The sequence below is a fragment of the Gopherus evgoodei genome, chromosome 1 (assembly GCF_007399415.2).
Source record: "Gopherus evgoodei ecotype Sinaloan lineage chromosome 1, rGopEvg1_v1.p, whole genome shotgun sequence".
NCBI classification, from domain to species: domain Eukaryota; kingdom Metazoa; phylum Chordata; order Testudines; family Testudinidae; genus Gopherus; species Gopherus evgoodei.
Window position 1 is genome coordinate 221,936,819 of NC_044322.1, and position 144,179 is coordinate 222,080,997.

Consider the following 144,179-nt stretch of genomic DNA (forward strand, 5'->3'; position numbering starts at 1 on the left):
TCGTTTTGGTGATGGGGTGACCAAATCTGCACACAGTATTCAGTATGTGGGTGTACCATGGATTTCTATAGCGGCAATATGGTATTTACTGTCTTATCTATCCCTTTCCTAATGATTCCCAGTGTTCTGTTAGCTTTTTTGATTGTCACTGCACACTGAGCAGATATTTTCAGAGAACTATTCACAATGACTCCAAGATCTCTTTCTTGATTAGTAACACCTAATTTAGACCTCATTATTTTATATGTATAGTTGGGATTATATTTTGCCATGTGCATTACTTCACATTTATCAACATTGAATTTCATCTGCTATTGTGTTGCCCAGCCACTCAATTTTGTGAGATCCTTTTGCAACTCTTTGCAATCAGCTTTGGACTTAATTATCTTGAGTAATTTTGTATCATTTGCAAATTTTGCCACCTCACTGGTTACCTCTTTTTCCAGGTCATTTGTGAATATGTTGAACAGTATTGTCCCAGTACAGACCCCTGGAGGATGCCACTATTTACTTCTCTCCATTCTCACCATTTATTTCTACCTTTTGTTTCCTATCTTTTAACTAGAAAGCCTGGCACAGCTTTAAGGATCATCCAGCTATCCTTAAGCCTTTTGTTAACTTAATCATCCTGCTTCGGTTTATAAACAAACTCCCTGCCAAAAAGGCAGAAGCTGGGAGCAGTACAGAACTCATCAGGTATCACACTCAAGCTGTGTTGCAGTTGAGAACTCTCTATGGGGCTAGGCCATGTGTTGTGAACAGACTTCAGGTACAAAACTCGCAGGGGAGGGGAGCTAGAGCCCTCCCATCCCCTCAAATAGTGCCCTGACTGCTGTGGTGAAATGATTTTGTGAAAAAAGACGGTTACTCACCTTTGTAACTGTTGTTCTTCGAGATGTGTTGCTCATATCCATTCCAGTTAGGTGTGCGCGCTGCGCGTGCACGTTTGCCGGAAACTTTTTACCCTAGCAACTCCAGTGGGTCGGCAGGTCGCCCCCTAGAGTGGCGCCACTATGGCACTCGATATATACCCCTGCTGGCCCGCCCGCTCCTCAGTTCCTTCTTGCCGGCCACTCCAACAGTGGGGAAGGAGGGCGGGTGTGGAATGGATATGAGCAACACATCTCGAAGAACAACAGTTACAAAGGTGAGTAACCGTCTTTTCTTCTTCGAGTGATTGCTCATATCCATTCCAGTTAGGTGAATCCCAAGCCTTACCTAGGCGGTGGGGTCGGAGTGAGAAGTCGCAGCATGGAGCACTGCAGAGCCAAAGGCCGCGTCATCTCTGGACTGCTGGACCAGGGCGTAATGGGAAGCGAATGTGTGCACCGATGACCAGGTCGCCGCCCTACAAATGTGTTGGATCGGCACGTGGGCAAGGAAAGCCAGCGATGACGCCTGTGGCCTGGTAGAGTGTGCAGTCACACGGCCTGCAGGAATGTGGGCCAAGTCATAACAGGTCCTGATACAGGAGGTTACCCAGAAAGATATCCTCTGCGAGGAAATCGGTAGTCCCTTGACCCGGTCCGCTACCGCCACGAAGAGCTGGGGGGACTTGCGGAATGGTTTGGTCCTGTCCACATAAAACGCTAGCGCCTGACGGACATCTAGAGAGTGGAGTTGTTGCTCCCTGCGGGACGAATGGGGTTTTGGGAAAAAGACAGGGAGGAAGATCTCCTGGTTAATGTGAAAAGCTGAGACCACCTTGGGTAGAAAGGCAGGGTGTGGCCTCAGCTGCACCTTGTCTTTATGGAAGACCGTATACGGGGGATCTACCGTGAGGGCCCGGAGTTCCGAAACCGTCTAGCTGAGGTGATGGCCACTAGGAAGGCGGTCTTCCACGAGAGGTAGAGCAGGGAGCAAGACGCTAACAGCTCAAATGGAGGGCCCATGAGCCGAGTTAGAACCAGGTTGAGATCCCATGAAGGGGCAGGAGGGTGGATCTGTGGATAGAGACGTTCCAGCCCCTTCAGGAATCTCGTCACCATAGGGTGGGAGAAGACAGAACGGCCGTCCCCTCCGGGATGAAACGTGGAGATAACCGCTAGGTGAACGCGAAGGGATCATATCGCCAGATCCTAGGCCTTGAGGGACCAGATGTAGTCCAGAATAGTGGCGATGGGAACCTCCGTAGGGAGAAAACCCTTCTCCGAACAACAACAGGAGAAATGCTTCCACTTAGCTGAGTAAGTAGCCCTGGTGGAAGGCTTCCTACTGCCCAGGAGAACCTCCCGAACCGGGGTAGAGCAGCGTAACTCGAAGCCGGTCAACCACGCAGGAGCCATGTCGTAAGGTGCAGAGACCGAAGGTCCGGGTGACAGAGCCTGCCATGGTCCTGGGTGATCAGGTCCAAATGAAGGGGCAGGGCAACTGGGTTGGCTATTGAGAGGTCCAGCAACATGGGGTACCAATGTTGCCTGGCCCACGCTGGAGCTATCAGAATCACGCGAGCTCTGTCCCTGCGCACCTTGAGGAGGACCTTGTGCACCAGCGGAAAGGGAGGGAACGCGTAAAACAGATGGGTCGCCCATGGGATAAGGAAGGCATCCGCTATTGACCCGGGCTCCCGACCCTGAAAGGAGCAGAATGTCTGGCATTTCCTGTTCTCCCTGGACGCAAAGAGGTCCATCCGGGGACGACCCCACCTCTAGAAGAGTGAGAGGGCGACGTCCGGGGGGAGGGACCACTCGTGTGAGCAGAAGGATCTGCTCAGTCGATCCGCTAGAGTGTTTCGTACTCCCGGGAGATAGGAGGCCGAAAGGTGAATGGCATGGGCTATACAAAATTCCCAGAGCCGCATCGCCTTGTGACATAGGGGAGAGGACCTGGTGCCACCCTGCTTGTTGATATAGAACATGGTCGTCATGTTGTCAATGAACACCGCGACACAACGACCTTGAAGGTGATGGACGAACGCTTGACAAGCAAGACGGACCACTCTCAACTCCCGAATGTTGATGTGGAAGTCCAGCTCCCGAGGGGACCACAGGCCCTGAGTCCTCAGAGCGCCGCTGTGCGCCCCCCAGCCCAGATCTGAGGCATCTGTCGTCAGGGATGCCGAGGGTTGGGGCGGATGGAACGGGAGCCCTGCACAGACTACGGACTGGTCCAGCCACCACCAGAGGGAGTCCAGTACCCCTTGGGGGATGGTGACAACTGTGTCCAATGAATGTCTGGCCAGCCGGTACTGCGCGATCAGCCAAGATTGAAGAGGCCTCATGCGGAGTCAAGCATATGCTGTCACGAATGTACAGGCCGCCATATGGCCCAGGAGGGCCAGACATGTTCTTACAGAAGTCAGCGGGGCCGCCTGCAAGCGCAGAATGATGGCCAATAGCGACTGGAACCTGGGCAAGGGTAGCAAGGCCCTGGCCAGCGTAGAGTCCAGAACGGCCCCGATGAACTCTATCCTCTGCGTGGGGAGCAGAGTAGACTTGTCCACGTTGACCACAAGGCCTAGGGCAACAAAGAGGCTGCTGATCCTGCGGACGTGGTCGCGGACCTACAGCTCCGATGTGCCCCGGACCAGCTAGTCGTCGAGGTAGGGGAACACGTGAATGCGGCTGCGCCGAAGATATGCGATGACGACTGCCATGCATTTCGTGAACACCCTCGGGGCCGTAGAGAGGCCAAACGGGAGGACCGCAACTTAATAATGTTGGCGGTCGAGCACAAAGCGAAGGAAACGCCTGTGCTGTGGAAATATGGCGATATGGAAGTAAGCGTCCTGCACGTCGAGGGTGGCGTTCCAGGATCCAGCGATGGGATGATGGTCCCAAGGGATACCATGCGGAACTTCAACTTCACCATATACTTGTTGAGTTCTCGCAGGTCAAGGATAGGCCTGAGGCCTCCCTTGGGCTTGGGGATCAGAAAGTAGCGGGAATAAAACCCCTTGCCCTTCTCGCTCTCTGGAACCTCCTCTATGGCTCCCTTGTCAAGGAGCGTCTGTACCTCCTGACGGAGGAATTGCTCGTGAAAGGGGTCCCTGAAGAGGGGCGAGGGTGGGGAGTAGGGGGGGTGCGATGAAAACTGCAGGCGGTAACCGGCCTGTACAGTGCGCAAGACCCAACGGTCCGATGTTATTTGGGTCCACACCTGGAGGAAAAATGAAAGACGGTTGGAAAACTGCGGGGAAGGATCCGAAGGGGAAACTGGTACTGCGCCCTCGGGCGCACCTTCAAAATGAAGGCTTGGGTCCGGGTAGGGCCTTGGAGGAGCCCTGGTTTTGCCCCGCTTAGCCACCCGACTGTCTGCGCCTACTGTTCCTGCCGCAGCGCCTATTAAGGTCCTGCCGCAGGCGGAACTGAGGATACGGCCGACGTTGCTGCTGCAGGTTCTGCTGCCGGAAAGGCCTGCGCTGTGTTGCAGGCGTATGCATCCCCAAAGACCGTATGATGACTCGATTGTCTTTAAGGTCCTTTAGTCTGGGGTCTGTCTTATCGGAAAACAGGCCCTGGCCTTCGAAGGGGAGGTCCTGGATGGTATGCTGGAGCTCTGGCGGAAGGCCAGAGACCTGGAGCCAGGAAATGCGGCACATCATAACCCCTGAGGCAAGGGTCCGAGCGGCTGAGTCCGCAGCATCTAAGGAGGCTTGCAGCGAGGTCCTTGCGACCTTTTTGCCCTCGTCAAGAATGGTGGTAAATTCCTGACGTGCGTCCTGCGGTAACAGCTCTTTAAATTTGCCCGCCGCTACCCAGGAGTTAAAAGAGTAGCGGCTAAGGAGGGCCTGCTGGTTTGAGACCCTGAGCTGTAGCGCCCCCGCTGAATAGACCTTACAACCTAGGAGGTCCATCTGCCTCGCCTCCTTAGACTTGGGCGCCGGGGCCTCTTGACCATGGCGCTCCCTATCGTTCACCAACTGGACCACAAGGGAGCACGGTGTCGGGTGAACGTGCAAGTACTCGTAGCCCTTGGAGGGGGCCATGTACTTTCTTTCCACGCCTCGAGCGGTTAGAGGGATGGATGCCGGTGACTGCCAGATAGTGGTAGCATTGGCCTGAATAGTCCTGATGAAGGGTAGGGCCACTCTGGTGGGAGTATCGGTGGAGAGGATGCTCACCACCGGGTCCTCGACCTCAGAGACCTCCTCTGCTTGTATGTCCAGGTTTTGCGCCACACACCTGAGGAGGTCCTGATGTGCCCTAAGATCTAGAGGGGGAGGGCTGGAGAACAAGATACCTGCCACCGCCTCATCAGGGGAAGAAGACGAGGAGACCCCTGGCAGCACAGCGTCCACGGGGGGTTCTGTCTGGGGCTGCACCTCCGGCTCTGGAGGGAGCTCTGGGTCCTGGTGGCTGGACCTGTCCTCGGCTTCCGGGTAGGGAGGGGGGCGAGACACCGTTGCCTCTGGTGGCCTGCATTCCGCCGCTGGGTGGGGAGTAATATGTTGTGGACCCTGGGCTTGGCGGTACGCCCAGGGGGTCCAAAACCCCCACTGCTGAGGCCCTTGGTCTTGAGGCGGAGGGTCCTGAAACAGGGCCGCGTGTCTGTCCTGCCCCAGCGTATAGGCGCTCTCTGCCTGAGAGGACACGGATGGCTCCCTCGAAGGCCATGGAGGCGCTGAGCTAGGCTGATAGACCTCTCTATGCGCCGACACCGATGATCTTCTCGGTGCTGAGGATCGGTACCGTGAGTCGCACCGGTGCCGGGATCGGGACCGGGATCGGTGTGGTAGTCGGTGCCGGGATCTGGATCGGGATCTGCCTCGAGGTCGATGCCGAGAGCGGGACCGCGATCTGCGTCCAGCGCGGTGCTGGGATGGCACTGGGGACCGGGACCTGCCACCGACGCGGTGCCGGGAGGTCGACCGGGACCAGGACCTACCACCGGCTCGGTGCCGAGAGGTCGACCAGGGAGCTGAGCGCCGAGGCGAACGGCTCCTAGAGTCTCGGTGCCGGTGGTAAGAGGAGCCAGACCAGGACCGTGCAGATGTTGACCGGCACCGCGAGTGCGACCGGTACCGCCGAGGAGAACGGTGCCGGGACTGCGAGCAGCGCCAAGAGCGCGAGCGTTCACGTTTCCAGGGCGATCAGTGCCTGGACTCCGGAGACGCGCTCTCAGCATTGGCTTGCCTCTGGAGGTCACCGGTACCAGGGGTTGAGGCTGGGATGGCTCAGTGAGCGCTATCAAGTCCCGTGCCGAGGCGAAGGTCTCCGGCGTAGATAGGACTAACAGCTCGACCCCCGATCTCAAGGGGGAGCTAGGAGGGGCCGGACTCGACGGACCTTCCGGGCCCGGAGTCGACAGCAGCCCTGCAGGCGGTGCTGCGGCCAAGGTAGGTGCCGGGCGCTCCACTCGAGCCTGCTGAGATGTTGCAGACGTCGAGGGTCTTGGATCGGGTCCCGGTGCCGGGGATGGACGGTGCCGGGGAGTCTTGCCGGTGCCGGCGCGGTCCAGTGTCGGAGTAGAGGTGGCCGGTTGCGCTGCCGGTACCGGAGTCAGTGCCGCTTCCATTAGGAGAGCACGGAGTCTTTGATCTCTCTCCTTCTTTGTGCGAGGCTTAAAGGCCTTGCAGATACGACACTTCTCGGTGATGTGCGATTCCCCCAGGCACTTCAGGCATGCGTCGTGGGGATCGCTAGTTGGCATCGGCTTCTTGCATGCCGAGCACTGCTTGAAGCCAGGCGAACCAGGCATGAGCCCAGGGCTGGGCGCCAGGAAGGGCAACAGCCGAACCCGCGAATAAGTTCTGTAACCATATACAATAGACAACTAACTACTATACTACTTTAAACTGTTTTTGAAACTATTTACAACAACAACTACTAACAGTATACAAAGGAGAGCTAGGGACTTGGAGGACAGCAAGCCGCACTCCACAGTTCCAGCAACCGACACGGCGGTAAGAAGGAACTGAGGAGCGGGCGGGCCGGCAGGGGTATATATCGAGTGCCATAGTGGCGCCACTCTAAGGGGCGACCTGCCGGCCCACTGAGTTGCTAGAGTAAAAAGTTTCCGGCAAACGTGCACGCACGGCGCGCACACCTAACTGAAATGGATATGAGCAATCACTCGAAGAAGAACTGGCTACTTCATTTAGGTGTCTAAATGGAAACAGAGCTATTTTGAAAATCTGTACCCAATTGTGCAAGCTGAACATTTACAAATCTGGTCATAAGGTCAGACAGAAAATAGAAGAGACACAGAATCCAGGACATTCCTAAACTTGTAGCTAAGTTCAGAGGTTCTGAGGATTTTTTAACACTGAATTAAAACATAAGTGAACTTAATGCTGGTAAGAAGTCCAGGACAACACTACTAAAAATGAAAGTCCTCTGTTTATACATAGGAGAAGTGTAGCAGTGCTAACTTGCTCCACTGCCCTGTCATTATGTTCCTACCTAGACCTGGAATGAAGACCATTTCAAGCGGTAGGAAGGCAGTTAATTTGAGTGGCCTCCTGGCCATTATTGACAACACGGGAGATAGTTAATACTAATGCTGTTGCTTTTGGTGATGTAAACACTTGCTCCCTAAGATCAACAGGTAGGTCCAAAGAAAAATTCATTCTTAATATTAGGGAAATCTTTATGATGTTGAGATGGTTTAGATCAGAGGCGGGCAAGCTGTGGCTCGTGGGACCCTCTTGCCTGGCCCTTGAGCTCCCAGCAGGGGAGGCTAGCCCCCAACCTCTCTCCTGCTCTCTCTGCCCCTGCCCCACCCACGCAGCCTCAGCTCGCCATGCTGCCTGTGCTCTGGACAGTGGGACTGCAAGAGCCGGCAGCCTACCCCAGTGCGCTAGACTGGCTGGCTCTGGCCGGGTAGCACAGCTGCCAGTCCTGGTGCTCTGAGCAACTTGGTAAGGGGACAGGGAGTGTGTGTGTGGGGGGCTGGATAAGGAGCAGAAGGTCTCGGGGCGGGCAGGGGCCAGGGGGTGGTTGGATGGGGCGGAGGTTCTGGGTTGGGGGTGGTCAGGGGATGGGGAACAGTGGGGGATAGGTTGGATAGGCGTGTGAGTCCCAGGGGGCCTTTCAGGGGGTGTCATAAACAGATAGCTAAGGGTTAATGTCTCTTTCACCTGAAAAAAAAGTAACCTGAAGCACCTGACCAGAGGACCAATCAGGAAACAGGATTTTTTCATGTCAATAACCTAGTCCCAGATTTGGACTTTAGCGTCCAAAATATGGGGGTTAGCATGAAAACCTCCAAGCTTAGTTACCAGCTTGGACCTGGTAGTGCTGCCACCACCCAAAAAATTAGAGTGTTTTGGGGCACTCTGGTCCCCCCAAAAACCTTCCCTGGGGACCCCAAGACCCAAATCCCTTGAGTCTCACAACAAAGGGAAATAAACCTTTTCCCTCCCCCCCCCAGGTGTTTCTGGAGAGAGACACCGAAGCAAGCTCCGTGAATCTAAACAGAGGGACTCCACCCTCCCCGTTCCCAGTCCTGGAAAACAGAATTACTTCCCTCTTCACCCAGAGGGAATGCAAAGTCAGGCTAGTAAATCTAACACACACAGATTTCCTCCTGACTTCTTCCTCCCACCAATTCCCTGGTGAGTACAGACTCAGTTCCCTGGAGTTCCCCAGTAAAGAAAACTCCAACAGGTCTTAAAAAGAAAGCTTGATATAAAAAGAAAGAAAAATACATAAAAATGGTCTCTCTGTATTAAGGTGACAAATACAAGGTCAATTGCTTAAAAGAAATATGAATAAACAGCCTTATTCAAAAAGAATACAATTTAAAGCACTCCAGCAACTATAGACATGTAAATACAAAAGAAAAATAACCCTTATTGTTTTTATGATCTCTGTACTCACAACTTGGAAACAGAAGATTAGAAAACAAGAAATAGAAAAATCCTTCTCATAGCTGAGAGAGATTCAGGCAGACAGAAGACAAAGAACTCAGACACAAACTTCCCTCCACCTAGAGTTGAAAAAAATCCTGTTTCCTGATTGGTCCTTTGGTCAGGTGCTTCAGGTTACTTTTTTTTCAGGTGAAAGAGACATTAACCCTTAGCTATCTGTTTATGACAGGGGGCAAGTGTGTGGATGGGGGCGGGGCAGTCAGGGGACAGGAAGCAGGGGGGTTGAATAGGGGGTGAGGTCTCAGGGGGGCAGTTAGGGGCGGGGGGTCTCGGGATGGGGCAGTCAGGGGACAAGGAGCAAGGGAGGTTGGATGGGTCAGGGCTTCTGAGGGGGGCAGTCAGGGGGCAGGAAGTGGGAGAGGGTGGATGGAGGTGGGAGCCAGGCTGTTTTGGGAGGCACAGCCTCCCCTGCCCAGGCCTCCATACAGTTTCGGAACCCTGATGTGGCCCTCAGGCCAAAAAGTTTGCCCACTTCGGTTTAGGTAATAGCTTCTTCAATGGAAATGTGGGCAAGCCCCATCACCTAGTATATTTACAATCATACCAGACAAACTGATAGGAATGTAAAATAGAAAAGAAGCTTGGCAGAGAAACTGACTGATTTCTGATAGTCCTAGAGAATGAAATCTCCTATCAGCGCAGCCTTTCACCAGTGCTAAAGCATTTATTTACTTGTTGGCTGCTGGTCACTAGGCAGTGCTGTTAGCTCACATGTTGACTACAACAGAAAAAGGCATAATTTTTTGTAACCTGCTGTACTGCAGAATCCCATTGCAGCAGGAAATCAAAGCCTTTGAATATGACTTATTTGGTTTCCTCTGCTCCAGAGGACCTGCCCAGATTGTCAAGTGCAGACTGCACCACAGTCTGCACCTTACAGAACATTTTCCACTATGGTAAGAAAATTGAAATAATTCAACACAGTCACCATCAAACACCATACAATTCTCACAGTAATAACACGTACAACTTCTTTACAACAGAGAGCTGATTAAAACAGCTTTCTTTCTGGGACAATTTTGAGAAACAATGCATACAAAAGGTTAAAAAAGTCAAAGAAACACTATGAAATAACTATGGATGTCTGAACATAAGAATGCAACTCTGCAATCCCATATTGAACCATATTGGGTCAATCTGGAATTGTATCTGTTCTTTCAACTGGAGAAATCGCTCTTTGTTTTTCTTCCTAAGGCTAAAGAAAAATAACGCTGTGTTCCACTGCAGAAGCATCTGCTTTTTAGAAGAGGGCAAAGAGATTTCTAAATCCATAATTTGTAAATCAGATTGGGATCCTCCAGGAAGATATCAAAAAAGATCAGTTGTATATATGATAAATATAATAGAATTAATATAATTAGAATACTATGCCTAAAATCATAGGATAAGAATAGATAAAAACAGAGACATTGCTAACTTTTGTTTCAACAATACATGTATTTGGCAGAACACATTTGTGTATATATCGTCTCAACAATAATGCCCAATAAACTAGAAGATAATCCATTTGTAAGGCATCTATAGATATTTTATCACTGAAAAAAATGAGTCTGAAATGATCTCCTGTTGCAATTTCACCGACAGATAAAAAGACTGTTTATTCCTGTTTTTGTTCAGTGCCTTTAGTTTCCTTCAGCATCTCTTGCCAGTTCTTTTCCATCTCTTCTTTGCAGTTCAGGAATGCATCTTCCAGTCGCCTCATGGAGTTGGCCAAGTCTGGGTTGGTTCGCATTACCACCATATCATATGCCATCCAGGTTGCCTGCACTGCAACAACCCAACCAACAGATATTAGAAATTCAGCAATGTTGAGATGGCAGATAGCAGGGAAATAATTGATATTCATGGGAACAATAGTGGGAATGAATGGGTACCAGTTCTAATCCTTGGCTGAGTGTTCCTACAATGTAATAAACTGAGCAGGGTGGGAAGTGATTTTTTCTGTTCACAGAAAAATCTGCAATTTTGGATTTTTTTCCAATACAAAATAGAGTGAAAACTAAACAAAAAATGAAATTTCTCATGAAGCGCAATTAAAAAATTTTGAGTCAATCAAAATGTTTTGTTCCAACTTTCATTTTTTTCATTTTACATTATATCAAATTTAAAACACTGAAATGAAATGTTATTTCAAAATGGAAAATCAAACCATTCTGTTCTGAAAAGGCTGAAATATAATGTTTCAACCTTACCAAAACACTGTTTCAAATTTTCTTTTGAAACAAAATTCTATTGAAATCGACAGTTTCTACATTTTGCTTTTGACAGAAAAAGTTCAGCTGGAAAATTCTAACTAGCTCTAATAATAGCCAAAAAGCACACTCAGCTCAGTGCTCACAAGTAACCCTGCAGTAACAAATCAGTTTGCACAACCCCATCTTTCCTAATCAGTCCCACAATATCAAACCAATGTGAACAGCTCCAAGTATCTGGGCAGCCTACACTAACAAACTAAGTATTAAGTATCAGAGGGGTAGCTGTGTTAGTCTATATCCACAAAAACAAGGAGGAGTCCGCTGGCACCTTAAAGACTAACAAATGTAGTTGGGCATAAGCTTTTGTGGGTAAAAAGCTCCCTTCTTTAGATGGATAGAGTGAAAATTACAGATGCAGTATAATAATGCCTGCATCTGTAATTTTCACTCTATGCATCTGAAGAAGTGAGTTTTTTACCCATGAAAGCTTATGCCCAAATAAATTTGTTAAACTACTGTTAGGAATCCTCTGATAATCAGTTAAGCATTCATCAATAATACCATAGTAAATCGGTACAAACTGCCCACCACTTCATAAGCAGTCCTACAATGAGAAACAATTCACACCCACCAGTGCTCATGAGCATATCAATAAAACTTTATAGCTACTTTTATACAGACTGTCTCAAAATACCATGGAGTTAAAATGTTGGAACCACAGCATTTCTACACTCATGTTCCTAGTTTTGCTACTACTGGTGCTGCAGCAGTAAGAAAATTGAAGGAAACTTCCAGTGTAGACAAGCCCTTGGAATCTGGTGGTGATATTCATGTTTACAAATCTGAAACTCACTTTCCACAAATATTCTTTAAAACCCACTTAAAATTTTATGCTTCTGTAAACATCCCTTTAAATAAATTCATTCACTGGAATATCTGAAGAAAATGGGCACAATGGATACAAACATATTATGAGCAAATTTGATATAAATGTAAATGAATATTTGCTGAAATATTTTTTTATTTTATTATTTGCAGTATTTCTCCAGCTCTAGCAGTCAGTGGAGTTTGAGGACTGGGGGTGGGCAAATGTGTGATCTTGCTTTTCTGTAGGTGCGAAGGTAAGAATCAGTATTTCGTGCACACTGAAAAATTAATATATGTAATTTAGGGAAGCTATGCAATAACTAACAAAATAGCATATGCAGTTCTGTGCTCAGTAACAACCTTGTGGTAGCAAATCATCATTTGCATAAATGACTCTATTTACAAACCACATGACCTTACAATAAAGACACATGCACAGGCATATTGGTGGAGGAAATCCCCCCATATTTCACTTTTGAGTATCTGAGATGAGTTGAAAGCGTGACTTTCTGCTGAGACAAGCTCAGCTCTAAGTCTGGTCCTTGATTGGGCGGCATCTCTGCTCATTGGTTATGTCCATTCTAATGTGTAAGTAATTTAACACTTAAACTACTAGCATTTTCCAGAATTGACAACGTAAGCATAGACAAGCACCTTATCTATGATGACTGGCTAAGATGCTTTAGCTTGCATTGTTTGAAGAGAAGGCTGCAGGGAAATCTAGAAAGAAATCATAAAAATGTGCAGAAAGATTTATCTAAACCCCTTCCCATTATGCGTACAAAATTGAGATTAAATTCATCTTTTATTTTCCCTGTTGGATAATCAATGCTTGCCATTCTCTGATCCTGGAGGTACCAGTTCTTCCAACGTTTTTCCAAACTGAATCTATGTTTATGTTCTAATTATGTTTTTAAGCTCTGTAAATTCCTTTGTATTATTTTCTGTTCTCACCACCAACTCCTCCTACTTTAGTATTATCTTTGAATTTCATTTATGAGCTGAGCTCATGTCATAAACAGATAGCTAAGGGTTAATGTTCTTTTACCTGGAAAGGAGTAACCTGAAACACCTGACCAGAGGACCAATCAGGAAACAAGACTTTTTCAAATCTGGGTGGAGGGAAGTTTTGGGTGTGAGTTCTTTGTTCTTGTCTTGTGTCTGTCCCTCTCGGTTATGGGAAGGATTTTTCTGTCTCCTGCTTTCTAATCTTCTGTTTCCAAGTTGTGAGTACAAAGATCATAAAACAATAGGGGTTATTGTTTTTTTCTTTTGTATTTACATGTGTGTAGTTGCTGGAGTGTTTTGAATTGTGTTCTTTTAAATAAGGCTGTTTATTCATATTTCTGTTAAGCAATTGACCCTGTATTTGTCACCTTAATACAGAGAGACCATTTTTATGTATTTTTCTTTCTTTTTACATAAAGCTTTCTTTTTAAGACCTGTTGGAGTTTTTCTTTAGTGGGGAACTCCAGGGAATTGAGTCTGTGCTCACCAGGGAATTGGTGGGAGGAAGAAGTCAGGGGGAAATGTGTGTGTGTTAGATTTACTAGCCTGACTTTACATTCCCTCTGGGTGAGGTGGGAAGAGAGATTAGCTCTCGGTACTTCTGTTTTCCAGGACTGGAAACGGGGAGGGTGGAGTCCCTCTGTTTAGATTCACGGAGCTTGCTTCTGTGTATCTCTCCAGGAACCCAGGGAGGGAACACCTGGAAGGGAGAAGGGGGGGGGAAATGGTTTATTCCCCTTTGTTGTAAGACTCAAGGAATTTGGGTCTTGGGGTCCCCAGGGAAGGTTGTTGGGGGGACCAGAGTGCCCCAAAACACTCTAATTTTTTGGGTGGTGGCAGCTTTACCAGGTCCAAGCTGGTAACTAAGCTTTGAGGTTTTCATGCTAACACCCATATTTTGGACACTAAGGTCCAAATCTGAGAATATGTTATAACAGCTCATAAACGCCTTTCAGATTACTAATTATGTTAAATATGACCAGTCTGTTTCTGCAGACATTTATACCACTGTCTGTAGTAACTAAGGATTTCACGTACTGATGTTCTCCACACATCCCTCAGTTTAATACATTCTGGTCATTAGTAGAACTCAATCTCATTAACAGATTAGTAGATCTCAATATTTCTCCTCTTATATTTTTACTACACAGAGCAGTTTAAAGTCTACTCTCCTCCACTCTTGCATGTTTACTATTATTATTTCTATGCACTGCTGTAATGCCTTCATCCTCTAGCAGCAAATCTATATCCTCCCCAGAAAAAAGCCACACCTGATAGTTTCTCCATTTCTTCCAGAAGTTTTTCTAAATCTCTGTTCAAGTCCTCCAGCATTTTTACCATGTTGTCATAGTTTCTTTCCCGAGGTTCAGATTTGGCCATCTACAAGAAAAGCAAGAGTGGGGCAGTTAGGAGGAGTGGGGAGTAAGGAAATAAAACTTTTTCATAAAAGGAAAGTAACATTTTAAGTTGTATCCCTAATAAGATATGTAAAATTAAATATCCTAGATTCACTTGCTAAATTCATTTAGAGCCTGGATGATGCTGTGTGACTCTGGTGTGTTGCCTAGCACTTTCAATTCACTTTCAGATCAATAGAAGTTTTGGACACAAAGATCAATAGCCTGCCGGCTCAAGCCCAAGCTCTTTGTGAACTTTATAGGTCATTGTACTAAATCAGACCATTAGCAGATTGTTTCTAATCTTCTGCTATCCTGGACTGGTTCTTCATCCACCTACTTTGGCACTTGCCAATACCTGATGCTTCACTGAAAGATGTAAATCTCCGCCAATACACTAAAACCAAACTTGAGTGTCAAAAGTTAGGCACTGATACACCTTATCTGGGCATCAACATAAATAGCCTGATTTTTAGAAATGCTGAGCCTCCACAATTCACTGACCTTATCAGAAGCTCAACACCTGAAAATCAGGCGATTTGTTTAGGTGCTGAAATACAGATTTAGATACCTAACTTCAGGCAATCAGGTTTCAAAATGTTGGTACTAGCCAATTGTGATCCCAGGGACTTTTGTGAAAAGTTCTAGGGGGGAGCAGGTGAGTCCAAAATATTGAACTAATTATATGTAGCTCTGATGTTAAGAGTTGTGCATTTTGGTGGTGGGGTTTTTTTTTCTGGTAATTTCTGAGTTACATTTGGTGGGCATATTTTTCTAGCTTCTATTTTGAATAAATATTGTCAATAAGGAAGACAATTTTCCCCATGAGATTTAAAAGCATTTTAAGGAAAAGGTAAGATTTCCAGCCTAAACCCAGACCTCCGATGCTTATAGCAGCCAGCCCACCACATGCAAATTTCATGAGCAAGCCTGGATATTGAGAGATTCTTTGTCTCAAAGCCCTGCTTGTAACAGAACACACACCCTCTTGTCTGTTCCACAATACAAGGTGCTGTTTGCATTCATTCACCATCTTACACCGCTTTTAAGACACAGGAAGCTATAAACCATTGGGCCCCAATCCTGCAAAGACCCTGGTGTTCGAGCAGAGCACCCCTGACATAGAGTCATAGAATATCAGGGTTGGAAGGGACCTCAGGAGGTCATCTAGTCCAATCCTCTGCTGAAAGCAGGACCAATCCCCAACTAAATCATCCCAGCCAGGGCTTTGTCAAGTCAAACCTTAAAAATCTCTAAGGAAGGAAATTCCACTACCTTCCTAGGTAAACCATTCCAGTGCTTCACCACTCTCCTAGTGAAAGTTTTTTCTAATATCCAACTGAAACCTGTGCCACTGCAACTTAAGACCATTACTCCCTGTTCTGTCATCTACCACCACTGAGAACAGTCTAGATGCATTCTATTGGGAACTCCCTTTCAGGTAGCTGAAAGCAGCTATCAAATCCCCCTCATTCTTCTCTTCTGCAGACTAAACAATCCCAGTTCCCTCAGCCTCTCCGCATAAGTCATGTGCTCCAGCCCCCTAGTCACTTTTGTTACCCTCTGCTGGACTCTTTCCAATTTTTCCACATCCTTCTTGTAGTGCGGGGCCCAAAACTGGACACAGTACTCCAGATGAGACCTCATCAATGTCGAATAGAGGTGAATGATCACGTGCCTCGATCTGCCGCCAACACTCCTACTTATACAGCCCAAAATGCCATTAGCCTTCTTGGCAACAAGGGCACATTGTTGACTCATATCCAGCTTCTGGTCCACTGTAACTCCTGGGTCCTTTTCTGCAGAACTGCTTCCCAGCCATTTGGTCCCCAATCTGTAACAGAGAATGGGATTCTTCTGCACTTGTCCTTGTTGAACCTCATCGGATTTCTTTTGCCCAATCCTCTAATTTGTCTAGGTCCCTCTGTATCCTATCCTTACACCCCAGCGTATCTACCACTCTTCCCAGTTTAGTGTCATCTGCAAATTTCCTGAGGGCGCAATCCACACCATCCGCCAGATCATTAATGAAGATGTTGAACAAAACTGGCCCCAGGACTCACCCTCGGGCACTTGGCTTGATACCAGCTGCCAACTAGACATTGAGCCATTGATCACTATCCTCTGAGCCCAATAATCTAGCCAGCTTTCTATCCACCTTAGAGTCCATTCATCCAGCCCACACTTCTTTAACTTGCTGGCAAGAATACTGTGGGAGACTGTATCAAAAGCTTTGCTAAAGTCAAGGAATAACACATCCACTGCTTTCCCCTCATCCACAGACCCAGTTATCTCATATCACACACGTGAAATACAACAGGGGATGGGTCTTTAAGGTCAAATTGGCAACAGGGGGATATAATTATTTATTTGTCCACAGATGTACACAGTCCATTCTGAAAAGGGAAAAAAACCTTGGGCATCGCCTTCAGCTGCCGCCCCCCAGCAGCTCTTCAGCCCCAGCCGCAGCTCTGTCCCCAGGGCAGAGTCTCTTCGAGTCTGCTCCCTCCCACAAAGGGGGGGTGGTGGTCCTGCTAACCCATTGCCTCAGGCTCTGCCCCGGACATGGGCTCATTGAACCTAAATACCAGCCGCCCGCGTGCCTGTCCCCAAAGACAGACTACCAGCCCCCGCTGGTCCCTACCACCTCTCCCCGAGACAGCCTGGCTGGCTCCGTTACTCTGCCCCAGGACAGAGACCCCAGGACCTCCTCCGCCTGCAGCGAGTGAGGTGTTTTATACCCCAGTTTAAACGGGCGCGAGCGCCTTACCCTCCCTCTTTCCCGCCCAAACCAACCGTCTTCTTCACCCCTCCCCCTCGCGGAGCGCGCGCCGCTCAGACCGATACGGCTTCTCCGCGTGACCCAGAAAAGCAGCTTTGTGCCAACTCGCGCGCCTCTCTCCACACCACGCGCTTCCTGTCGTGTCACGTGTCTGCTGCCTCCAACTGCGGCAAAGGAAAATAAAACAAGTGGGCGACAGCGGGAAACTAAAAATTTATATTCTCCGTTCATCATCTCGTCTCTCAAATAGTCTCCTCGTATGCTCCGTCGCACAATAAAATGTGCGTTTCACGATTTAGAGGGCATGAAAAACAGGATCGGGAGGGGAAATGCTGGGAAGCTGGGTTTGCGCTGGCTTGACACTCATGTGCCACATTAATTTCAACTAAAGGTTTATTTTTCTTTTTAATATCTAGTTAGCTGGATATGACAGGCAAGACCCCAGACGCACCCCCACCCTCAAAGGGGTAGATGGAAGCTGTCTCCCACCAAGGGTTGTATATGTTTTTTACAGTGAGAGACTCAGGAGCAATAAAAAAGTTTCCTGGTTGGTCATACTGCACCATATCAGTCCCTTGGCCCATCTCATCTCAGTAGCAAACCATGCTTTCATATACTGCAGTGTCATACCTCATGCCCCATACGAAGCTATCAAGCCACTAGTGCATTTAGTGTGGCATCTGACTTTGCTGTACCAGATCAAACTGTAACCCTTCTGCCCCTCTGAGTTGGCAGCAACAAGGGCTGGGTTCAGTATCCAGGGGTTTCGTTTCAATAACACAATGCCAAACCAGCTTGAGCCCCCACCCAGTGACCTGGGAAAATCTTACACACACCCCTTAGGTGCCTCGAAGAGGCAATACTTCCCCTCTTGCAAGCACAGAGTCTTGGTGTAGTAGAAAAGGTTTAATTACATGAGATAAACAACAAGTATTAAATTGGGAAAACACCTTAACTAGAGTTCATAGACCAAACCGTGAGCAAAGACCCACCCCAGGAAATTGGGCAGTGTCCTTTTCCCTGGGCTCTTGAGTCCAGCAACCCCCAAATCACCCACAGTCCCCAAAGTCTCACAATCCAAAAGTCTCTGTCCTGGGTCAGTGCAGCCCCAAAGTTCGAGAGTCTATCTGCAGATGTCCCTCCCCCCAGCCTGGGTAGAAAGGGGCACCTTACGTGGTCCGGGTCCAACCTCCCTGCCTCTCCATGGGGTTCTGCTTCTGCCTTCTCCACAAACTGTTCTGCTTTACCAGCCGCTCCGCTCTGCTCCTCTAGCCGTCTTCACAAACTGCTCCTCTCTGCTCCACCAGCTGTCTCGTGAGCTGCTCCAGCTGTCCCCACAAACTGCTCAGCTCCGCTTGCTCCTTAGGCCACTCCAGCCATCCCCACAAACTGCTCCACGCCACTCTGTTCTGCAGTATAGCTTCAGGCTCCCCCACTAATTAGCACAGTACTCAGTGCTCTCACCTCAGTAATTCCAGCTCTTTAATGATTTCAACTCTTAGTGATCTCAGCTCACAGTAGGGGAGCCCCAGTGCTAGTGCACCATTAGCCCAAAGGGAGTTCAGCTCAGTAACCTGTATCTAGATTCTTAAGGGAATAAAAAAATCAACTCTGACATTCCACAGTGGAGAGAGGAGTGGGTGGAACTGGTGCTTCTGGCTGCACAAGGCACCTGCACCACCAGACACAGATACTTGTCCCCAGCCTCTCTCTCAATTCACTGGGTTTTGGAACCCATGTCCCTTGTGTAGCAAGTACCACCCAACTGAGGTTGAGTCATTTCTGTCACAAAGCAGTCCCACAGCTCAGCAACTTGGGATGGGGTAGGTGTGCCTATGCAAATACCCTCTCTGAAATTCTTTCCCCCAGATGTCAGGGTAGAGCTCATCCTGACTCTGCTTACTTGGTGCTTCTTGCTATGCTGTATCCACCAAACCATTAATTCAGCTAATCTTGTGTCCTGACTCTTGCTATACTACATGATCAAATCTTTGGTCCATTTAGTTGTCTCTCACCTCCTACTTATCACTGGAAACAGTTGGGAAACTGAGAAGCCTGAGATGTTCCTCTTCTCTGACACCACGTTTCCTGTTTCTTGCTCCCATTCTACCCGCATGCCTGATTTCCTGCTCCATTTAAAAACAAGTGACACTGAATAATTTTAAATTTTTAATTGTTTTAAAGACTAATCTAGCCCTAATTTTATGTGAATTCTGACAAGAGGGTGGTTAGAGGCTTAATGAATCAAGACATATTTTCCCTGCATACTGTCTGGAGAAGACACATCTCTCTACTCTCTGTACAATTTACTTCATGTCACTTTCATGGCTGAGGCTGCTGCAGCACCACAACTTGGGGCACTGATAACTTTGGTTGCATCAAAAGTCCTGTGATTTTGGAAACCACTGGCAACGCAGAGAACCTAAGAAACATGGGCCATGAGCAAAGCTTCCCCTGGGAGAGGCTAGCTCCTTGTCTTACCCATTCTGCTTGTGGGCCCGCCTCTTCTGCCTGTGACCCCACCCACACTCCACCCCAGGTCCCACCCCTTCCTCCATTTCTGCTTGCCACTTGCCACGTTTCCCCTTCCCACCCAGCAAGGTCCCCACTGCCTGCTGCTCGCTGTGTCCCTCCTCTAATTCACACCTCCTTCCCCCACGGGGGCCCCACCGCCCAGAAGGATGCAGTGAGCGGCAGGCAGGGGGGGCCTAACTGGGGATGGAGGAAGAAAGAAGGGATGGGGGTGGTGTTGGCCTCGCAGGGGAGGAGCAGGGAATGGAGTGGAGGAGAAGAGGGACTCAGCCAGGCAGTGGCGGGCGGGGCGTTGGAGAAGGGGCAGAGCAGGGACGGAAAGAGGCAGAGAGCAGGCATGGATTAGCTTTCCCAGGCCTATTATACCCACTGTCTAGACCAGGGTCGGCAACCTTTCAGAAGTGATGTGCCGAGTCTTCATTTATTCACTCTAATTTAATGTTTTGTGTGCCAGTAATACATTTTAACATTTTTAGAAGGCCTCTTTCTATAAGTCTATACTATATATCTAAACTACTGTTGTATGTAAGGTAAATAAGATTTTTTAAATGTGTAAGGAGTTTCATTTAAAATTAAAGTAAAATGCAGAGCCCCCTCAGACCGGTGGCTAGGACGCAGGCAGTGTGAATGCCACTGAAAATGAGCTCGCATGCCGCCTTCGGCACACGTGCCATAGGTTGCCTACCCCTGGTCTAGGCTAAGAAATCTCTGAAAAGCTAAGTCTCAGGCCAAAAATTTGAGATTAAGTAGCTGTACATCTAGTTTGTCTCTCCATCTGCCTTACAGCATTGGACCAATCTGTTCCCATATCAGAAATGTTTGAAGGGTTAGGACTTCAGATCTTGGGATACTGTCTCCATCCTTCTCTTGACCCAAGAAAGCAATAAACCAGGACTAGGATTTGAATCAGAAACCCTACACCTATATCCTGAAGGCTGCTGGATTTATGTGTATGTGTTTTTTTATGAAACTGATATTTGATCTGATCTCGTCATGGATGTTTAATGCAGTATGAGTACAAATTAGGTGGCAAACAACACTTGCTTATCTAATAATTATTCCTTTCCAGGATTGTACCCTCAGAGAAGTACAGGTGTGGGTTTGTCCACAGGTCCAGCTGGGTTTTGGCCCTCCTATAGACTTGGTCCACTGAGAGCTGCAAACACTATGAACATGAATGACAGAGAACAGCCTTGTCAAAACGAAGTATTCATAGGAACATAACAAACAGAGAAGAAAAGGATTAAAACAACAACAGGCCTAGACACTTAGTGGTAGGTTCTCAGGAGGAACTTAGGCATTGTAGCAAGGAGCTTTGCAATGCCTACTTTTTAGACACTGTGTGAATTCACAGCTTGAGTTAGAGGCCCAGGCTTCTTTTAGAATCAATGGGGATAGTTAGGTAGGGACAGTTCTAAGGGCTGGTGAGCAGAGTGGTCCCCTGGATGCCAGCTTCCAGAGAGCGCCATACTGTTTTGTTGCTCATCTTTGTTTTGCTCTGCTCTGATTGGCTGGCCTTCTCCCTTGCACCCTTTCACTGCTCAGCTAGGGGATCGAGGAGACAGAGTGCTCTCAAAAACATTTCACATTGGCTGGCAACATGGATAGGACTGCTCCTGGAGCTAAGCACCTAAGAGATGGATTCACAAAAGCCAGCAAGGTGAGCGGGTAGCTGCCAAATATAGCCAGGTGGAAATGTATGTGGCCTAAGCTCAGGGCTGGTGCTTCCAGTAGGCAACCCTAGGCAATCATCTAGGGCACCAGGATTCTGGGGGTGGCATTTTGCACGCTCACCACAGGGCGCGCAGGAGCTTCATGTTCCCCTCCCATCTTGCCGCTGAAGAAGGACCTCCGCTGACGTGCCGCGTCGGTGGCTGTGTGACTGCAGGACAGAGACAAGAGTATGTGAGGAGTGCAGCTCAGAGCTGTGCCACCCAGCAGCAGGCAATTGAGCTACCGCCGATGTTTTGGCAATGACTGCCACTGTTGCCTGTGGCATTTTGGCGGAGGGTCTTTCTTCGGCGGTGCGACAGAAGCAGAACCGGAAGCTCCCGCACGCCCCGTGGGGAGCGCACAAAATGCTGTCCCCCCCCCCCAATTCTGCCTAGGGCGCCAGAAACCCTGGCACCGCTCATGCCTAAGTTCTGCCCCCTCAAAAAGACTTGGGCACCTAACTCCAGGCTATAGTGAGGTGCTTTCTTCCACTGGGGATTCACAGCTGTGAACCATCACCTAGAGTTAAATTCTTAAGCCAGGCCTGTCCCTTCACTAGAAAAAATGAGGAGTTGGTACCATCTTTCTTATACACAGTAGCTCAATTGTCTGATTCAAGATGTGGGGAGCTTGGGTTCAAATCCCTCCTCTGTCTGCTATGGAGCAAGGACTTCACTGGAGTCTAGGGTATTCACCACTGGAGTCTAGGGTATTCTGTGATGGGGAGTCTCTCAGTTTCTCCAGCTCAAGCTATTCCACTTTGTGTAACTAATTAAATATTAATTGGGCCATGTTTCTGAGTGTGCCTACCAGATTGGGCCCCACAGGTTAAACTCCTTGTTTTAAATCCCACTCGAGCTTAGGTGTGAGTTAGGTATCAAGCAGCTTGGCAGTGTCAAGACTTAGGTGGCTGTGTGCATGCCCAGTGCCAGAAATTTAGGCACCTATTTAGGAGAATTTACAAAATTTAGATGCCTACAGGTTAGGTGGCACCTGCACAGTGGTTTTGTGAATATCAGTGATGCCTAAATGTTAGACATATGCACCTAAGTCCCACTTGTGAACCTAGCCCATATTATCTTACCTAAAGCTTAGCCTTTCATTGCAAGTTTAGGTAGTTTCCACTTGACCTAGCCACCCCAGCATTGGGAATGGGTGATATAGTGTGCATCCCTCCACAATCTGTGCCTCTGTCTCACATGGCTGTAACTGGTGCAGACAGGGCCGGCGCTATCATGTAGGCAGCCTAGGCAATCGCCTAGGGTGCCAGGATTATTCAGGGGGCGGCATTTTGCCGGTGGGGGGGGGGCGGCAGGCAGCTCTGGTTGACCTGCCGCAGGCATGCCTGCAGAGGGTCCGCTGGTCCGCGGCTCCGGTGGAGCTGCTGCAGTCATGCCTGCAGACGGCTGGCTGCTCGCATGCTCCAGTGGACCTCCCGTAGGCATGCCTGTGGCAGCTCCACTGGAGCCACGGACCAAAGGACCCTCTGCAGGAATGACTGCGGCAGCTCCACTCGAGCCGTGGGATCAGCGCAGGGGGGCGGCGAAATGGCCGTGTGCCTAGGGCACGAGAAACCCTAGCACCGGTGATGGGTGCAGCGCGAGCAGGGCAGCCGCCCAGGTCACAAAGCTGGTGGGGATCAAAAAATGGGGAGGCACAGGATTGGGCCCAGCAGTGTCAGCCCACTCCCCCACCCCAACTGCAGGATTAGGCCCAGTGACATGAGCCAGAGCAGAGGCTGCTCAGTCTTCCATCTCCCTCCCCCCCGAACCTCCGGATCAGGCCCAGCAGTGTCGGCCAGAGCCCAGGGGCTCAGCGACCCTCCTCCCCGCAGGATTGCAGGCCCAGTGACTTTGGCTGGAGCAGGGTCTCCCCATGGTGCTAGGACTATAGTGGCGGCAGCAGGCAGGCAGGGCGCTGAGTGCCTCCAGCTCCCTGCCCTGGGAAGGGGGAGAAGCCCTCAGGAAAGTGTTGACTGATGGGCTGGTGCTGCGTTCTGGGTCTGTGTCAGTCACCCTGCCACCGTGAGAGGGAGAGTGACACTGCCTCCCACCTCCAGTGGGTACTCCCGCTGCAGGTACCTCCTTCAGTATCTACTAAATACCTCCTTCCAATACATATGCACCCTTCCAATACATACACACCCTTCCAGCACCCCAAATACTCCCTCCAGTACCCCCAAAATACTCCCTCCTAGTACACACATACCCCTCCAGCACCCCCCAAATACCTCCCCCAGCACCCTCCAACTGTATACACACACCCCCAGTTCGCCCTCTCTCCGGCAGTGTCCTCCTCTATTTGGCAACTTGAATTGTGGTAATCCTAGGGATCGCTCCATTCTCACGGCATTTGTTTCTGGAGCTGGTGGGAGTGAGTCTCTTCTGTCCACAGCAGCTGCCTGCCTCCAGCGCCTAGGCTGGGCACTGGGCTCTCGTGGCTGAGCTCAAAGCTCAGGCTGTGTGACTGCAAGCCTGGTTGCCACGGATCAAGGGAGCGTGGGGAGAGTGACCTGGCTGCAATGGCAGGTCCCCGGGCAGCAAGCGGAGTGTGACCAGGCTGCTGAGAGGCAGGTGCCCAAGGGAGATGAGTCATTCCGGGAGCACCTCGGGGAGTATCTCAAGGCAGCCAGGCTCCATGGGCAAGGGCTGGCTCCCAGGGGCGTAGCTGGTCAATGCTGGGCTCCTTCAGGACAGAGACAAGAGTGTGTGAGGAGTGCAGCTCAGAGCTGTGCCACCCACCCTGCCTGGGGAGTGCCCAACCATGCAGTGGCGGCCTGACTTGGGGAGCAGGGCAAGGAGGGCTGCTGGGCAGTCAGCCACCACCCCACTCCCACAGCACGGAGAGCCAGGGGCCCGAGCAGGCTGGGCAGGGCCGATGCAAGGAAGTTTCATGCCCTAGGCAAAACTTTCACCTTGCGCCCCTCCACCCAGCCCTGTGGCAACTCCCCGCTCCCTCCCCCCACCCTGAGGCACCCCCCCAGTGGCAGCTCCTCCCCCAGGGAGCCATGCGGCATCTCCCCATCCCAGCTCACCTCTGCTCCACCTCCTCCCCAAGCACGCCGCCCCTGCTCTAATTCTCCTCCTCTCCTAGGCTTGCAGTGCCAAACAGCTGATTGGTGCTGCAAGCCTGGGAGGTGGGAGAAGTGGAGCAGCGACCGTGTGCTTGGGGAGGAACGCTGTAAAAAAAAAATTGGGAGCACCGCTTTTTGGTGCCCCCAAATCTTGGCACCCTAGGCAACCACCTAATTTGCCTTAACGGTGGCAGCGTCCCTGAGACTGGGTGATTTTCACAAGCTCCAATCTGCCATCTCCTTGCAGGTGGTGATGGTTTTCAAAGTGTAGGATGCATCCCCCTATGGATGTGCACCTCACACTTTGAAAACCTCTCTGCTAACAGGAAGGAAGAAATCCTGGGAAAGGGGCTTGTAACTCTGCTTGACCTCTACACGTCACCTCTAGGGGGCACAAATAGGCTTGCTCCCCCTGAGTGCTAAAATGCTTAGTTACAGCTCTGCTGTCAGTCTAACTCTCAGTCAGTGTCTCCTCCTCACAGGCAGCCTTTTTATCCATATTATGCATCTCACCGAGGGAGTCAGAGAGACTCCCAGTAGTGGATTCACTATGTTTTCTGTTAAACACCTGCAACTGAGTTAGAGTCATTGTCTGCCTTCCTGGTGAAGTGTATACCCTCCAGGATTGAGTAAACTCATTGTTACAATGTAGCAGACAGCAAAATAGTAACCTTATGCTGTGGGTAAGGATAAGATTATGTCATAAAGGCCATGGAAGTCACAGATTCCGTGACATTTTCCGCTTCAGTCCTGGGGTGGCGGGCCAGAGCTGTTAGCTTGCAGGAGCTCAGGAGCTCCAGCCAGCAGAGGGCTGCCCGCAACTGCTGTGGGTGGTGGTGGGGATCTGGAGCTCCAAACCACTAGCCTTGGAACTCTCAGCCACTGTGGGTGGCGCGGGGACTGGACGTCCGAGCCACCAGGGATGGCAGGGGAACCTGGAGCTCCCAGCCTAAGCCATATCTCCAGCAGAGACTGGAGTGTGGAGAGCTGAGGAGACCCACCTTGGGGGAGGAAACTGAGACAGGAAGCAGATGTAGCGCCACACTTGCCCAGTAGGGGGCACTATGTGGCAGCCATGCCCCATGACTGGGTCCTTACAACTTTTTCTGCTGTGTTCACAAGAGCTTCCCCACTTAGGCCCTGTCTATGCTACATGTACTAACCATGTTTTTTTTTTTTTTTTTTTTGCAATCAGGTCATGATGCTCTCCTCTAACTCAGAACAAACAGTGTAGTTGTGTTCATACAGTACCTTCGTCACAACATGTGTGCCTAATTGCCCATCTCAGGATGCTTGACCTTGCTTGTATCATTGCATTCTCAGAAATTCTAGGCAGCACACTCACACTTCACTTTGGAAGGTGAGGGCAGCCTTGTCGGCTGCCTCTCAGGCTTACCTCAAGCGGGTCCTACAGAAGGGTGCTCCCCGCTCACCTCACACTTCGGGCCCTTAGGACCTTTTCATCGAGCCCCTGTCCTGTGAGCCCCCCTGGCCTCCCCAACCATATACCTTGAACTGGCTGCAAGACCTGCAGACAGTTCACTTTCGAACCGCACTAAGGGCACATCTGTACACACTCATGGTCCATACTCTCCAGTTTCTCACCTTTGTATCCCACCCCGAAACTGAATGGCGAGACCTAATGCCACTTGTTGAGGGTCAGAAACCCTGGTGGGCTAGCCTATATTCCATCTTGGCCCCCTGGCCTGCTGGGGATATTGGTTGGTGGCTCCTTCATGGAGCCCTGAGTACAGGCATATATCTGGCACATTTCATCCTTGTTCCCGATGCCTGTTCCTTTTGCGGCATGAGGGAGACCCTGGTGCATGCTTATCTTGAGTGTGCCAGGTTTCAGCCCCTATTCTGGCTCCTCCTGGACCTCCTTCTATGTTTTTGGCTGCACTTTCCCCCTCACCTTCTTATGCATGCACATCCTGTTCATGGCCCCACAAAGTCGCAGGACCTCCTTGTCAGTTTCCTCTTAGCGACTGTCAAAGTGGCCATCTATAACACCAGGGAGAGGATGTTGGCTGAGGGGGTTCTCTGCAACTGTGGGGCCTATTTCCAGGCCTCTCTCTCCTCTCAGGTATTCAGGCAGAGTTCCTCTGGGCAGTGTCCATTGGCTCCCTTGACACCTCTGAGGAGCAGTGGGCACTGTTCAGGGTTCTCTGCTCAGTGTCCCCTTCAGGTTCCCTACTTTTGACCCTTTGACCCTCACACCCACCCCTGTTACATTTTTCTGTTACCCCCCATAATTATTTGAGTCCCAGGCTCAGTGGATCCTCCCCATCGGCCGGGGGAGAGTCCTTCAGCCCTTGGCAGGCTTGTGCCTTCCCACCTCCCGGAACCCAATATGAAAACAACAGTGTGCCAGACTACTTACCGAATGACAACGATGTCTCAGTTTAGCTGCAAGGGAAAAACACTGTTAGCTGCCATGGTTACTAACTAGGGTTGTCAACACTGTATTTCAAAAATAAGGGACTGTTTTCTTAGCACCCTCACTCTACCCTTTATCCTATTACTATTATTAATAATAATACATAATACATAATAATAATAAAATACTAATAATAAGCAGTACTCCCCTGTATTCGCCACTTGCTATTTTTTGCAGCACTCAGCAACTCCCCATCTTGTACAGAGATGAAAAATGGATGCTCCTCATAATAAGGGACTGTTGGCAACCCTATTCATTAATAGTGTATTTGGTACAAACTATGTTTGGCACCACCTATATTCCTGACTGGCTGAAACTTGTTTAAAAGATATAGTGCACGAGCATCCTTAAGGCTTCTTTACAGCTTAGGCTTTAGGATGCCTATTTATATATTACACTAAGAATATGATTCTGTCATGGAAGTCATGGATTCTGTGACTTTCTGAGAATCCGGGACTTCTTCTGGAGCAGTGTGGAACAGCTGTTAGCCCACGGCTGCTGGAGCAGTGGCTCTAGGGCTGAAGCAGCTGCTGGGATTGGGTCAGCCCCACTGTGGCTGGAGCAGTGGCTGTCAGCCCCTGCCGCAGGAGCAGTGGCAGGTGTGGAGCAGCAGCCGGCAGTCAGCCCCAGGGCTGCAGGAACAATGGCCCCTAAGCCACCAGAGCAGCTGGCTGGCAGACAGCTGCTGGGGCCACTGGAGCAGCAGTTCTCACATTGCCGGAACACTGGCTGGTGGTCAGCCCTGGGGCAGCCAAAGCAGTGGTCCCCAAGGCCGCTGGAGCAGCTGGCCGACTGACTGACCCCCAGAGCAGTGGTCCCAGGCCCCCAAAGCAGCAGCAGGGCTGGAGCAGCTGCCAGCAGCACCCTGACTGTTAATCCCCACCCCATCCCCCGCAAGGTATTTTTAGTAAAAGTCAGGGACAGGTCATGGGCTTCCAAGAATTTTTGTTTATTGCTTGTAACCTCTCCCTGACTTTTAGTAAAAACACCTATGACAGAATCTTAACCTTAGCTATGAGGAACAAATGTTATTTATAAAAATAATACAGAAAACTTCCATGCCTTTTACAAATATATTGAGGGCCTGATTTGGACACACTTTCCTTGCAGATTACCTTCCATTGTGAGTAGTCCCATTGAATACTGAGCAGTATCAAGTCCTAAAATATAAAACCCCAAACAACTTATTTTTATGAAGGCTATGGTTGGTTGGCACTTTGGAAAGGATTGAATAAGCCCAGACAGGTTTTGATATTAGCAAAACATGTATCTGCAATAGTGGCTTAATTATAAAATAATTAAGGGTGAGGCCACGCCAGTGTTAGATTGCATGATTTATTGTCTATTGTATTCTAAGAAAATTTGGTGCTGGAGAGAGTGTCAGCTGAGAGCTCTGGAGAATGATGTCTTCTGTTCACCACTAAATGAGTACAGTGCAGCCTGTGAGACTGCAACCTTCACCCACACCCACCATCCCCTACTAATGGTCCTGAATCCTAACATGGAAGTTTATTTTACAAAGGTCATTTAGTCTGTTGTGTCTTTGCTGAGATAAGCTGAACTTTGCTTAACTCATTTGTGCCAGGTGCAATTATGAGGGATGTCAAGGTTTCTTCCCTACTCTGAACTCTAGAGTACAGATGTGGGGACCTGCATGAGAACCTCTAAGCTTAATTACCAGTTTAGATCTGGTTTTGCTGCCACCACCCAAATTATTTATGAGTCATTTGGGAAACTCTGTCTATCTTCCCCCGAGAATATCTCTCTCCCAAGTACTATAACCCTTCCCTGGGTAGCCTTGAGAGACTTCACCAAGTTCCTGGTGAACACCGATCCAAACCCTTGGATCTTAAAACAAGGATAAATTAACCATTTCCCCTCCTTTCCGCTACCCACCAATTCCTGGTGAGTCCAGATCCAACCTCCTTGGATCTTAAAACAAGGAAAAATCAATCAGGTTCTTTAAAAGAAGGCTTTTAATTAATTAAAGAAAGGTAAAAATCATTTCTGTAAAATGAGGATGGAAAATAACTTTTCAGGGTAATCAGATTTAAAGAGCCCAGAGGAACCCTCTCTAGCCTTAGGTTCAAAGTTACAGCAAACAGAGGTAAACCCCCTAGCAAAAGGAACATTTACAAGTTGAGAAAACTAAGATAAAACTAACACACCTTGCCTGGCTGTTACTTACAAGTTTGAAATATGAGAGACTGGTTCAGAAAGATTTGGAGAGCATGGACTGATGTCTGGTTCCTCTTAGTCCCAAGAGTGAACAACCCCCAAAATAAAGAGCACACAAACAAAAGCCTTCCCCCCACCAAGATTTTAAAGTATCTTGTCCCCTTATTGATCCTTTGGGTCAGGTGTTAGCCAGGTTACCTGAGCTTCTTAACCCTTTGCAGGTAAAAGGATTTTGGTGTCTCTAGCCAGGAGGGATTTTATAGTATTGTGCATAGGAAGGCTGTTATCCTTCCCTTTATAGTTATGATAAGGGTTTTTTTTAAATGTTTTTAATGTTGCCATGTGCCCAATTAGGAACTGGTCTGGGATGCCCAATGCATTTCATACCACTCTGAATGGCTTGTCAGATTACAACATCTACTCCAGTGGTTCCTAAACTGGGGTTCGCAAAATGTTACAGGGGCTTCTCGGGAAAAAAATCCCTAATGGCAGACAGAGCTGTCCCTAGGGACCCCTGTCAGCATGAGCCAGCAGCTCATAGCCCCTGGACTTCCAAGAGCTAAGCAGATCAAAGCAAGCACATCTATCACACCGAGGAGATTTAAACTTCAAGACTCCTTATAAGAAAGGGAAGTGGATATTATTTTGCTGTTTTTAAAATTAAATAGGCAGCTAGTATTGTTTAATAAGATTGTTATATAGAACAAGTTTAAGCTTTGTTGTAACATGCATTGTTTGCCTCGACTGCTCAAAACCTTAATGCTTGTGTAGGAGGAACTCTTTGTTTTGGCTTCTTAAGTACCTTCATGTTGTTTCGCATCTGATACTCCTTGATGAAACATAGGAGCCTTGTCTTATAACAGGCTCATTTAAGGTGCTAAAGGCTACGAAAGTGAAATCTTGGACGAGTGTTGCCGTTTTTATAATGCAATAAAAATACTGTAATGATAAATAATAATTAATAATAAATAGTGTGTAATAAGCATGTCATAAAAACAAATTTTATATTTCCAAGATCACTGCTTTTATAACTTATACTCAGGTAAAGGAGAAAATCCCTGGAAATATTCATTTTTAGGAGGGGGTTTGTGAGAATTGACATTTTAGTGAAAGGGTTCACAGGTTGTTAAAGTTTGGGAACCACTGATCTAATCACTATCAACCTAGATACAGAGTGGCACCAGTGACCTACAATTGAAAGACACCACATCCCATTCCCTAATCTAATCCCCCTCATACTGGTTTTGAACAGTTTCCTGAAACTGATCACCTATTTCAACGAAACAGTAATGTTCACGAGTCTCAGGTCTCATTCCAATTACTAGCTGACAAGGGTCCGTGTCACAAAAGACATCACTACCACAATCAGCCCTGTGGTTGGCAGTCTCAGTGGAGAGGTCACTGCCTGAAAGAGATATGGAGAACTCTGCTGTCAGCCCTTGAGTACTCTATCTGGGGCAGAGGAAAAGCACTTCCACAATGTTATGCATGGGAGGGATAGCTCAGTGGTTTGAGCATTAGCCTGCTTAAACCCAGCATTGTGAGTTCAATCCTTGTGGGGCAGAACCAGCTCTAGTGTTTTTGGCGCCCTAAGCGCATGGCCATTTCGCTGCCCCGCGCTCCGGTCCCGCGGCTCCGGTGGACCTGCTGCAGGCATTCCTGTGGAGGGTCCGATGGTCCCGTGGTTCTGGTGGAGCTGCCACAGGCGGGTCTGCGGGAGGTCCACTGGGACCAGCGGACCATCTGCAGGCACACCTGTGGCAGGTCCACCGGAGCCGCCTGCTGCCCGCCTGGCAAAATGCCACCCCCCAATAATCCTGGCACCCTAGGCGATTGCCTAGGTCGCCTAAATGGAAGCACCAGCCCTATTGAGGGGCCATTTAGGGAACTGGGGTAAAAATCCGTCTGGAGATTGGTCCTGCTTTGAGCAGGGTGTTGAACTAGGTCCCTTCCAACTCTGATATTCTATGACAGTAAGAATACACAAGTAGCTTGCACTGTCACTTTACTGCACTCATTCTTGTAAAGCATTAGGGGATTTGAATCTCCAATAGCTTTTAGCCTGATCCTTTTTACAAAAAAGAAATTTACTTTAAAAATGTTGATTTAGAAGTTTGTCTCTCACATATAGGGATCAGTATAAACAGGGAATAATATTCTGGTAGCATACTAGAATTCTTCTCTCTGCCCCATGATAACTATCTGTAAGATTCAATTGCTGAGGTTGCTGACATCCATTTTTAGAGTATAGTGAGGGAGAAATGCATTCCTGAAGTCTTAAAATTTCACCTTCCCTATAGGCAAGGAGTATTTTCTTTACAGGAATTTACTGCTATTAAGTGGAATTTGTTCTGCAGGGACAGAAATCCCCAGTAGGACAGACAGAATTCTTAAGATCCAGGACTGTAGCTAATAATAAATGGGAAGAAATGGGGCAAAGGAAATTTCAAGATGGATATCAGAAAAGATTTAGTAACAATGGGGTCTATATTGATAGGGAAGTGTAGTGAAAAGTCTTATGATTTATGAGGGCCAAAAGTATAACTGGGCTCAAAAAAGAATTAGGTATGTTCATGGAAGATAGGTCTATTAATAGTTATTAGCCAAGATGGTCAGGGATGCAACCCCACGCTCAAGGTGTTCCTAAACCTCTGACTGCTAGAAGCTCTGGGAGGGGAGTGTGGTCTAGTGGGTTACATTGGAGGAGGTAAAGGAGCGATACATCTGAGTTCTGTATAAGAATAGCCATACTGGGTAGGATCAAAGGTCCATCTAGCCCAGTATCCTGTTTTCCGACAGCGGTCAATGCCAGGTGCCCCAGAGGGAATGAACAGATAACCATCAAGTGATCCATTCCCCGTCACTCATTCACAGTTTCTGGCAAACAGAGACTAGGGACACCATCCCCGCCCATCCTGGCTAATAGCCACTGATGGACCTATCCTCCATGAATTTATCTAGTTCTTTTTTTAACCCTGTTATAGTCTTGGCCTTCACAACATCCTCTGCAAAGAGTTCCACTGGTTGACTGTGCATTGTGTGAAGAAATACTTCCTTTTGCTTGTTTTAAACCTGATGCCTATTCATTTCATTTGGTGACCCCTAGTTTTTGCGTTATGAGAAGGAGTAAATAATACTTCCTTATTTACTTTCTCCACACCACTCATGATTTTATAAACCTCTATTATATCCCCCCTTATTCATCTCTTTTCCAAGCTGAAAAGTCCCAGTCTTATTAATCTCTCCTCATATGACATCGTTCCATACTCCTAATCATTTTTGCTGCCCTTTTCTGAACTTTTTCCAACTCTAATATATCTTTTTTTGTGATAGGGTGACCATATCTGCAGACAGTATTCAAAGTGTGGGTGTACCATGGATTTATATAGAGGCAATATGATATTTTCTGTCTTATTATCTATCCCTTTCTTAATGATTCCCAACATTCTGTTCGCTTTTTTGACTGCTGCTGCACTTGAGTGGATGTTTTCAGAGAGCTATACACAATGACTCCAAGATCTCTTTGTTGAGCGGTAACAGCTAATTTAGACCCCATCATTTTATAGGTATAGCTGGGATTATGTTTTCCAATGTGCATTACTTTGCATTTATCAACACTGAATTTCATTTGCAATTTTGTTGCCCAGTCACTTAGTTTTGAGAGATCCTTTTGTAGCTCTCCGCAGTCTGCCTGGGACTTAACTATCTTGAGTAGTTTTGTATCATCTGCAAATTTTGCCACCTCACTATTTACCCCTTTTTCCAGATCATTTATGAATATGTTCAATAGGATTGGTCCCAGTACAGACTCCTGGGGTACACCACTATTTACCTCTCTCCATTCTGAAAACTGACCATTTATTCCTACCATAGAATCATAGAAGATTAGGGTCATCTAGTCCAAACTCCTTCTCAAAGCAGAACCAACTGCAACTAAATCATCCCACCCACTGCTTTGTCAAGGTGGGCCTTAAAAACGTCTAAGGATGGAGATTCCACCACTTCCCTGGTAACCCATTCCAGTGCTTCACCATGCTCCTAGTGAAAAAGTTTTTCCTAATATCCAACCTAGACCTCCCCGACTGCAACTTTGAGACTATTACTCCTTGTTCTGTCATCTGTCACCACTGAGAACAGCCTAGCTCCATCCTTTTTGGAACCCCCCTTCGGGTAGTTGAAGGCTGCTATCAACGCCCCCCCTCCATTCTTCTCTTCTGCAAACTAAATAAGCCCAGTTCTGTCAGCCTCTCCTCATAAGTTATGTTCCACAACCCCCTAATAATTTTTGTTGCCCTCCACTGGATTCTCTCAAATTTCTCCACTTCCTTTCTGTAGTGGGGGGCCCAAAACTGGACGTAATACTCCAGATGTGGGCTAACCAGAGCCGAACATAGGTGAATAATCACTTCCCTTGATCTGCTGGGAATGCTCCTACTAATGCAGTACTATATGCTATTAGCCTTCTTGGCAACAAGAGCACGCTGTTGACTCATATCCAGCCTCTCATCCACTGTAATCCCCAGGTCCTTTTCTGCAGAACTGCTGCTTAGCCAGTTGGTCCCCAGCCTGTAGCAGTGCATGAGATTCTTCCATCCTAAGTTCAAGACTCTGCACTTGTCCTTATTGAACCTCATCAGATTTCTTTTGGCTCAATCCTCCAATTTGTCTAGGTCACTCTGGACCCCATCCCTAACCTCCACTGTATCTACCTCTCCTCCCAGTTTAGTGTTATCCATGAACTTGCTGAGGGTGCAATCCATCCCATCATCCAGATCATCAATGAAAGTGTTGAACAAAAATGGCTGCAGGACCGACCCCTGCTGCACTTTGCTTGATACCGGCTGCCAGCTAGACATGGAGCTGTTGATCACTACCCATTGAGCCCAACTGCCTAGCCAGCTTTCTATCCACTATATAGTCCATTCATCCAATCCATACTTCTTTAATTTGCTGGCAAGAATACTGTGGGAGACCGTATCAAAAGCTTTGCTAAAGTCAAGGTATATCACAGAGGTGGCCAACCTGACCCTGAGAAGAAGCCAGAATCTACCAATGTACATTGCCAAAGAGCCACAGTAATACATTAAAACATTAGCAGCCTCCCCCATCAGCCCCTCTGCCCTGCTCCCAGCACTTTCTGCCCACCAGCAGCCCTTCTGATCAGCGCCTCCCCCTCCCTCCCTGCACCTCCCGATCAGCTGTTTCGTGGCATGCAGGAGGCTATGGGAGGTGGGCAGGAGGATGAATGAGGGCATGGCAGGCTCAGGAGAAGGGGCAGAAGGGGTGGAGTGGGGTAAGGGCCTGTGGCAGAGCCAGGGGTTGTGCAGTGAGCACCCCCACCCCCAGGCACATTGGAAAGTTGGCACCTGCAGCTCCAGCCCCAGAGTTGGTGCTTATACAAGGAGCCACATATTAACTTCTGAAGAGCCACATGTGGCACCAGAGCCACCCCAGTATATCATGTCTACCACATTCCCCATATCCACAGAGACAGTTATCTCATCATAGAAAGCAATCAGGTTGGTCAGGCATGACTTGCTCTTGGTGAATCCATGTTGACTGTTCCTGAACACCTTCCTCTCCTCCAAGTGCTTCAAAATGGATTCCTTGAGGACCTGCTGTATGATTTTTCCAGTAACTGAGGTCTGTAGTTTCCCAAATTCTTCTTCTCTTTTTAAAATACGGGCACTATATTTGCCTTTTTCCTGTTGTCCATGACCTCCCTGATGGCCACGAGTTTTCAAAGATAATGGCCAATGTCTCTGCGCTCACATCAGCCAACTTCTGCAGCATCCTTGGATGCATTGCATTCGGACCCATGGATTTGTGCATGTCCTTGTTTCCTATCTTTTAGCCAGTTAAACTAGTTTAAGAACAGGGTAGGATCACTAGATAACTGCCCTGCTTTACCTGAAGTGTCTGGCACCAGTCCATTAGTCTGACCCAGTATGGCCATTTTTATATTCTTATGATTCATATAAACCAAAACTGGACAGAGCACTGGAGAATATACTGAACGATCTTCTTGAGATAGATAGAATGCACAAGATATATAATAGGTCTTTCCATTTTAAAATTTATATAAGGAAAAACTTTATAATCTTTTCTTTATCCTCCAGGTAATTCTGATCCCTCTCTTTAGAGATTTCTAATCAGTAAAAGATGAGAGGGTGAAGTGGAGACAATGGCAACAGCAAAGTTTTCAAGAAAAATCTAATTGTTAAACTACCAACTGTACTGTTATCTTCAACCCTGATGAAGGTTTGCTGTGAACATAAGTAGATTGCATGAAGGAGGACAATGGCTCAGGGGAATTGAGGGAGTGAGAGATTGAGTCTTTCACTTTGAGGTCATCTATTCTAATTCTGACTCAGTTCACAAAGGAACAGCTGACTCATGGAGATCATGGAAATGGGTGTGGAACCTTTCACCTTTAGGATACCGCCTTCCATCTGGTCCCACATTGTGGAGGCTCAGGGTGATCAATGAATCAGCTGTAGAGCCTTTCAAATGTAGGGCACTTCTTTTAATCAAGTATCAAACTGGGCTATGAAAGTGGGACCAGGTAATCTGTCACCTCTAAATTACTGGTTCCAGGCTGGTTGCCAGGGAAATGAATACCTCACTAGGATTTAGGAATAGGAAAGACATTTCATTTCCAGTGCATTGGTTCAATTCCAATTCCATGCTGCTACATACTTTAAATTGTTACTATCTGATGGTTGTTCATGACTTTTTAAAATAATTTGGAGATAAGAGTGGTTGTTGTTTGTTGGTATTTGTAATGTGGGCAGTTAGCCATTAGGAACTGGGCTATCAAAACTGGCACTCTTGTGGGCAGTTTGATCAGAGAGGCCCAGGACTGAAATGACCAGAGTGACTCAATTACCCTCTCATCTCCAAAGCATATTGGTAGGGATGGTGTATGTCTGTGTAGTTTGCACTGTCATTGCTTGTGCTGTTGCTGTTCTAAGATCAACACACCACTTGAGTTATCAGAGCTGTCAATCCACTACCTTTCACCAGAGCTAAAAATATCTGCTTAAACAAAAGTATTTAAACAATGCTGTGTTTTCTTTATGATGTGAAAGAGAGAGAGAGAGAGAGAGAGAGAGAGAGAGAGTTTTCTCCGAGCAGAAATGTTTGTTTTTCACAAGAGAAAATCTGAAAGCGACTGATTCCTGTCCCTTGAACCAAACAGGAAGAGGGTCAGGAGAGTGGAACAAGGAGGGGAACCATGTCCTGAGATCTGAACTCTGAACTCTGCAAATACCTCCTTCAACCAGTCTAACTGGAAGAGCACAGGAAATAGATTTAAAAGGGGAAATCAATAACAACCAAAGTAGCTGCTCAAAAGCAGGCTTAGAATATGAACTCATCTCTTCCACCATTCTGCCTAGAGTCAGAGACTGGAAGAAGGGAAGCAAGTTGTCTATGAATAGAAACAGGAAACTTGAACGTGTTCCCCAGGGTAACCATAGGTGTCACCTCACAGACCTTGCACCCTGATTAAACAGAGAATAGACCCTTATGATTCATCTGCTCTTTCTACCATCTTTCAATAGGGAACAGGGTGTACAATGGAGTTCCTCTGTTTTCACAGAAGAAACACCCTTCAGATTGAACTCATCTGCCCTTGCACCAATGTTAATAAGAAATAGTGCCTGAAGTTTGTACTGTTGATGTTATATCAATGTCTGTAACTGGGGCAAATCTTCAAGGCAAATAAGGCCTCACTCGTTCCCAGTGAGCAAAAGTCATCACAAAAAACACTTTCACTGATACTAATTTGCCCTTCCTGCCAGTCTCATTAGAAAGACCAAGCAATGATGGACCAGAGAGCCAACAACTCTCTTTCCTGCTTCAGTCAGGCAGGTTGTACAGTGAAGGGCAAGACACAATGGTTGAGGAAGGTGCGGGGAGCACTGCCACCATCTGTGCTATTTCTCTTCTATGGATAAATCATTGACCTCATTCTCCCGCACTGTCAAACCATCATCTTTTACCATCACTAAAATCTACCCAAAAGAAAATCATAAGCACAAAACCAAAATGTTAATAGGGAAATAGTTTATTCTGCTCCAGGTGGTTGACTGTGATCATATCAGCATGCGTCTCTCTCCAAAGCCACCTGCAGCATGTTATTGCCTGGGAAATGGACTCTGTGTCTCAACAGCAGGTGATATGTAATTTTCTGTTGTAATATAATCGCCACCCACTTTTATTAAATAGCTGAGCAAATAACCCTGTATGCATTTGCATAACTTGATAGCAGTAACATGAAACTCTAATGGAAGGTTTTACAGTGGCAGCTGAGGTGACTTTTGGAAATGGAATAGCAGTGTGTGCTGCAGATCAGGACTGAGGTACACTGACTGAGCTGGGTGTGTGACATAGGACTTGAATAGCAGGCAGTGCTGCTAGTCAGGAATCGGAAATGAGATGCATTGGCGGAGGTTTGTGAAGAACTGAAATAGCTGTATTGAGATGAAGAGGTGTGATAGGTCAGGTCTGAGGGGCATTGACAGAGCTGTGTGTGAGCCCAGGACTGCAATAGCAGAGGGGTTGCAGGGTAGAACTGAGGTGAAGTGGCAGGTTTATATGTGAAGAAAGCTTGCACTGCCTCTATCTGTGTGGCCAGCCTATCCAATGCTGTCAGTCTTTGTCTCCCTCTCTGAGTCACTAATTCATCCACAAAGGGAGAAAAAAAAGTAGAATGAATATTTGGAAAAATCTCTGCATATTGTCCTTCAGGATCTGTTCTGCCTGAGAAAGGTTCCCTGGTGTCTGGAGCCTTTAGCTTTAGGGATTTTTTTGGTACAGATTCTTTATTCTGTGCACCAATTCTTTCTGAAAAATATGACAAAAGTGTGTGACTTTTGGTGTTTTCCTGTTGCCCAGTTTCTCTTTTTCATTCTTTCTCTGTGCCTCTGTTGATCTGTGTTTGTGTCTGCCTTTTTTCTCTTTCTTATTCACTATGTTCTGAGGTCCCCACCTCAGGACTCTCTCTGGCCTTTGCTGTCAAAGCTGCAGGGGGTATTTGTATGTGGAAGAGCCAGGCAGACCCGTTTTACCAGTGTGTGTGTACCAGTCAGCCAGAGTGTTAGAAATACAATCACATGATCTCCCTGGGGAGACAGCTGAGAAGACTTTGAGGAGCAAAGAAGGGAAGTTGGGCAGGTCCAGGGTACAAAAATCACCAGGAAGGAACTAGTCCTGGGAAACACACAACATAGCCGTCAGCACTGTTGTGAGATGCCTAGGAAAGAAGCAGCAGATTGGAGCTTCAGGAAAAGGCTACAGTGTCAGTAGAAGCGGTTTAACTCAGGTAGGCAAGAGAAAACATTGCTGGAAGATAATAGATGATGTATATTTAAATCTTTGAATGAAATTTTACTTGTGTGTCATCCAGTCTATGCAGTGGCTCTTTAGCTGTTCAGTTGTTTGTGCTGAGAATACCTGTCTTTGTAAATGCCAGTGGTAATGCTGATGTTGGGGCAGTGGGGTTGAGGAAGAGGGAGGGAAGAAAGGAGCTGTGTAGGGGACATGTATCTCAGTTCTATCTAAGTGAAATGATTTCCAGAGGACTTTTTGGGTGAAAAGGAAGATTTTTGCACAAAATTAAGGTCTGTCCATCAGAAACAAGGAAGTTGAAAACTCTAATGTAGAGTCTTCTGTTAGTCTGTAAGGTGGGTTACTGGGTTACTTCTGTTAGTCTATAAGGTGCCACAGGACTCTTTGTCACTTTTTACAGATCCAGACTAACATGGCTATTCCACTGATACTAATGTAGAGAGATGCTGTACATATTGTATATACGTTCTGTGTTACGTATGTGTGATACATGCCTATGGACCTGATTCTGATCTAATTTAGTTTAGCTTTACATCTTATATATATGGTTCAGGGTAGAAAGCATGTCCATTTTATGACGAGCTGGACTGAATCCTCAGAATTTACCTGTCAGTGCAGCTTGAGGAGCTGCATAATAGAATGGAAGCAACTTGCAATGAGAGGTGAGGGATGGAGAGGACAGTCATTCTTATTCTATAGTCTGCATTTAAAATGCTGCAGCAGTGTGGCTGCATCGATGCACTTGCACCGCTGTAGTGCTTCAGTGAAGACTTCACTTATGCTGACAGGAGGACTTCCCCTGTCAGAATAGGTAATCCTCCTTCCTGAGAGGCAGTAGCTATGTTGATGGGAAAAGCCACAACTTAGTGCTGTCTACACCTGGAGTTAGATTGGTATAGCCATGTCTCTCAGTGGTGTGGATTTTATACTGTCATAAGTTGCTAGTATAGATCAAGCCTGAGTGTACAGAGGGATGTTGCCAGGTTTTCAGAATCTCTCTGGAAAGTCCCAGGATCCAGACAGGCAGTAGAAATGATAGCTGGGGTGTTCTGAAGGAAAAGGAGGAATCAGCAGACAAGGGGCCCCGTACACCAGGTATGTAGCTTTTGATTAAATGTGTTCTGATGGGGGCCAGTTTGGCAGGCCTAAGGGCTGAGGGAAAAGTTATTATGAATGTTTCTTTTAGCAAAAAGTAAGTTTTCCTTGTCATTAATTTCAGTCTGTTGCCCCTTTTTACCTGAACAGTTAGCCAGTATGTGGGGCCTTGCTGGGCTGTTTCTGTCAGCAAACATTTCGGATGCTACACATCAGATGTATTTTTGGTGCAATCCTGTTTATTTGCAAACTATGTACGTAAACTCATGTTTTTCTGAACACTATAGAAACAAACAACAGCCAGCAGTTTCCTTGCTCAGAGTTTCCAAGCCTGCCTGTCTGATGTGTTCTGTGGCCAAGGAGCTCTGTCTCTCGGCTACTTTTCAGGGTTATACTCATGACTGCTTCTCAGGCTTTGTGGGCTTCCTGACTCTCAGACACAGGTTCTTGCCAAACAGTCCCTGTGTTTGCAATCAGCCACAACAGAAACCCTCTTAGGCTATGTCTACGCTAGAGAGCTTACAACAGCCCAGTTGTACCAATGCAACTGCGCTGCTGTAAGATCTCTTGCATAGCTGCTCTGTGCTGACAGGAGAGAGATCTTTTGTCACCATAATTAAACCACCCCCAATGAATGGCTGTAGCTACGTCGGCAGGAGAAGCTCTTCTACAAAATAGCGTTGTACATACTGGCGCTTATGTCGGTGTAACTTATGTCCTCAGGAGGGTATTTTTCTCACACTGCTGCCTAATTCTCCTTGGGTTAGCTGTTGCTCAGGCCTTTCCAAGTGGCCCAGTCCCTTGGATGATGGCTTTTATTGTTGTCACTGCATAAAAGGTGCTTAATTGTTCCTTCCATTTAGCCTGAAGAAAAAGTGCTTAGTACACCCATCAGCTTTCAAGAAGTCTATGTGATTGTCTAATAGTGAAAGACCATCTGGATGGAATAACAAATCCTTACTATTTGAAAATTGTTCATAAAATTGTTCATCACAGAACCTCCAACAGCCTCATCATTCACAGACTTTTTTCTCCAGCATCATCTGTGCAAATATCTCTGGTGCGAGCCTAGCAGCATTTTCCCTCTTTCTCTTGAAAACTTCTATTTTTTCTTTTTCTTGGACCCTCAACGCGGTTTTTCTGAGATCTCTATTCACTTTCAAAATGTAACCTTTTAAACATGTATTTACACTGACCTCCACAACTCCTCTTCCCTCCATAACAATTGTTTTGCTCCTATTTTCACAATAAGTTACATCACCAATTTATTTATTATTAGGAGTGTGAGGTATGAATTCTAATTTTATATTCTTACCATTGCTAGTTCAATGAGAAAGTGTTTTGTAAGAATCATAGAATCATAGAATATCAGGTTTGGAAGAAACCTCAGGAAGTCATCTAGTCTAACCCCCTGCTCAAACCAGGACCAACCCCAACTAAATCATCCCAGCCACAGTTTTGTCAAACCAGGCCTTAAAAACCTCTAAGGATGGAGATTCCACCACCTCTCTAGGTAACCTATTTCAGTTCTTCATGCCCTCTTAGTGAAAGAGTTTTTCCTAATATCCAACCTAGACCTCCCCCACTGCAACTTGAGACCATTGCTCCTTTACTCATTGCTCCCCAGAAGTCACTGAAATTTGAAACTGAAGTGTCACTTTTATTTTATTAGTTGCATTCTGAGGGAAGAATGGGCTGTTGCTCTGGTTATTAACTATCATTTCTTATTTTTTATTACACTGTCTACTGTCGGGTTGTGGCTGCCCAGAGCAGGTGTGAGGGCAAGTGAATGGGATTCACAGTGATGGAATATATAAGAAACCTCAGGTCTAGGAATATGAAAAAGAGGGAAGACCTATTCATGGCTATGCACAGACACATGAATAGAGACTCAGACCAAATGTTGAAGAGAAGAAAACAAGAACCACCTTGAACAGACAGGACAGGCCCAGGCAGGAGGGCAAGGAACTGAAGCAAGACTACTTCTGAAAGGAGATGGAAATGAGAATGGAGGACAGACAGCTCCAAAGTGAAGTTTTCATTGTATATAAAAAGATTCAAGAAGAGATGTTAGAGCAGTTGACCCAACAATTTACCTGTAGCTGGACTAGATGCCAGTGCAACACTTAATCACAGAGCAATATTACAAATGGGACTGCCCCTTATTCTCCAGCTCCCTTATATCTGTACCCAGGGCATTGTATCTCTTCATATAACAGAAACAAGGTAGACTGGAATCCCAGACTTGGTTTACATCACCAACTTATGTCAGTATAACTACGTCATTCAGGGGTGTGGTAAATACCTACCCCTAAGTGCTGCAGTTATCCCAACTGAAATCCTGTTTTTTTTCCATCAACATTGCTACCGCCCATCCGGGAGGTGGAGTACCTACGCTGATTGGAAAAAGCTCAGCGAGATGCACTGTATGAACTGGAAAATATTAGCTCTGTTACCAATGCTTGTGTAAATTTGCTACTCAGATTTGATGTTGAATGCTTGTTTGCATATAATAAAATAGATTATTGAAACCCCCCCTTCACTTGTTGGTTTTTATCTATCACCGTTCTCAGATATTGCCAGAATATCCTTTGCTGCCTTGCTGCATTCGACTCAAGGGCCTCAGAGCTACTTTTCATAAGTGTCAGGAGATTTGAATTCATTCTAGTCTCTGCTTTTGAGGAAAGGGCTAGTAAGTAGCACGGGTGCCCAGAGAATCAGGGAGTTTCCATGGAATTAAGAGTGTTTTTATGGGTTATCACTCTAGTTCTGACTTTCTTTCTGTTACATAATTGTAAATCTCTATATAGATTCATATTTATATGTCTGCACATACTGTCTGGAATAATATTGTAGTTCAAGAAATACCTCTGTATTGTTATTAGAGAGAAGGTGTCTTTTATTTAATTTATTTTTTGAAACATTTGTGAGAACATGGTGCTGGTGCAAGGTGGCAACCCTGGAGACTGAAGTGCTGTATTTATTCACAGAAGAGATATGGCATAGGCAGTGGCAATGCAAGGTTCCTCACTCTGCCTCCACTAATGTGCCTTAACCCTGACCTTGGAGGGACCATTTTTAAGGCAGAAGGTAGGTTAGTCTTAAGAGCCTGTTCCATGTTTGGTCTCTGCTGAGACAGTCAGCAGGAAGCCAATTAGTTTGTGTTGTAACCATGTATTTGTGATGTGAACACCTGAAATAAGAGAAACTAGACTGAGATCTACCAACACATTTCATACAAACCACCCCAAAACTATCTGATGATAACAACTTTCAGTCGATACTGAACTGAGCTGAGCTGGGTTCATTTTGGCTACTGAAAAGTGCAAGTCTCTATAGCCTGGTAGCAAATGTGCTAAGCCAGCCAGTCCCCTCAGGGATTCATTTGCTTAAACTCTTTTTAAACACCATGTAAGTTGAACACTTCATGCCTCTGGATACTGTTTCATGTTTGTTACACAATTAATTAGCAAAGAGTGTATTTAGAATGGAACTGGGAATTGGGAAATGTTAAATTCCGTATAACCTTCTCTGTTCCCATGGCTGTAAAAGGGGGATAATAATACTTATACACCAAACAGCGGGCTTTGTGATCAATCAGTTAATGTTTGTGCTGTGCTTCAAAGCTGGGATCCTAGCACACAAGATTTGCTATACTGCAGATCAGAAGAGTGACCCATGTAAAGTGCCAAGTGCTACTAGAATCAATTTGTGCTTTACATTGAAAATAACACTGAAAAGTATTTCAGAAGATGATTATAATTTTGTTTTAAATGGAATGGTGTCCTGGATTTTGCCCTCACTTGGTTCAATTTTGCTGGAGGGGTTGTTGTGTGAATTGGCTTGTCTAAACTAGACTTTGACTGAAAAAAATTCTTTCCATTGCTAACAGCAGTGCAGTTCCACCAAAGAGAGCAACAGTGCAAATAAGGTGCTGGTCGCTGCCAGCTATTTTATCACCAGCTTGCGTAGACCTGCCCTGATCATGGATAGACAACATAGCAATTAAAATGACAACTTCCTGTATTAATGCTTCTGCCACAGCTATTGCACCAGTATTAGCAACACTGGGATTTTTTTTCAGAGAAAGGGCCGGTGTAGATACAGCCTTTGTGTCTAAGATGCTTGTGTGAATTTGTTTGGTTATGAGCACCTTTGTGACCGTACAAGCACATCTGTGTGTAGATACAAGTCTGTGCGCCCACACATGTCTCTGGGTATGCATGTGTGTAAATGTGAATGTGCATTTATTTGTGTGGATCTGCATGTGTTTCTGAATGGGGGACCAAATGCATGTATTTATTTGTGTGAGTGCTTGTGTGTAACTGGGAATGCAAGTGCCTAAGATTGTATCTATTAGTGACTGTGTCCCTGTATTTGTTCATGACAGTGTGCGTGTATTATACCTGAGGTGGGTTTACTTAGTTTGCTTGCTTACAAGGTAGGGCTGAAAGGTTTGGGTTGATCGTATTGACTTTTCAGTAACAATCGTCCTTCTGGTTGACTCCGCTTTCAATGATTTGCTCACTTCGGAGCCACTCCCTGAAAACAAGTGAATCTGCTGTTGCACTGAGCAGGAAGAGAATTAAAAATGAAATACAGCTCTAGCTGGGAATTCCCAAAGTGCTGCTTATAGACTCATAGACTTGAGGCCAGAAGGGACCATCGTGATCATCCAGCACACTGCAGGCCCTAGCTTTATCCCACTTTGTTTCTTCCCATCTTTTTTCCTATGCACATGTCAAACACCGACCTGTAATTGTATCCTAAAGTCAGCTCTGTTAAGTGTTTTCTGTACCACCAAAGGCTATAAAACTTATTTGTGTCTATAAGGAAACAGCGCAACACTAACAATTGTGTTGAAATGCAGCAGCCTTGCACAGTCTGCTCTAAATCATGCAAAGACTTGTGGGATTAAGACCCTAGCAGCTGTGCAATGGTCTGTATAAAATGTCTTATTTGGTTCTCAGGGCAGGAGTATTGTGAACAATGTCCCACAGGTCCAGTACAGGTATAGTGAATGAATTTACTCACTTTTCTCTCAGCTGCCACCATTCACCACAGTAACTCTCTCAAACAATTTAGATAAAATGGGTCAGATCCTCAGCTGGTGTAAATCAGTGCAATTCCATTGGAACTATGTCAGTTTGCACCAGTTGAGACTCTGGCCTCATGTGTGAGTAACAAGGTCTAGCTGCAAAGGAAGGGGGTGGGCACACATTTTTGTCTTTCTTATTTGACTAAAATTGTATCAGTGTCAGGGCTGTGATCAAGACTTTCATGAATACTATCCCACTGCTGTGCTGTGGCCTACTTCAAGAGTACTGATCAAATTACTGGTCTCCATTTTCTAATTCACTACAGTCATTCTCTCTCTCTCTCTCCCTCCGTCCTTGTACCTTCAATGTGAAAGAAAGAAAGAAAGAAAGAAAGAAAGAAAGAAAGAAAGAAAGAAAGAAAGAAAGAAAAATTAAGGATGGCAACAGGAGTCTTTCCAATGCACATATGAATTGTCCCAGGAGTATACAGGAAAACACATATATTCCTATAAAAATATTTGCATGGTCATGAGTTTCCCCTCAATATTGGTGCAAACAAATGCTTGCACAAATATTTGCAGTAAGCAAATAAGAATAGATGTGATGTGAATATGGTCAAATTGAACTTAAATTAGAATTAAACAGAACAGGGTTATCATGTTGGCCTAAAACCTAAGCATTTCTCATGACTATGCTAAAGAGATGTCAAGCAAAATTTCCCAGGAAGCTTTGCAAAGTCAGGTTAAGAGAGACAATGAAAAGTTATTAGCAAGCAGCTTTTATATTGCTTATAGTCCAGAAAATATATCTTAAGGTTATAATCTATTTTTTTCCTGCTGTTTACATTTTTTATACTTTATGATTAGCTGTGCTTTGCAAAAAAACACGTTTGTGTTTAACTCTGATTATAACTGAAACACAAGAAAGGCGTATATGGGAAACATAGCATGTCTCACAGGTGCATAGGAAATATTAGTTATAAAGGTTACCTTAATGTTTAATTGGTTAAAACTCTTGTTTTAAACCTACGCTAAATTCGGCAGTTAAAAGGTTACACTGTTGTGATACTTTGTTATGCTGGAAATTTAGAGCAAATGTAATATATAAGCCATTGGCAACAAGACTGACCTTTGTCAATGATTGAATGGTACCAGTCGTGTCACTTGCCACAAATTGTAATGTGGGATAAATATCCTGTCTATAAAAGTCCATTAAAATTGCTGTAATGCACACCAGTGTGGGTGGGCAGGCCTGATATTCCAGGGTTAGTAAATTAACCTTTTCTGTTTGTGCTGTTTGATCTTAGCTTTCTAGTCTTTGGTTACTATCAGAGCGGTAGCCCTGTTAGTCCCCACAAAAACAACGAGGAGTTCAATGGCACCCTAAAGACCGAATTGGCCTTGTCATCACTGGTTCTCCATTTGTGAGGTAACTCCCTTCTCTTCATGTGCCAGTATATTTATACCTGTATCTGTAATTTTCACTCATAGACTCATAGACTCATAGACTCGTAGGTCAGAAGGGACCAATATGATCATCTAGTCTGACCTCCTGCACAAGGCAGGCCACAGAACCCTACCCGTCCACTTTTATAACAACCCCTAACCCAGGACTGAGTTATTGAAATCCTCAAAATTGGTTTGAAGACCTCAAGCTGCAGAGAATCCACCAGCAAGCGACCCACGCCCCACGCTGCAGGGGAAGGCGAAAAACCTCCAGGGCCCCTCCCAATCCGCCCTGGAGGAAAATTCCTTCCCGACCCCAAATATGGCGATCAGCTAAACCCTGAGCATGTGGGCAAGATTCATCAGCCAGCACCCAAGAAGGAATTCTCTGCAGTAACTCAGTTCCCATCCCATCCAACATCTCCCTGCAGACCATTGAGCAGACTTATCTGGTGATAATCCAAGATCAATTGCCCAAATTAAACTATCCTATCATAACATCCCCTCCATAAAATTATCAAGCTTAGTCTTAAAGCCAGATAAGTCTTTTGCCCCCACTACTTCCCTCGGAAGGCTGTTCCAGAACTCCACTCCATGCATCTGAAGAAGTGTTTTTACAAAAGCTTATGCCCAAATAAATCTGTTAGTCTTTAAGGCACCACCGGACTCCTTGTTGTTTTTGTAGCCTTTGATTAGTAAACTAAATTTGAGCTTGACCAACTGATGTCTCAACCAATAAATAATCAAAATAACCCATTATTTACAATAGAAACATTTTTCATTTTTCACCTCACTCTATCTGTAGGAATTACAGCTATGTTATCTTGCAAGGCTCATAACATCTTATGCCAAATGACACAGACACCTGTATGTTTTATAGTTTTACCAATAAGCTGACACATACCTGGAAATGTTTACTAATATTGGCGTTGGAGCTGAAGCAAGTTTGTCACTAAGTAAGAATTACTGACATGGTAAATAGTCACCTGCCTATATTTCACAAATGTATATAGTATCACTCTGTCATTGGAGTTCAGATGAGACAATTTAAAGACAGATAGAATGTGAAATATGTATAGTAGAAAAAACAGAGCTGTACAGCAGAAAATGCCGCTGTTGCGCAGATGATATTGTGAAGTTAAAGGTACGCTGTCTTTTAAAAGTGTGGGAAGTACAGCCAAACAACTACGATGAACAAAATTATTGGTATGAAACTGTACTTCTGCAGGTTGTACTGACGTGCAGCTGTAATGGCCACACCTAGATACTACACAGCATTATGGACTAGACTCACCAGTACCTTCTGGCTGCTTTACACATCTCAAGTAATGCAAAACTGCTGTAAATCTATATTAATAGGATCGTTAAAGAGGGTTTACAGCTGCTTTGCAATGCCAGAGTAGCACAAAGCAACTGGTGTGTATTGGTGAATCTAGTCCTATGTATGCAAGGGTACACAATTGGTAGTTATAGAGATTTTCACAGATGAAGGGGCACTGTACATAATTACAGGTGTAAAGGGTCTCTTTTAGGGAGTATGCGGAATTACAGGTGTAAAGGTGCATATTTGCATGTTGCGCGGAATGTCAAGTGTAATGAACGTTAGAGAGAATTACAGGTGTAATGAATCATATGTATGAAGTTTCCTTACAGATCGGATTATGTCTGTAATATGGAATCACTATTGAAGACCTTAATGAGAAAGCTGCTGTTTATTAGTATATGTTCATGATGCAGTAACATAGTGCAAGCACACTGGTCAGGAATACCAGGTAGAATGGTGTGCATATGCACCTTATGCATATGCGCCTGATGTTTTATAGTCATGGAGATAAAAGACTGAGTTATTCCAGCATCTGAAATGTGATTTACACAGATAATTTACTTATAAGTAAACTAATGTCTCTTAACTTGTGCATGTGTGCCTGCCTGAGGAACGAGAGGTACCTGACTCTCCCACATGGTACTGTAGAACAAACAGGCTTAGTAAGAACAAACCTAGCCTTTGCTCCTGTACTGAGATACCATCACCAGAAATTGATTCTGACTATGCTATATTAGACCATTAACCACTAGGTGTCCATAGCTCTCCAAGTCTCTGATTTGCTTCCTCCCACTAATCTGAGGCTAGATTAGAACCAGTGACAAAGATGGTGAATAACATAGCTTCTCACACACTTTCCTAGCAACCATCTGGTCCTGCCACTGTATTTATGGTAATGCTTCATATCTGTGCAGTGGAAATTCCAGCGGTGAAGGACATGCTCACACTGAGCTGATCATGGCAGGGGACATACGGAGACTCAGACGTATGCTACTGGAATGCAACAGCAGTGACAAGTTATGTGGTAAGATTCAAGGAAACTGTCTTCTTGCCTTTTAATTTTGTGTGTCCAGGTCTCATAAGCTGAGCAGCAGGACCTACTCAGTCAACTGTGAGCCACCCTCACCTCCAGAAAGTGATTTGATTGGGCCTCCCCTGCAATAAGTCCCAGTACATGACCTCTTCTTCACACCTGCCTCCATCTGTTTTGCCTTTCCATCTGAGTATATTGGCTTTGTCACTCAGGGTGGAGAACAAAGAATATGTTTCCAGAAGTGGCGTATATGGCTGGGTGGAAAGGATAGGGGAATGATGGATGAAGATTTCCTGTTAAACAGGAGGAACAATGTAACACCCTGATCAGGGTTCAGAGGGAGGTATACTAATTCCACTTAGGGGTCAAATTATTATCATCACAAAGCTCTGAGTCAGCCCACATCAGTGTTGCACTGATCCCAGTAGCACTAGAATATAAGCAATAAACAATATAGAAGCATTCTCACTGGGATGCCCTGCAGCTGCAGGCTTGGCAGCCTTATATGTTCTGGTTTAAGCAAGGTTGAGCTTGGACAGCATTTGATGGGAGAGTTAGCTAGAACAGTGCCTAGAAAAAATGGTGATGGATACCCTAGAAATACCTGAGATAGGCAGACTATCAAGAGAAACTCAGATGCTGCAAGAAATGCTGTTTGTGACTCATTAGGAGAGTCTCTTCCTTCTAAATCATTACTGAAATCAATGCCCCTGCAGGAGGTTAGGGGAAATCACCTTTTGGTTGAGACATATAGATGAGGTCTTGACCACATATGGTCTTTAAAGATCCCATGGTACTTTTCAAGTGACCGATATTGGTAGGTGCCAAGCTCCATCAGCCCCTATTAATTTCATTGGGAGTTGAAGGTACTAATCACTTTATATCAGAATGGCAGCATCCCAGAGTATTGTGACCCAAGAGAGTAAGGATGTTAACCCCAGCATTCTGGCCAAATTCCAAACCAGTTAATTTACTCTTCAGCCCTAATATCCCCCACCCCAGTATTTTAATGGGAGAAGTTATTCATTTCACCTCAATTACACAGTTGTGCAGCATTGTTGACATAGAATGGCTGCCAGGCTCCACCCCAGAGCCAGCTGTATTTCATTGGTGAGTGATCCCTAAATGTACTGGCTAATACTTTCAGTCTTCAAATACAAGTATGTGGCAGTAGGGTGAGGGACATGCACTCACCCTATTGAGGAAGAAGATAATAAACTCTTCTGGGTTCATCCACACATCTGCAAGACTTGCTGTGTCTGGAGGGGAAAGCTTAAGAATCGAACCCCAGTCCAAGGATTGGTAACTGGGGAAGATTATTGTGCCTCAGAGACAGCTGATTATAGGGACAGATTAGTGATGACGGAGGAGTCATTGATTCTGGGATTGCCTGAACCAGATATAGAGTGAATGTTTACCAAAAAGCTGGAGGGAGGATCTAGGGAAGGACTCTACTCCTGATCATGACAATAAAATGCCTATAGATAAGCTGGGACCAAGGTTTGCCCATGAGATTGAAGGTCTTGTATTTCTCTCTCTTTTTTTTTTTTATTTTGGTCTTCCCTGCTCCTGGAGATGGGGTAAGATGTGTGTGTGTTGTTAGTTTTTGAGAGATACTCTTGTATACCCCAAGCAAGGATAGGAATCTGTGAGTGTCAGAAGAAGGAAGCAACCCAAACTGTGGTATAGGTGGGGAGACTCCAGGACAGGGCTGCCCAGAGGATTCAGGGGGCCTGGGGCAAAGCAATTTCAGGGGCCCCTTCCATAAAAAAGGTTGCAATACTGTAGAATACTATATTCTCATGGGGACCTGGGGCAAATTGCCCCACTTGCCACCCTCTCTGGGCGGTCCTGGTCCAGGAGATCCCATCCACCACAAGGCACCTAAAGAAGTGGCCTGATATACAGCTGTGAAGAATTCCCTTTGACTTCAGTGGGAGTCTTAAATAGTCAGCCCCTCTGGAAATCAGGCTAGCAGTTGATAAGGTGCTTAGATACTACTGCAATGATCACAGAATGGATAGATAGCTCCTTCATGTTGAAAATTACTAGAGTGGACTATTGTTATGGTGTTGTACAGACTCTGTTCAGTGTGGGAGTGTTGTACACACTGTGATTTCACTGAGCAATAACGACTACTCCGTGTTCCCTGTTTTCTCTTTCCATTGACAGTTGTGCGTGAGTACCAGACTGAAGTGATCATCATCCCTGTCCTTCTAGTGGGTGTCTTTGTCATCCTGTTAAGTGTGATCCTTTGGCTCCGCTATCGAAGCTGGAGGTCGAAGCAACAGCAACTGCTCAGACGTCAAGGTAACAAAGGGGAGAGAGATGGGTTCAATAGCAAGTCTCTCATTCCCATCCCCAGGGCTGTCAGAGACTAGGAGAACTGAAGAGCATGAACTTGGCACTCAATGGCTTTGTCTAAATTAGGAAAATTGGGATCTCTAGTTCACCACTGGTACAGCTCCACCAGTGGTAGCAATGGTGGAGGTTGTAGCATAGAGAAGACTCAGGTACTTAGACCATTGTGTCATCTCATACATTGTGTCATGCTCTGAGTAGAGTTAGATGGCATTAGGGTGACCAGACAGCAAATGTGAAAAATCAGGACACAGAGTGGGGGGTAATAGGAACCTCTATAAGAAAAAGACCCAAAAATCAGGACTGTCCCTATAAAATCAGGACATCTGGTCACCCTAGATGGCATAGTGGTAAAATCACTTGAGACCTGTCATGCAGGGGACATGGTTTCAAGCTGCAGTCTCTCACTTCCTTCAGGGCCAGTGTAGGCTGGCCACAGTGCCATTTGGAGGTTAATATTCTGCACTGCAGTGGATCCAGGTTCAGTTTCTAGTCATGGTGTCCTATGGTTAGGAGCACTATGAGGCTGGATTGGCTGGCATATGCTGTGTGGGTATCACAGATTTGATTCCCAGTTATAGTGGCCAGTTCCCAGGAGTCCACTCAGTTGTGGCTGGCAACACTACAGAGTTGGAGTGCATTGCAAAGTGGCTAAATCAAGAAACCCAGATTTGAGCTTGTTTTGTATCCATGCACAAAGAGCAGAACAAGTACTTCCAGTCTAAAATGAAATGGTATTTATTAATTGGTACATATTAAGGGAATTAAGAAAGAATGAAAGTAAAGTCTCTAAGGACACTGTGTGTCTCTTCTCTGTAACAATCTACAGCAATTCTGAGAACAAAATGGCTGCTGTATCTACATACAGGCAGAGTTCTTAGACATGTAAAGATGCAGTACCCAGAAAACAAGGGTTTCATAGTTACATATACCATAGATTTCAGGTCTCAGTTTCTCCTGCCTCTCAGCTGGGTTGTGTGGGAGTCCTGGGGAAGCAAATTCCTCTGTCTCCTTACGGGCTGGTCTACCTGAGACCAAATAACACTTCCCCATCCATGATTCCGAAAATCATAATAGAGCATGAGCCAAAGGGAACAGTTCATGGCCAGTGGCAAAATGTAAAAGGGAAAAATTCATCCCCCAAACGCTTATATCTCATTTGGCTTTCATCTTTGCAACAGCTGTTGCCCCATTGCCAGCAATGGACAAGAACCAGAAGGAACACAGTGAGTCAGAGAACACCTACATCCAGCTGAGTGAGACAACTGTGGAGAGTCTACTAAGATCTGCAGCCTTGACTCTGAAGGAGCTGGAAATACCACAAGACAGACTCATACCAGGGTCCTTGGAGCTGATACACAATGGCAGTTTTGGGGGAATTTACAGAGCGGAACTGGAGACTGGGAATCCTGGGAAGACTAAGACAGTCATCCTGAAAGCCTTACAGGGTAACACAGGTGGCAGGAGTGCTCCATTTGTATATACTTCTCTGTTACCCACGAGTGTGAATCCACTAGAAATTTCCCATTCTCTAGCTCTGAGTCTGTTTTCTTTCATAGAAGTTGTACAAGGGGCTGTCCCTTTCTCTGCTGTGAGCTACCCTGCTTTCCTGTTTGCATCCCGCCAGTGATTCCACTCTCTCTGTGTACCTCTCAATCTCTCTCTATGGCTTTAACGTCGCTACAGAATTTGATCATATTTAAACATGCCTGTAAAGGTGTGAGATGACAAGATGCTGACCATGATTTTGCATTCACTGTAGACAAGCGCAACTAGTGTTCATCATCATGTCAGCTAGTTGTGGTTAAACTTTGGTCTTAGCAGGGTTTAGTCACAAGCAGTATATATGCATGTTAAAGGAGTTGTATTGCGTGGTCTAAATAATGCTAAGTCCTGCCATGAGTGCAGGGGACAGGACTAGATGACGTCTTGAGGTCCCATCCAGTCCTATCATTCTTTGATTCTGTGTTGAGAATATTGAATAGGATCTTTGCTCTTTTTTGCCTCTGTCTTTTTCTCTGGTACTTTCAGATACTGCTGGACCCAGTGAGATGAAGGATTTCCTGGGAAGGATTAAGTTCCATCAGTTCCTTGGTCATCATGATAATATGGTTGAACTGATAGGATGTTGTGTAGTCCAGCTGCCTCTTTATATGATCCTGGAGGATGTGTCCCATGGGGACCTCCTGAACTTCTTGTGGACCTGCCGCAGGGTGAGTCTGAGGAAGTGAATGCCAGACCAGTTATCATGTCTATCCTCCACCTCTGTCCATGTCTCTTACATACATCTATTTAAGAAGAAATCTTTATCATGTGTAGTTCTTTTAATCCATCCATCCATAGACTTCTCTAATCATCCATCCATTCACAGTACAACTCTTACTTTATGTATGTATATTTCCACCTAGTCATTCCCGTCACGTCACATTTCCCCTTCCTTGTCACTTACCCACAAGCTGTGCCCCCTACATCACTCACCTACCCTACCAGCCATCCACTCCTCCTACGCAGCACCTACCCTTCAATTGTCTAACCATTCACCTTTTTACCTCCTCCATGTTTGTGTTTGATGCAATATCTGAGCATTATAAATGTTTATAAAGAATAACTATCTCAAGCAGGGCCAATAATGCCAATTTGCCATGGGGCACATAAGGAGAATGGTGCCTGTAGAAGGATGAAAGGGTTAGATGGTGCCATTTGCTGAAACCAGAATCTCATGAGAAAGAAGCAGCATTCCCCCTCTTTTGCTCTACTGTGGCATTTGTTTGATATGCTTTCTGCTTCTCTTTCTCTAGGACGTAATGACCATGGATGGTATCCCGTATGACCTCACAGAGAGGCAGGTATATAAAGTCGGGCAGCAGGTTGCAGCTGCCTTGGTAAGTCTGATGTAGCAGCATCTTGATTCATTTATCATGATAGGCGAGACAAAGAAAGAGACGGAAACCCACTCTAACATCAGAGTCTAACCTGGGGAAGTCTATTCTTTCAAATTTAGAATCCACTAAAAATTACGTTTGCTAGATATAAATAGGAAGCAAAAATGGTTTTAGTTCCTGTTAGATTTGATAAGACACTGTTACTGCCTGTTTCTATTAATCCTTGAAACAGGTCAGGAATTAATTCCATTCAAGAATCTGTATTGTTTACCTGCCGTAGTAGCACAAGCTGACATTTAATTAGAAAAACTGTAGTTTAAAAACGGAAGCGCTCAAGAAACAGAAGAGATAAAAATAAAGGAAGGATGGTATTGTGGTTAAGGCACTGGACAAAAACTCAAAACATCAATGTTCAATGGCCAGCTTTGTCACAAATTTAGGCAAGTCACTTAAGCTCTGTGTGTCTCAGTCACCTGTCTGTAAAATGAGGATAATAATATTTTTCTATTTAGACTGTAAGCTTTTTGGGGGCAGGAGTTTCTCTTACTACGTGTTTGTACAGTGCCTTGCACAATGGGGCCTGATCTTCGTTGAGGCCTTTAGAAAATACTGGAATAGAAATATTTAACCCAGCTAGAAAAATACAATAATGCTGAACAGAATATTATTAGAAAAACCCAAAATGCCCTTCTGTTTCATGAATGAAAATGTTATAGCAAAGAAAGGGGGAAGCAAACACAAGAGTAACAGGGAAAAGATAAGAGGGAATGGTTTCCCCCACTGTTGGATTTTCCCTTTCAGCAGGATTGGATTCCCTCACTGGATGGATTCACCCTCCCACTTCTCATTAGTTAAAGCAGGTATTTCCTCTCAGTAAAAGAGAAAGGTCTCTCGATTAGTGATTTTCACTCTTTTAGGAATAGAATGTCCTCTTTGGCAGATTTTCCCATCCAGTAGCAGTGGATATCACCTGACTGGTGGATTTTTCCTTCAGTAGGAGCAAGGACCTCTATTGGTGGATTTTTCCACACCCCCTCGGTGGATTAGGTGTTGTTCCTGCTGGTGGATATTTACTAGAAGTGGCTGCTTTCAGTGTTAGTAGCTGAAGTGAGTTTCCTTAGGAATTTTGCATGAAAGGCCAAAGGGCTGAGGGAAGGGCCATAGGTCTTTGCATTGTATTGGAACTTCTTGGCCTAACCAATGAGAATGTGCCTCTGGTAAAAGCTCTTTGTGGTATTGTGTAGATGTTCCAGGTACACTCACCACATGTTTGGCTGCCAGGGACACAGGTCACTGTGGTGCATGAATCATTGGTGGGGGAAAAGGGCATAAATTAATTGATTTTTTCAGTCAGTTAAAAAGAAAAAAGACTGACTCTTCCCCTTTTTCCAACTTGCCAGGAGTTTCTTCAGCAGAAGAAGCTGTTCCATGGGGATGTGGCAGCCAGAAATGTCCTGATCCAGTCTGACTTCACTGCCAAACTCTGTGGGCTGGGCCTGGCCTATAAAACGCACACCTATGGCACCAGCTGTGTCACACAGATTGTGCCACTCAAGTGGCAGGCACCAGAGCGGCTATTAATGAAACCTCCCAGTATCAAGTCAGACATGTATGGTTTGTTCTGGGGTGAAACTATATCTGGATTTCAAACCTTATCTATCACTTTCAGTTCCTCACACAACTCTTTGTTCTGATTCCCAGATCAAAACTCCATTGTAGGGCTCACCCTTGCTTCCAGTATGGAGCTCCACCTGGCGGCTAACCCCTTCCTCCCTTTGCTCACTTCCCCAGCTCACACTCATAGTTATCATATGTTTAAATGGCTACCTTGCTTTTTTCAATTGCTTTCAGGCTAAAGATGGGAATAAGAGCTGCCAGTGAAACTGACATTGTGTTTTCTTGCAGATGGTCTTTTGGAATCTTACTCTATGAGATGATCACATTAGGTAAGGAGAAAAAATAAAATCCTAGGGAAAGGAGGGAGTGTCAAGGGACAGCTCAGGCTAAGAGTCTCAAACCTGAATGCATACAGTTAGACATTTAAATAAACAGCTTGATTTTTAAAAAAGGTTTAGATCATCCACTCCTCCTTTTGGATTTCCTGTCAATGGGATTTACCTCAGTAAATCAGGACACTTATTTAGAACCATAAATATGGGGGGAGAGATAGCTCATTGGTTTGAGCATTGGGCTACTAAACCCAGGGTTGTGAGTTCAGTCCTTGAGGGGACCACTTATAGATCTGGGGAAAAAATCTGTCTGGGGAGTGGTCCTGCTTTGAGCAAGGGGCTGAACTAGATGACCTCCTGAGGTCCCTTCCATGGTATTCTATTAAAAATAAATATATTGGGGTCAGGTGCCTAACCTTAGGCACTCAAGGTTGAAAATTTTGACTTAAGGGCCTCGATTACATTGGCAGTATGGCTACTGAAAAAAGATGGGCTACATTCTACTGCTGCTGCATGCACCATCAGAATCAAGAATGTGTGGGAAATGGCCATGGTGTCTTTTATGTCATGTGATCACCTCTCTTTGCTAGGAACTCTACTGAGACCTCTACAACTCATTTTATAGAGACAAAGAGAACAGCCTTCAGATGAGAATATCTTTCTGCATTTACTTACCTAGTGTCAGATAACTTAAAAAAGAAAGGCTCTGTACCCTATTCCACGCTGTTCCTGAGTCATCCAGTTCCCCTAGTTAGTCTGCAAACATTGCCCTAGAAATGAAAGGTTCCATATCCCATTCTTTAAACTCTGTGCTATCTCATCCCTACAGATTCCATTTCTGACATTAAGCACATTTTTAGAGGGGCTTCTCCAGCAGTTATCTTCATATTCCCCAAATAAGGATACAACTGATGCTGTATCTAAAAATGTGCCTCTATTTTTCTGGCCTGACAAACGTGAAGACGAGAGAGATAGGAAAGACTGAAAAAGAATAAAGAATGTAAGGGATTAAAAGACTGCAATTCATGTGTGTGGCCACAGTGTGTCACCCTTATTCCTCACCTTCCTTTCCTCACACTCTATCTGTCCTCTTTATGCGGCACACTTCCTCACTGTGGCTTAGAGCTGTCACTTCTGAGTTGCAAAAAACTGGGGCATCCAAACCATTTCATCTGGAACAGCGACGTTAAAGGAATCATTCATCCTGGAAAAATCTGGACAAATGGCCACCCTAATCTAGCTACAGATGTTACTTTTGCTCTGTGACACTACACTGTCCAGCCACCAGGTGTTAACCTTTTATGACTCATCACTCAGCATTTCTCTGAGACTAAAGGAAAGTTGGCGTTACAATCTCACTGGTTTATTTGTGCCAGGAAAGAGTAGAGGCCTCACATAGGAGCTGGAACCTGGAAATCATTTCCCCTGATAGTTTTAATTTTTGTTGTTCATTTTTCTCTTCCAGGGGCTCCACCATTTCCTGAGGTGCCACCTTCTGATATCCTACAACACCTTCAGAGACTGAAGATTATGAAGAGGCCCTCCACCTGCCAGCCAGCTATGTAAGGGGCTTCCTCTTCTAACCTGATCTGAGTGGTGGGGCTCATACTCTGCTCCCAGCTCAGAGCTGCATGGAGAAGCTCTTACAGCTGCAGTTAGCAATTTTTTCCAGTCGTGCCCCTCTTACCATTCATGGAATTTGTCTTCCCCCATTACTTGTAATCTGAAGTAATCCCTTACTTCTGCACTGTTGCTGGCGATGGTGCTGTCTTTAGAGCTTGGTGCTGGAGAGTGGCGTCTGCTGGCCAGGACTTTCATGTTGTTCGTGGCATGGGAGGACTATTTTATTAATTCCATCTTGCTATACCCATTGTGTTCCCTGCTCCTGCTATTATGGCAGCAGGTCCGGTGTGACCCATGGGATCCCAGTTTCTTTATGCTCCTTTCAGGGAACCTCTTGCACCCCATTACCCAGAGGGGCACTGTCCCACCCCCCCAGTTTGCACACCACTGTTTTACAGTATTTACACTTTCCCTCAAAGATCACACACTGTCCTTGCTACTACTTGCTGAGGGTTTTCTTCTTTTTTTCAATTTCAGTCTATATCTGAACACTTCACTACCAGAAAGATGTCAATAGACTAGTGAGGAATTCTGAAAATGATTAAGGGAGTGAAGGAAAGATTTGACTAGAGAGATTAGGAACTATTAGGAAAGGGATATATAATACAGAAAATATCATATTTCCACTATATAAATACTTGGTATGGCCACACCTTCAATTTTGTGTGCAGTTCTAGTCGCCCCTTCTCAGAAAAGATATATACAAAAAAAGGCAACCAAAATGCTTAGGGGTATAGAACAGCTTCCGTATGAGAAGAGATTAAAAAGACTGGGACTGTTCATCTTGGAAAAGAGACGACTAAGGTGGGGATATGATAGAGGTCTATACAATTGTGAATGGTGTGGAGAAAGTGAATAAGGAAGTGTTATTTACCCCTTCACATAACACAAAAACCAGAGGTCACCCAAGGAAATTAATAGGCAGCAGATTTAAAACAAACATAGTGAACTACTTCTTCACACAATGCACAGTCAAACTGTAGAACTCATTGCCAGGGGATGTTGTGAAGGCCAAAAGCATGACTGGGTTAAAAAAATAATTAGGTAAGTTCATGGAGGATAGGTCCATCAATGGGTATTAGCCAAGATAGTCAGAGATGCAACCCCTAAACCTCTGATTGCTAGAAGCTGGGACTGAGCAACAGGAGATGGATCACTTGATAATTACTTTGCTCTGTTCACTCCTTTTGAAGCATCTGGCATTGGCCATTGAAGATGGACCATTGGTCTGACCCGGTTTTGCCCGTCTTATGTTCTTATAACTGAGGGGGATAGAATGGACAAGAATATTTGTAGGATGTAAATAATAAGGGAGCTAAGTTATTTACTTTGATACTGGTAAAAGAGAGTATTGCAAGGGCTAAATTGGATGAAAGGGAGTAAAGGGAAAGTTGAGGCTGGATATCGGGGAACATTAAATAACAGCGAGGGACTATGGAACAGATTTAAAAAAAAAGATATGTAGGTACTAACTCCCATAGATTTAAATGGGAGTTAGGTGCCTAATTACCTTTAAAAATCACACCTTATGAGACTAGGAAGGAAGGAAACAGAGGATGCCAGTCACTTGGGACACTTAAAACTAGAACTCGAAAAAAGCCTGGAAAATAGACTAAGCAGCAATCATTTATTGGCTAGGGCGATATGGGATGATGGACAAGGTGTGCTCTAACAGACCCTCTTTAATCTCTTCGGGACTGCACTGTATGAAACTTTGATTGCCCAAAAATCTCTTTCCTTTTCTTGAAGTTTCTTCTTGCCACTTTGATCCCCCATCTGTCCTGCTGTGCTGTTGTTCCATCTGAGTCTTCCCCAATTTGAACCTGGTTTTCTTGACTCTCAGAAATGAGAGGAAGTGTCAAAGCAGTGATCAGGTCTTCCAAATGGTACCGGAGTCTTTCTGATGATAACTTGTTCATTCCCCCCTGGAAATAAGGGAATTCTCCCTTAAATGAATGAGTTATCCTAGTGGAACACTGTGCTGACATCAGTCCTGGACAAAAGAGCTCCCGGATATTCAACAAGGAGTCCTGGTAGCTCTCTCAATAAGAAAGGCAGTGGTATGACTTAACGAACATGACCCCTCCTCCCCCATTCCATTTTCATAGGTGAATTCTAATACTAGCATGTGTGCAGATTTCAAAGGTCCCTTATGCTAGCTGTGTATGTAGGTGACATCAAGATGTGGTCTCCAGAGTTTTCAGTGGGAGTTGGGGATTCCTTTGTAGCATAAAATTGTCCTTATGCCTCGTTTCTGGCTTCTCACCACTCCTCCGTCTTACAGGTATGGTATCATGAAGTCCTGTTGGCGGTGGAGTGCAACGGACCGGCCGCCGCCCGCAGAGCTGATCAAGCACCTGCAAACAGCAGCCAAAAGCAGCAATGACCAAGTGGTGCTCCAGGTGCCTGAGCTGGTGGTGCCTGAACTATATGCTGATGTGGCTGGCGTTGGTTTGGGGAGTCTTGCCAGGGACTACAGTGTGCTCTGAAGCATGCCTCTGTGTACAGGGAAGGACTTTATCTCTGACTTTGCCCCTCTTTGAGGATACAAGGGGCTGACCCCTCTGGAACTCAGAATGAAGTGTGTATTGGGAGGAGTTCCTCTATTTTATTTTTAATGCAGAATATAGTTAAAAGGGTGGAAAGTTCTGAAATAAACACTAGAATCCAGAAGAGATTCCTAACTCACCACCTTGAAATTGAGAAATATGTCCTGCACCACTCAAATGCCTCTCTACGTTATGACTGGCTCCACTGAAGGGGACCAACCAAACAGAAACAATCATTCTGAGTGACCTCAAGGTGGTTAGGAAGGTGGCTTCAAGGTTCAGTTATGAAGTTGTACAGCTTTGAGTGAATGAAATCTGTGACAAGGAATAATTCTGATACCACCATAGGGAGAAGGGTGGGGTGGTAAAAAGTCTTGTCACCCATGACACCCTACTTTTGCTACTTTTTCCAGTCATACATGTGAAGAGAAGGCTTCGACCTGCAGCAATGGCAACTATGTGGATGGGACTGAAAGCTGACTACAAGGATTTACAAAAGGTGGACACCATGGATGGAAGGGGATTGCTTTGGTAACAAAGCATTTAAGTGGGAGGAAACTGGATGAAAATGAATGAAGAGAAATTACAGGTGGATATCAAGAACCATTTCCTAACTGTGAGGATTTTTGGAAGTCACCCCCCCCACACACACACACTCCCATTCCCCTCCAACGAAGTGTTGCTTGAACATTTTAAAAGAAGAATTGGATGATGCCCTGAAGAATATGCTATAGGACACAATCTTGGAGTGGCCCTAGAGATAAGAACGTGGATGGATTAGATGATTCCAAATAAGTCTTTTCCATCTCTAACTCCTCTATTAACTGAGGGCCCATTCAGATGGAGGATAATATTGCTTTTCAACATTCCACCCCATGGATCATCCTCTCAGGTGCTTTATGCCATAACCAACTGCAAAACAGTGGACACTGTATTCTGATAGAATGAAATACCCTGAATGTTAAGGGCTGCAGCAGAGATAGCTATATTAATGTACCACTTGATACAGGAATGCAGGATGTACCACTTGATGCAGGAATGTGTCTTGGTTTGTGGCGAGTGGCAGGGACAATGAGTTGTATGGGCCCGTGGTGCCCAGGCTCCAGCAAATTCAGGGCCTGGAGGGCCCAGCTCCACCAACGTTCAGAGCCAAGTCTCTCCCTTGGCCCTGCCTGCCACCCCTGCGTGCCTCCCTTGAGAGTCTCCTGGCCGCACCTGCTGCCCCCACGTGCCTCCCCCAGAGTGACCCTGCCTGCCCTGGGTAGTGAGTGGCTTCCCCCTGCAGCTCCATGTTACAATTCCTCACCGGCCCCTGCTGTCTACAAGAGAGTGGAGCCAGGGGAAGGCTAAGGCAGCTGCTACTCCTACAGAGGAAGGAAGGGCAGCCTTCCTGCTGCATCCCAAACTCCTAATCCCCAGCCCAGCCCCGCACCTCAACGCTCTGCCCAGCCCAGAGCCTTGACCCAGCACCCAACCCCCCTGCCACACTCAGCACCCCCTCCCACATCCCAACCCATCCCAGCCCAGAGCCTGCAGCCAGCACCCAAACCCCCTCCCAGAGCCCGCACCCAGCACCAAACCCCCTTCCGCACCCAGCATCCCAAACCCCCTCCCACACCTTTCCTGCACCCCAACCACCTATCTCAGCCCAGAGCCTGCAACCAGCACCCAAACTCCCTCCTAGAGTCTGCACCCCAAACTCCCTTCTGCATCTAAACTCCCTCCCAGAGCCTGCACCCGTCTTGCACCCAAACTCTCTCCCAGAATTTGCACCTCAAACCCCCTCCTACACCCAAACACCCTCCCAGCACCCACACCCTGCACCTCCTCCTGCACCCCAACCCCCTGGCCCATCCCAGAGCCTGCACCCAGCACCAAACTCCATCCCAGAACCCGCACCCCTCCTACACCCAAACTCCCTTCCAGAGTCTTGGGGTGGAGTGGGGGGGACTTGGACCTGTTCTGGGCACCACCAAAAATTATACGAACCTGCTGCTCCGGTGAGTGATGGCTGAGGTATCAAAGAGTTGCTCAAGGGTAAAAGCTCCCATCCCACCATCTCAGGGAGACGTTCTCAGTGAGATATACCGTCAGGGAAGGTATCTGATGAGCGTTCATGCTGCCCAAGTGATGCAGAGCAATTTATTTTCTTGTACATTTATGTTTTCAGACTCTAGCTCCTGGAGTAATTGCTTTAGTTTTTTGAGATGTTACTTTATCATTGTAAAATACATCTGGTTACTATCATGACACAGCTAATATGAGAACAATATGGAGATTACATGGATAGGGTAAGAATAAAAGGTGAGGTAGAGTATTGTGAAAATTACATGGTGGTGATATCATCTGCTGTGTGAATAGTAGACATGACTACTCTGTGACAAATGTGGCAATGCCTTATATGCTGTGTGAATAAATTGATGATCACATAGCTATTTTGACTTAATGTTGTGACAGTATACATACTCTGTGAATAACAACGAGCTGCTGGATTTGAGGCCAAGATTTAGTGGTGACAGAGGCTTTGGATATTATACTTTATATGGCACTCTTTGCTCAGGGCATGTACAAGTGCATGTCATTTTACTGTGAATTCCAGGCCTTGTTTATACTAGGGTTTTAGTCACTAGTATAGCTGCATTGGTGAGCTATACTGGTTCAGTGTGATTTGCATTGGGGAAGCTTACTCCATTTGAGGGGAAGCTCTTCCCAGAGCAAACCTCACTGCGCTGATGTCAGTTATGTCTACACTACTAATTTGCCACATGGCAACTACACTAGTGACTAACATCTCAGTGGAGAGAAGGGCTAAGTTTATTTTTCACCATGCCACATGCATCTCAGAAGAGTCTGTATGGAACAGGGATAAATGTATTAGAATAATCATACAGATTATTTTGCATGCTCTATAGTCTATTTTATAATTAGTGACATATAAGTCTTGTCTGAAAATATTTGGAGGATTATGACGGTTTTTTTTTTAATAGGCTTCCAAACTTTTACAAAGCTTGAGGGCTGTTAATCTTGAAGTCAGTGGCATTTTTTACCATTCACTTCAAAAAACGCAGACTCAGACCCAGAGCAAACAGACTTTTCACATGAGGTTTCCACAGCTTTCTGTTTTCAGTGGTGCTGGGCATACCATGAAAACATCCTTTGCTGGGATTATGTTTCTTGTGGCATAGTAATCTGATGTGAGGCTTCTTCTGCCTCTCCTGATGAAGTTGTTCCAGTTTGGATAAATAATTAAAGAGGGAATGGAGCAGGTTAACTGGCCCCTGCATCCATTCTCTTCCTGTCCCATTGATTATTTAAGTAGTTAGACACAGAAAAATAACTTTAAATACCAAGACAGTAACTCTAGTCCACAGGTTAGGACACTCACCTGGGAAGGGGAGACCTATGGTCCAGTGCCCCTGCTCCAGTCACTTTTTAGTTATTTATCCAGACTGGAACAACGTCAACAGGAGAGAGCGAGGAAGGTGACTATAAGAGTAGCCTTTAACCCCATGATTAGAGCATGCTCTTCTGAGTGGTGGGAGAGCCTGGTGTTAATTCTTTCTCCTTATCAAGTGGAGGAGAGAAATTGAAGCTGGTTCTTCCACATCCCAGACAAGTACTCTAACCCCTGGTTAGAGATAGGCACCACCACCTTCTACTCTGTTTGTTTTGTGTGGAGTTAGGTACCTGACTAACTCATTCTCACAAGAAGTGGCTTGCGTGCCTTAGCTGACTGCCTCCAGGACAGGGGTTCCTATGCGTGAATCGCTATCAGGGGTAAGCACATCTGTGCAGTCTGGACTCAGGCTCCTATCTCCCTGAGTGGAGTGGGGCTTAGGACACATCCCTGCCTAGTATCCTGGCTTCTCTGAATCCCATTCTGCCTGTCTCTCTCCATTCCTTGTATAAGGAGCCTAGACACCTTACTCAGTGTGCATGTGTATCACAGTGTGTTCTTGAATACTTCTAGGTGCCCAAAAGTGAGGTGTTGCAATGCTCAGCATCACAACATCTAAGAACCTTTTGTGAATCCAAGTCACAGTCCTTTGGTAGCTGGCTAGGGTCTATCAATACACTTTGGGTCAATACTTTTATTTCTTAAGATGCAATGAAGTATTTTGCTTTCCCAAAGTGAGATCCTAAGGTGCTGAGCACCCTGATTTTACATTGACGTGAATAAATGAGGCACAAAATGCCTGTTAGAATTCTATCTTGCAGGGCTTTCTTCCTCAAACAAGAGAATATTTAAAGGGGAGAAAAAGAACAGCATATCACCCCATAGCAGTGTCCTACCCTGGGTGTGTCACAGATATCATGTACATGAACTGGACACTTATGTGCCTTCTTTGGCTGACATCACACAGGAAGTGGTAACTGGCTTGCACATGTGCTGAATTTCTCACCAAACCTCTGTGGGGGTGGACATAGGTATCTTTACAAGAGAGAGTTTCAATTTGAATTGCCTAACCACCTTGGAATTCACTTTGCTAAAATACTGGTTTGTCTTTTGTATCAGCTGAGGTGTTCACGATGCTTGAAAACTCAAGGGGCAGAAGAGGCTTTGATCAGCTAAAAATGTACATAATCTTGGAAAATTTACAAAAATATAGATGAAAATTCTTAGCACAGAATGGCAAATTTGATAAACAACAAACACCACAGAAAAGATGTTTTGCATGAGTTTTATTTCTATTTATTTGAGAGTGGATAAGGCAAAATAAGTACATCATTACAGTTGCCAGTAGATTTGACTAAAGTGAAGCTTCTGTCATACCAGTTGTGTTGAAGAGGAATATTCATGCTGAGGGAAATGCTCAAAGAAAAATTTGGTGTGTTTGTGTGAGTGTATTCAAACAGATGCAAGAAGATGTTAGGATTCTGTAGTCTATTTGAATACAAAGCATTTATTAGCTAGAGGTGGGTGAGGAGGCAGCAGTGCTATGACTTTTTTCCATGTTTGTAGAGCAGCTCATTTCAGATGCAAAATATTACAGAATCACTGTTTTTTCTCTTTCTCTCTCTCATACACTCTATAGTTCTTTGTCTATTTGTTGTTTTCCTTAATTGGAAATAAAAGTAATTTAGGCTGGAAAATACAATATTTGAACATTTTTACATAAAAGACATTATAAAGTTAATTAAATATTTATTCACATGGTTTTCTAACTTTTCTCACTATGGTGGCTGATTGACAGAACAAGGGCTAGATTCACTGCCAGTGTAAATGCCCGCTAAAGAATGTCTGCCATCTTACACTGTCAGATGTTCCTGGAGGTGGAAAGTGTCTCCAATCCCATTTGCTGAAGGGTGGAAGATTAAGAGGCAGAACATCACATGGTATGGTATTGCCGCCCTTAGTTCTGTGCTGCTGCTGGCGGTGGTGCTGCCTTCAGAGCAGGGTACCCAGCCAGCAGCTGCTGCTCTCCGGCCACCTAGCTGTGAAGGCAGCACAGAAGTCAGGGTGGCTATTCTGCGACTCCCCCTCCAATAATGTTGCAACACCCCCCCTGCAATCTCCTTTTGGGTCAGGACCCCCAGTTTGAGAAACATTGACTTAAGAGCTTTACATGTTTATATGTTGCCATTTAAAATACATAATTCATGCTTTGTTCCAACACCATGAAATTTAAGATTTCAATATCTGAAACCACGAAATTCAAGTTTTTTAAAATGCTATGACTATGAAATTTGCAAAAATGGACTGTGAATTTGGTAGGGCCCTAATTATAAATATGGTCCCAAGAAGCATTTAAGTCAATCTCTTTATGCATTTAGAAGAGGCCCATGAGATTGCATTGATGTGTGAATGGAATGTGACCCTTTAGGTTAAGAGGGCTTGCTGCTTCCCAGCCCATCTAATCTCATCCTGCAGTGAAGTCATAAAGCTGAGCTTTTGATGTCTCAGTCCTTTCATTTCCTACTATATAGTAATATTCTGACATCACTCCAAACTCCAGCAGCAGGAAGAACCATGCTGGAAGGGAGAGAGACAGACTATATCAAACAGTCATTTAAAGTAATGAGAGATAGGCCCAAGCTGTAGAATTTATATCCAGGTCAGAACTTCCCAAACTTCACAGGGGTTGAGATCTGGTTCAGATCACTGGTTTGAGCCCATGGCTCTAAAAAATTATAAGAAGAGGTATGTAGGAATGACAAGCCAAAGAAACTTTAGTGTGCATAAATATTCTTCTTTTACTTTCAAATCAGTTCTAGTGATGAAACTCCTCTTTAATGTGCTTGTGTTCAGCTTCCTGTGTTTCTGAACTGAGAGATTCTGCTCTCATTTACAGACGTGTAAATCAGGAGTAACTTCATTGGCTTCAAAGGAGTTACTACCATTTTACCCCTTTTAACTAAGACTCTGTCCTTTATTCAGGCTTGTGGGAGAAGTTTGACCAGACGAGGAAAGTTCCCAAGGATGTGGTGTATCAAATGAGGCTGCTGCTCCACATTCCTAATCAATCAATATTTGCCCCAAACATTAAAACCAGTTTTGTTTAATAAAATTGTACATAACAATATATGTTCTTTTGTAAAAGCCCAAGGGAGCAGTCTATTATAAACTCAAAGTCCTGGGCTACACTTATCTTTGTTCCATTCTGCTTCATCTTCTTTTCTTGATGTCTTAATCCAGTCAGGCACTAAATCTGTCTCTCTTCTCACAGATAGGATATCCCAATTGCCAACGATCTCCAGCAAGGACCTTTTCACCTTGAAAATAGGGACAAACCCCATTCCGATAAAATTTATAATTATTTTCTGGAATTTGAAACCTGGAATGCAAATTCATATTTCATTTAAGGCAGATACCTTTAATCCTATTGCAAACATGGGTTAAAATGTCAAGAGATACTTACAGATGAGAGGATAAAGTGGTGCCATCCTCCCAAACCCATTTTTTAATGGCTGTGTCATATGACAGTCCAAACCAGTAATTTTCATGGTAACGAAGACCTTGGCAAACATCAGAAAGTTTAAATAACTCCTGCATTATGAAATCCTGCACAAGAACAAGAAAACCAATGTAAGTACTAAGTTTCTCCTGTTTGAATATTTCATTGGAAATGACAGAATAGTCTCATTAGAGTAATTAATGTTAGTGCTCTTGCACGGTGATATGTATCATCACTGGAGTTTCATGCAGTTAATGATTTCACAGGCCACTCAGTTTGGAAAAATTCTTGCCCTCAGGATATGCTAACCAAAAGGAAAATAAAAAGAATCGAGTGTCTCAGCTGAGTCCCTTTCTTTAGTGTCCTGGAATAAAATAACTGGCTGTCTATCAACCCCGCATTCCTTTTTTCTCTCCCACGCCGGAGGCCTAGATTTATAGTTGGTTCTCTCAAATAAAATTAAAGTGCTTTCAGAGGATATTAGGAGACAATAGGCTAGATTCTCAACTGGTGTAAATTAGCATAATTATATTACCCTCAATAGACTTAGCACCAGTTTATACCAACTGAGGATCAGACCCAGAACTTTTAACATTTGTGAGGTTTAGATTATAAATTGCCCAGAGCAAGAACTGTCTATTTGTTATATGTTTGTACAATACCTAGCACAACAGCACTGGGGCCACGCTTTATTACTGAAATGCATATTTATTATTCCGTACATCTGCTAAAATGATTTCACAAACTTTATTGTTCATTGTCCATTGTCTCCTCGTAACTCAAGATGAAATTTTGACAAATTACGGGTAAAAATATATCTTTATCTAACTGCTATTCCCATAAACTCAGCCTGGAGCCTGAGGGTCAGATCTTCTGATGGTGTAATTTGGTGTAGCTCTATTGAAGCCAATGGGGCAACATTGATTTACTTTAGCTGAAGATCTGGGGTAAAATTTTCAAAAGCACGTAAATGACTTGGGAGCCAAAGGGCCATTTTGAAATGTGTCTCAGGCACTTATGAGGCTAAGACTCAATGAGTTTCAATGAGGATCAGGCTCCTAAATACTTAAGTTGCTTTTGAAAATGGGACTTTGACTTCAAAATCACATCGGTGCTTCTGAAAATTTAACCTCAAAGTATTACTTTTGTCACTAAGATAAGCAGCTCTGACTCTGACTGCACACACAAGGAGCTAATCTGTGAAATAATAAATTGCGTTTTTATGAAGTCATTTTGGAGAGTAGATCTGCACTTTTAAGTTTTCAGATCAGTAACAAAATATAATTGTAGCCATTAGCAAATCACTTTTTGTCAACAATCACTATACATTGTTTTCTTTATTTTCAGCAGGAAATAACTGTAGTAAAAATGTAGTACTTTTGTATTAATGGATGACAAGGTTTATTTTTTTAATGGCTATCATTCCATATAAAAATATATATAATTTTAAAATGAAATAGTTCTTGAGAGATAAGGGAAGGAACAGATGATATTCATTAAGTTCATGGTGTGTATTTGTCCCGAGTCTCAGTCATGTTTTCAATATTATTAATTACTATCAATTAGGGCTGTCAAACGATTAAAAAAAATTGCAATTAATCATGTGATTAAAAATAAATTATGATTAATTGCACAATTAATTGCACTGTTAAACAATAATAGAATACCATTTATTTAAATATTTTTGGATGTTTTCTACATTTTCAAATATATTGGTTTCAGTTACCACAAAGAATACAAAGTGTACAGTTCTCACTTAATATTTATTTTTAATTACAAGTATTTGCCCTGTAGATAAACAAAAGAAATAGTATTTTTCAGTTCACCTCATATAAGTACTGTAGTGCGATCTCTTTATTGTGAAAGTGCAATTTACAAATGTAAATTTATGTACAAAAAACTGCATTCAAAAATAAAACAATGTAAAACTTTAGAGCCTACAAGTCCACTAAGTCCTACTTCTTGTTCAGCCAATCGCTCAGACAAACAAATTTCTTTACATTTTTAGGGGATAATGCTGCCTCCTTCTTGTTTACAATGTCACCTGAAAGTGAGAACAGGCATTTGCATGGCACTTTTGTAGACAGGGTTGAAAGATATTTATGTGCCAGATGCGCTAAAAATTCATATGTCCTTCATGCTTCATCTACCATTCCAGAGGACATGCATCCATGCTGATGACGGGTTCTACTCAATAACAATCCAAAGCAGTCCATCATTTTTACAATGAAAATATTTGTAATAAAAAATATAAAATGAGCACTGTGCACTTTGTATTCTGTGTTTTAATTAAAATCAATATATTTGAAAATATAGAAGAACATCCAAAAATATTTAATACATTTTTAATTGGTATTCTAATGTTTAACAGCGTAATTAAAACTGTGATTAATTGTGATTAATTTTTTAAATTGAGATTAATTTTTTTGAGTTAATGGTGTGAGTTAACTGAGATTAATCGACAGCCCTAGTAACAGTTATTTTTATTACTCCCAAAGATGTGCTAAGCAGAGAGCCTTAATGCTGTTAAGTCCCACATAAGCCCTCACAATAGGTTTTAAGTGGGACTCAGGTGGTGCATAGTACATGTCAGTTTGACCATACAGGACTCTAGTGTTCTGTAACAGTGCTGAAAATAGTCCTGTCCCATCTACCTTAGTAGTTTTGTTTTTTAATACCAGTTGAGGGGAATCCAGTAGGTTTATTGTGTCAGTATTGGGCCAATGAAGCAAGCACTACTAGTACTGTAGCCTGTTAGGAAGATAATTAAACAGTTAAAAGCATTTCTAATACTGCAGTTACATTATGTTCTAAATAACGAATGGCTGCAGCTTTCCATTAACCATATAACAGTGAATTGTATAGTTTATTCTGCCTTAGGCCATTTAGACATTTTTATCTTGTTGAATTATGTTGACCAGTATTAAAAAATAAATAAATATTTACCAGTTCTTCTTTGCTGTCTATCTGAAGCAGCTTGGAAGCTAGTGAAGAACAATAATCTTTACTCTTTTGCCAAATTTTAAATTCATTAGAAAAGTGGTAGTAATCCTCTCCGTACTGTAACCATTTATCTGGACATAGGCAGCATTTGAAGCCTTCAAAACAAAACTAAGTTGATGGTTACACCGTATTTATCAGTCGTTTGAGGGTGATGCAGTTTAATTTCAGAGAAATTTACCTAGCAAAATATCATTCTATGGCTGGAAACACTTGCATTTTAACACTCTCCAGTACCACTCATCCATCTGTAACCCTTTTGCCCCTCTGAGTTGGCAGCAACAAGGGCCGGGTTCAGTATCCAGGGGTTCTGTTTTAATAACACCATGCATAATCGTCTCGAGCTCACACCCAGTGACCTGGGACACTTACATACCACACCCTCCTGGGCGCCTCTAGGAGGCAATACTTCCCCTCTCGCAAGCACAGAGTCTGAGTGTAGCAAAATCCTTTTAATAAAGGAAGGAAACAATGCGGCATCCCATTGGAGAAACACCACAAACAGGATTATAACACACACCATAGACAAACCCACCTCCAAGTACATTTGGCAATGTCCTTTTCCCCTTAGGGTCTTAAGTCCAATTATCCCAAAGTCCAACAACCCAAAAGTCTCTGGTCAGTGCCACCCCAGAATTCAAGAGTTTATCTGCAGAGTTTTACTCCCCCAGCCTGGGTGGAAATGGGGGGGAGTCCACACAGGATGTTAAGGGGCACCTTATGTGGACCAGGGCCAACTGCTCCACCTCTTCATGGAGTTCTACTCCAGCCTTCACCACAACCCGCTCCACCACACCAGCTGTGCTGCTTCTCCAGCTGTCCCTGCAAACCACTTCACTCCACTCACTGTTCCATTGGCTGCTCTAACACGCTGCAAACTGCTCCACTCTACCAGCTGCTTAACAATAGGTCTTCAGGCTCCCCAACTGGTTAACACAGCACTCAGTGATTTCAGCTCTTAGTAGGGGAGCCCTGATGCTGGTGCACCATTGGCCCAACATGAATTCAGCTCAGAAGTCTCTAGATGGACTCCTAACAGAATCAAAATCAGCTCTACTCTTTAACATTGGAGAAAGAAGGATGTGCAATTAGTGGCCCCAGCCTTACCCACACTCCTACCTCTCAATTCATGGGATTTTGGAACCCATGGCCCATGTTTAGCAAGTACCACCCAACTGAGGTTGAGTCATCTCTGTCACAAAGCAGTCCCACAGTTCTCCATTCACACAATCAGAGTGACAAACTTTTTTTTCCTCCTGTCCCAATAACAAAGAAATTGGGGATCCCAGAGCTGTTAAAATAGCCATCCCAGTCTGCTGTGGGCTTATGCTAAGTGGGGAGTGGGTGCCAATGCAAATGCTCGAAATCTCTTTCCACACTCTTTGAAATTTTTGAAATTCTTTCTACACTCCCTACAATTCACCACCAGATGTCAGGGTAGCGCTCATCCTGACTCTGCTTGCACATCATTATTTCTTCGGTCTATTTGTAATGAGACTTATTGCCAAAAATGTCATTAGCTGTTGCATGATTAAGGGCCTTACCCTATTCCCATTGAAGTGTCAATGGCAAAATTATAATTTATTTCACCATGAGCAGAAGCAGGCTCCAAGTGTATTCAAACATAGTTTTGCATACAATTATGACACTGCCTTGGGATGACAGCAGATTCCCCAACATGGTTTAGTTCCTCAGTAGCTTGCCAGCTGCTGGACAGCCTTTGAAAGGTTTAAGTTCTGTGCTTGTAGAAGCTCCAGCTGCTGGGTGAGGTTCTCCAGGTTTTCCCTATGCTGGGTGAGGTTGTCATGCTCTCCAGCTTTCAGGCAGGACAGCTGACAGACTTCAGATCAGAATAAGGGAACAATACATTGTTTTTACTGGGCCATGGAGGACATGAAATAATCGACAGAACAATGATCACTGTAACAGCTGTAATGTTTTATATTATATATCATTGTCCTCCCCCTCAACCACTGCAGGGTGCGGCAATGTTTTTGATCTAATTTTGCATCATAGTTATCTTGAGGCAGGGACAATGGGCCGTATTCTGATCTGACTTAGACTAGTGGGTGATGGGGTGTGTACCCCATACTGGGCACTGAAAGGGTTAAGGGTAGCTGGAGAGTTCAATTATGGCACCTTGTAGCAACTACAGTGTGTGTCAGGCCCAGTTAAGGATGAGTCCCAGCTGGGGAGGAGCTAAGTGGAATATAAAGGAAGGGCTTCAGGATACTAGGGAGGCAGGAAGCCCAGGGAGACCAGGCCTTGGGATCCTCTTCTAGAAAAGTTCAGAGGGGTAGCCATGTTAGTCTGGATCTGTAAAAGCAGCAAAGAATCCTGTGGCACCTTATAGACTAACAGACATTTTGGAGCATGAGCTTTCGTGGGTGAATACCCACTTTGTCAGATGCATCTGACGAAGTGGGTATTCACCCATGAAAGTTCATGCTCCAAAACGTCTGTTAATTTATAAGGTGCCACAGGATTCTTTGATGCTCTTCTAGGAAAGGAACTCTGGTAAAAAGCTAGAAGAGACACAGGGAAGCCATGGTGGTGGAGTGAGCTATGATAAAAGGGCAGGAATCAGCCTCCAAAAGAAAGCCCTGGGAGCTGTTGCTCCTTACAGGAGCTGGAAAGAACTCATTGAGCCTGGAGAGGGGCTGTGGAAAAGGACCTAGAGACAGGCCAAGGTAGGAAGCAGTCCTGGGAAGCAGTAAACCCTGATACACGAGGTAAGGACTATTGAAAGCCTGGAGACAAGGGGTGTAAGGAACACTGGGCCAGAATTGGGGGCCAAAGAGCTGGCATAGCATCATTGGACTATTAACTGTGATATTTTCTTACCCTGGAAGGGATGGGGCTGAATGCAGCCTTACTGGAAAGCCAAGTCATGAGAAGAATCATTGCAGGGTTGGAGTGATTGTTGGCAAGGGGCACTAGACAGGGGAGTTGGAACAATTTGTAGAGAGGGGGTGCTGAGAGCCATTGAACCAAACTGTAAATCCTTGCCAGGGGTGCAGCAGAACCAGAGATGAAAGTAAACCAGTCTGGTCCTGTATGGCATACCTACAAGAGCCGGTACACAGCTGACCATACTGGAAGGGGACAGCTTCCCCAGGCTGGCAATTTAAAAAGATCCTGGCTATGGGCAGCGGCCAGAGTCCCTGACCATTTAAATCACTGCCAGAGCTCTGCTGCTCTGCTAGAGCCCCTGGGTAGTGGTGGCAGCCGGGAGCCCCAGAGATCTGGCAGGGACAGTAATAACCATGCAGCCATTAGAGCTGGATGCTGAGAGAGAAGGAGGGAATTGGAAGAGCTGAGCAGCTGCTACATTAAAAGTTGTGTAATGCAGGAAGGGTGAGTGATATGGGAGAAGGGAGAAAGAGTTTCTTTGCCTCTTCCTATTGCTCTAGTTGTTGCTTATCTCTTCTGTTTTCTTAAGTGGCCCTTCTAGTCACAATCCATTGGTCAACAATTTACAATAATTATAAGAATTCAGGAGAGGGAAGAATCAGAGATCTGGAGTAACTGAGGGAACAATGGAAGAGGAGAGAATGGGAGGGAAACAGGGATTCAGAAGAACAAAAGGAGAAGAAAGAGAAGGCAGTGGGGGAAGTGACAGAAGGGGAATGGGACAGGGCAGAAGGGAGAATGGAATAGTCCAAAGTGGGGTATAGAAGGGGATAAAGAAGCAGAATGGAGAGGGAGGGGAATAGAGAGAACCATCAGTCTTCCCCTATGCTGAGCCAGCAGGGCGCAGGCCCAGGTTTGGGAGACCTCGTTGTGGGTGACAGATAAGCACAGGAGACTAATGCCCTGATTTATATAGGGGAGTGGATAACCTACTTTGGATTTAGGGTTTTGTACGTCATTAATACTTGCATTTGGCATGGTTTATAGGCCAAATTCTCTGTTGGTATAACTCCACTGGAGACAATGGGCAGAATTTGGCCCTATATGTCTAAATGCACATCCATTAGGAAATATGTGAGTTGGTTTCTCCATGCCGTGGCTGTATGTTTATAAGTAGAATGATCACCCTTAATATCTACCTGCTGATATTTACAGTTGGCATCAAAGATCCTCGCAGTTGTCAGCAAAGCCAAACAGAGGATCTCAAGAATCACCGCAATGAGCCACCACTGTGGAGATGGTGATGGAGACTCTAAGAGGGAAAAAAGTAACAGAAAGACAGGTGGAAGAACTGAGGGGCAGGGTGAAAAGTAATTGCGCTGTTTGAGTCCAGGTAGGCAGCCCATGGCTGGAAATTGGAAAGGTCAACTCAACCAACATACCTTTATACCATTAGAATGTGCTGTGCAATACACTCTTACCCCAGCTGGAAAGCACTGGCCAATGGGCCCCTTCAGTACATGAGAGTACTAGTCAACATGCCTCTCTTCTCCCCCATAAAAGAATAATTTGCTGATGTATGATTGTGACCCTCTGTACCTCGGGGGAACAACTAGCATCCCCATGTTCAACCCTGTAAAATGATTGTGTGGTATCCAATGCAAAGTTTGTCATGTCAGGTGTCTTTGGAAGGCTCACAATGCACTGAGCATTATTGTTACAGTAATGTTATAGGTTATAATTTCATGGATGTAGTTACGAGGCTGAAAATGTATCCTCGTGGCTTAAAATAAATCCAGGCAAAAAATCTCCAAGTACAGAGAGACATTCACACCTCATCAGGGCAGGTATGGAACAGACCTGGCCCAGCCTCACAGGAGCAAAGGATGCAGGCGTAGGCAGCAACAAAAGGATCTGTTGGACTCTCGAATGAGTCACCTCCCTTCCTTTGCCAGTTTGGGACTGCGATTAGGTAATGCTCACCTGACTTTGAAGTGCGGTGGGCAAAGCCAAGAGGGAAGAAAGAACATTATAAAAGGGAGAGACATTTGCCATGCTCTCTTTCTCTCTTCCACCTATGCCTACAGACATCACCACCAAGCAGCTGAAGCCCTGATCAAAGGAGAAAGCCTTGCTGAAGAGCAACCAGCCAGCCTGTGCTGAGAACCATCTAAGTTTGTAAGGGCATTGAAAGTGTTAGGATCAGCTTAGAATGAATTTTGCTTTTATTTCATTTGAACAAATCTGACTTGTTGTGCTTTGGCTTATAATCACTTAAAATTTATCTTTGTAGTTAATAAATCTGTTTGTTTATTCTACCTGAAGCAGTGTGTTTGGTTTGAAGTGTTTCAGAGATTCCACTGAGGATAACAAGCCTGGCACATATCAATTTCTTTGTTAAATTGGCAAAATCATATAAGCTTGCAGTGTCCAGTGGGCATAATTGGACACTGCAGGATGGAGGTTTCTAGGGTTATGTCTGGGACTGGAGATATTGGCTAGTGTCATTTGGTTGCACAATCCAAGGAGAAGCTTACATGCCAGAGGCTATGCGTGAACAGTTTCTCACAGGAGTGGGGTTCTCACAGCAGAGCAGGGTATAAGACTGGCTCCCAGAGTTAAGGATTGAAGTGACTTAGCACATCACTGGTCCGGATAACATGAGGGGAACATCAGAGTGGTATATTGCAGTGATTTCCTAACTAGTTCAGTGGAAACACCAGACTCCCTGACTTTTTTTAATAGTTTGTAACAGTGAAATTTTGCAACTGCATAGAGAGAGATCTGAATTACACATTAGTGTAGACAGAAGAAAGGTTTCAATCTGTTTATCCTCATTTTACTAAAATTCCTATTGAAAGGGGTAGAATATCCCATCACTTTCATTCTGTGACATACCAGAAGGAAAAACAGCAGCGATATTAAGTGTAAATGTTGAAACTCATTTCCTGAAACAGAGAGGCAAGTGAGTGATGGTTATCTGTTCTAAAAATGAAAGGAGCATTTGGCAATGTAATAAGCACATTTTAAATGCTTAGATGATAGAAAAGATTCGTAGTCCAAGGCTATTGTGTTCCTCTAGTCTGACCTCCTTTACAACACAGGCCATAGAACTTCCTCCAAAATAATTTCTAGAGCAGATCTTTTAGTAAAACATCCAATCTTGAAATAAAAATTGCCCATGGTGGAGACCCCACCACAACCCTTGGTAAATTCCAATGGTTAATTATTCTCATTGTTAAAAATGTACTCCTTATTGCCAGTGTGGTTGAAGAGCACATTATTAAAGATTTGTTTCCCCATAGTTTATAAGTATAGACTTATAGTAATCAAGTCACCTCTTAATCTTCTCTTTGTAAAATTAAATAGATTGAGCTCCTTGAATCTATCACTAGTAGGCATGCTTTCTAATCCATTAATCGTTCTCCTATTTCTTTTCTGAACCCTCTTTATTTTTTCAACGTCCTTCTTGAACTGGACACAGTATTCCAGCAGCGATCTCACCAGTGCCAAATGCAGAGTTGAAATAACTTTTCTACTCTTATTTGAGTTTCCCCTGTTTATGCATTCAAGGATTGAATTAGCCCTTTTGGCCACAGTATCACCGTGATATTCAGCTGATTAACCACCACAACCCCCAAATATTTTTCAGAGTCACTGCTTCCCAAATAGATGGATAGACTTCTAATTGATAGTGGATAATTAGGTAGGTAAATGGTACCTGGAGATCTGAAGGCAGAAGCTGGAGTTTATGAATAGAATTTTATAGTGGTGCATCCATCCTCATTCTCCATAGCTAACCTGCTGCTGCTCCTTTGTGGCAAGTGACAGACAGGCACATTGGCTGTTTGGTTATAAGAGGGAAGAAGTAACTTATAGAAGAAATATTAATGACCTTTGAAGGTTCTGGCTGAAACCACACTGAAAGTCTTAGACATATGCTTCTAACTTGATGTGCTGATGCTACCCAAAATGTTCAGAGCAAAGGGGTTTTCATATCTTTAAGAAGTGGAGTGATTCTGGCAGGATTAAGGGATCTAAGATTGGACTTGTTTTTTCTCAATTCTGTTTCTAAAGTGTATTTAATTTATTTATATATAAAAATTAGATTAATGATAATCCCAGTTCTGATGACAGTAGGTGGGTGATGGAAAGCTGTCAGGGCAAGATATATTTAGGTCATTCTGTGAAGAATCTAAGAATCCTCTGTCATGAAGAACTTTCATAACTTAATGGAGGCTCTGAATTGATTTGTCCAGCCTTGTAGAAAACTAGCAGCAGCTGAAAAACAGTTCTTGCTTTCCCTTTCACACTGATCCACCCTTGAGCACTGGGCACCTTGGTGCTTCCTATTTACTGTCTGTGACACACAATAGCTTGGTCTCCAGAGGGTTATAATAGTTGGTGTGATTTTGGTTGCTGACTTTAGTATGCAGGTGGTGGTGGTGTTGGAGGTTTGGAGATGCAGGTGAAAACTATGGTTGAGTTTCAAAGGGGATTCAAGCAGATGATGGAGGGAAAGTGAGTGGAAGCTGAAGGTAAAACTCAAGACTTGCTGATGCAAATACACATCTCTTTCTCCTCTTTGTGTAGTCCATCTGCAGTCAGATGGCCTGATTTTTCTCACACTGTTGTAAATCAGTTAGAATCACCAGGCCCATTAGGCTGAGCTTGTGACAACACCACAATATTTCTATGACAATGAAGTGATGTGACAGACACAGGACTGTATCATCCCCATAGGCAGTCAGCAGTAATGTTAAGTAGGGCTGTGGGGAGAGATATCTTACTGAACATATAAACATTGGCAATAATAACAAGAGTCACAGAGGAAATTACCCAGGGCCCACTCCTGCAGACCTTTGGTAATTTGATCAATCCTTAGTCATGTGAGTAAGTCAATGGGCCTATTGTTGTGAGGAAGAATTTTTCATGTGACTAAAGTTCTGCAAGCCAGGCTCTTTGCTTTTACTTTTTGCATAATTAAGCTTTGCATTTATATAGTGACTTTCATCTGATAGTCTTGCAGAGATTTCCAAAGGTAGGTAATAATTTGGCAGAGTGCAGCTTCCTCCATAATTATGAATGGAAACCACAATAACTGGGCTGGTGGTTGTACTCTGACTGGCTGGTGATTGTTCTGAAATACTGTGATTGGTTGAGTACCATCTATGTCCTTTTGCTCAGACTCATTAACACTTTGTTTGATTGCAGCAGAGAAATTCAAAATACCCCCACACATTTATCTTCTTTATATACAGGATGACCTGGAATGAAAATGTTATGGCTTCTACATGCACCGGGTTTCAGCAAAAGTGTGTTCTTTTCACACCTCTAGCAGTTTGGGTCGTCACAATTGTAGGTGTGAGTTTTTCCAAATCTCAGCACCGCACAACCCTGACTGAAGCAAACTCTATCTACTGTCACTCTAGGATGGAAAGATACACATTCATTTGGCTTGACAAAATCAGTGTTGTTAATACTAGGATCATTGCAGTGGAGCAAGTAAAAATTTTTTAAAAAACTGAAAAAATTTGCTTGTCCATGTAAGTGAGGGAAAAATTGTGCTGATGATAAACCAAACACAAGGGAGACAGGAGCATAGGATAAACAAAGACCATACAAGCTTCTCCCTGACTGTGTACCTCAGTGTGCCCACCAACATCTAACCTATATAATCCACTGCTGACCCTTGTGTGATAGAATCCCTGGGGTGCAGCCTGGAACCATGGGACCACTCTGTCCCCTTAACTCTCCAGCCTGGGCTATCTCTCACAATGCTTTGCTAGTGACAAGCAGCAAACCACTCCAGGCACTGTGATCACTCAGCATAGTCAGACGTGAAGCACTGCATCCAGTTAGATTTCATGAATGCTCTCATAGCCACTCATGAATCACACAGAGCAAGGCACCAGCCAAATCCTCCCACCTCCCAGGCTTGTACCTCAGGAATATACCATCTTGCACTGCTGAAGACAAGCAGTGCAAGTTTATTAATTGGTTCACCACTTCATTAATGAAAAGTGGGTATACACAAGCCTTTGTAAATCTGAGTAGATTTGCCAAACACTTCAGGCAAACTCACTGGTAAAGATAAACAGTTCAACATATGTATTGACTATAAAAGATTATAAGTGATAGGCAAAAAGTCAGAGATAGTTACCAAAATAAAATAAAATATAAGCATGCAGTCTAAACTCTCAACCCTATTAGATTGGGTAACATCTAAATTAAACTGGATATTGCAGTTCATAGTACACATAATACCTGGGCCAGTCCCCTCTGTTGGGGTCTTCAGTCTTCTGAGTGTCCTTATTGGTATTGCAGCTTAGGTGGAGGGAGGAGAAAAGGCCAAGCATGTGGTCGCTGTGTTCTGTTTTATACTCTTAGTCCATGTGCTTGGAGAACACAAGTCTAGGCATGTCTGATGAGTGTTGCTGAGTCACGAGGTGAAGCAATACCTCAGTGTGTCTCCTGTGAGTGAGTCATTGACTTGCAGCTCCTCTACTGGACAATGGCTGGTGATGTCTGTTCAACACCCACCTGGGCTTTGCTTACCTCCCTTGTCATTGTTTTTGGAGAGCTAGTATCTGGGTGCTTCCCAAACCCACAGCATGTTTTAGTGGCAACCATACAACACAATTCTCATAACTTCATATGCATTAATGATACACATATTTAGATGGAATAGTAGGTTTCAGCATATCATAACCGTTCCTGATACCTTACATAGAATGCTTTATATGCAATATTACAATTATATACAAATGATGAGTATGGGGGTTACATGGTGCTCCCCTGGGGGGCAGAGTGTCACACCTTGAATCTCCCCACATCACACACACATGTACACAGCTGTGTCAGTGCACTTTGTCATACCAGCATGGTTTTAGGAGTAAGCATGTCCTATTCTTTGGGGAGTTCCTGGGTATGTTGTTGTGGATTTCCAGTGCTGGAGGATGATTCTGTCAGGTCTTAGGGCTTGGCTACACTTGCAGATGTAGAGCACTTGGAGTTAAATCAACCTTCGAAGACCGCAGCAGGGAAAACACTGCCGTGAGTTTACACTGTCAGCTGCAAGCTCACTGGCATAGTCACATTATCAGCTCTTGCAATGCCACAAAGAACAGTGCATTGTGGTAGTTATCCTACTATTCAAGTGGCTGCAACGTGCTTTTCAAATGGGTAGGAGTAGAGTGGGACAGGGAGTGTGTTGTGTGTGTGGCGGGAGAGACAGTGTGTTTTGGTGGGCCTGAGAGTGTGTCAGCATGCTGTCTTGTAAGTTCAGGCAGCAGCTGACCTTCCTCCCTCCACTCCTCTCTCACACACACTCACAACAGCAGCATTCCACATTAATGGTTTGCTTTGTCCTGGAGCAGCTAAGCATGCCATCTATCAGAAACAGAGCTTTGAAAGGGGATATCCGCATGCCTGCAGCTGATTTCAAAACAATGAGACAAGTGGCCACTTGACTTCAGGGGCTTATGAGACGTTTCTGGAGGCCAGTCACAGTGCAGTAATGCAACACTTCATCCACACTGACGCTGGTGCAACAAGCTTTATGGAGGTGGATTATGAGGAGGCTTTCCAGCTGCAGAGTCCAGGCACTCTACATGCCTTGCCTGTGTGGACACCTCAAGAGTTAGGGTGCCTTGGGCTGCTTTAATGTGCTCTAATTTGCAAGTGTAGCCAAGCCCTTAGTTACACATTTAGGTCCAGAAACATCCTTCTAGAATTTTAAACCTCATTTCATCACCTTAAAGATCTTTCACAATTGCACTCCAGCCTACTTCCTTCCTTTCATCTCTTACTACATTGCTTTCCCACCCCATACAGTCACCAATTCCAATCTCAATGTCATGTTCATTTCACTGTCCCACTTCTGTTTCTGTGACTGTATGAAAGGAACACCTCGATCCTGGTCCAGCAAGCTACCATCCTTCTTGAATTTCAGTGCCTCCTCTGACTTCTGTGACAGCTCCAAAGTGAACCAAACTAAACTTTAAAAAATATTTTAAATTCTTCCTTCTTTGGGGCTTCTGAGTGAATGCCTACTTCTCTGCTTCTCTTTATTAAATTGTGTACTGTTTGGTGCATGGACTGTCTTCATTTTCTGTCTTGTACATCCCTTTGACAAAAGGCTGCTGCACCCAACTGCTCTCCTGCTTGGCCAGCCCTGTCTGAACTGAACCTTTTGAATGCTCCCATCACTGAGAGCAGAAGCAAAGGGCTTCCTGCATCCGCAGCAGCTACTTAACCATCACCTCACCAGTGTGGGATTGACACATCCCATCACACACCCTCCTGCTCAGGCTTGGATCTGGTAGTGGTCCATCCTCTAGTCTCTCCCTCCTGCTTGTGAGAAGAAATTGGCATTGACATGCCCCTAGCCTGGCTGGTGAAGTACCTGAAAGTCATACGGTTACAGGGAGAGGTACCATCACATGATCCAGGCATTGGTGTGTTTTATTGAATTGAACCAGAGAAGGGGTGTGTGTGGTCCATGATAAACTGAAAGAGGTTTCAGATACTAATGCAAGGCTTCAACTGCCCACTTCACAGCCAGTGCCTCATTCTCAATGGTAGAGTATTTGTTTTAACAGCAGAACAGCTTCCTGCTAAAGTAGAGCATTGGATGTTCCTTTCCAACCACAGCCTAGGACACTACAACCCCAAGGCCCACCTTGGAGGTATCCATCAGGAGGATGAACTGCCTTGCAAAATTGGGATTGTAGACAATGATTTTAGTTTAGTATCTACTGTCATGTGAATTTATGATTAATCTATATGTTATATTACATATATTCACTGTACATTAATCAGAGTTGATTTGTAGGATTATCAAAGTATAAGGTTGATCAGCATTTTGAGGAACTATGTAGTAGTCATAAGTAAGACAAGCTGAAATGCAAGAATCCGTGGGCTGAGCCTGCAAGACTTTAGCTTAACTATTTTAGGCCTTGGAGACAAGAAATAATGGTGCAAGTCAATGACTGAGAAATAACCTGAGAGACTATGGGAAAGAGGTACCAATCGGTAATATTGCAAAGTATAACTGGAAAGATTAAATTTAAATTATAAAATGCTGTAACAACAAATATTGTCTCTAATATGCCTTAACTGCAAGATAAAGGTGGTACGTCAATGTTAACAAGAATCTACCCAACCTATAGAATTCAGGATCCCTTGCGTTTCCATGGGACACAGACCAAAGGAAAGAAAGGGAGGATTGATACTTTCATGTACATGCACAGAATGTAGGTATAGACAAACTCACGGTATAAGAAAGGGTGCCTAGAGCAGGAAAATTGAGCTTCCTATGGGAAACTCCAGCAGGAACCACTCCTGTATTGATGATTAATCCATAAGAGGGCCAACAGACTCTAACACCATCTAGGAGGATGTGAGTATGTCTCTAGGTATAACTGGTACATTATACTTATCTTTAGGAATAATATATGCTATTACATTTATAGTTTTGTAGGTAATTTTAATAACACTACTAAAAGATAGATGCTCTTGTAATTGTGTGTGTTATTTGCCTATGGTTTCATGTGTCCTTATAAACTCCAGATTGAGAACGAACAGAGATAACTCTGTTGAACTTGAGACTGTAGCCGCCAGAGCTGATCCCACTGAAGTATGATTCACATTAAATAGAATAAAAGGCTACAGGAAGGAAGAGAATGGGCCCCTGATTTAGTCAGTCCTTCAAGACCTGAAAAGCTCTTTCATAGTCCTCCAACCATTGCATTTTCCTCAGCCTGGTACTTTTTTACAAGGTCTGAGAGGGGGGCAGTTATTGTGGCAAAAAATGGCACAAAAAGTCAAAAATAGACCACCAGTATAGGAAACTGCTGTACTTGTTTCTTGTTGGGGGGACTGGGCAATTGCTCAAGGCTTGAACCTTGTTAACCAGGGAATGTGACTGTCCCTGCCCCACACTGTACCTAAGGCACATTACCTCTCTTTATCCCAGGTGATGTTTGGCTGGGTTTGCGATCACTCCTGCCTTCCTGCATCCAGAGCAGCTCCTTAACACTCACCTCACCAGTGTGGGGTTGATACACCATATCAGGAGTGGCGTACCATGGATTTACATAGTGGCGTTATGATAGGTTCTTTTTATTATCTATTCCTTTCCCAATGTCCCGTTAGCTTTTTTTGGCTGCTGTTGAACACTGAGCAGACTTTTTTCAGAGAACTAGCCATGGTGACTCTAAGATCTTTCTTTGGAGCTGTAACAGCTAATTTAGACCCCATTATTTTGCATGAATAGTTGGGATTATGCTTTCCAATGTGCATTACTTTGCATTTATCAACCTTGAATTTCCTCTGTCATTTTGTTGCCCAGTGACTCAGTGTTATGCGATCCCTTTGTAACTCTTCTAAGTTATCTGGACTTAACTATCTTGAGTAATTTTGTATCATTTGCAAACTTTGCCACCTCACTATTACCCCCTTTACCAGATCATTTATGAATATGATGAACAGCACCGGTCACAGTACAAATCCTGCTGTTCATCTCTCTCCACTGTGAAAACTGACCATTTATTCCTACCCTTTGTTTTCTATCTTTTAGCCAGTTACTGATCTATGACAGGACCTTCCCTTTTATCCCATGACTCCTTATTTTGCTTAAGAGCCTTTGGTGAGGGACCTTATGAATGGCTTTCTGAAAGTCCAAGTACATTGTATTCACTGGATCACCCTTGTCCACATGTTTGTTGACCCCCTCAAAGAATTCTAATGGATGAGTGAGGCATAACTTCCCCTTACTACAAAGGCCGTGTTGACTCTTCCCCAAAAAATCTTGTTTATCTGTGTGTCTGATAATTCTGTTCTTTACTACAGTTTGAACCAATTTGCCTGGTACTGAAGTTAGGCTTCTAGATTAGTATTTTTTTTTGGCCTGCTGAATTACACATTTATACTTGGCTTGCCAGAGTAATGTTCCTTTCCATTTTCCTCAGTAGGATTTGATTTCTAGTTTTTAAAGGATGCCTTTTTGTCTCTAACAGCTTCTTTTACTCTAGTTAGCCATGGTGATGTGTTTTTGGTCTTCTGGGGTTTTTTTTCCTTAAAAAAATTTTAGGGATATATGTTTAGTTTACATCTCTATTCTATCAGAATACGATTCTGTGAAAGTTTCCCCAACCAGCTCTGAGTACAATGTATCTCCTTATTATGAGCTTGGGAAAGGACTGAATCCATCAAAATATATATGGATTATTTTGGCTGATATTTATGTTACTGCTTATAGTTAGTGATATATAAATCTTATGAGAAAAGGATCGATGGCTTAGTTTGGATAAGCAGACAAAAGTTGAACTTCTCATGTCTGCAAATCTTGTGAGGAAGCGGGCTTTCAGCATTAGATTTCCAGTGCTTTCTGCTTCTGGTCGGGCTGGAAACACCCCAGAAACTATCTGTCTCTTGTACTATTTTGGCATTTCAGGCTACGATAAAAAAACACAGAGGCTGCTGGTGCAAATGATAAATACATTTAATTCCAATGCTGTTTTACTCTTAGAAATGATATCACAAATGCCATTGTGGAATCCCATATTTATTGTGTCTGTGTGATTTCAGAGCAAAATTGCTCTATCTACTAGTAAAAATATGTCTTTTTTCTAACTACCAATCCTGAAATTTTACCTTGGACTCGACAGTCAAGCTACATTAATGGACTGATTTGAATGACAAAGTTAAATTAGAGATCATTATAACATAGGTAATAATGTTCACAAAAATAAATTCAAATTTTTAATTAAAATATTATTTTTTTTACAAAAATCAACATTTTCAGTTTCAAAATGTTTCAATCAGCTATAGAGCTGGTTGAAAAATAGGATACATTTTTCTTGAGAATGTCAAAAAAATCTAACTTGTTTTTTCATTGAAATGTGTAAAGACAGGGAAAAAAAGAAAGTTGTGAATCTTGAAAATTTCATCCACCTCTATTTTTAATGATTGTGCTGTTTGAGGGTCTGATTCAAGGCTCCCATTGATTTCAATGGGGTTTGGATCAGGCCCTGAAAGAGTCATTGCAGAAGATGGAACATATCAGGACCTTCCAATTAAGAGTTTTATGTGATTGCAGTAATTTGCTATAGGCAAAAAACTGCATCTTAGTCTAGGAAAATAAGAATGTTTCGGTGGGTAGATAAGGATTCAGCAGACATTTTCAAATGCACCTTTGAATGCAAAGTGTAAGAGATATAACAATATCCTGGACAAATATTACTGAACTAAGTTTGTCATTGTGGGTGAGCAATTGCGTGTAATTCCATAGAGGAGTGGGACCACAGCTTCTGGGAACTAAGAACAGTGGGAGATGATTAAACAAATTAACTCAGGCTGTAGCACCTTCAGAGAGATACCACCACCCGGATAGTCTAGTAAATACTAATTCAAACTATTTCCAGGCACCAAGCAACAAATAAAGGACTTTCAAATAAATAGCCTCGTTTCAAACTGACTTAAAGCCTTCTTTTGATCTAGCAAGCAGACAGGGAATTTGCTTCAAGGGATGCCCCAATCCTTAGGGAAAGGCTGGAAGGACATTGGCCTACTGAGGCCCCAGAAGACTGGGTGGGCTAGTTCTGAGCAAAAATTGTGATGACTTTGTGACCACAGGAGAAATCTCTGTGTAGTGTTTAAAGAACTGTTCACTGGCCAGAGCCCTTGTTGGAGTTGGAGGTAATAGCTGGTAACCTTATTAGCAAGCATATAGCTTCTTTTATTGTTTTTAAAGTTTTCTTTGTAATGCTTTCACCTTAAGAATGTGTTTGCTTAGGAAGAGCTGTGTGGTAACTTAACTGTGGGCAATTATACTGTCTACTGTCTTTGATGATAAAAGTAAAGCAGGCTGGCTTAGGCAGGCTGACTTTGATGAGGAGGTCACAGTATATGCACAGAACTGTGCAATCCAGAAATATTCCAGTCAGGAGGAAGAAAGATGCACATCTCCATCCAAGAGAGGTGATGGCCGAGGAGCCAGGAGTTTAGAGTGGGTGCCCTTGCTGAACCATAGAGGAGGTACACAGGTCCAGTCACTCTGAACAGTGACACAAAGATATTGAAGAAATTGCTATATATTTGTGTATGTCATGGACCTTTACTGTAGATTCTGCTATGTATACTTATTAATTTACAAAGCTCAATTTTGTAGTACATCTTAGAATCTTTTTGCACTTCTCTAGCACAGAAGAGATTATGTGGACCTAAGTTGTTATAACCAATCAGTGAAGTTTTTCTTAAATATAAAAATAAAAAGTAGTTCAAAGTTCATGTCAAGCTTATCTCTGTTTATCTCCAGAGGAAGTTATGGAATTTTGCAGCTACTTGGATTTAATTTACTGGAGGAAGATAACTAATTTCATCCTCTTGTTTTTTTGGCGCTCAGACTGTCTTGTATATGCTTCTCCCCCTGCCATGTCCAAGATAGTACACTTCATGACAGCACTATAATAGAAAACTCGGATACTTTTTTAAACAACAAAAATATGGTAAGTTTAATCAGGACTAGTAAGACTGGCCCACAAAATGGCGACTTCTATGCACGTCTCTAAGTAACAGGAACCATATATATACACAACTAGTAATTTTCAGCTGGGAGGAAAATCTGTCAGAAAATGGAGATGATTTATTATGGACAAGATTTTTTATCAGTTTCTGCATGAGCATGCATGCAGGGAATTGCCATTGTAGGTCTTGCTCTTCCCTGCATAACAAGATGTGCTCTTTTCTCAAGCAGCTAGCTGCATTAATCACTTCAAAAGGAGTCAGGAAGAAAAAGGTCCATGGTCAGCCAAGGAGGGGAGCAGCTTGTTAAAGGGCAGCATAAAAGCTCCAGTTACAAGGAGCTCCATGAATTGTTATGCCTCAGTGAGGCGCTGAGGGCCACTGAAGAAGCCTCAGTGTCTTTCTCCAGTCTTTCTTAAGCTGGTATAGCAGGCTTCATCTAAGCAGCCCTCTGCTCACAAATATAGAGTTTTGATTGTGCACAATCATAGGAGTGGGCTTCTCCAGTTCTGAAAGCAGCACAGTCACCGCTATTAAAATCTGGATGTTCTGCAAAGCTGAAAATGAAACATACATGTACTGTTGACTATGTAAGTCACATGGCAAAGTCAGAAGTTGTTATTAATGCCCCTAATGCCAGAAACTTACAGGTTAAGAGTTAGAGCTGTGCCATCCTCCCAAACCCAGAATTCATTGATTCCATTACGGAATAATCCTATCCAGTGATAAGAAAACGCTAGAGGCTTTATGAAATCCTGTATGGGAACAATAAAATATTGTCTTAGTCTTACATCAGTATTTGGACCTTTCATTCTATCCTTTTATCACCTGCTCTTTCTGAGTAAGTGGGCCTCTCAGGGTGAGGGGGGGTGAGGGGAACAGTGCCTCTTTATACTTGATTACAGTCATTGCAGACAGAGATATGTGAGGACCTGCTTTTATAAGCACCAGCTGAACTGTAATTGCAGTGTTCCCAGACCTGCGCAACCTGGAAATTAAGATGTTAGAATGGAGTCAAACCAGGTTCTTCCATGCAGCACTACAGACATGAAATCAAATATTGTTCTCCTGGTCTCTGACTAATTTGCTGTTTGTAGTCTGAAAAGTCCCCACAGTTGAATTCTACCTGTTTTTTCTTGCTGTGTATCTTCAAAAGTCTGGAGCCCTGAGAAGAGCAATAATCTTTACTCTCTTGCCAAGTTCTCCATTCAGTAGAAAAATGGTAACAGTCCTCCTCATGCTGTATCCAGTTTTCTGGGCAAAGGCTGCAGTTGTCTCCTTCAACAGGAAATGCATTTTATAGATTGATTTTATTAAAGTATTGCTCGTGATCATGCCATTTGATAGTGGTTTTAGACCACATCCAAGCCACCCTGAAACCTGCAAGATATTTGCCTGGGGAAGACTTTCATAAAAGTGGTATTGGTAGAAAAGGAAATTGAGCTGATCTGAGATCACTCAAGTCACCTGAAATTTGTCAGTAACACTGACCTCTTTGCTGAAATTTCTGAAACTCAGGATCTTTTCTTTGCCTTTCCTGAAAATACTTACGTTTAACACTCTGGAACCCCACAGCTCCCAACAGTACTACACAGAGGATCTCCAGAATCACTGCAACATATGGCCATGGGGAAGATAGAGGAGGAAAATCTAACAGAAAAGGAAAGGCAGACAATAAACAAAGACATTCAAAGAATACAGTGTCACAGTAGGATTCACTGTATCTAGGCTCCATCAGGCTTAAGTAACAGCCCCAAAATAACAGGGATTGACAGTATGCAATTATTTTTCTTTGACTGGAGATATCAAGTTGATCCTTTTTACCTTCTACATTCACTATACCTCATTTGAGTGAATGAATTGTCAGTTATTCCCAGAGCCATGAGGGCCATAAAATTCCCCCTTCAGTTCTACAGCAAAGTGAGTTTGCTGACATTTCAATAATCATCTGAACAGGTCAAACACATATTTTACACCAATATTTCTGGGGAGGGTGTTTATTCAGAAAAGACAGTTCACGTTTCACAGCTGTTTGGAATGTTTGGAATGAACAACTGGAATTTAGATGTGTCTTGAGACAAGGTCTGAAATTCTTCGATTATTTTTTGGGTTTTTTTGGTAAAATAGAAATCCCACTGAACTTATTGTAGTGAAATGAATCAAAGGTGAACAAAAAAATCCAGAGCAAGAGAGGCTCCAGCTGCTATAGTACCATGTGAGATTTCTGCATGGCTAGGAAAATAGAAATATGCATAATTTTATTTAATAAAGAACAGAAAAAGCACATTTATTCCTCTATTACTGCCTTCCTATATATTTCAGTTATATCTGCTTATATTAAATTTGCTTGGGAAAAATATTAAAGATTTTATGAAATGCAAAGGCTTATATGAATTTATTGTTAATGGTTAAAGTTAGAAATTTAAATACCATGGAACTATTATATTTCACACCACCTGAAGATCTGCTCCCCAAAATTTTAGAGACAAGGAAGTTAAGATTCACCTACTTATGCTGATTCACTGACGTTGCAACTACTTTTTAATAAGATAAAAAAAATCTATCTGCATGACTTGTAATCCAAATATTCAATGACCAAATTCCTGAACTGAAGCCGAAGACCTCTCAGCACAGATTCTGTAAAGATGGTTTAAAAACTGCTTTTACTTCTCTATTCATGGGGCTGTCAGAGCACAGGGCTGGTCCCCAACATATATAAGAGCAGGCTGCCTCTAATTTTTGCCATTTGCCACCTACTAAAAGAAGGTGTTACAGCATTTAGGAATTGTTGGGTTATAGAGATGTCCCAGCTATGCCCACACTACAGGAGTCAGGATGTGGGTGGCATAGGAGCCACTAGAATTTCTACACCACAACCTGGGAATCCAATTATGCAAGAGAATCTGCCAGGATCTGTATCTATTGTGTCTGTGGTTGATTTGGGCTTGTTTGATGCAAAGTAACCCAAACTCACCATAAAGTTGTGGCCTGTACAGTATGTGCAATGAGTGAACTTTTCCCTGCTGTAACTTTTCAGTAACGTTAAACTTAACGTTTCAGTAAAGTTAAACTTTAACTTTAACATTATACTAATATAATTTTTATATTTGATTTCCCTGATCGGGCGGTGGGGAGGCAGAAGTAAAAAAGAGGGTAGAAAAGAGAGTTAAAAAAAATTGGTTGGGGAAAAAAGATGAAGGTTCTAATTTCTCTCACAATTCTTACTGTGTATTTCCAAATTACACAGATAAAAGTATGCACAACTGTGGAATCCCTTGTGTAGGCTGCTGCAATTTACTGTATCGCACCTGAGCACTCAATATCCCCAGAGTTACCAGCAAAGGCAGGCACAAGATCCCAAGAGGCAGTTGAATGAGCCTCCACTGTGATGATGAAGAGGGAGAGTCTAACAGAAAGGAGAAGAGATCAAGATAACAAAGTGAACACTGTCTCTGATGGTGATCAATAACAGATTACTTCAGAAGAGAATTTAACATAATGGATAGTTATAGAATAGCCTGCCCACTATGGAAGCTTTTTCCTGACCATAGACAGTTGGTGGTTGTACCTGTAACATGAGGGCTTTTACAGAGAAAAAAAAGAAAACAAGTTAATCAAGACCAGTAATAACTGACTGGTGGGATACTTAGCCAGGCAGCCAATGAGCATGACTAGAGCAGACAGACACCTTTGTTAGCTTCCAAGTCTGTGACCTCTCCCTCCTGTGCATGACTAGTTCATGCATTTTGCATGCTGAGCTATGATCAGCTTCCAGTAACATGCAATTGGCAGGCACATCAGAGGAAAATACATCAAACTTTCTGAAAGCTGACATGTAATATCAAGAACATAAGAACGACCATACTGGGTCAGGCCAAAGGTTCATCTAGCCCAGTATCCTGTCTTCTGACAGTGGCCAATGCCATGTGTCCCAGAAGGAATGAACAGAACAAGGAATCATCAAGTGATCCATTCCTTGTTGCCCATTCCCAGCTTCTGGCAAACAGAGGCTAGGGACACCATCCCTGTCCATTCTGGCTAATAGCCATTGATGGACCTATACTCCATGAATTTATCTAGCTCTTTTTTGAACCCTGTTATAGTCTTGGCCTTCACGACATCCTCTGAAAAGAAGTTCCACTGTGTGTTGTGTGAAAAAATACTTCCTTTTGTTTGTTTTAAATCTGCTGCCTATTAATTTCATTTGGTGACACTAGTTCATGTGTTATTTTCTCCACACCAGTCCTGACTTTATAGACCTCTGTCATATTACCTTTAGTCATCTTTTTTTAAAAGCTGAAAAATCCCAGTGTCAGTAATCTCTCCTCATATGGCAGCCGTTTCATACCCTTAATATTTTTTGTGCCCTTTTCTGAACCTTTTCCAATTTCAGTATATATTTTTTGAGATGTGCTGACCACATCTGCAAGCAGTATTCAAGATTTAAGTGTACCATGGATTTCTTTGGAGGCAATATGATATTTTCTGTCTGATTATGTATCCCTTTCTTAATGATTCCCAGCATTTTGTTTGCTTTTTTGACGGCCGCTGCACATTGAGTGGATGTTTTCAGATAACTATCCACAATGATTCCAAGATCTCTTTCTTGAGTGATAAAAGCTAATGTAGACCCCATCTTTTTATATGTATAGTTGGGATTACGTTTTCCAATGTGCATTACTTTGCATTTATCAAGACTGAGTTTCATCTGCCATTTTGTTGTCCACTCATGCAGTTCTGAAAGATCTTTTTGTAGCTCTTTGCAGTCTGCACTCTATCCCATGACTGCTGACTTTGCTTAAGAGCCGTTGGTTAGGGACCTTGTCAAAGACTTTCTGAAAATCTAAATACACTATAGCCACTGGATCCCCCTTGTCCAAATGCTTGTTAACCCCCTCAAAGAATTCTAGTAGATTGGTGAAGCATGATTTCCCTTTACAAAAACCACATTGACTCTTCCCTAACAAATTATATTCATCTATGTGTCTGACAATTCTATTCTTTATTATAGTTTCAATCAGTTTGCCCGGTACTGAGTCAGCCTTACCAGCCTTTAATTGCCAGGATCACCTCTGAAGCCCTTTTTAAAAATTGGCTTCACATTACCTATCCTCCTGTCATTTGGTACAGAAGCTGATTTAAATGATAGGTTACAGACTACAGTTAGTAGTCCTGCAATTTCACATTTGAGTTCCTTCAGAACTCTTGGGTGAATGTCATCTGGTCCTGGTCACTTATTACTGTTTAGTTTATCAATTTGTTCCAAAACCTCCTCTAACGACACCTCAATCTGAGACAGTTCCTCAGATTGGTCACCTAAAAAGAATGGCCCAGGTTGGGGAATTTCCCTCACATCCTCAACCGTGAAGACCGATGCAAATAATTCATTTCTCCACAATAACCTTATCGTCCTTGAGTGCTCCTTTAGCATCTCGATTGTTCAGTGGCCCCACTGATTGTTTAGCAGCTTCCTGCTTCTGATGTATTTAACATTTTTTTTAATATAACTTTTGAGTCTTTGGCTAGCTGTTCTTCAAAATCTTTTTTGGCCTTCCGAACTATATTTTTACACTTCTTTTGCAGAGTTTATGCTTTTTTCTATTTTCCTCATTAGTATTTAACTTCCACTTTTAAAGGATGCCTTTTTGCCTCTAACTGCATCTCCTATTTTGTTATTTAGCCATGGTGGCTCTTTTTTTGGTTCCCTTATCATTTTTTTTTAAATTTGGGGTACACACTTTAGTTGAGCCTCTATTATAGCGTCTAAAAGGCTTCCATGCAGCTTGCAGGGATTTCACTTTTTGCACTGTATCTTTTAATTTCTGTTTAATCAACTTCATCATTTTTGTGTAGTTCCCCTTTCCGAAATTAAATGCCACAGTGTTGGGCCACTGTGCTGTTTTCCCCACAACAGGTATGTTAAATTTAATTATATTATGGTCATTATTAACAAGTGGTCTAGCTATATTCACCTCTTGGACCAGATACTGTGCTCCACTTAGGACTAAATCAAAAATTGTCTCTCCTCTTGTGGGCTCCAAGACTAGCTGCTCCAAGAAGCAGTCATTTAAAGGTGTCAAGAAACTTTATCTCTGCAACCTGTCCTGTGGTGATGTGTGTGTGCTAGGAGCCTAAATAATAAGATGGGTGAACTAGAATGCCTTGTGTTAAAGGAGGATACTGATATAATAGGCATCACAGAATCCTGGTGGACTGAGAGCAATCAATGGGACACAATCATTCTGGGGTACAAAATATATCAGAAGGACAGAACAGGTCATGCGGTGGAGTGGGGGATGGTACTATATATGAAAGAAAATGTAGAAACAAATGACGTAAAAATCTTAAGTGAATCCACATGTTCCATAGAATCTCTATGGATAGCAATTTCATGCTCTAATAAGAATATAACATTAGGGATCTATTATCAACCACCTAACCAGAACAGTGATAGTAACAATGAAATGCTAAGGGAGATTAGAGAGGCTATCAAAATTAAGAACTCAATAATAGTGGGGAATTTCAATTATCCCCATATTGACTAGGAACATGTCACCTCAGGACGAAATGCAGAAACAAATTTTCTCGATACTTTAAATGACTGCTTCTTGGAGAAGCTGGTATGGGAACCCACAAGGGGAGAGACAACTCTCAATTTAGTCCTGAGTGGAGCGCAGGAGCTGGTCCAAGAGGTAACTATAACAGGACTGCTTGGAAATAGTGACCATAATATAATAACATTTAACATTCCTGTGGTGGGAAGAACACCTCAACAGCCCAGCACTGTGGCATTTAGTTTCAGAAAGGGGAACTATGCAAAAATGAGGGGGTTAGTTAAACAGAAATTAAAAGGCACAGTGACTAGAGTGAAATCCCTGCAAGCTGCATGGGTGTTTTTCAAAGACACCATAATAGAGCCACCGTGGCTTAACAACCATGTAAAAGAAGTTGTGAGAGATAAAAAGGCATCTTTTAAAAAGTGGAAGTTAAATCCTAGTGAAGTAAATAGAAAGGAGCATAAACACTGGCAAATAAAGTATAAAAATGTAATAAGAAAAACCAAAGAGGAGTTTGAAGAGTGGCTAGGCAAAAACTCAAAAGGTAATAAAATGTTTTTTAAGTATATCAGAAGCAGGAAGCCTGCTAAACAACCAGTGGGGCCCCTGGACGATCGAGATACAAAAGGAGCGCTTAAAGACAATAAAGTCATTGAGGAGAAACTAAATGGATTCTTTGCTTCAGTCTTCACTGCTGAGGATGTTAGGGAGATTCCCAAACCTGCGCTGGCTTTTGTATGTGACAAATCTGAGGAATTGTCACAGATTGAGGTGTCACTAGAGGAAGTTCTGGAATTAATTGATAAACTCAACATTAACAAGTCACCGGGACCAGATGGCATTCACCCAAGAGCTGTGAAAGAACTCCTATGTAAAGTTGCAGAATTATAAACTATGGTTTGTAACCTGTCCTTTAAATCGGCTTCTGTACTTAATGACTCGAAGATAGCCAATGTAACTCCAATATTTAAAAAGGGTTCTAGAGGTGATCCCAGCAATTACAGACCGGTAAGTCTAATGTCAGTACTGGGCAAATTAGTTGAAACAATAGTAAAGAATAAAATTGTCAGACACGTAGAAGAACTTAAATTATTGGTCAAACGTCAACATGGTTTCTGTAATGGGAAACTATGTCTTATTAATCTAATAGAGTTCTTTGAAGGGATCAACAAACATGTGGACAAGGGGGATCCAGTGGACATAGTGTACTTAGATTTCCAGAAAGCCTTTGACAAAGTCCCTCACCAAAGGGTCTTAGGTAAATTAAGTTGTCAAGGGATAAGAGGGAAGTTCCTTTCATGGATTGAGAACTGGTTAAAAGATAGGGAGCAAAGGGTAGGAATAAATGGTAAATTCTCAGAAAGGAGAAGGGTAACTAGTGGTGTTCCCCAAGGGTCAGTCCTAGGACCAATCCTATTCAACTTATTCATAAATGATCTGGAGAAAGGGGTAAAATGTGAAGTGGCAAAGTTTGCAGATGATACTAAACTGCTCAAGATAGTTAAGACCAAAGCAGACTGTGAAGAACTTCAGAAAGATCTCACAAAACTAAGTAATTGGGCAATAAAATGGCAAATGAAATTTAATGTGGATAAATATAAAGTAATGCACATTGGAAAAAATAACCCGTGTGCAGCAGTGGTCAAAAAAGCAAACAGAATGTTAAGAATCATTAAAAAGGGGATAGAGAATAAGACGGAGAATATCTTATTGCCCTTATATAAATCCATTGTATGCCCGCATCTTGAATACTGCATACAGATGTGGTCTCCTCGTCTCAAAAAAGATATACTGACATCAGAAAAGGTTCAGGGAAGGGCAACTAAAATGATTAGGTGTTTGGAACAGGTCCCATATGAGAAGAGATAAAAGAGGCTAGGACTTTTCAGCTTGGAAAAGAGGAGTCTAAGGGGGGAATATGATAGAGGAATATAAAATCATGAGTGATGTGGAAAAAGTGAATAAGGAAAATTATGCATTCGTTCCCGTAATATAAGAACTAGGGGCCACCAAATGAAATTAATGGGCAGCAGGTTTAAAACAAATAAAACGAAGTTCTTCAGCACACAGTCAACCTGTGGCACTCCTTGCCTGAGGAGGTTGTGAAGGCTAGGACTATAACAGGGTTTAAAAGAGAACTGGATAAATTCATGGAGATTGAGTCCATTAATAGCTATTAGCCAGGATGGGTAAGGAATGGTGTCCCTAGCCTCTGTTTGTCAAAGGGTTGGAGTTGGATGACAGGAGAGAGATTACTTGATCATTACCTGTTAGGTTCTTTCCTCTGAGGCACCTGGCATTGGCCACTGTCAGTAAACAGGATACTGGCCTAGATGGATCTTTGGTCTGACCCAGTACAGTCGTTCTTTTGTATCCAGTCAATATGGGTTTAGTTGAAATCCCCAATTATTATTATTTTTTTATTGTAATGTCAGAGTTAAGTTAAGGAAAGTTATTGGACCAAGAGGTTTGACTCTGGACAGTAAAATAACAGCATGTACAGAGTTAGCAGCTTCTTATGTACAGTACCTTTGTTCTTGGTCTTCTCAGCTCTTTGCCCCATTTTCTGTTGAGTAGGAGTGTGAAATTTCAGTTCAGTGTAGTTTATTTCTTGCTCACTCATTTCTGGTGGACTACAGGATATAATGTTTACACTCTGATTTCATGGATGGAAGTGGCTGACAACATATCTGTGGGCCTGATTCTCCCCTTTGTTACACCTGTTTCATGTTGATGTAACTCCAGTGATACCTATGGACTTACATCAACATAAAAATGGTGCAGTTACATGAAGAATCAGACTCTACTTATTTATCATCAGAGCAGACAAATAATATCAAGACCTATTTCATATCATAATAGGTTGGTTGAGAGAAGCCAGGCAGAGAATTGGAGCAGGGAGCTCAGAGAGATGGGTTTCTTATCACCTTTTAGAATGTCTGACCTCTATTTAATGTTCTCAGAGAAAATAATTAGCTGAACTGAAATTAAAGTTGTATATGCATTTCAATAACTTAAGTAAAAAACCCACAATTTACAAAATTACAAATCAAAAGATAGATATTTTACAAAAACATTAGAACAAGAAGAAATTGTAAACTAAGGCAAAACTTTGTTTTAAAAATGCTGAAAAATATATAAATGCAAAGTTAAGGTACCATATTTTGAAGAACTTTGAGTATAGCTCTATTCTGACAAATTGCAGTGTAAAAATGAAACTTTCTCTCTAAAGAGAGAATTTTGCATGTAGAGGATGAGTCATATCTGCTGACTTTAGTAACTAAAATAATGGTGTCTACTTTTTACTCCTGAACCTCAGTGGGTTTAATGCCATAATGTCACATGCTTAAGTGCTTTCCTGAATCCCTTTTTGGAAGCTCTTTAATGACTTAGAAGCTTATGGCCCATTGAAAAAATTGAACATTTTACCCAGGAACCCTAATTAATTTAAAGAATCATGATACTATTAAAGGGAGAAAAGCTGAAAACATCTCCTATAACCCAATCCGGGATAAGACTCTCCTTAAGAAATTGCAGTAATAAAATGATAGCCTTGCAGCATGCCTTGAAGATAAAAAACCTCACAGAATAGCAGAACAGCAAGGGAAGTTAGAATTTAAGATCTTCCACTGAAAACCCCCTCCCTAGACTCCCAATGCGTCCTTATCTAGGGCTATTAACATAAGCTTCTCAGTTGTATGTTGAATAGAGATAGTTCATTTGTCTCAGTTTCATTTTGTTGGATCCTGTCCATATTTTTACCCTCTATCTTCTGTTGCATTGTTTCTCTGACATCTCTAGGGCTCCAGATGCCTTCCAATTCAATATGAGATGGAAATTTTATGAATGTTTTGCTTGCATTTTCTTCCAGATGATTTCATCAGACCTTGAGTAAGTGTGGAACTATCATTGATTCTTAGCAGCACTTTGCTAGAAACCCACCCCTGATTCAATAAGCTGTTGTTTACCATTAGCCTTATTTTTATGGGCCCCCCTAGCAAATTCTAGATCAATGGATTCATGATCATTTCTAAATTAAGTTGAATGATTTTTTTAAAAACAAGATTTCTTCAGATTATGTACCAAACACTTTACTAATAACTCGATATCCTGATTTTTGGTGGTCTTGTAGATATGGTGGATATGGCAAAAAAAAAATAAACCCAAAACCCACAGTGCTAAAAATGCAGAACCATTAGCTACATGGATTGACCAATATCATACATCCAAAACCCACTTTTGTGCTGCTTAGATTAAGGGGGGGCGGAATACAAAAGTTAGAAATAAAGAGAATCCTTTTAAATAAAAATAACGGTTGGGATTTTCAAGAGAGACCAAGAGATTTAGGAGCATAAGTCCCTGTAACAGAGTACTGCTCTTGACCATGCCCTCTTCTGGTCCTGCACAGCTCTGCAGGTGAGCTACTCAGCTTTCTCTTGGTGCCTGAAATCATTTTCTCAGACTCAAGTAATCCAAGCAGATACCCCCTGTGTGTGGGGTGGTCTCCTTTATTAACCTTTCCTTCAGAATACAAAACCTCTTTTTTAGCCCCTTGCGTCTAACCTTTCTTCTGGGCCTGGGTACTAATTCAAAGAAGTGTCCTCTCCCCAAGTTCAGGAAACCCCAGCCCTTCTTCCTCGAGCATAGTGAAAATTTAAACAGCCTCACTCTCCTTAGATGAGGATTCCATAGCTATTGTCCTGGAGCTGGCTTCTGATACAGGCCAGCTGCAGTTCTTAGTCAGCTTCTCCCCAGCTGGCCCCTTTTTATTCAGTCCTTTCACCTGCTGGCTTGGAGAGGTCAACAGGCACCAGTTTTCCTCCTGCTAGAGTCTGCCTTTCATGAGGGAACAGTCAGCATATATGCTTCCCTCCTTCCCAAGGCTGATCCTGGTTGGCTGTGAGAGAGGGGAGTTTTGCCCTGCACTGCATTACAAAGCTTCTGCTTCTGTGCCCTTAAAGGAGCTGAAGAACTATGTATTTCCCCAAACACTATTTCCCCGGGAGTGCTTCCTTCCTCCCAATATCTCCCTCTGACACTTCCTAGGCCCTCATGTATATTCAGACTCCCCATAACTTGAAGAGCCATACCAGAGAACAAGGATTGGCTGACCTCTAGCCCCTACAGCCCTTAAAGGGGTCAGACTTTCCCTGCTAGAGTCCCATTGACTTTTAACAAGAATTATTCTCAAAAGTCACTTAGGGCCAGATTTTTAAAAGCTATTTAGGCTCCTAAATCCCACTGATTTCAATCTGATTCTTAGGAACTTTTGAAAACATTGCCCATTAACACTCACTTCCTGAGTTAGTCTGAAGAGAAAAATCCTACAGTAGTTACATTCCCTAACAATGAAAGACCCCACAAGCACTCGGAGATGATACCTGTGGAGGTGTCTTCTGGCCAGTGAGCAGGAGTCCTGGAACATAACTTTAGGACGTGTACCTGTCTAGTCCTGTCTCAAAATCCTTGGTGGAGACAGAGAGTAGCAGAGGGTCAGCATGAACTGAGAGGAAAATTATTTGCTCTGCGAAGTTCCAGCTTAAACCGCACAGGAAGTTCTCGCTTTGCTAATTCAACAGATGTTGCACCTACACAATGTGCTCAGAGAAAAGGATCTTTCATCTTTATGGGTTAAAGCATTACTGAGTAGGCCTCAGGCATTAACTATAGAGCTTGGTTTGGACACTTACACACTTGAATTACTGCATTAAATAACTGTGACTAAGAAAAAATGCTCAGTTTGTGTGCAAGCTCTTTAAAAAACCTGGTCTACTCACCTTCCCTGCTTTTACCTCTACGATGGGCTCTTTGCCAACCAGTTCTCCAAAGCAGGAGTTTCCTGTCTCATTGCTGGGACTGGAGGGAGATTGGGGGTTTGTCTGCTTCACTGAACTTGAAATGTTCTTTTATTTTCATTGGTTTACTTTACCATCAGTGCCACCAGTACTGCACCAGCCCCTTTTCAGGGACATATCTGGTGGGATATCTCTGTAGCGCTCTAAAGGAGACAAACACACATACTTTTCTTTATACAGACCCTGCAGTTGTCTGTTAAAAGGAGCAACTTCCCTTAAACAGCAAAAGGAAATGACATGCACAATACAAACACACACAGACACACACACACGATTACATGCAGATTAGCCATTCCCACCCTGAAATCACACACACACACACACACACACACACACACACACACACACACACACACACACAGGCATCTGCTGGTGCTGGGGCTGTGCTTTGGGGCACCCACTGGTAGTTGGGGGACCTTTGGGGGTGCCCACTGGTGCTCCAGGATGCCCGCTGTGCTCTGGGAGGGACCGCTGCCACTGCTGGGGGGATTGCCCAGGACTGCTGCCGCCATTGCTGACGGGGGGGGGCGGCCAGGATCGCTACCACTGCTGGCTACTCTGGTGGCCCTGGGGTCAGTAGCATCTGCCAGCTGCAGAAGGCACAGATGCTCTGGAAAGTCACAGAATCCATGACTTTCCTGACCTCCATGATAGACTTGTGGCCTTACTGATGGGTTTGCCTATGCAGATACTCCACCATTGTGCAAGTATCAGAGGGGTAGCCGTGTTAGTCTGGATCTGTAAAAATAGCAAAGAATCCTGTGGCACATTATAGACTGCGTCTGACGAAGTGGGTATTCACCCACGAAAGCTCATGCTCCAAAACGTCTGTTAGTCTATAAGGTGCCACAGAATTCTTTGCTACTCATTGTGCAAGGCTACTCTGACCTATTCCAGGCACACAAGTCTGGATCACTTTTCCTCACATCACCACAGGATTCATATATTCACAGATTAGACCATCTAATTGGACCTGCTGTGTAATACATACAGGCCATAGGATTTCACCTAGTTACCCCTATACCGAGCCCAGTTACTTGTGTTTGGTTAAAGCTTATCTTCCAGCAAGGCATCAGGGTTGATTTAAAGACATCACAAGATGGAGAATCTCCCACTCAACTGGGGCAGGTAGAAAAAGCAGATGGGCAGCTCCAGCAGTAGCTCATTGGTGTCCACAAAGAGGGGATGAGAGAATTAGTAACTGCAATGAGAGCACAGCTTCAGCTGCAGCTAATACAAAAACCACATGGAAGATGAAATAAAGTCAGATGTGGAAGCAGAAATATTGTTTTGATTAAAGGACCTGTGATCTCCTTTTGAAGGGATCCCCAGGATGCAGCCTGGGACTGTGGGACTGCTGTGCCCCCTTAACTCTTTCCAGTATGGGATCTTTCTCACAATGCCTTGCAAGTGACGAGCAGCAAACACCTCTAGGCACTGTTATCACTCAGGACAACCGCATGTGGAGCCCCACACCAGCTAGATTGCATGAATGCTCCTAGAGTCACTCAGGAATCAAACAGAGAAAGGCACCAGAGCCAAATCCCCCCAGCTCCCAGAACTGTACTCCAGGAATATACTGTCTTGCACTGCTCAAGATGGGAAGTGCACATTTATTAATTGGTTCACCACTTCAACAATGGAAAGTGGACATACACCAGCCTTTGTCAAACCTGAACAGATTTGCCACACACTTCATAAAAACTCACTAGTAAAGATAAACAATTAAACACATTTATTGATTGCAAAAATGGATTTTAAGTGATATTAAGTGATATGCAAAAAGTCAGAGCTAGTTACCAAAAGAAATAAAATATAAGCATGCAGTCTAAACTCTCAACCCTATTAGACTGGGCACCATCTAGATTAAGCAGTTTTTCTCATCCCACTGGATTAAGGACTGGCTTAATATATGGGTTTGTTCCTTAAACCTGGGCCAGTCTCCTCTGTTGGAATCTTCAGCCTTCTTCTCAGTGTCTTTGTTGCTTGCAGCATAGGCGGAGGCAGAAGAAAAGTCCCAGTATGTGTCTTCAGCAAGGTTGAGCAATTCCCCTGGTGTGGTCTCATGCAGGAGAGTCATTGAATTATATCTCCCTTGCTGGACAATGGTTGTGAATGGGTTGTTTGAAACCCTGCCTGGATGTTGGTTACTTTCTTTGCTGTTGCCTCTTTAATGTCTGGCTGATTCCCAAATTTACAGCATGTTTTAGTGACAACCATATAACACAATTCTCATAACTTCGACTTTCAGCAGATCATACCCTTTCCCCTGATACCTTACAAAGCATGCTTTGTATGTAAGATCACAATAATATATAAATGAGGAATGTGGGGGTTACAGGGCGCTTCCCCAAGGTATAAAATGTCACACCTCTCCTCTCTTAACCCAGGTGATAGATTATGCCTGAGGAATCACACCTCTAATACTTGAGGCCAACAGGTACCATTAAAGAACAGCTGCATCCAAGATCTGGATCCAAGATCCAAGCACTGGAATGGGTTACTTAGAGAGGTGGTGGAATCTCCTTCCTTAGACGTTTTTAAGGTTTGACAAAGCCCTGGCTGGGATGATTTAGTTGGGAATTGGTCCTGCTTTGAGCAGGGGGTTGGACTAGATGACCTCCTGAGGTCCCTTCCGACCCTAATATTTTATGATTCTATGATCTTATGTAGTGGAGACAGACCAAAGGGAGACATTTCGACATAATTGAAGGGATCTAACAGTAATCCCAGAAAGTTCCAACATATTGACAGTCGATATGGACGCTGGCATTTTCCAGCAGACTGATCATTTATCATCAACAGACAAAGGAGAAACTGGCAAGAACAAGAGATCAACTCAGACCCTGATACTGAGAAGTTCAGAGAGGGAGATTTGTCTTGAAAGACTCATATAGACTTCCTGGAGAAGGAGTATTTGATGGAAACAACAAGGAGCGCAGTGGCACCTTAAAGACTAACAGATTTATTTGGGCATAAGCTTTCATGGGTAAAAACACCCACTTCTTCATATGCATTTGACAAAAGTGAGTGATAAAGACTCATTCCAGAGTACTGTGTTGGTAACCTCTCCTCTCTAGATAGTTGACACGTTGGGTTTATGGAAATATACTAGATGGGTTGTGAATGTAATGTATGTGTTATTAGATAGCTGTTAGCTGTTTATATAAATGTATATAGGAGCTAATTGGTGATTTTAGGAGGGAGGATGTAGAGATATGTTTGTGGAATATTATAATTTAGAGACGCTGCCTCACAAGGGACAGTATTATGAATATAAGAATTTTGAGATGTGCCCTGGAAGGGGTGGAAAACAGTGTAGCTGTGCAAAACAGTTCACCACAGAAGCTCTCTAGTTTGTTTTATTAAAAGTTTTATTCCTTTTTCATTCACTGGTTTGTTGTTTAGTGAACCCCAAGATCATTATAGGCAGGAGTCACTAAGTGGGTCTGTTGAGAGGTAGTGGTGGTGGGGAAGGAGACACTAAGGAAGCCATTATTAGGATGGAGCTGGGGTTGGGGAGGAGACAGTGAGGAGATCTGCAGTTACAGGCTGGGGCTTGGGAGGAGACTCTGTGCATGTTTAATATCTCCTCCTGGTAGTTCTTCCCAGCAGGGCTGGCTCCAGGGTTTTGCAGCCCCAAGCAGCCAAAAAAACCCCAACCAAACAAAAAAACTCCACGATCGCAATCTGTGGCAATTCAGCGGGATGTCCTTCGCTCCGAATGGGAGTGAGGGACCCTCTGCCGAATTGCCACCGAATAGCTGGACCTGCTGCCTCTCTCTGGAGGGGCCGCCTCAAGCATCTGCTTGCTAAGCTGGTGCCTGGAGCCTGCTCTGCCAGTGAAACTCTCCTAACCCACACTCCTCAACCTCCTTTCCCACAAACACATCTAAAGTTATTAGGGTCACATAGTCTTCTTCCCTTACACTTATGTTGGTTATATTCTCCTGGCACCTCCTCTGAGCTGTTCCAGCCAACACATCCGAGTTAGTTATATCCCCACTAATATCCCCTTCACACAAACACCTTTCTTCCTACATCTGTATGACTACAAATGACCCTCTCCCCATTTCTCTCCCAAGTTTCTTTCCTCTTGGAGGCATTCCTAGTCCCTCATATGACACCAGCACTCATTCCACTAGTGAATACTGTTACCCATTTAGAGAAAGCCCTGCCAATTTTCTGTTCCTATTACTGGCCTTGGGGCTAGTAAGTCCCAGATGTCCAACAGAAATATTTACAGGGTTAGAAAAGAATAAACCTACACATCACTGTTCAGTTCTTCATTGCTGATCCACTTCCATCCTCCCTCAGGTTTTGAGTATGTCAGTCCAAGGAAATAATAACCAGCTCTTGTGTGGTTATAAAGAAATTCCTGGAATAAAAGGAAAAAGCGAATTGGAGGCACACCAAGACATATTCCCCTCCACCACAGACATTCCCACCTAGTTTAGTTCAGAGTGACTCTGAATATCAAACATGAAATGGGAAAGTTGACACAGCATGAGTTGGGGAACGAAGCCTTCCACTCTGTAGTCAGGAGACCACACTCCTCCCTGGAGACAAAATCCTTTCAGATTCTATCCCTGGTCACATAGGGTCCACCCACAAGCCTTCTCTCTAGAGCATATGCCAGTGTCTCACAACAGGTGCTGTGAATAAATATGAACAGGCATGCTGGAGACTGAAATGTATTCCTCTAAACTATTTGGCAAATACGGAATTAATTTGAAAAAATCAGGACCAGTCCCTGAACAACTTGCAAATAGAAATGTAACCCTTCTGCCCCTCTGAGTTGGCAGCAACAAGGGCCAGGTTCAGTATCTAGGGGTTCCATTTTAATAACACAATGCATAACCTGCTCGAGCCCCCAGCCAGTGACCTGGGACACTTACATACCACACCCTCCTGGGCGCTTCTAGGAGGCAATACTTCCCCTCTCGCAAGCACGGAGTCTGAGTGTAGCAAAATCCTTTTAATAAAGGAAGAAAACAATGCGGCATCCAATTGGAGAAACACCACAAACAGGATTATAACACAAACCATAAACAAAACCCACCTCCAAGTACATTTGGCAATGTCCTTTCCCCTTTAGGGTCTTAAGTCCAATTACCCCAAAGTCCAACAACCCAAAAATCTCTGGTCAGTGCCACCCCAAAATTCAAGAGTTTATCTGCCAAGTTTTACCCCCCCTCAGCCTGGGTGGAAACTGTGGGGGGAAGAGTCCACACAGGGCGTTAAGGGGCACCTTACATGGGCCAGGGCCAATTGCTCCACCTCTCCGTGAAGTTCTGCTGCAGCCTTCACCACGACCCGCTCCACCACACTAGCTGTGCCGCTCCTCCAGCTGTCTGTGCAAACCACTTCACTCTGCTCACTGCTCCATGGGCTGCTCCAACACGCTGCAAACCGCTCCGCTCTGCCAGCCGCTTAACAATAGGTCTTCAGGCTCCCTCACAGGTTAACACAGCACTCAGTGATCTCAGCTCAGCCCAGCCCAGCCCCTTCAGTGATTTCAGCTCTTAGTAGGGGAGCCCTGGTGTTGGTGCACCATTGGCTCAACATGAATTCATCTCAGCAATCTTTAGGTGGACTCCTAATGGAATCAAAATTAGCTCTACTCTTTAACAGTGGAGAGAGGAGGATGTGCAAGTGGTGTTCTAGGCCCTCACAAGGGGCCCACACCACCAGGTACACACACCAGTCCCCAACCTCTCTCCTTTCATGGAGTTTTGGAACCCATGTCCCATGTTTAGCAAGTACCACCCAACTGAGGTTGAGTCATGTCTGTCACAAAGCAGTCCCACACCTCCCCATTCACACAATCAGGGTGACAAACTTTTTTTTTCCTCCTGCCCCAATAACAAAGAAATTGGGGATCCCAGAACTGTTAAAATAACCATCCCAGTCTGCTGTGGGCTTATGCCAAGTGGGGGGTGGATGCCAATGCAAATCTTTCCCCATTCTTTGAAATTCTTGGAATTCTTTCCATATTCCCTACAACTCACCACCAGATGTCAGGATAGCACTCATCCTGACACTGCTTACAGAAAGAAAGGACAAAATGTATTGTATAATTTCTTTACAGTAAATCAGCCAGTTCTACCCAGGTTATTGATCACTGTTTTATTCACAAGGAATATGCGTGCATATGTAAGGGGATAATTATTATGAAGTTACTAGGATATACCTCTTTCCATTAACATTTCTATTTCTGTCCTCAGTCACTTATACAGGCCATGAGTGGGATTTTCAAATGCACCAAAGTGAAAGTGGGATTTATGCATCTAAGTCAGATAGGCAATTTAATAGATCCCACCCTGTTTCTGGTAAAGGAATATAGAAGCCCAGGGTCAGATTTTTAAAGACATTTAGACATGTAATGCAGATAGATGCCTAGTGGGATTTTGAAAAGCACGTAGGTGCCTAGTTCCATTGATTTCAATTGGTGTTAGGTGCTGAGGCACATATGAAAATGCCAGTAGGTGCCTATCTGCATCTTTAGGTGCCTAAACTCCTTTGAAAATCTGGCTTGCAGTGGCCTGTAAAATAGAAACTGTGAATGCAGTGACAGGAGTTTCTTACAAACCATCTCATTAGGAATGGGATAGAACATGCTCCTCCATTTCTACAGGAGGGAGTGGGGCCTAGAAATTGAGATCTCACCAGTTTTCCTTTGTTGCTGAAGATTGCTAGGTCTGAGTACTTTTCAGTACATTCCTTGTGGCTGGAGTTCTGGTCCTTTTGTCCCAAGAAAAGAAGTAGCAATTTCTTTTGTGCTCCTCCCATCTGCATCAGGGCAGATGAGGAGGGGGGAAAATCAAGCATATTGAATAGAAATAAAAGAGATCTCTGATTTATAGAGGATTCTTGCAAATAGATGAGAACCTTAGTTATAGCCTGTATATCACCTGTTCTCAATATCACTGGAGCAGCAGAGATTCGCAGGAGCCAGTGAAGTTAATACATGCAAAAAATTCCATATTTATAAGCCAAAGAAAAGCAGCCTATCTGGCTTCAGGAGCAGCACGTAGCTGAAGATGTGTCACTCAGATCGATCTCCCCCTCTAGTATAGACAAGGCCTCAGGCTTCTAACTTCCATTAATTTCGATGGGAGTTAGGAGCCTAAATACCTTTGAGGATCTGGGCAAGAAAAAGTATTTCTTTCCTTTGATAGACACTCTGTATAGACATTATAGAGGGACAGGTTATGAGATAGTGCAGCAAACAATAGGTGAAGTGTTCTCACAGTACTGTCTACACACGTAACATCTACATGGTAGAAAGACTTATGTGAGAGATATGCATCTATCTGGGGCATTGATAAAATACTAGCATCTAGCAAACTTTATTTTTTATTGCTCTCTTCTCACTTTCTTTCCTAAAGTGTTTATGCTCTCAGGAATGTTTAGAGAACTCTAGCAGGTGTTGTTATATATTTCTTATATACACAATCTTACAGGTAAATAATTATATATATATATATAGTGCTGTATTGCATTCCAGTTCCGGTTTATGGAAGGCCCATATCGCATTATCTGAGTTCACTACATCAGAGATGTAGAGAATGGCTTCTTCCTGTCATATATTTTTCTTTCAATAAAATTTCTGATACTTTCAAATAATACCTAAAATGACTCTAAATAATATAGACTTTAGGGAAAAAAATTCTTCTTCAGTGTTCTTAATTTTATGCATTTTCCCTGTTGTTTTTGTGGGTTTTTCACACTGAAATAAGGGAAAAATGCATATTTTCAGCAAAAGGAATATATGACTGTGAAATCACAAAGATTGGCACTTTGGAGGCATGTGCAGGCTCTGAAACCATTTCTATCTCATTTTCTGAAAGATCCTACATTTCAAATGGACTGTGAACTTAAGCTAGAAATTCCTGTAGTCTAGAGCTGCACTATGGTTCGATCCTGAACCCTTTAAAGTCAATGGCAGAATAGCACTTTTAGCACTTTATTTCTACAATCTGTCCTGAAAGATGATCCCTCACGCTCACAGATCTTGAGAGACAGACCTGTCCTCGTTTACAGACACCCCCCAACCTGAAGCAAATACTCACCAGTAACCACACACCACAGAACAAAAACACCAACCCAGGAACCCATCCTTGCAACAAAGCCCAATGCCAACTCTGTCCACATATCTATTCAAGTGACACCATCATAGAACCTAATCACATCAGCCACACCATCAGGGGCTCATTCACCTGCACATCTACCAATGTGATATATGCCATCATGTGCCAGCAATGCCCTTCTGTCATGTACATTGGCCATATTGGACAGTTTCTACGCAAAAGAATAAATGGACACATATCTGACATCAGGAATCATAACATTCAAAAACCAGTAGGGGAAACTTCAACCTCTCTGGCCATTCAGTAACAGATTTAAAGGTGGCAATTTTGCAACAGAAAAGCTTCAAAAACAAACTCCAAGGAGAAACTGCTGAACTTGAATTGATATGCGAACTAGATACTATCAATCTAGGTTTAAACAGAGACTGGGAATGGCTGAGCCATTACACACATTGAATCTATTTCCTCCATGTTAAGTATCTTGTCAAACTCTCTTAAATGGGCTATCTTGATTATCACTACAAAAGTTTTTATTCTCCTGCTGACAACAGTTCATCTTAATTAATTAGCCTCTTAGAGTTGGTTGAGCAACTCCCACCTTTTCATGTTCTCTGTACGTATATATATCTCCCCACTATGTGTTCCATTCTATGCATCCGATGAAGTGGGCTGCTCAAATAAATTTGTTATTCTCTAAGGCCTGGTCTACACTATGAGTTTATACCGAATTTAGCAGCGTTAAACCGAATTAATCCTGCACCCATCCACACAACGAAGACCTTTATATTGATATGAAGGGCTCTTAATACCGGTATCTGTAATCCTCCCCGACGAGGTGAGTAGCGCTGAAATCGGTATTGCCATGTTGGATTAGGGTTAGTGTGGCTGCAAATTGCCAGTATTGGCTTCCGGGCGCTATCTCACAATTCACCATTGTGACCGCTCTGGACAGCAATCTGAACTCAGAAGCACTGGGCAGGTAGACAGCCCCTTGAACTTTTGAATTTCATTTCCTGTTTGCCCAGCGTGGAGAGCTGATCAGCACAGGTGACCACACAGAGCTCATCAGCACAGGTAAGCATGCAGTCTGAGAATCAAAAAAAAAGCTCCAGCATGGACCGTATGGGAGGTACTGGATCTGATCGCTATTTGAGGAGATGATTGCATGCTAACAGAACTCCGTTCCAAAAGACAAAATGAAAAAACATTTGAAAAAATCTCCAAGGCCATGATGGAGAGAGGCCACACCAGGGACTCAGTACAGTGCCGTGTGAAAATTAAGGGGCTCAGACAAGCCTATCAGAAAACCAAAGAAGCAAATGGAAGGTCCGGGGCAGGGCCGCAAACATGCCGCTTCTACACTGAGCTGCATACAATTCTAGGGGGGTCCACCACCACTGTACCCCACCCCTGACCATGGATTCTGAGGTGGGGTAATTTCAGCCATGCCTGAGGATTCTGTGGACAGGGAAGATGAGGAGGAGGAAGAGGAGGACTTGCTTGCAGAAAGCACACAGCACACCATTCTCCCCAACAGCCAGGACCTTTTTCTCAGCCTTACGGAATTACCCTCCCAGCCCTCCCAAGCCAGTATCCCAGACAATGAAGCCATGGAAGGAACCTCTGGTGAGTCTACATTTGTAAATATAAAACTTGGTTTAAAAGCAAACGTTTTTTAATTATTAATTTTCCCTGAAGACTTGGGATGCATTTGCGGCCAGTACAGTTACTGGAAAAGTCTGTTAACTTGTCTGGGGATGGAGCAGAAATCCTCCAGGGGCATATCCATGAAGCTTTCCTGGAGGTACTCCAAAAGCCTTTGCAGAAGGTTTCTGAGCAGTGCTGCCTTATTCTGTCCTCCATGGTAGGACACTTGACCACGCCATGCATGTAGTGAGTAATCAAGTATCATTGCATGACAAAGCCTAGCACCGTACGGTCCCGGTGTTTTCTGGCATTCAAGCAACATCCGTTCTTTATCTCGCTATGTTATCCTCAGGAGAGTGATATCGTTCATGGTAACCTGGTTGAAATACGGGAATTTAATTAAGGGGACAGAGGTGACCATTCCTACTGGGCTGTGTGCCTGTGGCTGAAAAAAAAATCCTTCCCTGCAGTTAGCCAAGCAGGGGGAGGAGAGGAGGGAAGTGATTGGCGCTGAGCATTTTCACGTTTGGCTTGCAGGAATCTTCCCTGATACCAGCCATGTGGTTGGGGGAGGGGTAAAGCGATTATCCCAGAGAATTGGATGATGGGGAGTTTGGTTTCTGCTGCTGCACGTTAACAGGAAAGATGCAGCACTCAATGGGCTTTGCTTGGTATTTGTGAAAGGAGGGCGCTGGATACATGAAGACTGCAGAAACCGAAAGACAATGGTTTACCATGGCCTCATGGAAGCCGAATTCTGTTGCCCGGACCTGCGTCTGTGATCTCTAACACTAAAGCCTCAGGCACTCAATATTAAGACGCAAAATGCGACCTTGTACTGAAATCATATGTGCAGTGTAATGTGAATAATGTTGTTCATCGTGAAAGAGTATAACCATTGCTCTGTAAAATGTAACTTTTAAAATACTTCTCTCCCTTTTTTCCCTCACTCCAGCAGCTGCAAATTTTTCAAGCCTCCCTACTCCATCTTGAAGGCTATCTCAGAGAAGGCGGCGGAAAAAAAGACATGAGATGAAATGTTCTCGGAAATCATGGAAGTGACCCGCAATGAAAGAGCTCATCTGAATGAGTGTGTTGGAGAAAAACTCAGTTCTCACTTTTTGTTTGGGTGCAGCAAAATCAATTACTTTATTATTTCTCAAGCAATTGTAATTGAGTGAGGGAGTGCCCTAGGACACTGGGTTGTCCCAGTCCCGGACAGGTCTCTCAACAGGTAAACAATTACAGCAAGCATTTATACCTTTGTTACAGACAATAGCAAGCAATATTACAAACAATGATGAGCAACAGATGCATTTTGTTTATGCATAGGCCATCCTACTATCTTATTTTTCTCAGCTTCTGGGTGCCAGCCTACATATTTGATTATCAGTGCAAGGTCGTGATAACTTCTCACACAGTTCTTTTCTGCTTGCCTCACACAATTCTGGCTTCTACAAGTCTCATGTCATTAGGGTTACAGCTGGCCTAACTCTTGTTAACAAACTGACATGCATTAAGATCCCATACAAATCCTTGTCAATTCTTTCCCTTCTTCCACACTCTCCCCTTTTGGACTTCTAGTACAACAGATATTCTCAAATCTCTATTTGCATTAAGCCATGGATTTCTGATTCTACATCAGATGTTTCAACCTTAGGGGATTTTCATTGGATGAAATGACAATGCATGATTAGCATGGACATGAAAGGTATTACTATTATTACATCTTTTACAACAACAATAACATAATCCTAAACTAACTAACAGCAATGCAAGCAATAATATACTCAGAGCTAGCATATGATGAGGTTGTTGTATAATTCTGGTTACAAAGCATAATACATCATACTTAGTACACAAAGTAGATACTCTATAAGCTGTATGAAAGGCATTCTTTTCAGCTTGATATATATTCTGAAGTATGTGAATTTGTCCTTGTAATTCAGAGATTCTTCAAACCTCTGGTAACAATGAAAGCAAATTTTGAAATTGATCAGGCATTACTTTAATCCAATTAAATGATACCTGAAACCTAAGAGCTACTTGCAACATTCTATCTGCAGGCCAATAACTTATATGATTGCCTGCAGCAGTGGTAAGATTAATGTGTATATCTTGCAATGTGGTGGCTTTGACATACACACAGCTATCATTAGCTTGAAAAAGTGGGTGTCCTGTCAGGGTAGTTCCTTGTCCTCTACCCTCCCAGCAAACACTATCATAAACAGTGACAACTTCCCTGGTTTTAGTTTCCGTACACACTGAAGCTGTGGTGGTTCTAATGGCCAAAATGTCCATTGATTCCCTAATCCCATCCAAATATCAGTTGTAATCCCAGGAGCACTAACTAGAAATCGATTAGGCAAATCAGGTGGTCTCACTTCCCAGATATCTCGATGAATCACCCAATCCCATAAGCATCCTCCCCATGGACCTGGTAGGATTTGGTACGTGGGAGCCCACACTCCCTTAACCAGTCCGTATGCTTGGAAGGAGCACTGTGAATGTTCACACTTCCACCCAAAAAGTCTCCAAGTATGTCTCCATGACCACAGATCAGATGGTATTCCTGACGTGTCTGTAAGGGCAGTGGGCCAAGCCTGGTGCTCAAAATCACTCCGAATGGCCATCAGCTGGTCATTCAGGAAATTCTGAATTTCTGAACATGCTAGATCCCACTGCAATGCCTTCCAAGCCTCAGTGATATTCAATACCATCTCTCTCAGTAACTTCTGGGTCATAGAACTAATGGCGGAAATGACATGTAACTCGCCCACTCCAGCCTGTACTTGGGTTAGCTGAGCTCCAGAAATAAGGCTGGTAGCCTTCTGTAGTTGACCCAATTGCTCATCATGTTCTTGGTTCTTAAAAATATTCCATACTGCTGCTGCACTATTGGCCCCATCCCATAAGGATCCAGTCAGGTCCCTTTTCTTTCTAGAGGAAATAACCCAGGCCCTCTGTTGTGCTAATCTAATGGCAGCCCCTTGTGAACAATTTGGATATGTAGAGGTGATCTGGAAATTAGATAAGGGCAATGTACTTAACAGTCCCTAGTGTAGTGTTGATTACAGTCCGTCGATATTCCGCTACATCTCTCTTTGGTGTAGGGTTATACCACATCTGTTGGTTGTATACTTTTATATATTTCTGGGAGGCATTAATGTTAATAGCATAAGAGGGTGTGTATTGCAATAAGGTACAGGTTACATTATCAATCACTGAAATGGTTTCAATACAGGTAAAATTTCTAGTGGCAGAACAAACTCTTTGGGTATTTGTTTGATCATTCACTAATTGGGTGACCAAATAACAATAAGGGCCTCTTTCAGGTAGCATAGTACAAATTCCAGGAATAGCCATCATATCTACTTCATTATGGAACCCATCTATTCCAATTATAAATTTTTGGGGTTCATTTGCAGCAATATTATGGATCTTTATTTTCAGTGGTCCATTTGTTTTCCACTCAATTATTCTCATATGAATTCCTTTGAACCTTAAAAATTAATCTTTCTGAGCAATATTCTAATAGGTCACTAAGATGGGAAGGCCTTGGCCAATAAATTACATTCGAATATACAATTTTGTTTGTATCTGGATAAATTACAGAGGTGATGGCAAGGGTTGAGGGGCTAGCGGGGGTAACAATTGTGGTAGCAGGGTGCTTTCAGTATTCATCATCTGAAAGCCAATTAGAGAGGGCAGTGCATCCCCGAGGTACTTGTCCATAAGCACAAAACCCTGCCCCTGGAAGAAATCCAAAACACCATTCAATCCCACAGTCCCAAGCACAATCCCCACAGTTTCCTCCTTGCCACTTAACGATGCTTCGTTTCTTCCACCAGGGCCAGTTCTTAATGTCTCTTGTAGTCAGGAATCCCTGGACTTTGGAGGTTTCTGCAGAATGAATGTTTCTTCTTTTCTTTTCCCAGGATAATTGTGGTTTAGCATGATACAGGGGAGAGGTTACTAGCACTTCACCCTGTAATGTTGGAATTCCTTTAGAAAAATCCAAAGGCACAGTAGGTCTGTCAGTGGACAAGGGAGAGGTTACTAGCACTTCACCTTGTCCTATTTCCTCACTGTTCAGTAGGTACAGTAGGGCTGGAAGAAGGAGTACACTGATCATCAGTAGGAGTGTCCTCCCGAGGTGGAGGGGTCTTTTTGCAGTGAGACGCATGGGTCCAGGCAGGTAGTCCTTGACACTTCACAGTAGTGTTGGTGGTTAACAGGACTTGGAAAGAGCCTTTCCAGCGTGGAGCCAGAGCAGTCTTTCGTTGATGGACCTTTATGTAGACCCAGTCTTTTGGTTCCAACGAGTGACAAGGTTGTATAGGATCCTTGGGTAGTGCTTCTTTCACCTGTGTATAAAAAGACTTAACACATTTCATTAGTGCCTGACAATACTTAAGCATTATGTCATCCATCAAATGAATGTCCACCTGAGCTAGAGTCAGTGGGGGTGGAGCTGGTAATGGCATTGGGTGCCCTGTTAAAATCTCATGAGGGCTGAGTCCAGTCTTTCGATTGGGAATGGCTCTCATACTCATCAGTGCTAGAGGAAGAGCATCTGTCCATTTTAAGTTTGTCTCAGCACAAATCTTGGCCAGTTTATTTTTTAAAATCCCATTCTGGTGTTCCACTGTCCCAGTAGACTGTGGGTGATGAGGGCAGTGAAGATTGTGCTGGATCTGCAAAGCTGCACATAACTCCTTTACAATTTGTCCAGTAAAATGAGTTTCACGATCACTGTTGATACTCACAGGGATGCCAAACCGTTGTACAAAATCTTTAAGCAAAAGTTTCACAACAGTCCTGGCATCTGCTTTCCTGCAGGTAAAAGCTTCAATCCAATTGGTAAATACATCAACTAAAACTAACACATATTCATAACCACAACATTTAGACATTTGAATAAAATCAATCTGAATATTTACAAAAGGTTCCCAAGGAGGAGGGTGGGCTGCCTACGTAGCTTTAACAGCTTTACCAATGTTGTGTTGTTGACAAATCACACAGTGTTGACAGTAGGAATGTGCTACAGACGGGAAACTGGGTGCACACCAATCTCGGTTAACTGCAGCAATCATCCCCCCTTTGCTCACGTGTGCCATTCCATGGTATATGTGAGCAAGATAGGGCATTAACATCTTCGGTGCTACCAGGCGACCATCTGGGGCCCGCCAAAGATGATCAGTACGTAAAATGCATCCAGCAGCACTCCAAGAGCGTTTCTCAGTTCCTGATACTGCCTCCTGGATCTTAGCCAGATCCTCAAGGGAGGCTAGTGGAGGCTGCTCAATTAAGACATAAGTATGTTCAGCCTGAGGTGCAGAAAGGGCCGCTGCTTTGGCTGTAGAATGGGTAACTTCATCATGAGGGGTCTTGTGAGCGGCACATTTAACAACAGCAATAGCTTTAGGCAATAAAAGAGCATCCAAAAGAGCAGATACATAAGAACTATTCTTAATAGGAGAACCAGTGGATGTAAGGAAAACTCTATATTTCCAGAGCAAACCATAATCATGTACCACTCCAAAAGCATAACGAGAATCTGTATAGATAGTAACTGTTAGAGCTTGAGCTAAAGTACAAGCTCAAGTTAAAGCCACAAGTTCAGCCACTTGAGAGGAAAACACTGAAGGAAGAAAAGCACTTTCAACAACAGCATAGGCAGTACATACAGCATAACCAGCAACCAATTTACCCTTAGAATCCTGCAAACACAAGCCATCCACAAAATAAAGGAGATCAGGATTTTGCAAAGGCACATCTAGCAAATTATCTCTAGGACGAGTGAGGACAGATGTTACAGACACACAGTCATGTGGTTCTCCATCTTCTGACCCTGGCAATAAAGAGGCCGGATTCAGAACAGGGCAGCGAGCCAAAGTAATTTGAGATGAAGACAGTAAAATAAGCTCATATTTTGTAAGACAAGAAGTGGATAAATGCTGTGTCCTTGATTGTAACAGAAGTGCAGCCACAGCATGAGGAACAGCAACAATCAAAGCGGATCCTAAAACAATAGATTCAGATACCTGAACAGCAAGGGCTGCTGCAGCCACAGCCCAAAGGCAAGGGGAAAATCCAGTTGCCATAGTGTCTAGGGCAGTACTGTAATAAGCAAAGGGACGGTGTTCATCTCCGTGCTTTTGCATTAGTACAGCCAAAGCAAACCCATTACGCTCATGACAGAAAAGAGTAAATGGTTTAGCATAGTCAGGAAGTCCCAGGGCCAGTGCACTGGACAATCTCTGTTTGATAGTAATAAAAGCTCTCTCAGCTTCTGGGGGCCAAGGAAGTGGCTCAGGGGTACCTGACTTAGTCAGGTCTTGTAAAGGTTTAATCACTGTTGAATAACCCAAAATCCACTGTCTGCAGTATCCAGTCATACCAAGAAAAGTACACATTTGAGAAACAGTACCAGCCCTAGCCATATTTAGAATAGCTGAAATACGAGAATCCGATAAATGACGTGTGCCATGGGAAATATCATGACCAAGATAACGAACTTTAGGTTGACATAGTTGGAGTTTTTCCTGGGATGCCTTGTGACCTTTGGCTGCTAAAACAATTAAAAGTATTAAAGTATCAGCTTTACAAGATTCAAAAGAGTAAGATGCCAGCAAAAGGTCATCCACATACTGTATAAGTACTGATTTACCAGGGAAAACCACATCATCCAGATCCTTCTTCAGGATCTGGGAAAACAGGGATGGAGACTCAGTATATCCTTGGGGTAACCTGGTCCAGGTATACTGACATCCTTTGTAAGTGAAGGCAAACAAATACTGACTGTCTGGGTGAATGGGAATATAAAAGAAAGCTGAACACAAATCCACAACAGTAAAATAAGTGGCTGATGGGAGAATACAAGAAAGAATTCTAGCTGGATTTGGAACCACAGGGAAAGAAGGCAAAACAACAGCATTAATCGCGCTAAGGTCTTGGACAAAACGATAAGTGTTCTTTCGTGGCTTCTTTACAGAAAAGATAGGAGTATTACAAAAACTAATTGTGGGAATAATAATACCCTGTTGTAACAGAGACTCTATGACTGGAGCTATTCCTTCCTCTGCTTCAGGGTGGAGTGGGTATTGTGGAACCTTTGGTAAAGCTTTAGTAGGGTCAACAAGAATTTTAACCGGCTCAGCTGTCCGAATCTGTCCCACTTCATTTGCATGTTAAGACCAGAGATGGGAGGGTACTTGCGATAGCAAATGCACAAGATCGGGGCTGAAAGCTATCTTTGATTTAGCTGGCTCTGCTATATGGAGTGTGGCCAACACCAGATTAGTATTCTCAGCAGGAATTTGTAAGAATACGCCATCTGGTGTACAATAAATGGTACAACCTAATTTACACAACAAATCTCTTCCCAGCAAATTCACAGGAGAGGAGGGGCTGAGCAAAAATGCGTGCTCATCGGCGAGAGACCCTAGCGAAACAGCAAGGGGTTTTGTGACAGGATGCGAAACAGGACAGTTTGAAATGCCTACAGCATTAACAGACAAAGTTGACAAAGGAACAGAGGGAAACTCTGAGGATCTTAAAGCATATCTACTAGCTCCGGTATCCACAAGACAAGTGACAGATTGTCCCTCAATTTTACAATCAACATATGGGCCTTGCTGATTAATAGGAATTAAAGGATTCATGATGCAGTTACGTTCCCTCAGGCTGTCCTAATAAATGGTATTCTGTGGTGAAAAAGCAGGCGCTTCAGGATTTGGGAACGGAAGGTTTTGAGACAATCGGTTTGGACACTTATTTTTCCAGTGTCCCTCCTGACCACAAAAGTGGCATGCAGTGTTCCCTGTTGGGGCAGGATATTGGGTAGGATATAAGGGACCCTTCCCTCTACCTCGCCCGCGACCTAGTCCTCGTCCTCCCCCACGGCCCCTGTTTTGATAAGTCTGTAATTGCAAAGCCAGAACTGAGTTTTGTTTCAGTATTTTCTTTCTTCTGCTCTATGCAAGCTGTACAATGATTGGCAACTGTCACCAGTTCAGAAAGCAGTTTAGTTTGCCAGCCAATACAAATAGTTCTTAGCTGTAGCTGAACTTTTGGTAAGAGTCCCTGAACAAAAGCAGCTCCTAGCACTTCTCTAGCATTTTCAGCTGGCTGAGCAATTCCCGAATGCTGTTCAAAGACCTTAGTCAGTCTATCTAGATAATCAGCAGGAGACTCTCCTTTGTTCTGTTTGCAGTAAGTAATTTTTGTCCAATCTGTTTTCTTAGGACAAACCTCCGTAACAGAGGTTAAAAGATGGTTTCTAGCCTCTTTCAACTCACGCTCAATTCCAGGGTCGGCGTCAGGCCAGGCAGCCTGTCTGCTAAACCGTTGATGAATTTCAGCTAGCAGAACTGCCCACAGGAGTTGATTAATATCTGCTCAAGATGGATTATAGCACTGAATTACTGTTTGTAACTCTTCTCTAAACTTTTCCGGCTCCTCTCTAATCTTAGGAAATTCCTTTACCAAGTTTCTAAGATCTCCGAGTGTCCAAGGGGCATGCACCATAACTAACCCCCCATCTCCAGGCAAGTCTCTCAAAGGAGCCTGGAGTGCCTGTGCCCTGCTTCTAAGAAAGTAGTGGGCATTTTCATCAGAAGGATCAGGGTCAGGTGGGCTAGTAGGAGGATCAGAATCACTCATGGGTGGAGAAGAAAGTCCTTCCGTAGGAGAGGAAAGAATTTGTGTAGCTGATATCTGCAGCGGGGAAACTACCGGGGCAGAGGGATGTGATGGCTGTGGCCGTGGAATGCTGCTGAAAAAATCCACTATGTCTTCAGCAGTCTCCTCCTCACTATCAGCTTTAACTAATTGGGGATTAAAAGGCGCATAGGAGGTTGCTCGAGCAGGAAAACTTTCAGACATCTTACATTTATGTATCAAACCCTGTACTTGAGTTTTTAATTTTTCTTGGGAGTCCTTTAGACTCCGCACTCGAGACTCATGGAGTCTCTTTGTTGTTTCCTTCCACCAATACATAAACTGCTCCCACTGTGTATCAGAGGCTTTTGATGAAGTAAGGGTTCTTCTGAGGTATGTAAGTTTATCTAAATCGAAGGTACCTTCTAATGGGCATTGTTTAGATGAAATTTAACGCGCGTACAGATTCCAATTGTCTAAATATCTGCAGGTTTCGGGACCAAAATGTACGTACATGTAATATGCGGGGGTACCCTTAGGGGGTGAGGTGGAATATTTAGATTGTTCCGCACCCATTTTCCACTTACACACACAGGGAGGGTGCCCTGCCCGCGCTAGCGGCACATAAACTAAGGATCTCTCCCTACAGGGTACTCACACAGGAGAGGCTAACGAGGATGCCACGACCCTCCTACGCCTCCCTTCAGCAAAGAGCATCGGCAAGTCTCTGGGAGATGGCGCCGCTTACTCTAATTGCATCCAGTGAGATGATCGGATTGTCAGTAGCCCACACGGAAAGGAAAGGGGGAGGGAAGATGGGTACACACACTCCTAGATCTAGGTAGCTTCCTCACCGGATGATGCCAGGCCGAGTCAGCACACCATGGGTCGGATCTCCTAAAGATCCACTGGTTACCGGGCTTGCGTTAGAGTAGTCCTGGTCACGAGCTTTCGCTTCACAGGGTACTCTGGGAGTCTTCCGGTAACAGTCACTCACATTGGTGTACACACACCCACACCAAGGCCTTTATTTCCTATTACCACGATGCATCTGTACCTTATGTCCGGACCCAATACTATGCGGTGGTATGACAACCCCTCATGAGGCGGTAAAAGCCCCTCAGCACCAGTGCATCTCTAATGCATTTCACTATGCATTACCTAATGCATTACCTTATGCATTACCTTGTTGGCCAACCCAGGAGTTTCCCAGTACTGCTATAAACTAACCTTATTGGGGCCTTTCCCCAATACCATTCTGCATCTGATCTTGCTGCACAGTCAATAAGTTCAGATGGCATGAGCCCAATGGAGACAGACATCCCCACAGACAGCCCTCCTCCGACACCCCAATAGAGATTTCAAAAGGTCTCTTACCTCTATTGTGGCGTCATGGGGTTCGAAGGGGAACGATCCGTAGCAGCTGCCTGTGGGTCCGTGGGCATTGCCATCCCGGATGAGCCCCAAATTGTCAGAGAAAAACTCAGTTCTCGCTTTTTGTTTGGGTGCAACAAAATCAAATACTTTATTATTTCTCAAGCAATTGTAATTGAGGGAGGGAGTGCCCTAGGACACAGGATTGCCACGGTCCCAGACAGGTCTCTCAACAGGTAAACAATTACAGCAAGCATTTATACCTTTGTTACAGACAATAGCAAGCAATATTACAAACAATGATGAGCAACAGATGCATTTTGTTTATGCATAGGCCATCCTGCTATCTTATTTTTCTCAGCTTCTGGGTGCCAGCCTACATATTTGATTATCAGTGCAAGGTCGTGATAACTTCTCACACAGTTCTTTTCTGCTTGCCTCAAACAATTCTCGCTTCTACAAGTCTCATGTCATTAGGGTTACAGCTGGCCTAACTCTTGTTAACAAACTGACTTGCATTAAGATCCCATACAAATCCTTGTCAATTCTTTCCCTTCTTCCACAAGTGGAAGCACGTGGTATCAAAGTACAGGAAAGATGCCAGTGACCATGAGGACAGGAGGGATGAACGTGAGGACAGGAGGTACGAACATGAGGAGAGGAGAGACGCTTGAGATGAGAGGTGGTGGCAGGAAGATCAGAGGTGTTGGTAGGAAGATCAGCGGTGGCGGGATGCAACGCTGAGGCTGCTGCGTGATCAAACTGACATGCTCCGGCTTCTGGTGGAGTTTCAGGAACGGCAGCAGGATCACAGAGTGCCGCTGCAGCCCCTGTATAACCGCCCTCCCCTTCGTCATGTTCCTTAGCCTCCTCACCCACCAGACGTGTAAGAACACGTGGGGGGAGGCTCCGGGCACCTGCCAACTCCACCCAGTGGACAGCCCAACCAAAAGGCTGTCATTATTTTGAAATTTTTTTAGTGACCTTTTCCTTCCCTCCTATCCTCCTCCCTCTTTTTATAATCAATAAATAAAGAATACATGATTTTTAAATGATAGTGACTTTATTTCCTTAGAAACCAAGCTGTAATCAAAGGGGGAGGGTGGGTTGCTTACAGGGAAGGAGTCAATCAACGGGGTGGATTTTCATTAAGGAGAAACAAACACAACAGTGATTAAACTGGTTTTCAAAGCTTCTCTGAAGTGCACCGCTTCCTGGTGTGCTCTTCTAATCGCCCTGGTGTTTGATCGTGCGTAATCAGTGGCCAGGTGATTTGCCTCAGCCTCCCACCTCACCATAAAGGTCTCTCCCTTCCTTTCACAGAGATTGTGGAGCACACAGCAAGCAGCAATAACAATGGGGATATTGGTTTGGCTGAGGTCTGAGCGAGTTAGTAATGTGCGCCAGCGTCCCTTTAAATGTCCAAATGCACATTCTACCACCATTCTGCACTTGCTCAGCCTGTAGTTGAACAGCTCCTGACTACTGTCCAGGCTGCCTGTGTATGGCTTCATGAGCCATGGCATCAAGGCATAGGCTGGGTCCCCCAGGATAACTACAGGCATTTCAACATCCTCAACTGTTATTTTCTGGTCTGGCAAGTAATTCTCTTGGTGCAGCCGTTTAAACAGAATAGCATTCCTGAAGACGTGAGCGTCATGAACCATTCCCGGCCATCCCATGTTGATGTTGGTGAAACTTCCCTTATGATCCACCAGTGCTTGCAGCACCATTGACAATTGCCCCTTACGGTTTATGTACTGGGTGCCCTGGTGCTCCGGTACCAAGATAGGGATATGGGTTCCATCTATCACCCCACCACAGTTAGGGAATCCCACTGCAGCAAAGCCATCCATTATGACCTGCACATTTCCCAGAGTCACAACCTTTCGTAGCAGCAGCTCAGTGATTGCTTTGGCTACTTGCATCACAGCAGTCCCCACAGTAGATTTGCCCACTCCAAATTGATTCCTGACTGACCGGTAGCTGTCTGGCATTGCAAGCTTCCAGAGGGCTATTGCCACTCGCTTCTCAACTGTGAGGGCTGCTCTCATCTTGGTATTCTGGCATTTCAGGGCAGGGGAAAGCAAGTCACAAAGTTCCATGAAAGTGCCCTTACGCATGCGAAAGTTTTGCAGCCACTGGGAATCATCCCACATCTGCAACACTGCACGGTCCCACTAGTCTGTGCTTGTTTCCCGGGCCCAAAATCAGCGTTCAATGGACAGAACCTGCCCCATTACCAGCATGATCTCCAACACACCGGGGCCCACAGTTTGAGAGAATTCTGTGTCCATGTCCTCATCACTCTCTTCGCCGCTCTGCCTCCTCCTTGCCTGGTTTTGCAGGTCCTGGTTCAGCATAGACTGCAGGAAAATGTGCGAGGTGTTTACAATGTCCATGATTGCTGTCTTGAGCTGAGCAGGGTCCATGCTTGCCGTGGCATGGCATCTGCACAGTTCACCCAGGAAAAAAGGCGCGAAACGGTTGTCTGCCACTGCTTTCATGGTGGGAGGGGTGAGGCTGTACCCAGAAACACCAGCGACAATGTTTTTGCCCCATCAGGCACTGGGATCTCAACCCAGAATTCCAATGGGCAGGGGAGACTATGGGAACTATGGGATAGCTATGGGATAGCTACCCACAGTGCAATGCTCCGGAAATAGACACTAGCCTTGGTACATGGATGCACACCGCTGAATTAATGCGCTTAGTGTGGCTGCTTGCACTTGACTTTATACAATCTGTTTCCAAAAAATGGTTTCTGTAAAATTGGAATAATCCCGTAGTATAGACATACCCTAAGGTGCCACAAGTACTCCTCTTTTATTGGCAGATACAGAGTAACATGGCTGCTACTCTGAAACCTATATTAAAATGGTTCTATAGCTGCGTTTACATACACATGGACAGACATGTTACGTATCAAACTCAGACTCCACTACATAGGTGTCTAAGATGAAACCCAGAGTGTAAACCCAGTAAAATATGCAGTTTGGAAATGTATGAAGTACAATGACAATCCATGTTCCCCTAGAAAGTCTTATTGCATGACAGAGAGATTTTTTCCTAGGAACCAGCAGAGGTGCTGTTTCCTCCTCAAGGCCCTTTCATTGAGGCTTTTGAAAAAGCTCCGGTAAAGTAGTTTATTTTTAAGGGTGCTATGGAAAATGGACTAAAAATGCCATGAAATAAAGGGCCAGGGGAGCAGGTCCCGGGAGCCTGCCACTCTCTGGACAAGGGAGCATGGCCAAGGGCCAGAGTGTGGCAAGCCTGCGGCCCAGCTTCCCATAAAAACGGACCGTGGGCCGCAAGCGGCCCATGTGCCGTAGTTTGCCTACACCTGTTTTAGACAGCACGACAGTAGTGTGACTAGGAGTAAAATGATGAAAGTGAGCACAGGAGAGTATTTCAGACTGGAAATGAACAGTTAGATCTACTAGTCTGAGGAATAGCCTCCCAAAGGAAGAGGGGGAAAATGCAATTATTCTGAATATTTAAAACTTAAGTGGGTAATACCATGGGGTAAGAGAGGGTTAGGTAAGATGTGACCTCACAGAACTTTTCTCATATTTATTTATTTCTAAAAAGAAACCTCACAGAGGGTGTCCTTTCACCTCCAGGACACAGAATAAGAGTCTTTCAATTACCTTTCATATACAAAATTTTTAACTGGATTTCCCTTTATTTAACATAATACTAAATTCTGAACTACAAGCACACCAAGGTTACCTGCTGATTCGTTTAGTCTGACATCTCCCTCTAGGTTATGTGAACAGTCACTCTCATGGTGTAAAACTAAAAATAAAAAAGTGTTATCAATCTTATGCAAAATTTCATTTTATAAAGCACTGTAAGCTGCTTATGAAGGTCTTTCAGTCTCTGAAGTGCTCTCCAGGAACTATTTCCTATCTTGGAGCTCCTGCTTTGCATTCCTATTCTGGATTCAGAATGGGTCTGGATGGCACAGTGATGGAGCTCGGACTAAATCAAGGGTTAACATCACTGTGTCATCCAGAAAATTGGGAACGCCAATTCTCATGGCATTTAAAAAAATAATTTGGGTAACTGACCAGGTCATTTGAACCCCTATCTTCTTGGAGTACTAAAGAATCATGATTGGGAAGAAATGAATGACCTTACAAAAAACATGGGGAAAGAGTTGGGATCAAAGGTTGTACAACTCCCCTTTCATATGACTTAGGTAAGTAGGAGTGATTACTGGGTTCTTGAATCATCTGTTTAGTCCCAATGGAGCAGGACACCAGCATGTTCCAAAAGACTCTATAAGTCTATGTATGAATCAGTGTGTAGCTCAGATTTAAAAATAGCCCAGGAAAGATTTCTGCAACAATTTATCTACCAACTTTAGTACATCATAGAAACGCAGTTTTAGAACACGGATTCCTGTGAAAAGGATAGAGCATATTTTTTGTTACTACACGGTAGTGAAACACTAACATGCTGTAATTACGGTATATTTGTGCAATTTGTGTGTATATTTTGTTTCATTGTTTATGGAAAACACATTTATCGTTATGGTAACTGTATTAGGGAGATGTGTGTTGAAACAAGTGTTTGAAATGATGATAAAAATTATATTCAACTGAAAAAATGAATTGTTCTGCTTGTGGACAGGTGAGGATAAAGGTAAAAAGTTCAGCTTGTGATTGGGTTGTCTAATAGGAATATAGACATGCATATTTTAAAAGCAAATTAATCTTTAGCTACAAGAGTACTTAGAATCATAAACATTAGCATAGAAGAGACCTCAGGAGGTCACCTACGCCAATTCCCTGCTCAAAGCAAGACCAACACCAGGTAAATGATCGGATCATTTACCTACTTTTGATTTTTATGTTTTATTAATGTTCTTAATATACATTTTTAGAAATTAATTAGTAAAATTATCAAATACTTTCAGTTTGATAGTCAACTTATTTATTGAGGAATAAATTCTAGTTTGAACACTAATGAAAGCTTTAATTAATATTGTTTAAGCATTTCCACTTTATCTGCCCCTATTCTCCTTACAGCTTTACTCAACATTTATACAGTTAGTCATCTATCTATCTATCTATCTATCTATCTATCTATCTATCTATCTATCTATCTATCTATCTATCTATCTATCATTGGCGCATACAGGCACCTGCATACATAAAACATCACTAAATAGCAGTAAAGTTGCTCATTAACATAAACTCCAAAAAAAGAGAAGTGAACACATAAAGGATCCAGTTTCTCACTACCATGCAGTCCTTCATCATTCACTGCAATTTATGCTGCTGACACAACCTTACCTTTGCAACATCCTTCTGTTCTCTAATTGAGATAAGCCATGGGATATATGTAGTATTGATTTTAAATAGTTTTCTACATAGATAATAAAGATTTCCAACGCACACACAATTATACATGCAAAATAAATAAATAACTATAGGTTCCAAAGATTAGCCTCCCCTCTTGAAGGACATACAGAAAATCTTTTAATGTTCTTCTCCCGTTTCTCTCCAGGAGCACTTTACTTCCCGTTGCACCTCCAGGATGCAGGTAGAAACTGTTGGGCAGGAGTGAAAAAGGGATCAAATCTTTCCTTCCCTTTAATTGTTCAGCTCTTTAGCGTTGTTACAATACAGTCAAGGGTGAAGAGACATTACTGTACCTGTAGCCTATGGTGATGGCTCACTAATGTAGGGCAGCCCGAGAAGAGGGTCTCTGAGAAATTTATTGTGGAGATGCACTAGATAGATGGGGGGGGGGGTTCTGAAGAGAAACAACTAAAAGGGATTTGTCACCAAAGTATAGTATGGCTGAGAAATCAGCTGGGGAGAGTTCTGTGAGAGCTTGAGGCCAATATTACATGTGTGGCAGTGAATATATCAATGAGTTGCTATATTGTGTTTTATAGCCTGCACAGTTACTTTGGACAGAATTACAATGGATCACCTCTGTAAAGTCTTTTGGAGGCTGCAATAGACTTGTCTGCCATCAGAAATCCATGGCCCTGCAGCATATAGACTACTGGCAGAAAAAGGAGAAGGCACAGAAAAGCAAATGCTGGCTTCCAAGAGGCTATATCCACAATTGTTTGTTATGATACTGAGTGATGAGGTAGCATTCCATCTTATTGACTGAAATAACATCATGTAGTGATACACTATCAAAACACAGAGATGCAACATTGTTGTGAATTCTGAAATTAATGTGGGACTCTTTTGTCATCCTGCAGATGAAGGAAAATCTTATGGTAAATCAGGATTGCCCCATAACACATTAGATGCAGGATGACTCTGTTTGAAAGCCTTCAGTAAGAGACTATTTAATCTAGTTTCCCATGAACTAAACAAGTCCCAGACACCTGAGAACCAGTGAAGTATGAGTGCTCAGAACATCTGCTCACACTCTGTACCAGGTGATCAGCTAGTGTAATTCATGGTACTTCCATTGGCTTCCATGAGCTGGGATTCCTACAGCACCTGCCCTCAATGTCCATGCCAGTGATGACTGCCAATGTTAGTGAATATCCATATCTGACTGCCCGTATCTGATCAGCTTAGGGACAGCTGAAAGATTAATCACTGTTATTGTTTATTATATATTTTTTTAACAAGAAGATTTTAGTTTTACTAATTTTTTGCATTTTTTCAAAATCTGTTCAGAGACCACTTGTCCAATGAAAGTCCGTCTGTTGGTCTCTCTGTGGTGACATGAAAAGAGGTCTGAAATTTGTCCTGTGTGTAGTTGTCATAAACAGATAAGAAAAGTTAATAGCACAGATGTACTTTCTATCTCTTTGACTGTAAAGGGTTAACAAGTTCAGTAAGCCTGGCTGTCACCTGACCAGACGACCAATCAGAGGACAGGATACTTTCAAATCTTGAGGGAGGGAAGTTTTTGTGCTGTGCTGTTAGTTTTGGTTGTTGTTCACTCTGGGGGCTCAGAGGGATCAGACGTGCAACCAGGTTTCTCTCCAATCTCTCCAATACAGGCTCTCATAAGTTCAGACTAGTGAGTTCTAGGTAGATAAAGCGAGTTAGGCTTATGGTTGTTTTCTTTATTTGCAAATGTGTATTTGGTTGGCAGGAGTTCAAATGTGTATTTGGCTGAAAGGAGTTCAAATTGGTATTTTGCTGAAAAAATTTTAATTTGTACTTGTATACTTAGGCTGGGAGGGTGTTCCCAGTGTCTATAGCTGAAAGACCCTGTACCTATTCCATTTTTTAAAAATTTACAAAGATAATTTTTACTGTTTTTCTCTCTTTAATTAAAAGTTTCTTATTTAAGAACCTGATTGTTTTTTATTCTGGTGAGACCCTAGGGGACTGGGTCTGGATTCACCAGGGAATTGGTGGGGAGACAGGAGGGAAGGGGGAGAGAGAGGCTACATTCTCTCTGTGCCAAGATTATTTTCTCTCAGGAAGAGTCTGGGAGGGGGAAAGAGAAGGAGGGAGGAAGGTGAATTGTCCTCTCTCTTTTATGATTCAAGGAGTTTGAATCACACAGTGATCTTCCAGGGTAACCCAGGGAGGGGAAGCCTGGGAGAGGCAACCATGAGGGAATGGGTTTACTTTCCTTGTGTTAAGATCCAGAGGGTCTGGGTCTTGAGGATCCCCGGGCAAGGTTTTGTGGGGACCAGAGTGTACCAGACACTGGAATTCCTGGTTGGTGACAGCGCTACAGGTTCTAAGCTGGTAATTGAGCTTAGAGGAATTCATGCTGGTACCCCATCTTTTGGACGCTAAGGTTCAGAGTGGGGAATTGTACCATGACAGTAGTCCAACCAGATATGATGATCATGCCATTGCTGTTTATGATCAAATAAAAACAAGTTTGTGAGTGCCTGTGTGAGAGTATGTATTTGTGTGCGTATGAGGGTACATGTGCCTGAGGATGTTTATAGAGAGAAATATCCTTGTTGGCATCTGGATAATGCAGGCATGTTCTTGTGCCTGCAATTTTCTCATCTTGAGGATCTATAGTTACCCCATTGTGTTCTTACAGATATAGTGGATGTGTGAGGATTCAGAACAAACTGCAATCACCACCTCATTAAAGCCAATAACAGTGCAGGCATAGTCATGGAGATTCTTTGGTATATCAAATCTGTGCAGTGAGAAAGTGAAATGAAAATATGGCTTTAGCTCCAGTTATGTCCCAATTATATACCCGTGAACCTAGAAAAAGGGGCCAGATGCTCAGAGGGGACAGTGACTCTGCTACTGATCACTTTTCTGTAGAGTGAAACTAAAGGCTGCTTCCCAGTGAGCAGGGCCGACTCCAGGAGTTTTGCCCTTCCAAGCAGCCAAAACAAAACAAAACAACAACGACAACAACGACAACAACAAAAAAGTGATTGCGATCTGCAGCAATTCAGTGGGAGGTCCTTTGCTCCGACCAGGAGTGAGGGACCCTTGGTCGAATTGCCGCCGAATAGCTGAACGTGCCGCTCCTCTCCGGAGGGGCTGCCCCAAGCACTTGCTTGCTAAACTGGTACCTGGAGCTGGCCCTGCTTCCCTATCTGTGACAATGCATTGGTGCCCATTGGAACCCACACCATATGAGTTGAGCTTCCCTTAGGCTCCAGATCAAGCTCCATCCAAGCTGAAAATCCCTGGAGAAAGAATTAAGATGCCTTATAATAACAGTATCAGGAGAGCTGATAAGGAGGTTGAGTGGGTTAACTCCCTCTTTTTGGTCATACACTAAAGGTATTGAAGCTACTTTGTCTTGCAAAACAGATGCACAAAGGGAAGGCTGATACCCAGGCTCATCTAACCAGACCACACAGGCCAAAGTATGCTTGGAACAAGAGAGGTTTCCCAACTATAAAGCTCAGGGATTAGGACAGGAAGAGGAAAACTACTGTTTTGTTAGTCAGTTTCACTGAGCCTTATCCAAGTCCCTAGACAGAAACAGATGCAAGGGAGCTGCTTCTTTGGGACAGGACAGTGGTGGCTCAAAAATATGTCTGCTGGAAAGCATTGCCTTGTATACCATTTGTTACCACCCTGGCTTCAGAAAACAAGATTCACATACATTTTGTAAATTAAAAAAATTACATCAAGAAAGTACCCATGCTGCTGAGTTCTGCTCCAAACAGGAAACTGACTGGCAAGGCTCTGAAACTCTGATAACACTTCACAAAAGGTCAGCATCCCCTAAGTTAGAGTAATTACCCCAAACCCTGGCAGTATGGAGGGAGTGGCCACTCTGGAGCACTGGAGCACAGAGCGAACTGTGTATAAAATGAATGAAATCCAGCACTATAGAGAAGCCCAGAAGTTGTTCTGATACAGGTACAAAGTAGTTCAATTATTTTATCTGGGTCAATCCCATTTCTACACAAGTATTTGTTTTTGTAAGTATGATGCTGAAATACATTTATAGCCTGCAGTCACATGAATTCAAACAGGTATTATTCTTTGTTTAATTTCAGCAGAGCAGGACACTTTGCTAACATGATAAAAATAGGAATTTGGGGGCCATAGATCTCATAGACTCATAGGTCATAAGGGACCATTATGATCATCTAGTCTGACCTCCTGCACAATGCAGGCCACAGAATATCACCCACCCACTCCTGTAACAAACCCCTAACCTATGTCTGAGTTACTGAAGTCCTCAAATCGTGGTTTAAAAGACCTCAAGGTGCAGAGAATCGTCCAGCAAGTGACCCATACCCCACGCTCCTGGAGGAAAATTCCTTCCCGACTCCAAATATGGTGATTGGTTAAACCCTGAGCATGTGGGCAATATTCACCAGCCAGACACCCAGGAAAGAATTTTCTGTAGTAACTCAGATCCCAATCCATCTAACATCCCATCACTGACCAGTGGGCATATTTACCTGCTAATAATCAAAGATCAATTAATTGCCAAAATTAGGCTATCCCATCATACCATCCCCTCCATGAACTTATCAAGCTTAGCCTTGAAGCCAGATATGTCTTTTGCCCCCACTACTCCCCTTGGAAGACTGTTCCAGAACTTCACTCCTCTAATGGCTAGAAACCTTCATCTAATTTCAAGTCTAAACTTCCTAGTGTCCAGTTTATACCCATTCGTTCTTGTATCTACATTGGTACTAAGCTTAAATAATTCCTCTTCCTCTTTATCCCTCTGATATATTTATAAAGAGCAAGCATATCCCCCCTCATCCCCCCTCAGCCTTCTTTTGGTTAGGCTAAACAAGTCAAGCTCTTTATGTCTCCTTGCATAAGACAGGTTTTGCATTCCTCGGATCATCCTAGTAGCCCTTCTTTGTACCTGTTCTAGTTTGAATCCATCCTTCTTAAACATGGGAGACCAGAACTGCACACAATATTTCAGATGAGGTCTCACCAGTGCCTTGTATAACGATACTAACACCTCCTTATCTTTGCTGGAAATACCTCATCTGATTCATCCCAAGACCGCATTAGCTTTTTTTAATGGCCATATCACATTGGCAGCTCATAGTCATCCTGTGATCAACCAATACTCCGAGGTCCTTCTTCTCCTCTGTTACTTCCAACTGATGTGTCCCCAATTTATAACCAAAATTCTTGTTATTAATCCCTAAATGCATGATCATGCACTTTTCACTATTAAATTTCATCCTATTACTATTACTCCAGTTTACAAGGTCATCCAGATCTTCCTGTATGACCACCTGGTCCTTCTCTGTGTTAGCATGCATGCAGTGGAAAATATAGTAGGAAGATATATATAGTGTGTATTGTAACACCCATTGTTTCATGTTCTCTGTGTATACATATATCTATCTATCTATCTATCTATCTATCTATCTATCTATCTATCTATCTATCTATCTATCTATCTATCTTCCTACTGTATTTTCCTCAGCATGAATCCAATGAAGTGGGCTGTAGCCCATGAAAGTTTATGCTCAAATAAATTTTTTAGTCCCTAAGGTACCACAAGTACTCCTGTTCTTTTTGCAGATACAGACTAACACGGCTGCTACTCTGAAAACAGCTCATTGGAAGGTGCTGCACCATCCTTCCCAACCCAAGCCTTGTTTGGTCCATTACAGGATAGTCCAGTTCAAAAAGAAGGAAGTGTTTGCAAAGTTAGAAAATCCTTATGGGAACCAAAACAAGCAAGTGTAACTCAGCTGATGAAAACGGGGAATATTGTTGGCTGGACTTAAGAATACTACTACACTGAGTGCAGTTGCTCAAGGAATTGGAGCACATCCTTTGCTTTTAAGTCCTTTATTAAGTTTACCTGCCTGCTGTATCTAGTCCAGTAGGACAGGATTATATGTTCGATCCTAGTTGACAGGAGGGCAGCATTCCTTTGTGCCTCCAATATGTTTGCAGTGTGAGGTTCAGAAATGGCATGACTCATGCAATAGATCAAAAGGAATTCTGGGCATTTGTCCCCACCCTCACATCCACAATTCCCAATGACACCAGCAGGTATCCCAAAATGCACAGAAAAAAATTGCCATAAGACAATGAATGTGCAGGAGATTTCAGAGGACACTGGGATATGAACCCATAGTGCAACTTACTTTTAGTGACATTAATATGCTTCTGTGTGGGCATAAAGACTGTCACATGCAGCACAGTGTGAATGCACTCCAAAATATTTTTTTCATAGAATTGTGCTGGCAAACCTTATACTGGTGTGACTTCTATGTCTAGACAAGTCCTTAGTTCCTTTGAAAACCCCAGCCTATAAGCCCTATTGTTAACTCACATCTAACTTGGTCCACTAAAGCCCTTTGGTCTGTTCTGAGCTCAGAAAAGAACTGTTTTGAACAGCTTTATGCAATTCAGGTCTAGAATGTGTGTTAGGCATGAATGATTATAAGTAAACCAGTGTTCATTGGCAATATGAGCTCTGTTGAAGATGAAGGTAGTTGTCAGCAATTTGTGCGCTCCCATTCTCATCTCCCCTTTCTCTTCCTACTATCAGAAGATTGCCTGGCCTTTTTACAGGGTATCACCCTGTTCCTGTTGTCAAAGTGAGATATAGGCAGAGGAAGTGGCAGCCCTTCTCATCTGCTGCGAGATGAAGCAGTAACTGACAGCACTGAGGCAATCTTTAATACCACAGGAACAGAAATGGACTTTTAAAACCAATTGTACTATTGTGTTTCTAAATCTGTGTTTGACTGAATATTTTCTTAAAGTTTTCCCATTATAGCAGCCTTTAACAAATCAGTCGTCAACCAGCTCTAATAGAAACAAACTCTGTTAAGTGATTATAAACATAGGACTGGAAAGGACCTCTTAGGTTATCAAATCCAGTTCCTTCCTATCACAGGCAACCCCCCACTCCCCACATTCATATAATCCTGTTCATTAGTATATCAAGCTCCATCTTAAAACCAGTGAAGTTGTTTGCCCCCCACTGCTTCTGCTGGGAGACTGTTCTAGAACCTCATTCCTCTGATGGTTAGAAACCTAATTTCCAGGCTAAATTTATTTCTAGCCACTTTATACCCATTTTTTATACCCTTGACAATATTTATTCTCTTGTTTAGTGACTTGTTCACAAATTGATTCTGATTTCTGTTGATCTATTTGTTGTTCATAAGTATATGCAAATTAGTTTCACAAGTATTTCTTATCTTGTGGCTTAGTTAAAAAACTGTTGTCAGAGCAGTTATTTGGCTAATTCAGTATCTTGTCCTTGGCAGTGACCAGGTCCAGATGATTCAGAGATAAGTGCAAGAAGCCTCTTACTAGATAAACCTGCCTATAGGGAGAATTGCTTCCTAACCCTGCCAGGTAAGGCAGGATTTATGCCCTGAAGCATGATGATCTTTAATCCTTCCAAAATATATTCCCAATTTGTTTCCCTATGTAACGTCTCTGTGGATGTTCTCATTATCCATGTATAAATCTAATCCTTTTTTGACTCCTCCACTAGGGATGGATTTGACTCATTGGGTTTGATTGAATCCAGATTTAGTTGTTTTAAATGTGCCTGGATATGACTGAAATGTTCACTTTGTAGTTTTCATTTCCTAATATCTTTCAGCCTTTGAATAGTCTGGTTAAATGTTGAAGTTAACACCTCGAGGTAGCTGAGCTGAGCTGTGGTCATTGTTTTTTATAGCTGCTGGCTTTCTTCCAGGCATAGGGTAGAGATTAGCAACTTCCGTTTCATTGTTAAAGCTATTTGCAATGGCCTATACATTTCAAGATTCAAGTTACCATTTTCAGAGTTCTGTTATAGTAAACAAATGTTTAGATTCCGTGCAAAACAGAAAAAATTGTGAGAAGAGCCTAAAAGTTCAGGTGCTATTGCTTTTGTGTCTTCTACTCTTTTTGCCGCTGGGACTATGAAGTGTATATAGTGTAATGAGCCAGCCAGCTCTCATAAGACATCTTCCCTGCAGGACTGAGCCAAAGATCCAGGAATGACCCAAAGGCCATCACAATGAGCTAAGTGAGTTGCATAGCTAATAGGGAATCTGGTTACCCTGAGGACCTTCACAGGATTGATCTCAGAGAACATTCAGTCATTTTAGAGCCTAGCAACTGCTCTGGGAAAGGACCCTCCCTTGCCTTACCTGAAAGCTTATAGTAGACCCACAAGTCCCTAAGGCCCTGGAAGAGATAGAGTCAGGAAAGGGCAGGAGAATGCTGCTTGTAGGAAGCAATAGCGAATATCCCAGGAAACATGCTGTCAGGAGATGAATAGTGTGGTCTGCAGAAGCCAGAGGAAGCTGCTACGAGGTTGCAGGAGAGGGGAGGCCTAGGAGTCTCAGCGAGGAGAGGAAAATAAAGCTTACAGGGAGAGGAAGAGACTGGCCCTGCAGCCAGCAAGAATCACATAAGGAGACTGCTAGAGACTGCTAGGTCAAAGTTTGCTGCTCACTGAGCAGTGCTCAGGCATTTCCACTTCTTGTCCCAGCTGAAACTAAGAAATGCAAAAATAAAACTCAAGTGAAACTAATTTTTATGAACCTCAGTAAAACATTTGTTGTTTTGGATCAAATCTGGGTGAAAGTTCATGTATGTATTGTATCCAAACTAGTTTGTCCTGAGCCCAGTTTCAGTGATGTCATTTTCATGATGCTTTGTCCCTGGGATCTGGAAATTCACTCCTCCATGGATTCTACAGACTCTAACCAATATCAGGAAAATGCAGGGCCAAATTCTGCTCTCGGTCATAATGTAAATAAGGGGTAACTTCACAGAGATAGGTGGAGATACTGATTTGCATCAGTGTAAATGAGGGAAGAATTTGGCCCACTGTTTCTCCCTCCAGAAAGATTCTCTAAATCTCCAAGATAAAACTTTCCTCTAGGCCTCCCTTGGGGCAGATGTTGTACTCAGCTGTGCACACTGTCAGCACTTAATAAATCATCATTTATCACTGACCCTATTCCAGATGTGAACAGCTGTTTTTAATTTTCTTGCACATTTTCAGAGCTGAGAGATGTAGCAGAGACCACAACGCATACTGCTAGAGACCGAGATGTGTCATCAGTGAAAAGCTCCATCCAAAGTTGTTCTTGTGCCTTTCCCATTCTAAGGGTTGTATACAGAGAAGGCTGGATTCCTGACTTTGATGCAATGTCACTCATAGCACATCCCAGAAACTACCTATTCAGGAAAGCTAAATGCTGTCTCCATCTTCTCACTTTCCACGCTTGACTGCCAAATAGGAATGAAGGTGCTTATGGGGTTGAAGATGCTGAAGCCACAAGTTCTGATGGTGATAATGATGCTCATTCCACCATTGCTGCTGGTGGTGGAGAGTCCTGTTTGTGCCCCAGCCCAAATACCATTGAAGTCAGTGGGAATCTTTATGTTGACTTCTATGGCCACCGGAGAGTAAACATGAAAAGTCATATCCAAGAACTAAAGCAAGGAAGGTATGTGCTTGGACTTCAGTTGAGTATTTGTTTCTGACAGTTGCTTAGCTTCAGAATTAAAGTAACAGCAAGTAGTTTTTGAAGTTTGTCAAGGTTCCTCCCCCACTCTGAACTTTAGGGTACAGATGTGGGGACCTGCATAAACACTTAACTACCAGCTTAGATCTGGGTTCGCTGCCACCATCCAGATTCCTCCATGTCTGGAACACCTCTTTCCCCCCAAAACCTTCACCTCCTTGGGTAGCCTTGAGAGGTTTTTTCACCAAGTTCCTGGTGAACACCGATTCAACTCCCTGGATCTTAACACAAGGAGAATTTAACCATTCCCCCTCCTCTCCCTCACCAGTTCCTGATGAGTGGTATGCCCGTTCAGTCTGTCCTGGGGTGGCTGAGAACATTGGTGCGAAGCTAGTCCTTGATCTGCTGCCACTGCAGACGTCCCAGGGTTGTGGAGAGATTCACCTCTTCCAAGCCACTGTCACTTTTTCCTTCGTAGCAGATACCTTCAGGCCACTCAGCGTCATCTCCTGCCTGGGCTGTAAACTGACAAACCTTTAATTCTCGGGATTGGTTAGAAGAGCTGAGAGGCAGTAGGGTTCTCCGTGCTGCCACCCAAGCTTTCTGAAAGCTGTCATGTGCTTCCTGCTCAGCCTGGAACTGTTCCCTTGATGCTGGAGACATCAGTTCCTCCTTGGACTGTGGACTTGGGCTTGGTCCCTCTGGAAGCGATGTAGGTGATGGGATTGTTTTCATTGATTGTGAATCACTCTCCGCTGGTACACTACGTGATATTTCAGGCTCTGGTTGAGCCTCTTGGGTAGAGTTATCTACTGCTTCTGCCAGTTCAGACCCACTGGTGCCCCCTGGTGTTGGAGTTGTAGATGGGTTTGCAAGCTCTGGAGTCAGTGCTGGTAATGGTTCTGGTGCTGGTTGCTTTGCCACTTTCGGTTCTGCGACAGGCTTTGGCTGGGTCTCTGGGATTGGATCCACTATGGCTGTTGCAGTCATTGGCAGGGGATCCAGTTCCACCACTTCTGTCTGGGTTTCTGGTAACACAGACGGGCCCTGGTGGAAGGCTCAGGAACAGGGATGGACGTGAAAGCTTGCTTAGCCTGGCTGCGTGTGACCATTCCCACCCTCTTGGCTAGCTTCACATGGTTGGCCAAGTCTTCCCCCAGTAGCATGGGGATGGGATAATTGTCATACACTGCAAAAGTCCACATTCCTGACCAGCCCTTGTACTGGACAGGCAACTCAGCTGTAGGCAAGTTTAAAGATTTTCACATGAATGGATGAATTGTCACTTGGGCCTCTGGGTTGATGAATTGGGGTCCACTAAGGATTGGTGGATAGCTGACGCTTATGCCCCAGTGTCCCTCCATGCGATAATCTTCTTTCCGCCCACTATCAAGGTTTCCCTTTGCTCCGAGGGTATTTGAGAGGCATCTGGGCCTGGGGATTTTTGGTGTGATTGTAGTGTAATGAACTGTAATCGGTTGGGGTTCTTGGGGCAGTGGGCCTTTATATGTCCCAGTTCATTACACTTAAAACATCGCCCAGCTGACTGGTCACTGGGCCAAGGTGTGTTGCTGGAGACTGATGAGGTGGGACAATAAGGTGTCTGGGGCTTTCCTTGGGTTGTAGGTGGGGCCTTGGGTTGCCTCCGGTGATAGAGCTTGGTTTCGGATTGCCCCCTCTGATATTCGCTCCAATTGCTAGTATTTTTTTTCTTTTCTGCCACTTCCACCCATTTGGCTCCAATCTCCCCTGCCTCGGTTACAGTTTTGGGCTTCTCATCTAGGATATACCTTTCTATTTCCTCAGGAACATCCTCTAAGAACTGCTCCATTTGCATTAGGAAGGACAGAGCTTCCACAGAGCACTTGCTCCTGATATCCAGGCATCCCAATTCTTTCCAGTGTGGTAGGCATGCCGGGTAAATGACACATCTGCTTTCCACCTTAGGGCTCGGAACCGCCGACGGGCATGCTCAAGTGTTAGCCCCATTCTGATTCTGGCCTTGGTTTGAAAAAGTTAATAATCGTTCAAGCATTCCTTAGGCATTTCAGCCGCCACCTCTGCTAAATGTCCACTGAGCTGTGGCCTCAGCTCTATCATGTACTGGTCTGTAGAGATGCTGTACCCAAGGCAGGCCCTTTCGAAATTTTCTAAGAAGGCCTCAGTATCATCACCTGCCTTGTAAGCGGGGAATTTTCTGGGATGGGAAGCAGTACCTGGAGAAGGATTGTTAGGGTTGGCTGCTAAATCCTGCTTAGCCCCTTGCTAATTTCAGTTCATCCTTTCTCTCTCTTTCCCTCTCCTCCATCTCTTTTTGTTTCGCCTGCATCTCTTTTTTTTCGCCTCCATAGCTTGCTTGTGGGCAGTTTCTTCCCTTGCATTTTTTGCCTCCAAAATACTAATTTCTAATTGTTTTAGTTCCATCCTCCTCTTATGTTTATTTTCTTTCTCTGTTGCTTCCAATCTGGCCAGCTCTAGTTTATTAGCGGCGTCACTGGTACTCATTTTCCTGCTTTCTTGGGCTGGGCCACACCTCTTTGCAGTTCACTGAAACTGGGATGCACTTAGCTCAGGGCTGCTTGGTTAACAGAGACTTTCTAACTAGCTATACCTGAGAGGTAGAAAGAAAGAAAAACAATTCAGCTTGTAAATTCCTTTTGCTGACTGCTTGCTCAAAGCTTGAAGTCTTCTCTTAACAAAGACCCTTGTTAAAAAACTTAATACCTCTGCCTTCAGGCTGCTTTCTAAGCAGCTAGAAAGGAGAAAAAAATCCTACTGGCTTTTGGTTTAAAATGATCCCAATTCTGCCACCATGTCAAGGTTCCTCCCTCATTCTGAACTTTAGGGTACAGATGTGGGGACCTGCATAAACACTTCTAAGCTTAACTACCAGCTTAGATCTGGGTTCGCTGCCACCATTCAGATTCCTCAGTGTCTGGAACACCTCTTTCCCCCCAAAACCTTCACCTCCCTGGGTAGCCTTGAGAGGCTTTTTCACCAAGTTCTTGGTGAACACCGATCCAACCCCCTGGATCTTAACACAAGGAGAATTTAACCATCCCCCCTCCTTTCCCCCACCAGTTCCTGATGAGTCCAGATCCAATCCCCTTGGATCTTAAAACAAGGAAAAATCAATCAGGTTCCTAAAAAGAAGGCTTTTAATTAAAGAAAGAAAGGTAAAAATCATCTCTGTAAAATCAGGATGGAAAATACTTTACAGGTAATCAGATTCATATAGCCCAGAGGAACCCTCTCTAGCCTTAGGTTCAAAGTTACAGCAAACAGAGGTAAAATCCTCTCAGCAAAAAGGAACATTTACAAGTTGAGAAAACGAAAATAAGACTAACACGCCTTGCCTGGCTGTTACTTACAAGTTTGAAACATGAGAGACTGGTTCAGAAAGATTTGGAGAGCCTGGATTGATGTCTGGTCCCTCTTAGTCCCAAGAGCAAACAATCCCCAAAACAAAGAGCACAAACAAAAGACTTCCCCCCACCAAGATTTGAAAGTATCTTGTCCCCTTATTGGTCCTTTGGATCTGGTGTCAGCCAGGTTTCCTAAGCTTCTTAACTCTTTAGAGGTAAAAGGATTTTGGTGTCTCTGGCCATGAGGGATTTTATAGTATTGTACACAGGAGGGCTGTTCCCTTCCCTTTATAGTTATGACACAGTTAAAATAATAGGTGTTGTCAGTGTTGGTTCAGTCATCAGAAGAGGAAAGTCTCTTTGTTCTCAGTGCTTTTGGACAAGGGCCGTGCCTCTCTAATCAACAATATGAGTGCTTCCTGTGTGGTTTCAGCCAGAACATTGCAGAACAAATAATTATCCCTCTCTTGGCTAGTGCTGTCCCAGTTATAACAGGACACTGTGAGCAAAGACAAGGGAAGTACGGGATTTAAAGTTATAGTCCAGGACTTCAGGCTGAGTTTGTGGACCCTCCAACACAACGAAAGATAATACCAGCTTTTCTCCAGGGACTTTCCTTTTTACTAAGGTCATTGCTATAGATTACATCGCTTGTGTGTAAAAAGAACAGGAGTACTTGTGGCACCTTAGAGACTAACAAATTTATTTCAGAATGAACTTTCGTGAGCTACAGCTCACTTCTTCAGATGCATAGAATGGAACACACAGACAGGAGATATTTATACATACAGAGAACATGAAAAGGTGGAAGTATGCATACCAACAGGAAGAGTCTAATCAATTGAGATGAGCTATCATCAGCAGGAGATAGCTCATCTCAATTGTGTGTGTTTGTACATTAATTTTTTTATTTCCTTGGATAAAGTTTAATACAAACTGCATTGGGAAGTCTTGCAATTGTAGCCTAGTATTTATTTATTGTCTGAGGTGACATTTTCCCTCCCTTATGGACAGAGGCAAGCTAGTATCAAACAGCACTGGACAAAGCACTTGGAAAGAAGACCAAGTACTGTGAGGTGATGAGGTCAGTGGGAGTTGAGAGTACTCAGCACATTGCAGAATTGGACTCTGTGGTTCTGATACAGCGATGTACAATACATGGGTGGACTGCAGAACACTCATACAGCCAAGCTGAATTTAATGGTGCTCCATGCGACCATAGCAGTCCACCTGTGCATTGTACATTGCAGGATAAGGCCACATAGATATAGCTACTAGAGCTAGTCCCCAAAATGGGACAGGGAGGGGGAGTAAAATATTTTTGTGAAAATATTTTGTTTTTTCTTTTGTTTTGAACATTTTTTAATATAATTAAAACTTCAAAAGGTAAAATTGTAACCTTCTTTATAGTTGATTGGAAAATGGGAGAGGGGAAAATGTATAGGAAAATTTACAGAGAGAAAAAGAGAGTTTGCGTCCCTTTAGTCCATACAGTCTAATTAGAGACCACACAGGAGGAAAAGAGGGAAGTGTTTATATGAGATGTTTCTTCTTTGCCTTCATTCCTTTCCTGTGTACTATTTATTTCTAAGATTTTCCTATTTATTTCTGTATTTTCAATGGGTTTGTAAGCCTTAACTATTTGCCTGGTTTTGGTCTCTGTTTACCCTGCTTTCTTTTTAATAGATTGCTCTTTTGCCCTTGCAGCTTCTTTCTTTCTTTCTTTCTTTTTATTTTAATCCTACCTCACAAAACATAGAGAACAATCTTATCTTGGCCAGAGGATTGAACTAGGGGTAATATTTTCAAAAGTCCCTAAGGACCAGATTTTCAAAAGTGTTTAGACATCTAAAGATGCAGATAGTTGCCCAGTGGGATTTTGAAGGCAGCTAAGTCCCATGGGAATTAGGTGCTTGTCAAAATCCTATTAGGTGCTCATTTTCAAAGTGATTTAGGCACTTAAAAACCTAAATCTCATTGATTTTCAAAGCCAAACTCACTTCTGAAAATGTTACCCTAAATGAATTATAATTAGATTGTGGTCTGTTAAACCTCCAATGTCTATGATTGGCTGAACTCTAGAGTGGCCACGAAATGTTCATTAAATCAAATTTTAAAAGATTACAGAACTGCAAATACTAGTGATTGGATCCTGTGAGGTGGTGAATGCCCCTTAATCTACTCTGAAATGCCTATGAAGTCAGCAGGAGTTGAAGGAAATCTGCAATTAATCTGGCTGTTAACGCTGCAATTGTATGCAATGGAAAACTGGGGATGCAGATTTTTGTTTCATACCCTCCAGCTCGTGCCTCTTAGGGACTAAGTCCAAAGGATCTCTGTAAACAATCATTCTGAATTATTATTCTTCAATGAAATATAGAAAGGAGAGATGGAAAAGACCTAGCAATGAAGAACTGTACTCGACAATCTACTTTACAAAGCTTTGCCCAGTCCAGTTTTAAGTTACTCAGGTTTTAACGGACCCAAGCCACATTCTAACAGGGCTCACCCAGGGCTGCCCAAAGGATTCAGGAGGCCTGGGGTAAAGCAATCTCGGGGGCCCAGTCCATTAAAAAAAAGTTGCAATACTATAGAATACTATATTCTCATGGGAGTCTGGGGCAAATTGCCTCACTTGCCCCTCCACCTCCCAGTTGGCCCTGGGCTCGCTATGCTACAGGGGAACACTTTATGATATTCAACATTCATTTTCCCTTTATGCAATTTCTCCTCATTACTGCTAATAATACCTAAGAAAATGCTAGAGAATTTCTCTTCAGCTTTCTTGCATTCACCCTTCAAATACTTGTTACGAGAAGGGACATAGAAATTTTCACACTTGATCAGACTAGTTCTAGCCCAGTATCTAGCCCCTGACAATGGCTAGCACCAGATGCTTCCCAATGAAGTTTTAAACCCTCACATTAGTCATATGTGGAATAATCTGCCCCTGACACTAGGATTCATTCTGAGTTCTAACAGAGGTTGGCTTAAACACTGATTCATGAGGTTTAATATCCCTTCCCTAACTTTTGTTGTATGCTGTGTTGTTGTAGCCATGGGAAAGCTTGTCTCCCTCACCACCAGAAGTTGGTCCAATAAAAGGAAGTTGGTCCCCTGCCAGGACTCTCTAAAATTGTTGTTGCCATTAATTACAATTCTGGATATTTTGATATCCATATAAATGTCTCTTTATGAATCCTTATAAATTCTTGGCCTCAGTGACTTCCTGTGGCAGTGAGTTCCACAGTTTATTTACATAGTATGTGAAAAAGTATTTACTTTTATCAGTTTGGAATTTCCCACCTTTAGATTTAATTGAATGTCCCTTTAAAGAGACTGAGAGAACAGAATTTCCTGCTCTGCCCTCTCTAGATTATTTATTACTTTATATAATGTTATCATGGTCCTTCTTCTTCAGCTTATTTCTAAAATAAATAATTCCAGTTCTTTCAATTTGTCTTCATATGTGGGTTTTCCCATTACCTTGATCATTCTTTTTTTTTTTCACAATAGCGTTTTTGGAGATGGGATGACCTTCCCATTACCTTGATCATTTTTTTTTCCACAATAGCGTTTTTGGAGATGGGATGACCAATGCTGTACACAGTATCTAGATGAGGCCAGGCCAGTGATTTATATAAAGGCATAATATTTTTGTATAATTCTCTATCCTATTACTTATGCATCCTAACATTTTGTTTACTTTGTTGACCACAGCTGCACAGAGAGCAAAGGTTTTCATTAATCTATCTACAGTGAGGTCTGGGTCCCTCTCCTGAGTTGATACATTAATTTAGACCTCTGTAAGGTGTACGAGTTGTTTAAATTTTCCCTTCCAATGTGTATTACATTGCAGTTATTGAATTGGGTTTCATTTTCAATCATGTTGCCCATTTTCCTACTTGTTTAGGTCTCTCTGAAGTTCTTCACAATCCTCGCTGGTCCTGACTGACCTAAATAGCATTGTCATTTTGCTGCCTCATTATTTTCGTCACCCCTTTCCATGCTATTAATAAACACATTATAGAACATTGGATCTCATACAGAACCTTGAAGCCACCAATGTTAACCTTTTTCCTTGATGAAAACTGACCCTTTACTACAACTCTGCTTTCTGCCTTGGAGCCAGTTTTTGATCCATGACTATACTGTGCGTCGCACCCCATGACAACTTAACTTCTCCAGTAGCCTTTTGTGCGGGACCTTCTCAAGGGCCTTTTGAAAGTTGAAATAAATTATATCAGCTGATTCTAATTTATCTACTACCTTATTGCCATATTTAAACAATTCTAAAGGATTCATGAGACATGATTTTCCTTTGCAGAATCTGTGCTGGTTAGACCCTATCAGATCATGATCTTCCAGGTGTTTTGTTGTTGTTTTAAATTATATTTACAACCAATTTACCAAGTACAGATATAATGCTTGCTGATCTATATTTCCACAGATCACCCATAAAGCCTTTTTCAAATACAGGTACAACATTCGTTATCCTCCAGTCCTCAGGAACAATGTCTGTTTTTAATGAGAGATGACATATTTTTGTTAGGAGCTGCTCAGCTAATTTGTACTTAAGCACCTTCAAAATGCTGAGATGTACCATCTGGGCCTGGTGATATACTAATTTATAAATTATTTGGTTGCTCACGCACAGCTTCTTCTGACAGATCAATCTCTGCAACCCAATCTCTGTTACCAGAAAAAAGCAGGTCAGGGTAGGAATCTCACCAACATCCTCTGTGATGCGAAGAAATCATTTAGCTGCTCAGCAGTTTCTTATCCTTAATTGCTCCTTATAAGCTCTGGTGATTCAGAAGACCTATTGATATTTTTTTCAGGGTTTCTGCATCGGCTAAACTTAAACAATCTCTTGTTTGTTTTTATACCTATTTGCTCTACAAAATTCATTTTGATTCTTCTAATTTCCCTCTTACCAGCTGTAATTTATGATCGTTTTTAATAGCCTCAGTAGGGTCAGATTTCCAAATTTTGAAGGAACTCTCTTTGGCTTGAATAGCTTCTCAAATCCCACCATGTAGCCATATTGGCTTATTCCTTGCCTTTCTGGTTCTTTTTTCATTCATTGGTACATTAATTTTCTGAAATTTTATTATGGTTTAAGTTGCATCCATGCCACCTCTAGGGAGTTTACCTCATTTGTTTTTCAAGACCCCTTAGTAATTGTTAAAACCACAAACAACTTTCATTGACTTCCATGGAACTTAGGGCTTCTCTGCACTTCTTACATCATGAAGAAAAAATTATCTATTAAGTCTTCCACCCCTTAACCATACCATAATGAAGGAAACTTAAATACTGTAGATATGTCAGATAAGATTTGATTAGATTACAGATGTATTCTGTTGTATTTTCTCTGAATTTCCTTTAATTAGTGGATATATTTTTGGTTCTTAGAGGACCTCAAATTTACACAAAGTATTTTAAGGAGAAGACACAGCACTTCTAGAGTGCTAGAAGGCTGTCTCTGATTCTACAAGTATCAGGGGGTAGCCATATTAGTCTGTATAGTAATGGGGCAAGGTCAGATGACTATAGTAAAGTAGTAAGGAACAGGTATGTCAGCCCTAGGCTAAACAAATCCCTGGTACCATGGTAACCAAATGGCAGTTGCTCCAGGTTAATCAAGACACCTGGGGCCAATTAAGATCCTTCTAGAAGGCACTGGAGAGAACTACATTGATTGGGACACCTGAAGCCAATCAAGGGCTGGCTGGAACTAGTTAAAAGCCTCCCAGTTAGTCAATGAGGTGTGTGTGTGTGAGGAGTTGGGAGCAAGAGGTGCAAGGAGCTGAGAGTGAGAGGGTGTGCTGCTGGAGGACTAAGGAATACAAGGGTTATCAGGCACCAGGAGAAAGGTCCTGTGGTGAGGATAAAGAAGGTGTTTGGAGGAGGCCATGGGGAAGTAGCCTAGGGAGTTGTAGCTGTCTTCCAGCTGTTACAGGAGGCACTATAGACAGCTGCGATCCACAGGGCCCTGGGCTGGAACCCGGAGTAGAGGTTAGGCCCGGGTTCCCTCCAAACCTCCCAACTCCTGATCAGAAACAGGAGGAGTTGACCCAGACTGTGGGTTTCACCAGAGAGGAAGATCTCTGAGGTGAGCAAATCCACCAATAAGCGCAGGACCCACCAAAGTAGAGGAGGAACTTTGTCACAGTATCTACAAAAACAACAAGGAGTCTGGTGGCACCTTAAAGACTAGCAGATTTATTTGGGCACAAGCTTTTGTTGGTTAAAAAACCACTTCGTCAGATGTATGGAGTGAAAATTACAGATGCAGGCATTAACACTGACATATGAAGAAAAGGGAGCTACCTCACAAGTTGAGAACTAGTGTTGACAAGGCCGATTTGATCAGGGTGGATGTAGTCCACTCCCAATAATTGATGAGGAGGTATCAATTCCAGGAGAGGCAAAGCTGCTTTTGTAATGAGCCAGCCACTGCAGAACTAAAATTCATTTGCAAATTTAACAGCATTAATTTGGACATGAATAGGGACTGGGAGTGGCCAACTGTATTTTGAAGGTAGCAATCTGACAAACATCTCCCAACTCACTTTTAATTTTGCAGAAAAATTTTACCTTGGGCCAAGTTCTCGCCTACTAATTTTAATACAAATCTGTCCTTTTGGTGATTTATGTGGAGCCCCAAAATTGAGTTTATAATAGAAACTAAATTGCAGCTGTAACTAGTTAGGGCCTGCATCATTCCATTATATTTACATTATTTTTTATAAATACAGGCAGTTACTAGTATCAGAAGGAGATAAAGTGATGCTGCTCTATTCTTCCCATTTTCTTATGTCACCTTCATCACTATCTATCTGAGTGCCTTTCAGTAGTGCACTAAGGGAGGTGACTAACATCTGTCACATACACTTTGATTTTTCCTTCTCCTCTGGCCTAGGGGAAATTATGTGAACAGTGTAGTTTGGAGGGTGTGTGTGTGTATGTGTGTGTGTGTTTTCCTTTAAAATAAATATCTTTAATTTGACCTGGTATTCTATAGGGAGCTAGTCCAGTGAATGGAAGACTGGTGTTATATGCATGCGGCAGCCTGTATTGCTGAGGAGACATGCTGCATCTTTCTGTAGTAGTTAGAATGTCCTGCTGCTGATGGCTTCATGCCCAGCTAAAAAGCATTGCTAGCCCAGCCAGGAGGTGACAAAGGTGTGCATAACTGAGGCCAAATCATCATCCACTGGGATGGGATGGAATGTCCTAGCCAGCCATAAAAAGTAGAATGTTTGTGATGTTGCACCCCATAATGCTTTATAGAAATATGCTTATGAATGTAAATATGACATAAATGGAATATGTTTTATGAAAAAATTCATAGGCAGGAGTTGTAGACCAAGCTGGATGAGCAAACATCTCAGAGAGGTGATTAAGAAAAAGCAGAAAACCTACAAGGAGTGGAAGATGGGAGGGATTAGCAAGGAAAGCTACCTTATTGAGGTCAGAATATGTAGGGATGAAGTGAGAAAGGCCAAAAGCCATGTAGAGTTGGACCTTGCAAAGGGAATTAAAACCAATAGTAAAAGGTTCTATAGCCATATAAATAATAGGAAAATAAAGAAAGAAGTGGGATGGTTAAACACTGAGGATGGAGTGGAGATTAAGGATAATCTAGGCATGGCTCAATATCTAAACAAATATTTTGCTCAGTCTTTAATGAGGCTAATGAGGAGCTTAGGTATAATGGTAGGATGACAAATGGGAATGAGGACATGGAGGTAGATATTACCACATCAGAGGTAGAAGCCAAACTCGAACAGCTTAATGGGACGAGATAGGGGTGCCCAGAAAGTCT

At 43.6% G+C, this 144,179-nt stretch overlaps 4 protein-coding genes across 8 annotated transcripts; 1 reads left to right on the forward strand and 3 right to left on the reverse strand.

Moving 5' to 3' along the window:
• Positions 1-10,258: 10,258 nt before the first annotated feature.
• Positions 10,259-17,193, reverse strand: SYCE3 (synaptonemal complex central element protein 3). 5 transcript variants are annotated; one of them, XM_030552829.1, is made up of 3 exons: positions 17,127-17,193; positions 14,154-14,262; positions 10,259-10,579 (listed from the first exon to the last, which is right to left on the reverse strand). In XM_030552829.1, exons 2-3 carry the CDS (start codon positions 14,260-14,262, stop codon positions 10,410-10,412), a joined length of 279 nt encoding a protein of 92 aa, XP_030408689.1. In that variant the 5' UTR covers positions 17,127-17,193; the 3' UTR covers positions 10,259-10,409. The 5 variants fall into 5 exon arrangements, with proteins under 5 accessions (XP_030408689.1, XP_030408703.1, XP_030408699.1 ...); XM_030552843.1 differs by having other exon boundaries at positions 17,076-17,138; XM_030552839.1 differs by having other exon boundaries at positions 17,050-17,130.
• Positions 17,194-38,237: 21,044 nt separating this feature from the next.
• STYK1 (serine/threonine/tyrosine kinase 1) lies at positions 38,238-59,921 on the forward strand. Its single transcript, XM_030552857.1, has 10 exons — positions 38,238-38,325; positions 48,169-48,278; positions 50,460-50,597; positions 51,830-52,096; positions 52,680-52,861; positions 53,447-53,530; positions 54,931-55,139; positions 55,436-55,476; positions 56,945-57,041; positions 59,387-59,921. Exons 2-10 carry the CDS (start codon positions 48,212-48,214, stop codon positions 59,589-59,591), a joined length of 1,290 nt encoding a protein of 429 aa, XP_030408717.1. The 5' UTR covers positions 38,238-38,325; positions 48,169-48,211; the 3' UTR covers positions 59,592-59,921.
• Positions 59,922-65,717: 5,796 nt separating this feature from the next.
• LOC115644465 (natural killer cells antigen CD94-like) lies at positions 65,718-82,473 on the reverse strand. The gene is made up of 5 exons (XM_030548841.1): positions 82,365-82,473; positions 73,614-73,712; positions 69,494-69,645; positions 66,512-66,654; positions 65,718-66,427 (listed from the first exon to the last, which is right to left on the reverse strand). Exons 1-5 carry the CDS (start codon positions 82,471-82,473, stop codon positions 66,289-66,291), a joined length of 642 nt encoding a protein of 213 aa, XP_030404701.1. The 3' UTR covers positions 65,718-66,288.
• A 3,483-nt stretch (positions 82,474-85,956) lies between these two features.
• LOC115646701 (NKG2-D type II integral membrane protein-like) lies at positions 85,957-97,986 on the reverse strand. The gene is made up of 6 exons (XM_030552871.1): positions 97,866-97,986; positions 95,014-95,117; positions 87,479-87,577; positions 87,054-87,205; positions 86,576-86,682; positions 85,957-86,484 (listed from the first exon to the last, which is right to left on the reverse strand). The coding sequence occupies exons 1-6, from the start codon at positions 97,907-97,909 to the stop codon at positions 86,367-86,369; spliced, it is 624 nt and encodes a 207-aa protein (XP_030408731.1). The 5' UTR covers positions 97,910-97,986; the 3' UTR covers positions 85,957-86,366.
• Positions 97,987-144,179: the final 46,193 nt, after the last annotated feature.

Coding starts and splice junctions, on each gene's coding strand:
- SYCE3 (XM_030552810.1), bottom strand. CDS start 16,040: ATGAGTCAACAATGTGCCCTTGTTGCCAAGAAGGCTAATGGCATTTTG. Junction 14,263..15,839: donor TGGAAAGAGTCCAGCAGAGG/GTAACAAAAGTG, acceptor CTTTTCTTGTAG/ATGGCCAAATCTGAACCTCG. Junction 10,580..14,153: donor AGAAATGGAGAAACTATCAG/GTGTGGCTTTTT, acceptor GGGTTGTTGCAG/TGCAGGCAACCTGGATGGCA.
- STYK1 (XM_030552857.1), top strand. CDS start 48,212: ATGGCAGGGGACATACGGAGACTCAGACGTATGCTACTGGAATGCAAC. Junction 50,598..51,829: donor GCAACTGCTCAGACGTCAAG/GTAACAAAGGGG, acceptor TCTTTGCAACAG/CTGTTGCCCCATTGCCAGCA. Junction 55,477..56,944: donor CTATGAGATGATCACATTAG/GTAAGGAGAAAA, acceptor TTTCTCTTCCAG/GGGCTCCACCATTTCCTGAG.
- LOC115644465 (XM_030548841.1), bottom strand. CDS start 82,473: ATGGTGTATCAACCCCACACTGGTGAGGTGAGTGTTAAGGAGCTGCTC. Junction 73,713..82,364: donor ATCACCTGGGATAAAGAGAG/GTAATGTGCCTT, acceptor TTTCCCTCTTAG/AGTCTCCATCACCATCTCCA. Junction 66,655..69,493: donor TAGACAGCAAAGAAGAACTG/GTAAATATTTAT, acceptor GTTCTTGTGCAG/GATTTCATAATGCAGGAGTT.
- LOC115646701 (XM_030552871.1), bottom strand. CDS start 97,909: ATGTTCCAGGACTCCTGCTCACTGGCCAGAAGACACCTCCACAG. Junction 87,206..87,478: donor GGGGTTCCAGAGTGTTAAAC/GTAAGTATTTTC, acceptor TTCCTGTTGAAG/GAGACAACTGCAGCCTTTGC. Junction 86,485..86,575: donor ACAGCTCTAACTCTTAACCT/GTAAGTTTCTGG, acceptor TTTCATTTTCAG/CTTTGCAGAACATCCAGATT.